Below are 144,179 nucleotides of genomic sequence, written 5' to 3'. Positions count from 1 at the left end.
CGCCAGTTCCATGTAATCCATCACCTTCATCTGCCATTCTTCCCGGGTGGGTAAATCTTGTGTCTTCTGAACAGGCCTGCTTTCTGAAGGGCTTTGCTGACCTTGTGAAAATGACCTAGCATGCTTATATCTCTAAGATTCTGCAGACTTTGGCTGTGAACTAGGGCCCCACAATTTTTTCCCCCAAGTTGGGTGCTAGAGTTTCAAATTGGGCCCCACTGGCTGGCCCTGAGTCTCATAGTTGCTGGGCCCGAGTTGGGCTGCCCTCGCATGAAATCTTGGGTTTGCAGTTTGGGGAGAGGGGAGACTGCTCCCAGTCACCAGTCTGGCTGCCGTGGATTAGTTGTAGCTTCCGGGTCACCTTCAAAGGTAGCCCCACGTAGACTGCATTGCAGTAGTCCAAGCGGGAGATAACCAGAGCATGCACCACTCTGGCGAGGCAGTCCGCGAGCAGATAGGGTCTCAGCCTGTGTACCAGATGGAGCAACCTGATGGACCATATAACACCGGTCTTGAAAGACCTACATTGGCTCCCAGTACGTTTCCGAGCACAATTCAAAGTGTTGGTGCTGACCTTTAAAGCCCTAAACGGCCTCGGTCCAGTATATCTGAAGGAGCGTCTCCACCCCCATCGTTCTACCCGGACACTGAGGTCCAGCACCGAGGGCCTTCTTGCGGTTCCCTTGCTGCAAGAAGTGAGCTTACAGGGAACCAGGCAGAGGGCCTTCTCGGTAGTGGTGCCCTCCCTGTGGAACATCCTCCCACCAGATGTCAAAGAGAACAGCAGACCCCCTAGATTTAGAGGCTCTAGGCTTCAGCCTACTTAGCCTATACATAAATCTGGCACTGGGTGGAACATATGCAGAGAACTGGAAGCCTGGTCTGGTTGTAAAAATCACTAGTTATGCCATTGCTACTTTATTTCATTATTTCCACCCCCACTAGTGAGACTTGTGTTTTATTTCTGCATTCCATATCCGATGGAGACGGAAGAGACAACATGATGATATCTCGTGAGCATGTTGCTGGTGTTAACAGATTGTAAAAGATGTGTCTTTTCTTCCTTAGGTTGTCTGTGAGTTTTTGCTGGACCTTGTTTTCTAGGTGTTAATTGCCTGAACTGCTTTCTGGAAAACAGCATCTTGAAAAATGAATAAATGCTACCTGTTACAGATGGCTGCTTTCTCAGGCATTTAGAGAAGTGGTGGGAGCTGAGGAATGAGCTGATATATACATTTTGGCTTAAATTGATAGTTTATGTCTTCTTAGGAAAGACCATATCTTTATGCTAGGTGTGTGAGGGACTTCCTAATAAAATCCAGCAGTCTTATCAAAGCTCCTTTAATCAGTCTTCCCTTGAATTTTTGTATATGTTGCGTCCAGTCAGAAACCTCTCCATTTGTTTTGGATTAAAATCCAATGGCAATTATGTTGGGACCAGTGTCCATCTCAAAGAGTTTTGGTTTCTCTCAAAATTCATTGAAAGTCCGCCCCCCCCAATCATCTGAAAAATTGATTAGAAAGTTATTTTAGGCAAATGTTTTGCTAAAATTTGGTAAACTATTTTACAACTGCTATAGAACTTTCTGGTTCTGCAGAATTCTGAGGTACACCTTCAACAACATCTAAGGATGAATGTGAAGTGTTATACTGTATATGATAGAATAGTTAAAGATATATCAATGAAATATATGAAAAATTTCAAAGGAAGATTTCTGATGAGACCAGCAAAAATTCTCTGGAGGAGGGACATGTCTGTTCGTGTTACCTGGGGCTCACAAATTGTGAGATATCATGTCTTTCTTACCATCATTGGATATTCTGTTGAAATTCTGGGACTAGGTAGGATAGTCTGCACTCAGTGAGGAAAACTGAGAAGATCTAGCTGTAAAGGTTCCCTCAGATTTCATTTAAAATGAAATTTGTGGAGGTTCCTGCTTAGTTGAAATCTTTGGAAATCATGGGAATTGAGGGTGAGGGCAAAAAATCAGTAAGACTAGAGAAATCAATTGTGGGGAATTTCAAAGTTCCTTAGGCTGCATACGCTGGTTAGTTCAGTTCTTTGAAAGTATTTGCAATTTTGAACATTTTATGTCGGAAGATGGTATAAGCAGCTGATGCTTAATTTCTACATGAGATGCAGGCCTGATTTAGATTTTCTCACAAGTGTGAGAATGTGATGGTGTGTATTTGTTGAAGTGATCAGGTGCTGCTAAGACAACCTCCGTGCTCTGGAAATTCTCTTTGAAATGAATGACTTGCTTAATCTGCTGTGAAGCACAATAGTGTGCAATGGATTTTTGGTACTCTGCGTAAATTAATTTTGTTCTGAGTTTCTACTCAGATTTTTTATTGAAAATATAAAGCGGTATAGAAATGAAATAATAATAATAATAATAATAATAATAACAACAACAACACCACTGTACTTTGATTTGGGATCACCTCTGTAATTTCAATCTGTTTCAATTATTTCTTAAGAGGTATTAAAAAAATGAAGATTGCTATATCTATAAGGTGTTTTTGGAATCCTCTAGAGAAAAGATGCTACATATCTATTGTTATTGGAATATATTTTGAAGGAATATAGTATGAAATCTTAATTATTAATTAAGAAGGCAGATGACAACCAGTTAATGTTGCATCATATATGATTATCCTTTCTAACACATATCATAGCCTTTCATTGACAGTACTGAGAATTACCGTATTCTGTCTCTGTGGAGATGCTATTGTTTGGCTATATATTTTTCTCTCTGCTGTGAAATCTAATGTCCCTTCATAGTACCATATAAATTGTTTCATTCATTCACACAGACACCCACCCACCCCTTCTCTAACTTTGATGTTGTGCAAATTGATGTTTGATATTGTGCAAATTGACGGTGAAGTAAATACACAAATGTTTTGATCTCAGAATTACCTTGAAAAGTTTTAGAAGATATGTGTGAAATAGACTGCTCCCTGTAGTCAAGAGAGATACATTGCAAAATAAAATAAACAAACATTTTGAAAAGAGAGATAAGGAGGGAAAGATGTTTTGAATTCATTAATAGCAGTAATTAGTCAATAAACTAATTGATTACATTTACATAAATATTGACAAAATAAATTACAGGTTTATGAAGCTTTTAAAAATATAATTGAAGTATATTTCCCAGAACAGTTAAAGAAGAAATCTATGTTTATCTCTTCCACCAGTGACTGCTCAGTGGCATTCATGCATTCCCAGAGGAGAGAGAGGAGGGGACAAAAGTTAGGGAACCAGGTGCAATGAAGGAAGTGAAGAAGAGGATACTGTTTTTGTGTGTGGAGGAAAAGAATCACAGGCAAGATTATCTTTAAATTCCTACGTTTGCTCAGAGGTAATCTGCTCCTCAAGGTCTTTGAGCATGAGTCGGCAAACTAAGGCCTGGGGGCCGGATCTGGCCCAATCACTTTATCAATCCAGCCCACAGATGGTCTGGGAATCAGCGTGTTTTTACATGAGTAGAATGTGTCCTTTTATTTACAATGCATCTCTGGGTTATTTGTGGGGCCTGCCTGGTGTTTTTTCATGAGTAGAATGTGTGCTTTTATTTAAAATGCATATCTGGGTTATTTGTGGGGCATAGGAATTTGTTCATTCCCCCCCCAAAAAAAATATAATCCGGCCCCCCACAAGGTCTGTGGGACAATGGACCGGCCCCCTGCGGAAAAAGTTTGCTGACCCCTGTCTTTGAACATTCGGTGTAGAAAAGGCAGGAGACTGTAGTTATTTAGCCCTAAGGGAAAGGCACTCTGCATGGGCGCAGGAGTACTTTTCTTCCCATACGTGAGGCTCAGCTTTATTATTGAAAACAGACTCCTAAACTGCCTGGTAAGGCCTTGGCACAAATTAGGAGAAGGGGGGAATAGGCAAAATATGAATATAAGGGGAGGAGGAAAAAACCTGAAAAATTATAGATGAAGAAAGGAACAGGAGAAGTGGATTGTTGTGGTCCCTCCCAGATAAGGAAGGCAGATGTCTAGTAAACTCTTTATGGGCAAGACAAACACAGCAGCTTCCATGGCACTCTGGATACACAAGCTCATGCTTCTAGCCTTGAGGCGGCTGCCCACAGGACTGTGCCCTATGGACCAGTTGCAGCAATAGGAAGTTCCCCCAGAACGTCTGCTTTATATATATTATTTACACAATGGGCTGCACATGACTGGCTAATTCCGGAATTCTCCTGTAGGCCAATCAGGTTGTGGATTCACTTCCATCTGGAGCTGGATTGGGTGGCTCCTGCAGACCAATCATACTGCTGCATTGTTCTAGGACCAATCAGACTGCTGCATTCTGAATCCTATTGTACTAGGACCAATCAGACTGCTGCATTTTGGATCCTGTTCAACTCAGTACATAACACTTTCCAAGCTCCTCCTGGTTCTAGCAAATGGTGAGGCGGGGGAAGGTGGGGAAATCTACTGACCCATCCCTTTCCTGACCCATCCCTCCTTCCTCTGCCACATCCCATGTACCTTCCTCTTCCTCGGACTGCCTTGACTCACCCTCCTCCCTTGGCTTTTGCCTTGCAGGTGGTGTCACCCCCCAAAAAATCACTGGTCCCCTCTCCTGGGTCACTCCTCTGGTCCCTTGCCCCCTCCATATACACTTCTGAGCCCTGCCATTCCCTGACGTTGCAAGTTGGGGAGCAGAAGGGGGCAAAGGGGGCATGCGAACCCCTAACCCAGGGGTCCTCAACCTAAGGCCCATGGGCCGGTAGTGGCCCATGGAGGCTGTTTAACTGGCCCATGAGCTGCCTGCTCGGTGAGTCCTCGAGCGCTGCGCAAAACCGGCGCACTACGGCACAGGGACTCTCTTCCGCAGCTCCGGAAATCGCTTCTGCACATGCACAGACGCCGGATATTGCATCTGCGCATGTCCACAGTGCTGGAAATCGCTTTTGCGCATGCCCAGATGCCAAAAATCACTTCTGCGCAGGCGCTATTTTGGGCTCTGGGCAGGCGCAGAAGCGATTTCCGGTGCCACAGACATGCGCAGACATAAATTCCGGTGTCACGCTGCGCCAGCCCAGCCCATGGAGGATCTCCACAGGAGTGATCTAGCCAGAGGCGTAGTGTGGGTTGTCAGCACCCGGGGCAAGGCAAGTAATTTGCGCCCCCTAACCCGTGGATTTTAGTAGGGGCAGAGAGCTGCAAGTGCGAGCACCCCCCCAGATGTTGCGCCCGGTGCCGCCGGCCCCCCTGCACCCCCCACGCTACGCCACTGGATCTAGCCCATGCCCAGTAAGCCTTGCCAACCCGTGCCCTAACCTCTGCCAAGCTATAGCAAGATCCCAGGGGGTTCCAGGCAATAACCCAGGGTCCGTGTTCCTTTGAGAATCAAGACATTTTGGGGGCTGTCGTAATTTTAAGAAATATGATTCATTCACATATTTAAGCCTGAATTTAGATGGAGATCTTACAGCATGGTTATATCAAGAAGGGCTTCTCTCCCACAGCAGTGCAGCTATGGAGTCCAAAGCATCTCTCCCAGCCTTCCTTCAGCCAGCCTGCCCAAGATGGTTCTTCCTTGTTTCTCTTTTCTTCTTCCCAACATATCCCTGCTCCAAACATCCATCTGCTCTCCCAAACCTCCTTTTAAAGAGGTATATTCCCCCTCTGAGCACAGCCTGCCCCCTCCCTGCCCCCTTGGCAACCCATGTCTGCCCTGGTCCAAGGATTCCTCTCTGATGTGGGCCATCAGCCTTTTTTTGTCATGTTAACATCTCTGTCCCATTTGAGGCCCTGGCTTGGAAAGGAAATGTAGCTTACATTTCCCACTGGCCTGCAATCTTTCCTTCAATACTCCAAATGTTATCTACATTCATTAATTACTACTACAGTCATACCTCGAGTTGAATGTTGAGCACTTTCGGGTTGTGCTCTGCGGCAACCCGGAGGTAACAGAGTGCATTACTTCCGGGTTTCGCGGCTCGCGCATGTGCAGCGCATGCGCGGAAGCAGTGAAATGCGACCCGCGCACGCACAGATGCGCCATCGCATCTTATGTTCTGTTTGGGATGCGAACGAGGCTCCAGAACGGATCCCGTTCGCATCCCGAGGTACCACTGTGCTCACTAATAGACTCTAGTACCTCAAATTTGTAACAGAATTGTCGACATACCATCAGACCATAAAAGCTGCTTTTTAACTCTGAGTGTTTAGGGAGTTAGAAGCTACAGTTCTTAATACTGCATAGCGGTGGGGGTGGGGGCTGATTCTTAGCAGCAAGAGTCAATATATTTAAAATGGCTACTCAGATCTTCTCCCAGGCCAAACTAAGCACTCCGTTTCATACAGAAACCTCATCCGACCGCCATTGATTTACATGTAGACTAGTTCAACCTTTAAGTGTGCTTTTTTTTATTAAAAAAAAAGCACATTAAATGGGTTGTTTTTGTTTGTGATTCAGCAGTCAACTAATCAACATGGAACTTATTTCCTGAATCTAGCTCAGGACTAAGGATGGGTGACTTCTGTATCTGATTCAAATTATTTTCACAAGTGCCAGTCCATAAGTTTGTTCCATCTTGGAGGGAAACCTGAATGGAGTTTTGCATTTAAATATGTATTTCTAAGTACATTTGCTCTCAAGTTACTGATAATGCAGGTCTTTAAATTGATTTTGATACATTTTTTTTAAAGCAAAGAACTTCATTGGAATATGCAGCAAATGCAAAACTCAGTGAACAACTGCGTCCTAATTTGCCCAGTAGTTTGGGATGGAAGCAGGCCAGATTATATCAGAGTTTGCAAAGGTCGGATTCCTCAGTACCTAAGACATATGTTTAGAACTATTCAGTATATTTACTCTACAATTTCAGTAGTGGAATTTGGTCCAAGAGGATTGCTTTGTTAACTTCAGATGCAGTCCTCAAACCAGGTGGACCAGGGATACCTAACATGGTCCCACTTTGGGGGATACAGTTTCCATCATCCCTGGCCATTGGCCGTGCTGATTGGGTCTGCTGGGAATTGTAGTGCAAACACCTAAAGGTAAAGGTAAAGGGACCCCTGACCATTAGGTCCAGTCGTCACTGACTCTGGGGTTGTGGCGCTCATCTTGCTTTATTGGCCGAGAGAGCCAGCGTACAGCTTCCGGGTCATGTGGCCAGCATGACTAAGCCGCTTCTGGCGAACCAGAGCAGCGCACGGAAACGCTGTTTACCTTCCCGCCGGAGTGGTGCCTATTTATCTACTTGCACTTTGACATGCTTTCGAACTGCTAGGTTGGCAGGAGCAGGGACCGAGCAACGGGAGCTTACCCCATTGCGGGGATTCGAACTGATGACCTTCTGATCGGCAAATCCTAGGCTCTGTGGTTTAACCCACAGCACCACCTGCATACCTAGTGCAAACACCTGGTGGGTGCCAATTAGCTATCCCTAAGTCAAGCCAAACTAGTTAAGCCTTTTTCAGTTTTTGACTCAAACTGTGTATACCTTACTGTTTACTCTCGCTCCAGGACACTCCCATTGCTGGTGTTGGAAGTCTGATGTTAGCCATGTGACGTATCTATCCTGTAGTTTCTTGAGAGATACTGCCGTTCGATGTGTTTCCCCTCTTCTGTACGATTTTGAAAACACACTTTGCTGTTAGGCTGAGGTATGTACACCTGAGACAGCCACTGGGCATGGGCAGATGACAGCCTCCTTGAACAGAGTTGCAGGGGTGAGCTTAGCAGGCGTGGCGAAGCTAAACAGGCAAGACTTAGTGGGGACGCATTGCTCAGTCCTGGGCTTTTGCTAATTTCTAGATCTCCAAATAAATTAGCTAGCTGTCATCGAGAGATCTTTTGAATTTTGACACATGCGCCTCTGTGCATGTCATGTTGAAGGAAGCATGCTAGGACTTGTACACAGATCTTGTTCATTTCGGTGGACTTCCATAGCAACACTTCCCTGTCGACTGTGCCCTTTGTGTTGATGGTTTATATGACATCTAAAGTTGATTTTTGCCCCCGCCCCCATATAGCACTGTATGCATTAGTTAAAAGTGTTTGGTTTTGATCTTTCCCGGCTTCACATGTGTGTTTTAATTTAAATAATCAGGAGGCTTATAGCCATCTCGCCTTCCGTGCCATCGACTCGAGACACAAATACCGAAAACCTGCGCATGGCCTTACAAATAAGCTCATTAAAATTGTAAGAACAAGAAGTGCAATGTAACTCTTTAATAGTCCCAGGAGAGAATGAAAACAGAGAACGCGAGAACATGCCTCGTTGCAGGTGCCAAGCTGACCATTAACAGGAGCTCTGCTTAGCGGATTTTATAATTTAAAACTTTAAAAGGAAACCATTGATTCATAAAACAGCAAGCACATTTTTTAGACAGATGCCTTCCCCGTAGGCTTTCATTGATAGCTATGAATGTGACTGTGTCCCATTGTCTGTAGTAGCCCATTTAGTAGCAAAACCTGTCATTCTTGAGTGTGTCCTACTTATTATAGGGTTGGGCGATATCTGGTTTTCAACTTCATTACATATCACCAGCAAAGGTAAAGGTAAAGGACCCCTGGACAGTTAAGTCCAGTCAAAGGCGACTATGGGGTTGTGGCCCTCAGCTCTCTTTCAGGCCGAGGGACAGACAGCTTTCTGGGTCATGTGGTCAGCAGGACTAAACTGCTTCTGGCACAACGGAACACTGTGACGGAAACCAGAGCACATGGAAACGCCATTTACCTTCCTGCCATAGTGGTACCTATTTATCTACCTGCACTGGTGTGCTTTTGAACTGCTAGGTTGGCAGGAGCTGGGACCGAGCAACGGGAGCTCACCCCGTCGTGGGGATTCGAACTGCTGACCTTCTGATCGGTAAGCCCAAGAGGCTCAGTGGTTTAGACCACAAAACCCAGAGTGATTGGGGAAACCCAGCCAGATGGGCGGGGTATAAATGATAAATAATAATAATAATAATAATAATAATAATAATAATAATAATAATAATAATAATTTGGACCCAAGCTCACTGAAGCTATTGAGGGGGCAATGAGAGGCACTCTTGGGGTGTAATATTCTGTACCCCCCCATTGTAAGCTTCCAGGTGTAAATATGTGTGAATAAACCATATTTCTAAGATGCTGCAGACTCACTGATTTTCCAATGGAAGCCCAACTCTGGGTGAGGTCATGGGGTAGGGTTGCCATATTTTGAAGAGGACACATCTATCAGTCAATACTTTGAGGCGAAGTGCATCCGTTTGCAGATGGGGGGCCGCTATCTTCCTTCAGCTGTACTGGGATGGGGGGAGCTTCTTATACAATGTAAACAAGAGCTGGGGCAGCAGTGAGGAGAGGAAGGTGATTGCTGGGGGTCGAGGACGCCATCCGAACGACCCCCTGTCCCACTTTTATTTTTAGCCCACGAAACCAGTAATGGAGGGGATGGAAGGGGCACAATTTCTCTTACCCCCACAGTCCTTTCTGCCTTTTCTGCTGGCCCCCATGAAAGAGCTCGAGGGGCATCGACCCTGGAATATACTTCCCCAGCCACCACTGCCACCCCCCTGAGCTACCCCCCCAGCCTAAAAAGGGGGGTGGGAATCCTGGACAAATTTTGTCAAATTAAAAAAATCCACCGGGACACAAATTTTAACCCTGAAGAAGAGGAGGAAACTGTGCATATGGCAACCGTACCCTGGAGCTCCCTGGAATCTTTTTTTTAATAATCTTTTTTATTAATTTTAACATATAAATTATAAAATGTACCACAAAACTTATACAATCTTTTTAGACTTCCATCAGCACCTCTGATGATCCACCGTTTTAACCACTTCTTATGCATTTCTTAACTTGATATTGCCTTTACATCTCTTAACAGATCATCCTTCCCCTTCTCCATTTTTACAATACTTCCAATAATACTCCTCACAAAACATCTTGCAAACCTACAAACGTCGTCTGTTCTTCACAATTACTTTTCAAATAGTCCGTAAATTTACTCTAGTCTTCCATGAATTTCTGGTCCCGCCGGTTTCGAATCCTTCCTGTTAGTTTATCTAATTCTGCATAGTCCATTAACTTCATCCTCCATTCTGCAATTGACTGTAACTCTTCTTGCTTCCATTTTTGGGCCAATAATATTCTTGCTGCTGTTATTGCATATAAAAAGAGCTTACATTCCTTTCTATTTATATCACTCCCCACAATGCCCAATAGAAATGCTTCTGGTTTCTTTATAAATGATTATTTCAACATTTTTTCCAACTCATTATATATCATCTCCCAGAAGCTTTTCATCTGGTAAAGCACTTTCTACTGTGTTTCCCAAATGCCCAGCAGCTACACCTCTCATTATCATTTTATCATTGTTACTGGCCCCTCTCTTCCTTCTTCACCTGACTTAAAACAGGCCGAATTTTCAGCTACCTTGCAAGAGCCCAGGGCATAATTTCATTATTGAAAGCCTCTTCACAATAGGAGTAATGGGTCTAGGTTTTTTTTTTTAAAAAAATCAGTGTATAAAACTAATTTATGCCTTTCCTAGTATTTGTTGTCGTCGTGGATAATCAAAAATATTAGCAAACTGCAATAGGAGAAGTTTTAGCAAGCACAGAATCGGGGAACTGTTTTTGTTGTTGTTGAGTCTTCTAACTGTGATCTTTGAACAGTTTGCTTTCCCTGGGTTTTCTTCCAGGCTTCACACACCTAGTGACCTGCAATCTGTTGTTTGTGAGAGTATCACATCTTTCTGGGTCCCACTGTCTGCCACAGCTCAGCTGAAAATGAAACGCTGAATGTTTTGTTTTTAACGTTCCTGATCACCCTTTATGTTTTGGGTATTGCGTTCTGGGTGACACAAATATGAGCTGTGTTGCAACATGAGAAATGCTTGTTTTTGTGCTTATCTATATTTAGGTGCAGAATACAATGGAAGCTGCTAATTTTGGGTGGCTGAAGCATATGGGGAGATTGACAATATAGATTCAGCTTCAGTTGTCAATCATGCAGACATCTGTTGCCAGGGTAGCAGATGGCACACTGTTCTAACAGGGTTCAGAGGAAATAGAACCAGGGTCTGTGAATATTTGGGCCGCATCATGGATTGGAATGAAAACTGCCAGCAAAATTTATGCATACGCAGATTTTGTTTTGCAAAGTATTCTAAAGAATATAGGAAGCTTAACTGTCATTTTTTGCAACCCGGTGTATAAATTTACTAGTCCCTTTTTGTAGGAATATGCTCAAGAATTCTGAAATTAGAGAGCATAAATATTACAATTAGTAAAAAAGTAGAAATAATATAATTTAAAATAGAATTAATACTACTACTACTACTAATAATAATACAGTAATTTATTATTTATACCCCACCCAGTTAAAAGAACTATAACACTAGCAACCTAATTGAATTGCTACAAATAAAGCAGGCATTTGGTGCCTAGGGAAATCTTTTGAATATGAAAATAACTTTGGTGGAAATAATGCAGAGACTGGGGTGGGATGTTCCAGAGAGTAGGGTCTACAAATGCAAGAGTCTACAAATACCGGTACTTCAGTCAGGTGTGAAGACTGTGAACCACATATAATAGGGCTCATTCACGCTGGAGTTTAATGTGGATCCGAAGCGGCTAATATCTCTATTTTTTATTATTTTTTGCAGCAGGTGCATGACACCCTACACATACAGATGCTTATTTTTTTATTATTGGAATGTGCCTTTACATTTCCTCTTCGCCTGGAAAAGATTTACAGCTTTGACTAAAAGATTTGCCCAGATTCCCATTTTTTAAAAAAGCAAGTCTATAGCTGTTACAGAATCAGATACATAAGGCAAGATGTGCAGGCATAAAGATTTTGGGTTGCTAAACAAGGAGGGAAGTCACAAGTATGTGGAGCAATGCAAGCCATAGATATAAAAATGCAGAATTGGCACATGCATCATAAGAGGAAAGGAGCTCCTGGCTCATTTTTAATCATGGTGTGTGTTTGTGTGTGTGTGTGTGTCTTCCATGGTGGAGAATTGCTGTTCATTGAAAACAGCAGAAAAATCCAATTATTTAGTGTAATTGTGCTTCCCAAAGCAGAGGAACAGTATCCAAACATTTTCTAACCCAGATCTTAACAACAACAACAACAACAACAACAACAACAACAACAACAACAACAACATTATACGGTACTTCTAAAACACTATTAATTTTTACCTGCAAACCAAAAAGCATCCCAGGGCAACTTCGATCTAATAAGATAGTTCCTCCCCTCATACTTTCACAAAAGAAAAAGAGTCTGGGAGGGTGGATAAAAGGACACCAGGCACTGTTTTTAAAGATTTTTTTTACATCTACTACCATGAGGGACGCGGGTGGCACTGTGGGTTAAACCACAGAGCCTGGGACTTGCCGATCAGAAGGTTGGCGGTTTGAATCCCCGTGACGGGGTGAGCTCCCGTTGCTCAGTCCCCACTCCTGCCAGCCTAGCAGTTCGAAAGCACGTCAAAGTGCAAGTAGATAAATAGGTACCACTCCGGTGGGAAGGTAAACAGCGTTTCCATGCGCTGCTCTGGTTCGCCAGAAGCGGCTTAGTCATGCTGGCAACATGACCCGGAAGCTGTATGCCGGCTCCATCGACCAGTAAAGCGAGATGAGGGCCACAACCCCAGAGTCAGTCACGACTGGACCTAATGGTGAGGGGTCCCCTTTACCCTTTTTTTACCATGAGGACTGAGAAAAAGACTGTGACCACCCTGCAGGGCAGTCCAGTCTCACAGAAGATTTGGTTGGGGAGCAATACAGCAAAACAGTCTAGGAGTGCTGGGAATACTGTTGTAGCATTTTGTGGGTGTGTGAATGTGCTAATAGCTCCTCCTCCAATACTAGTTGTGCAGTAAACATTGTGACCTACATTCCTCCCCCCAAAAAACTCCACTCCCATCCCGGAAACATTGGTTTGATTCTCAATTCTTCCCCAGCACAAATCCATTTATCAGTTGCATACAGAAACTTAATTCTACATTGACCTGCCTGTGGCCTCAGCAAAATGTCACACAAATTTACCAAAGCAACATTTAAATCAAGCAGTTTCTCATTCTTGCCTTCCACTACCTCTTTGGTAATAATTCAGTTTGTTTCTGTCACTCATCTAGACTTCCTTTTGTGCTTCATTTAGAGACACAGGTCTGGGCTTTAAAGCACTTCTTAATTTCCTTTGGCCTCTCCCCATGAAAACCCATTCTTTACCACTGAATCGGAACAAATGGCCACCCGTGGAAAACCCAAATTGCTGTTTGTTCCAATTTAGCATTAAAGAGCAGGCTTTCGCAGGGCAAGTGCATAGAAAGTGTTGGGCAAAAGCTACGTGTGGACGAGCCCAGAGTTTAGGAAGTAACTGGTTAAAATTGTAGAAACGACATATAGTCTGAAAGCTTGTGTTTGCCTTTCGTTTCACTCAGAAACCTACATTCAAAGGGGGGAAAGTGTCTGGTGCTAATTATTGTTTCACGTGCTGTTGGGCAGCACGATGGACAGCACACCAACAGCATCCCTAGAATGGGGGCAAAGAGGTTTCCTGCTGAGTGTGGTGGTATTCCTGTGAACCACAGCAACCCCCTGGCCCAACCCTCCAGTTGACCTGGGTGGGCAAAAATGGGTCAGATCCACTGCAGCCATCTCATCTACCCAGGTCTCAGAAATGCACACTAGGCTGCCTCTCTCATCTGTAATTGAATCACAGATGAGCAATGTTTTACTGCAATCTAAGCTGGTGGTCAGTAATACCACCAGTAAGCTGCTGCTGCTGCTGCTGCTGCTGCTGCTGCTTCTTCTTCTTCTTCTTCTTCTTCTTCTTCTTCTTCTTCTTCTTCTTCTTCTTCTTATTTGGTTTTCACATTACACAGTACATCTTACAAACATCACATGCTACCATTGTTGTTTTTCTTTGACTTCCCATATCACTTGGTAAGATGTTGCATCTCCACTCTTCCCATTTGATTATTCTGTAAGCTTCTATCTAGGGCTGGGCAATATATCGATATACAGTCCAAAACCAGTTTGAGGTCCATATCGTGATATCGCTTTCATAATTTTTGACCTGGCAATATTGTGAATCACAGTGTTTGTGTGTGCTATCCAAAAATCAGGATGTGGGGGAAAACGTGAAACCAGTCAGTGCCTCTACATAGCTCCATTCTTATTTCAGACATTGTGATATATTGGTCTATCACGATGTTTAGCTGGTGATATATTGCAGTGTTGAAATCCAGATATCGCCCAGCCCTGCTTCTTATTCACCTTTTCTGTAAACTAAAAAGTCCCAAACTTCAACCTTTCCTTATAGGAGAGTTGCTCCATCACCTTGATTGTTTTGGTCGCATTTTGATATTGGCAAATGATTTAAACATCAGCAGTTGTATTTTTCCCTTCTTAACGACCCCTAGCATAGAATTTGCCTTTTTCACGGCTGTCGCAACATCTTCATTGAGCTATCTATTACGGTCCCACGGTCTCATTCCTATTCAGGGACTGCCAGTACAGACCCCATGACTGAAATTGATTTCTTTTCGCCCAAACATTCATTGTTGTACAGTGGTACCTTGGGTTACAAACACCTCAGGTTACAAACACTTCAGGTTACAGACTCCGCTAACCCAGAAATAGTACCTCGGGTTAAGAACTTTACCTCAGGATGAGAACAGAAATCGCACGCTGGTGATGCGGCAGCAGCAGGAGGCTCCATTAGCTAAAGTTGTACCTCAGGTTAAGAACAGTTTCAGGTTAAGAACGGACCTCTGGAAAGAATTAAGTTCATAACCAGAGGTACCACTGTACGCTTTTTTACACTGAATCGCATTTGCCGTTTGGAGAGGTCCTACTGGAGCTCTTCACAATCTCTTTTTGTCTGAATGACCCTGAACAATTTAGTACAGACAAACCTCGGTTGTCGAACGTAGTCTGTTCCGGAAGCCCGTTCGGCTTCTGAAACATTCGACGACTGAGGCGCGGCTTCTGTCTGGTTGCAGGAGCTTCCTGCACTCAAATGGAAGCCATGTTGGACGTTTGGCTTCTGGAAAACGTTCGAAAACAGGAGCATTTATTTCTGGGTTTCGGCATTTAGGACCTGAAATGTACGATAATGGAGGCATTGGACTGTACTTCCCTTTTGCACCACATTTTCTCGGCACTGGTCTGTACCTTAGAGCTCTGCATCTGAGTGCCCTTTTTTATTTCACCCTGCCCCTTTCCACAGGAAACCTCTCTTTAAAGCTCAATCAGAGCCAACATTAATTCATGGAAAACCTGAATTAAAGTTTAAGGTAAAGGGACCCCCGACCATTAGGTCCAGTCGTGACTGACTCTGGGGTTGTGGCGCTCATCTCACTTTATTGTACAGCTTCCGGGTCATGTGGCCAGCATGACTAAGCTGCTTCTGGAGAACCAGAACAGCGCACGGAAATGCCATTTACCTTCCCGCCGGAGCAGTACCTATTTATCTACTTGCACTTTGATGTGCTTTTGAACTGCTAGGTTGGCAGGAGCAGGGACCGAGCAACGGGAGCTCACCCCGTCGCAGGGATTCGAACCGCCGACCTTCTGATCGGCAAGTCCTAGGCTCTGTGGTTTAACCCACAGCACCACCCGTGTCACTGAATTAAAGTTTACTCCAGCTTTAAAGAGCGAATTTTTGCAGGGAAAACTGGGGGAGGAGATTCCCGAACACAGAGCTTTGAAGTGGGGACCTGTGCCTAGAAACACTGCACAAAAGGAATTCTGGATGAGCCTGTTGTCTGTGCCTGAGCTCCGCTCAACTTTCCCGTTTCAGCTCTCTCTTACTATTTCACTTGATCTCATGGCTGGTTGGTAGCAGCTGCTAGAACAAAGACACGGAGAGGCTGTCCCTGGGGAAAAACTGCTCAGGCTCAAAGCCACCTGGAGAGAAGGCAAGGCTGGAGCAACACATGAGCAAAACACCTCTTCCTTCAGGTTTCAAAAATCAACATGTGTAGGCTTTTTCTCACAAGCAGATGAACCCACGTACAGGCAACGGATACAAGATGTCATGTGAATCCTGCTCTTCAATGGAGCTGCAGCTGAAAGTTTGTTGAATTAATAGGTAAAGGTAAAGGGACCCCTGACCATTAGGTCCAGTCGTGACCGCCTCTGGGGTTGCGGCGCTCATCTCACTTTATTGGCCGAGGGAGCCGGCGTACAGCTTCCGGGTCATGCGGCCAGCATGACTAAGCCGCTTCTGGCGAACCAGAGCAGCGCACGGAAACACCGTTTACCTTCCCACCGGACAGGTACCTATTTATCTCCTTGCACTTTGACGTGCTTTCAAACTGCTAGGTGGGCAGGAGCAGGGACCGAACAATGGGAGCTCACCCCATCGCGGGGATTCGAACAGCCGACCTTCTGATCAGCAAGTTCTAGGCTCCGTGGTTTAACCCACAGCGCCACCCGAGTCCCTTGATGAATTAATAGTTGTTGGGTTTTCCTTGCGTGGTCTTCACCCTAAAGGAAAGCAGGGCCCAACATGGTGATAACAGATTAAACAATGCAAGGGGAGAGTGGCAGCCCAAGATAGGAAAAGAGGTGGTAAGGGAATATCTAGCTAATGGGCAGGCAAACTAAGGTCCGGGGCCAGGATCCGGCCCACGGAGGGTCCGGGAATCAGCGTGTTTTTACATGAGTAGAATGTGTCCTTTTATTTAAAATGCATCTCTGGGTTATTTGTGGGACCTGCCTGGTGTTTTTACATAAGTAGAATGTGTGCTTTTATTTAAAATGCATCTCTGGGTTATTTGTGGGGCATAGGAATTCGTTCATTCCCCCCCCCCCCAAAAAAAAAAAATATAGTCCGTTCCCTGAGCTCCCAGGAGAGACGTGTGGCTCCGGTGTGTTGCAGGCCCCACGGTAATTGCCGCCCCCCCCATTGTGTGGCACCGAATGCGCCCCAGCCCCCCTAGCTATGCCTCAGCTCCAGGGCCTGATGAGCTGCCCCCCAATGGTACTAAAGGAGCTTGTGGATGTTATCTCATAAATCCTTTCTGTAGTCTTTGAGAATTCTTGGAGAATAGGTGAGGTACCTGATTCTTTGACACCTCCCTGTATGCCAACCTAGCAGTTCGAAAGCACACCAGTGCAAGTAGATAAATAAGTACCACTGTGGCAGGAAGGTAAGTGGCGTTTCCATGCGCTCTGGCTTGCATCACGGTGTCCTGTTGCGCCAGAAGGGGTTTAGTCCTGCTGGCCACGTGACCTGGAAAACTGTCTGTGGACAAATGCCAGCTCCCTCGATCTGAAAACTAAGATGAGTGCCGCACCCCATAGTCACCTTTGACTGGACGTAACTGTCTAGGGGTCTTTTACCTTTACATTACCTTAATCTTTCTCACTTGGATGCTGAGTTGATGAAGCAGCAGGTGTTTCTTAAGGTAAATCCAGTGTTTCTGGATTACCACACCCCATATTCCTGCTCTATCCAGCCCTTCCATCTTCTATTTTTGTTATTTTAATTTTAATTTGGAATGTGATTCTTTAGCATAGTGTTTCAACTTACTCAAACTTGCTGAAGCTGTATCCTGTACAAAAACTACTGTACCTCTCTGACTGGAATTTTGCAGACTCCCTTCCCCAATTTCGAGGTGGGGAGGAATTATAGGTCTGGGTTTTTTTTTTTGGGGGGGGGGGAGACACTAAAATTTTAAAGCACCTAAGATAAAAACTCCTTCACTCTACCCCCCAAGTTCTACTATATTTTCAAATTGCAATTAATTTCTGTTAGAAAGTTTATTTTAAAAAACCCAAAAACCTGTCTCGTTTGGTAATATCAGTTTTCATTGCCATATTTATTATTGGTTTGCGTAGGACTTTGAGCATTATGGGGTGTGTTTTGCAGCTGGAGAAAGTGTGCCTTGTTTAAAACTGAAAGTCATTCCTGATGATACAGCTCTTTATTCATTTGTATAAACATCAGCTATGTTGGCAAAGAAATTTACACCATTCCAGAACATTCCATTACTGAACCCAGTTTCTAGACACAGGCAGCTTTTCAGAAATTGGCCTTGCGGTTTCACATGCTCCTACTTTAGCAGCGGTGTTTATAAGCAGCTGTGTGCCTGACCAGCGCTCAACAGTAGCCTCAGTTCCGCTTTTGTGACTCAGCAACCCTCCAAGTTTACTATTGCTTTCTGTACCTGACAGAATGTGAAGCGTTGGAAACTCGGCTTGCATCAAGCAAATAACTAAATAACCTTATATGTGTCTACTCAGAAGAAAGCCTCAATGAGTTTAGGAGGCCTTACTCCCAGGTAAGGGTGTGTGGGACTATAACCTGAGTGTTTTATCTAGGCAGCCAGGGCTTTTCCACATAACGAGGTTTTTTTGCACCAGGTCAGTGAGGACCATTTGCAGAATTGCAGAAGCACAGCAACAACATGCAAAAAAACAACTAACCACATCCCCAATATATACAGCAGGTGAGATGCTGCTTTATATTGCCCCCGTTTTGCAATTCTACCTTGCCTTTTCTTCCCCCCGCTCATGTGGAAAATGTGAATTTCATGAAATATCTGAATAGGAGCACAGAAAGTTTCAGTGTGGCTATTTTTTTGTGCTTTTCTGTCTTACCCAGGCACCCCCCAACTTGCGGCCCTCCAGATGTTTTGGCCTACAACTCCCATGATCCCTAGCTAACAGGACCAGTGGTCAGGGATGATGGGAATTGTAGTCCAAAACATCTGGAGGGCCGGAGGTTGGGGATGCCCACTCTTACCTTTCAGCTCTTACCTTTCAGGTGTTCTTGGAGATCCTCTCTTCACATTGTTCCTCACCTGCTTCCACCTGAGCCTTTTTGTTTCAGTCCACCATTTTTATTTCATTTCTAAAAATTTTGGTTCCAAAGAGCTCTTTGCTCAGGAACTCCAAACAGCAAAGGCGGACAAGTTATCACAACCTGTGGGTTTAATATTTTGTTTTAATTAATTAATGGCCTTCAGGAATGCTGGAATCTCTTTATAACGCCACACTGCAATAAACAGTGTCAACCTCTGATAAGGGGACGTATCTGCCACTTACATTTTATGCGTTAAATTTTATGAAACGTGCAGGTTGCTTTTTTCTATCATGTAATACAAATTATAGTGTACATGCACCAATCTTGCATGGCAAAGTAGAATTATATTTATTATTGTTGTTATTATTATTAGGCAGGACTTGCAAAATTCTGGAGTATATTAATTTTGTGGTTTTTCTCAGATTGTTATTGGATGACCATGGTCATGACCACAACCGTAGGCTTTTTCCACGCTTCTGTTTAATGTTCCCTCACTGCATATCCAGTGCTAGGTTATTAATCCATGAACACAGCACATTCTTGAAAATGCAAATGTATCCTGGACTTTGTTGTAATATGCTACTGTCTGATGCACTGTTTGTCAAGCCAGCTTCACACTGCTTAGAGTCCTTCAGCTGCTCCTGATTTGTCTCCAGCCAGGTTCTGAACACCTTTGCAAAAGCCTTCTGTTTGGCTGGGAGTGGTCCTAATATGGTGATGCCTGACCTTATGTCCTCTCTCTGCTCCATCTCTGCACCTCCTGCACTTTCAACTTTAACTAGTAAAGATTTTACATTATGTGGTGGTACACATGGGCCAGCAGCTGGCTAGAGATCCAAGATAATATCACCAAGGCAACTATCCATAAAAAAATACATAAACATCCATGGAAATGGCAAAATTAGTTTCTTTCCCAAATAGGTTTTATCTTAAAAAATAGCAAACGCAGTAAATAGAGTCCACTTGTGGTTCAATGCTTGGATGGTGTTCCAGTAATCGGACGTTTCGTTTCTAAAGAGCTTAGTCATCAAGCTGTCCAAATCAATTGTAACAGAACTGCACTGAATGAACAAATAGAATAAGGAAAATTAAAATTAAAAATACGTTGAGAATGCATACTTAGGACATACCTTTCTAGTAAATAATATCTAAGAGAAGACAGTATGTAAACAACCTAAAGCAGAGGTTTATCTACAACAGGGGTCAGCAAACCTTTTCAGCAGGGGGCCGGTCCACTGTCCCTCAGACCTTGTGGGGGGCCGGATTATATTTTTTTGGGGGGAAATGAACGAATTCCTACGCCCCACAAATAACCCAGAGGTGCATTTTAAATAAAAGCACACGTTCTACTCATGTAAAAACCCCAGGCAGGCCCCACAAATAACCCAGAGATGCATTTTAAATAAAAGGGCACATTCTACTCATGTAAAAACACGCTGATTCCCGGACTGTCCGTGGGCTGGATTGAGAAGGCCCCCGGGCCTTAGTTTGCCTACCCATGATCTACAAGAATAAAGGTGAGACAATTTTTCTTATGCACCAGTATGTCCAACCCTCGTTCTGCGAGGTTGATCCAGGTCATCATTGTTGTGGCTGGCCAAAATTTGCATGGTCATGAAATACCAAGTGCAATTTGCAGCTGAAGAAGAGAACACTTCGCAGAACCGAAGTGCTCCGTGGTAACCTGAGCAAGGCTCCAGCGAGTCTGAAACAATCTGGCGGAGTATTAGCTTACGTGATTGGGCAGAGCTCTATGTATGTAACTGATACAGAACAAAACAGTATTTATGGCTTCGCCCAGCTCAGCCTCCAGAGGCAGGTTCTCCTACCTCTGAGCAGCAGTGGTCAAATTGAATAGGTCGGCCAAGACATCTCTCAACACCCTGCCTGGCATGTGACCCCTGAGAGCTGATGCAGCTACTGTCAGCCGATGGGTCCATTGTCATCCTTGGGTCTAATCCGCCTGCCCTTCACTGTTCTGTCAAACTATGCTGATCTTTTCCTTTTTCTCAAATTACAAGCCAAAAAGGTCGGGACTGGGAGAAAGGGAAACTGCCTGCTCAGTAACATGGCAGCTGAGGACAGACCCACTCAAAATTATCTGCTGCAGTCCAGGATGACCTGTTCTTTTTAAAATTATTAATAATTTTTATTGATTTTAACATATAAATTATAAAACGTACCACAAAACTTATCACTTATACAATCTTTTTAGACTTCCATCAGCACCTCCGATGATCTTTTTAGATCATCTTTTTAGACTTCCATCAGCACCTCTGAAGAAGTTTTAACCACTTCTTAACTTTATATTGCCTTTATATCTCTTAACAAACCATCCTTCCCCTTCTCCATTTTTGCAATACTTCCAATGATACTCCTCACAAAACTTCTTGCAAACCTACAAACGTCGTCTGATCTTCGCTAAAAATTCTTTTCAAATAGTCCGTAAATTTACTCCAGTCTTCCATGAATTTCTGGTCCCGCCGGTTTCGAATCCTTCTTGTTAGTTTATCTAATTCTGCATAGTCCATTAACTTCATCCTCCATTCTGCAATTGACTGTAACTCTTCTTGCTTCCATTTTTGGGCCAATAATATTCTTGCTGCTATTATTGCATACAAAAAGAGCTTACATTCCTTTCTATTTATATCACTCCTAACAATGCCCAGTAAAAATGCTTCTGGTTTCTTTACAAATGTATATTTATATGTATATAATGTATATAAATGTATATAATGACCTGTTCACTGGGCTCACCTGCATGCATTAATATTAGTGCCGTGTGAAATTACGTTCTCCAATTTTTTGAAAGTCTCCAAAAGTCATCTCCCTTGTAAAAGATGCTTTCATTTTTCATCTTCCCCTGCATCTTTATTGTTGTGCAGTGGTTTGAGGGCGGGGTTTGTGTTTTTCTTTCAATTTAATCCTTTCTTCAGCACTCTGAAGCCTCCTTGATTGCCTGCACTTGATCTGTAAAAAAGAAAAAAAAGGGGGGGGATCCCCATGGAAAAAGTTAATTTACAATAAAAAAAAATTCCTTCCAGTAGCACCTTAGGTAAAGTAAAGGGACCCCTCACCATTAGGTCCAGTCGTGACCGACTCTGGGGTTGCGGCGCTCATCTCGCTTTATTGGCCGAGGGAGCCAGCGTACAGCTTCCAGGTCATGTGGCCAGCATGACTAAGCCGCTTCTGGCAAACCAGAGCAGCACACGGAAACGCCGTTTACCTTCCCACTGGAGCCTATTTATCTACTTGCACTTTGACGTGCTTTCGAACTGCTAGGTTGGCAGGAGCTGGGACTGAGAAATGGGAGCTCACCCCGTTACGGGGATTCGAACCGCGACCTTCTGATCGGCAAGTCCTAGGTTCTGTGGTTTAACCCACAGCGCCACCGGCATCCCTTGGGTGTAATCTTAAGCACAACCAAAAAACCTTTACCTGACACACACACACACACACACACACACACACACACACACACACACAGATCTCTTTGCTCTTACCATTTTCAAATGCAATTGATAAAGAATGTTAAAAAAAATGCAGAAGGATTTTTTAGCACACTGACACACAATTTATAATCAAGTTGATCCAGATTAGAAACTATAATACCAAATCCCGTCAAGGGACGTGGTTGCAGTGATTAAATTCTTTATTATTGTTCTCAAGGCAATAATAATACTAATAATTGATAATGTTGCTGGCTAGAAAGAAATGCAGAAGAAATGTTTGTGTCTTCCCAGCTCAGCTCAAAGCTCCTAGGGGAGACTAGCTTGAATCTGTAGCAGTTATTGAAAGGACAGAGTACATCTCATAGAGTAGAATCAAGACACAGGAGGCCCAGAACAATATGTGAAGACTCTGGACAGATCACTGTAGCAGTTTCCGGCTGAAACTGACCCAAGAGAACTCACCTCAGCAGCTGGGAGAGATCTCTGAGGCTCCCTGGCTACTCCAATCCTGCGGTTGACCCACTCTCTTGGAGGAACCTTCTATGGGTGTTCCTTGACAACGTCTTCATTCATTCTGTTTATTCATCCTGATTTGTTGGAGGGGAAGCTAGATGACATAACAACAACAACAATAATAACAACAATAACAATAATTTATTTATACCCCGCCCATCTGGCTGGGCTTCCCCAGCCACTCTGGGCGGCTTCCGACAAAATATTAAAATACAGTAATGCATCAAACATTAAAAGCTTCCCTAAAGAGGGCTGCCTTCAGATATCTTCTAAAAGTCTGGTAGTTGTTGTTCTCTTTAACATCTGGTGGGGGGGGGGCGTTCCACAGGGTGGGTGCCACTACTGAGAAGGCCCTCTGCCTGGTTCCCTGTAGCTTGGCTTCTTGCAGTGAGGGAACTGCAAGAAGGCCCTTGGAGCTGGACTTCAGTGTCCGGGTAGAATGATGGGGGTGGAAACGCTCCTTCAGATATACTGGACTGAGGCCGTTTAGCGCTTGAAAGGTCAGCACCAACACTTTGAATTGTGCTTGGAAACGTACTGGGAGCCAATGTAGTTCTTTCAAGACCAGTGTTATGTGGTCTCGGCGGCCGCTCCCAGTCACCAGTCTAGCTGCCGCATTCTGGATTAGTTTTAGTTTCTGGGTCACCTTCAAAGGTAGCCCCACATAGGGCACATTGCAGTAGTCCAAGTGAGAGATAACCAGAGCATGCAACTCTCTGGTGAGACAGTCTGCGGGCAGGTAGGGTCTTGGCCTGCATACCAGATGGACCTGGTAAATAGCTGCCCTGGACACAGAATTGACCTGCACCTCCATGGACAGCTGTGAGTCCAGAATGACTCCCAGGCTGCGCACCTGGTCCTTCAGGGGCACAATTGCCCCATTCAGAACCAGGGAGTCCCCCACACCTGCCCGCCTCCTGTCCCCCCAAAACAGTATTTCTGGCTTGTCAGGATTCAACCTCAATCTGTTAGCCACCATCCATCCCCTAACCGCCTCCAGACACTTACACAGGACCTTCACCGCCTTCACTGGTTGCATCAAAGCAAATGTTGTCCCCACTTTCCAGTGCATAACTCTCCTTGGTGCAATATATATATATATATAAAAATCCAAAGTTGGGGGAGGCAGGTTTGTCATGCAAGTCCCCCCAACCCACTATATTGTGAGAGCCAAATTTGCTGGTATGTCAAAATAGTGGCAGCCTGGAAGTGCCCTTTGTTTCTTAAAATGCCTCATTCTCCAGCCACTGGTTCCTACAGCATAGAGGCAGTGTGGACCATGGCTGTCAACCGTCCCTTATATGGTGGGAAACTCCCTTATCCCAGTGCTGTGTCCCGCTGCTGTCCCTTATTGATGATGTTCCTTAAATTTCCCGGGTTTCATGCTCGCCCGGCTCGGGAGGGAAGCAGCGGCTCAGGGTCCTCTGCCGTGAGAGAGAGAGTGCGTGCACGAGCTGTCGTGTCTCTGTCTCTCCCTTTTCCCCCTCAGTGGCGCGTCTTGAGGAGACGGGTGGTAGCGGGCGGGCAGGCAGCCCCTCTCTTGCGAGACTTCTGCCGTGCTGCCAGGGGAAGCCGGAGGCGGCAGCGGCGGCCGAAGAGGCGGCCTGAGGGAAGGGAGGAAGAGGAGGGGATGGGGAGGGACGCAGAAGGGCGGCACTTCAGTGGCTGCCGTGGCGCTGCAACCGCCTCATGCCGGGCTTGCGGGCAAGAGTCTCTCTCCCTCCCCCCTCTCTTGGGTGGGGAAGGGCTGATGGAACTCCTCGCGCCAGGACGACCGCAGCCCCAACGTGCTGCTTAGCATCCCCTCCAACCAGTGCAGCATCTTAATCTAGTGATTCCCCCCTCTGCATCCCTTTCATAACTCTATTTTTATAAATCATTTGTCCATCCATAGTTCAATTTTTTACTACAAGTTTTCTGTCAATCCTATCAATGTATGTAACTCTTTACAATAGCTTTTCAACTAAATTATAAACTTTCCCCATTCTTTATTAAAGAGGTCCTCTTCCTGGTTTCTAATTCTGCCTGTAAGCTTTGCCATCTGAACGTCGTTCATCAGTTTTGTCTGCCCCTCTTCTTTGGTGGGAGTTGTAGACCCTGAGGATCATCTAGTCCAACCCCCTGCAAAACACAGTCAGTCACAGCCAAAGCAGCATGGCTTCATGAGTGCGGGATTTCTGCATAAGCTAAGCCAAAATCCCTTATTTTGGCTGCTGATCCCTTGTTTTCCAGGCTGCTGGTCCCTTATTTTCAAATCTGTAAGTTGACAGCTATGGTGTGGACTGCAATGGGAAAGCCATCTTGGGTTGAAACAGTCAAGTGAAGTCACACCCTTAGGCCTGTAAGGGGTTGGGGATGGTTCTGCGGACATGGTCTCCTCTTCCTGCATCTTCCTCTGAGCCAGAGGGCCAATGGAGGTTAGAGAACATGACACCTTGCTTGTTGCCAGAGTTCTGCACACACTGAACCTATAGCTGAATATAGAGAGAGAATTAGATCATTACATAGAGTTGGAAGAGACCACAAGGGCCATCGAGTCCAACCCCCTGCCAAGCAGGAAACACCATCAGAGCACTCCTGACATATGGTTGTCAAGCCTCTGCTTAAAGACCTCCAAAGAAGGAGACTCCACCACACTCCTTGGCAGCAAATTCCACTGTCAAACAGCTCTTACTGTCAGGAAGTTCTTCCTAATGTTTAGGTGGAATCTTCTTTCTTGTAGTTTGGATCCATTGCTCCGTGTCCGCTTCTCTGGAGCAGCAGAAAACAACCTTTCTCCCTCCTCTATGTGACATCCTTTGATATATGATAGTACTATATGATTACAGCATATAGTACTATCAAAAGGAATTACTGTTGCTAATTTCTGGTTTAGGCATTGTCAGAACATTTGCCTTGCAGACCTGTTGTACTTTAAAACCCCTTATTTTTAATTAATACGCTTAAGAGAACAAGCCCATTGAACACCACGTGGGACTTCTATGAAAAATGTGTAGACTGGAGACCAGCATCACAGAATTCTCAACTGAAAATAGCGCTCAGAACTTTCTGCCCTCTGTTTTCAAATGAAAAATTCATGCTTAAGTAAAAGATCCTGGCTCTACCATCTCAGTCGGCATCTCTAGCATTGCAACTTAGCTTTCCAACCTTAGAAAGGAACAGAAAGCTGCCTTATACAAATGGGACTGTTTTCCCATCTTCCTCCTGCCCCTTCCTGGCCAGTGAAATCCGCTCCCACCCTGAATATTAGCTCTGCACTGCTCTAGACACCAATGTAAACTTTAGTTGGATAGTTATTGTGTGGGAGGGGGTCCTCCTATATAAAAAACCATGCAAATTCATTAGGAAAAGATAAAGGGACCCCTGACCATTAGGTCCAATCCACTCTGGGATTGTGGGGCTCATCTCGCTTTATTGGCCGAGGGAGCCGGCGTACAGCTTCCGGGTCATGTGGCCAGCATGACTAAGCTGCTTCTGGCGAACCAGAGCAGCGCACGGAAACGCCGTTTACCTTCCCGCCAAAGCGGTACCTATTTATCTACTTGCACTTTGACATACTTTCGAACTGCTAGGTTGGCAGGAGCAGGGACCGAGCAACGGGAGCTCACCCCGTCGCAGGGATTCGAACCCCCGACCTTCTGATCGGCAAGTCCTAGGCTCTGTGGTTTAACCCACAGCGCCACCTGCATTCATTATGATCCCTTTTTTTCTTTACTAGATCTGAATCACAAGACTTCTTGTGATTTTGTGATGCAAAGAGTTGGAAGAGGACTCTGCCCAATCTGGATTCCAAAGTCAACATGCTTGATGTGATCCGGGTTGATCAAGACCTGGATTGAATCAATAGTCTGTTTTGGAATCTGTATTCTGGAAGACTGCCTCTGTTTCACCACCACCATGAGGTTTTTGCTTTAAAACTGTTTACCCAGTTTACCCAGTGTTTTGAGTGGCTGCCAAGTGGAGCTCCTTCCTGCCCCATACTTCCAGGAGAAAACATGGTTGCTTCTGTGTAAACACTGCGGGCAGGAATGTTTATATCTCTGTATCTCTTTTTTATATAATTTTAAACAATTTTTTCCGTTTTACAATTTAGAATATTCATTTAGACAATCTAAAAATATCAATGACTTCCCTTCTTCTCTTTCCATGGTTCATTTTGCATACCATAAATCCCTGCATATTTTATATAAACTAAACCATTCAGTATTCCATTATTACTTCCATCAAAACTTATTTACACTGTTGAATTTATCTTAATGCGGCCAACGTTTTCAAGAGTACACAATCCCCCCCATGTATTCAATAAGCATTTTCCAATCTTCTTTAAATGAATGTTCTTCTTGTTCTCTTATTCTATAAGTTAAATCCACAAGCTGTACATATTCCACCAATAATAATAATAATAATAATAATAATAATAATAATAATAAGGCTGCATTTTAATGTTTCAATGTTTCAGTGTTGTATTTTAATCTTGTTTTTAAGTTGTATCCATTCAACTTGTTTTTATTATTGCTTGTTAGCCGCCCTGAGCCCAGCCTTGGCTGGGGAGGGCGGGGTATAAATAAAATTTAATAATAATAATAATAATAATAATAATAATAATAATAATAATAATAATAATATATTTATACTCCGCCCATCTGACTGGGTTTCCCCGGCCACCCTGGGCGGTTCCCAACAGAAAGTAAAAAGCACAATAAAACTTCAAACATTAAAAATTTCCCTAAACAGGCCTGCCTTCAGATGTCTTGTAAAAGTCTTCTAAAAGTCAGTTTAAGTTGCCATTCTTCTTTGGTTGAGACCTCACTCCTTTTCCATTTGGGGGCTAATAAAACATGGGCTGCCGTAGTGGTATACATAAATAACCTTTTTTGACACCTGGGAATTTCCATCTGAGTTTTCCCAAACAAAAAGGACACTGTTTTTTGGTTTTTTTTGGAAAAGTGCCTAATCCCCAGATGTTGCGCCCGGTGCGGCCGGCCCCCCTGCACCTCCCACGCTACGCCACTGGCCCCCGCTCTCCTTTTTATCACCTCTGCACCTCTTGCCTGTCAGCCAGCCTTTCCTGACAACCTGTCAGATGTTTTGCAGCTTCCTGGCCTTCTGTGGTCACATCTACCGTATTTTTCACTCTATAAGACACACCAAACCACAAGACGCACCTAGTTTTTGGAGGAGGAAAAGAAGAAAAAAAAATATTCTGAATCTCAGAAGCCAGAACAGCAAGAGGGATCGCTGCGCAGTGAAAGCAGCAATCCCTCTTGCTGTTCTGGCTTCTGGGATAGCTGTGCAGCCTGCATTCGCTCCATAAGACACACACACATTTCCCCTTACTTTTTAAGAGGGAAAAAGTGAGTCTTATAGAGCAAAAAATATGGTAATTTCACCACCCATCTCTAGACAGCCATTCCACTGATTCCATTCCTACACACACACCAGTTTTCTTTTCCTACGGATTCTCAGTGCTCTGAGGCTGCTAAGTATGTCCAGTCCTCTGTTTTGTAGGGCTTCCTCCCTTGGGTTTGATCTGTCACATTTTGTACCTCGGCACCCTCCAAGCATGCTGAAGAATCTTTTCCTGCCCAGTGGCCTCATTTCAGTCACACAGATTGGAATGAGTGGCCAGAAATCCCCGACAACAGAAGCCAGATTTGCTTACCTGACAGCCTAATAACTTGCTCAAGCTCAGTCACCAACATTCAAAATAGGTAAGTGCAAACAATGAAGTCTTTGTTTCTCGTTAGCTGAGGAAATGGGAGGAGGATATGTCTTCATTTGTAAGCTGTGGATTTGGACCTGTTTATTTTGACTGCTCTGTTAAAGAAGCATAAAACTACCTTTTTTTGCTGAAGTTTAATACTGTGGCTTGGAATTAAAATTACATTTCCATAAAAACATCAGAATCGTCAAAGGTAGCGCACAGACTTGGGCAGATGCTTTTTTATCCTGAGCTTTAAAAACTAATATTTACTCTACTAAAAAAAAACACCCTTTATGGCTTCGGCACCTGTAAAGAACAAGGCTGGATCTATATATGCATCTGAATGACATTAGAAAAATGCAGTTGCAATTACTTGAATGTTTTGTCTGGCTCTGAGCAAGAACCTTCAAATTCTTCTTGAAGATTTGCTTTTGGTGAAATTCAGTGTGTGGCAATTTTAGGGTATGTGAAATTTTCATAGTCTTACTGAAGTACCTTTCACCTCCCTCAAAATTCCTCCCATGTTTTACCTAAGCTGGAACCTCAGCGTTTTGATTTGGATAAATTGAGTGGCAACCCTTGTTTTAGAAGATAGGAAAGTAGGAGGGGAAGGTGTTAGAGTTTGGTGTACTCTATAACATACTGGAGTAATGCTTTGTCCTGTCTGTGTGAGCAAGATTTTTACACTGGCAGTGAACCTGAGAGAGACACAGCCATTTCTTGTACCAAAGCTGGACGTCATCCTGCTTCTCAAATGTCAGCAAGACCAAAGTGTATTCTCTATTGAATTAAGTGACCTTTCATTTTACACACATTTGCCAGCTAATACCCTTGCAGCTTAACTCCACTTAATGCCACCACAGTTTCCTTAACTGGTGATAAAAAGGACCCCTGCTTTGAGCAAGCACTTAGTGCAATAAGCATAAAAGCTTTGTGGGTTTCCAAGCTATTGCTGAAGTGTCTTGAATAGTGTGGTTCTTTCGTAGCGCCATTTGACTTAACCACACGGTGCTGAGAGTTGCTGTCAAAGGGTGTGCCCTTTTCTTCTTCCAACCACTGGAGGGAGCAGCCGGGTAGGAATATTCCTTGGGGGTTAGAACCTGGTCTGAGAATACGATGGAGGATTTCGCACAGTGCCTAACCAGCTGCTAGTAGCAGCCCAAGATAGGAAAAGAGGTGGTAAAGGAACACCTGGCTCCTTTGAATGAATCCAGGTCTCCAGGGACTGAGGAACTTACAGGTGTAATCTCAGCACCTTTGTGTACCATCTTTGAGAATTCTTGGGGAAAAGGTGAGGTCCCTATGGTCTGGAGGCAGGCAATTATCCCAGTATTCAAAAAGGGGACTAAAGCAGGACCCAAGAAACTACTCACTGGTCAGCTTGACATCAATGCCAGGAAACGGTTAGAATTCCTGCTCCATGAATGCAGTCATGGGATTATTGTCTATCACGTGACAATGATTCTAGAATGGATAATTACACAGTTGATATGTAAACATTTAGAAAAGGATGCTGTGATTACTAAGAGCCAGCAAGGGTTTCTCAAAAGCAAGTCATGGCAGACGAATGTCATTTTGACCCCTTTTTTCAATAGAGTTACCGGCTTGGTGGTTCAGGGGAATGCTGTGGATGAAGGGTATCTTGATTTCAGTAAGGTTCTTGAGGAAGTCCCCCATGATATTCTTGCAGAGAATCTGGTAAAATGTGAGACAACATTGCTGCTGGGTGGATTTGTAATTGGTTGACTGACCAAACCTAAAGAGTGCTCGCTAATGGTTCCTTGTCATCCTGGGGAAAAAGTGACAATTAGGGTGCCATGGGTTCTGACATTCGGACTTGGGTAATGAATTGGGGGGGGGGGTGCTCACCAAATTTGCAGATGACACCAAGCAGGGAGGGGTAGCTATGGTCAAGATGACCTTAACAGATTGACGAATGGGGCCCAAACTAACAAAATGAATTTCAATAGGCACTCAGGCAGGAATAATCAGATGCACAGATATAGGATAGCGGACACCTGGCTAGTCAGCAGTATGTGTGAAGCTTAACATGAGTCAGCAGTCTGGTGCAGCAACAAAGAGAGTGAAATCAGTTCTAGGCTACAGTGTCCAAATCAAGGGAAGTAGTAGCAGCACTCTGTTTGGCCAGGCTGCCTGGAGTACTGTGTCCAGTTCTGGGCACCACAATTAAAGAAGGATGTTGACAAACTGGAACGTGTGCAGAGGACAGCAACCAAAATGACCAAGGGTCTGGAAACCAAACCTTTATGAGGAATGGTGGAGATTGCTGAGTATGTCTAGCCTGGCGAAGAGAAGATGAGAGGTGATATGATAGCCATCTTCAAATATCCGAAGGGCTGTCACATGGAGGATGGAATATGCTTGTTTTCTGCTGTTTCAGAGGGTAGAACCTGAACCAACAGATTCCAGTTACATAAAGTAAATTCAGCTAAACATTAGGAAGATCTTCCTGACAACAGGAGCTGTTTGACTCTGGAACAGACTCCCCTTCAGAGGCTATGTGTGGTTCCTGTATTGCAGAGGGTTTGGGCTACACACTTGATCTTAGCCAAAAGGCCGAGAAGCGATAGGGTTTGGGCTAGATGAACCTTGAAGTACCGTCTGGTCCTGCAATTCTATGATTGTAGGTGGGCCAATGGTTCCCCTGAGGAGGGCTTGGAGGAGCAGAGAGAGGGGAAGGGAAAGCAGTATTTTTTTAAGGGCAGGGAATTTTTCCTTTCTTTTAAAAAAGGTTTTGGTGCTGGTTCTCTAAGCTTTCCAGAGACTTTAATGCCTCCCTAAGCAGCACTATATTGTGACATAGTTTCATTCCCAGTATATTGTTGTGGGGAGGAAAATGGCAGCCTGCATTCTGGGAAAAATACTTAGAATTGCATCCCATGAGGATATAGTCCAGAGCACTTATGGAAACAATAGCAGCCAAGATACAAGAGAATGCTTAAATATAACACAAGTTATATTTACGTGGCGTTGGATTCCACTCAAACTCTTTCAAACTAACCACAATCTATCCCCAAAATGCTGGAGAGTGTGTGACTCTTTGGAATTCCTGATCCACAGGTGGTGTGGGACTCTGACCCGATACATTCATTCTGGCAAAATGTTTTCTCTGAAATTTCTATTACAATTACTGGTAATCACAATCTGTCTCGAACCCTACGTTGGCGGTTTTATCACTTGAGGGCAGTTTGAATCCCGAGTTCCCTTCATGAACCCGGTTCTCCTTTCTGTTGAAAACCTTACTTTTTGTTCCTGGTATGCTTGTGTATGTGAAATAGCACTTTCTGAATGCTTGACCCAGCTCAGCAGAGTTATAAATGGGCAGGAAAAGTGTGGTGGCAGCAAGTGATTTCCCCCCCCCCCCATTTCTCAGTCTTAATATGTCAATGGGCATGGAATGTGTGGAAGGCCCCTTAATTTAGCTTCAGAAAGACTCATTTATGCTGCAAATGGAATTCCTTCTGTAGGAGCTCCATGCTGTGTGGAATCTGACATCTGCCAAATGTTGAATGTCAGAATCTTGCTTAAGTGTTCACTCAAGCTCTGTGCTATGAAACTACCTATCACAGTCCCTTTCCCACAATGCTGAACCTTGCCTCTTCAGGAACTGGCATAGTTCAGCTTAGTTTAGTTTGAGGTCCAGCTCTGGGGGCCTTCTGGCGGTTCCCTCACTGCGAAAAGTGAGATTACAGGGAACCAGGCAGAGGAGCTTCTCGGTAGTGGCACCCGCCCTGTGGAACGCCCTTCCACCAGATGTCAAGGAAATAAACAACTATCTGACTTTTAGAAGACATCTGAAGGCAGCCCTGTTTAGGAAAGTTTTTAATTCTTTATTGTTATTAATCTGTTGGGAGCTGCCCAGAGTGGCTGGGGAAACCCAGCCAGATGGGCGGATTATTATTATTATTATTATTATTATTATTATTATTATTATTACTACTACTACTACTACTACTACTACCACTACTACTACTACTAGGTGTGGCTGCTATCCAATATATTCATTTGTAAACCAGGCTCCTAAGTTTTAACTTTTCATAAATAATGGGGCATTGTGATGTTGAGTTTGATAACCTTCTGCCTCTGGTGCCTGGGACTATAAAAAAATAGAAGTGAGCCAAAATTTCACTTTCGGTTTGCATGGGTGAGGGAGTTGGGATTAAGGACCAAAAGTGGGTAACTGGCCTGCTTTTCCCTGTGTCCGACTCCCCCCTCTTTCTCACCACCATCAGATTTCTGGCAATGGCTCTTTTTGGATGACCAGCAGCTGACAAAACATTGCATGTTTGTGCCCCTATCACCCCATGTGGGTATGCTGTGTCAGCCTATAGCACTGTTCACGGAGGCTGTTCTGAGGGGAAGGCAGGTTGCTGGACAACTCGGTACAAGGCCCACAAAGCAGTCACCTTTCATACGTCTAACAATTGCTATGCTGCTATCACACAGCCTGAAAATGGGGCTGTAGAAGCGGGGAGGGGGGCATTTCAGCCCAGACTTGGTTTTCAATAAATGTGAGTGAGGGAGCTGTTAATCCCTTGACACTTGATACGCTTGAAAGGCTAATTCACCTTCAGTGAAGTTGGAAACACTTCATCAGGGTTAAAAGTGTGTGTACAAACGCACAGATCATATCTGCATAAAATCAGTCTGGAGGGGGAAGAACCAGGGATTAATTGGCCTGGGAACTAGAGAGCCCCACCTCTCTGACAGTTCACAATCCACAAGGGGCATCTTTCTAGTATTTAACGATAGAGTCAAAAGAAGTGGAAGGGAATTCTGTTACAACGCAGGAGAAAACAAGAACGCCTGTGGAACTTAATTACGTATCTGCTTCATTGCAAGAGCCTTTTCCATTGCAAAAGTCTCTGGGAATTATATAACAATGTCAAGAGGCTAGGTTATATTACAAAGTCAACAGAAGTCAGCAGAAGTGCCTAGGGATGCAAAGAGAGGTAGGGAGGGAGGGGGTAGATAATGTTACCAAATCAGAAGCTATGACTCACTGATAGGACTCCTAATCCCTGCAAATCAGAAGGCAGCCAGTGAGTGCCACAGCGAACAAAGTAATATGCAAAGTTTAGCTTCTTAATATTGAAGGGAAAGATTTCCCTGTCCAGCATGAAGCCTTTTGCCTAAGCTTGGCACAAAGGATGTGTCTTTTCTTGCAGACTGCAGAGCAGCTGCACACTTTTCCAAAATCTAGAATTGCACCACGTAATCAGATTAATGTCCCTCTGGATATCTGATGTAGGATTGTTAGAAAGGAACACCGATAAAATATTTTAGAAGGTTCTGAAATACCTTATTATTATTTTTTTGCGAAGTGCACAAGTACCGTATTTTTCGCTCTATAGGACGACTTTTCCCCCTCCAAAAATGAAGGGGAAATGTGTGTGCGTCCTGTGGAGCGAATGCAGACATATATGGGCAGAGCGATTCTATTTTCCAATTATTGTCACTGCTAAGCTAGGCGGTTGGAGGATGAATGGCGGCTAACACATTGAGGTTGAATCCTGACAAGACAGAAGTACTGTTTTTGGGGGACAGGAGGCGGGCGGGTGTGGAGGGCTCCGTGGTCTTGAATGGGGTAACTGTGCCCCTGAAGGACCAGGTGCGCAGCCTGGGAGTCATTTTGGACTCACAGCTGTCCATGAAGGTGCAGGTCAATTCTGTGTCCAAGGCAGCTGTTTACCAGCTCCATCTGCTACGCAAGCTGAGACCCTCCCTCCCCGTAGACTGTCTCATCAGAGTGCTGCATGCTCTGGTTATCTCTCGCTTGGACTACTGCAATATGCTCTATGTGGGGCTACCTTTGAAGGTGACTCGGAAACTACAACTAACCCAGAATGCGGCAGCTAGACTGGTGACTGGGAGTGGCTGCCGAGACCATATAACACCGGTTTTGAAAGATCTACAATGGCTCCCAGTACGTTTCTGAGCACAATTCAAAGTGTTGGTGCTGACCTTTAAAGCCCTAAACAGCCTTGGTCCAGTATATCTGAAGGAGCGTCTCCACCCCCATCGTTCAGCCCAGACACTGAGGTCCAGCTCCGAGGGCCTTCTGGCGGCTTTCTCACTATGAGAAGCCAAGTTACAGGGAACCAGGCAGAGGGCCTTCTCAGTAGTGGCACCCGCCCTGTGGAATGCCCTCCCACCAGATGTCAAAGAGAAAAATAACTACCAAACTTTTAGAAGACATCTGAAGGCAGCCCTGTTTAGGGAAGCTTTTAATGTTTGATGTATTACAGTATTTTAATATTTTTTTTGGAAGCCGCCCAGAGTGGCTGGGGAAACCCAGCCAGATGGGCGGGGTATAAATAATAAATTATTATTATTATTATTATTATTATTATTATTATTATTATTATTATTATGCTACACAATATATGTCGAATTCTCCACTTGCCCAGCCCAGAGCAGAAGGGAAAAACACAACAAGCAGTTCAGAGCAAAGGTATCGCTCCATCCCTGACATGATTGGTTGCACCATACTTTGGCCCTGGCCTCCCTGCCAGATGACATCCAGTGTTGGACCAGTAGGGAGACTGCCTTCAGTGCCCTGGGATCCCCCTTTCCCCATGGGAGGGTCACTGAGAGTCTTCCGGGATGGGTTCCCCCAATCCCTGCTGTTTCTCCACTCCCAGTTAGGGCTTGCTTAGGTGGCAAGTGGAATGCATTTCTAAACACGCTCTTGTGGACATTTGATGAAGCTGAATGTTGGAAGATTCAGGAAGGTAAAAGAACAGTCCATAGTCAAACTGTAGAACTCTCTCCCCTGGGAGGCAGCGATGTTCGCCAACTTGGATGGGTGGGTTGGACAAATGGATGGAAGAGAATCTAGCAAGGGCTGGTGGCCTCCAGGGTTGAAGCAATGCTTCTGATGGCCCGTTGCTGGAAACCACAGGAGTTGAGAGATGTCCTTGTGCTCATGTTCTGCTCCTTGGTTTCCCACTGTGAGAACAGGATGCTGGACTCGATGGGCCACGGGCCTGATCCAGCAGACCCTTCATATGTTCTTGTGATGACCTCTAGCAACACATGTGGCAAAGTCCTTGGGAATGGAGTGAGTCCTGAGAGATAGCAGATACATGTGTTGCCAACCAGTCATTCCAAGTAGGGCTGCTGTTGGGCAGAGCATGTTGCTGATAATGTCAAGGTTGCAGGTTCGATCCTTGTATGGGGCAACTGCCTATTCCTGCATTGTTGGACTAGATGATCCTCAGGGTCCCTTTCAACTCTATGATTTTATGATATAGGTAACATTATTAGCAGGCAGCACCTCCTTTAATCAGAGGACCAGAGCACAAATATTGGTAATATGCCCCTGTTTGCTTATTTAAAGGTAGCAGGTTTCTCAAAGGCTCACGGTGCACGCTGTCTGCAATATTTGAGGTCGTTTCCATTATGGAGGTAGGATCTCCCGATGGTCTCGCTAGGCCCAGACCTTCCCAATGTAGAGAAAGATGCTGAAGGAGGTTGAATGACCAGGTCGAGACTTCTAGTGGGAGAAAGCAGGTGAGCGATCCAGCAGCAACCCCTGTTTCCCCCACCATCCTTGGTGGCTGAAGTCTAGGTGGGCTCCCATGAGACAAGACGCAGTGATAATAGCAAGAACCTTTATTGAACTACATAACTGGGAAACAGGAGCAAAGCAACTGCTTATGTACATTCCTGAAAGCCTTGGCCACTCCCACTCCCAATGTGATTGGCTATCCAAACCTCCAAGTTGCAAATCACGACTCAAGGGCCAATGGCAGAGGCCCAAATCCTGAAATGTTCTGTGATTGGACATCATGTATCAAATCAGAACACAGGAGCTCAGAATCCTTAGTCCAGACTCAAGCTCAAGCAAACACAGACCACTGAATACATAACAGTGTCAAGGGTCTTGCTCACCCTCTCTCTGGGAGGCATGGCAGGGAGGACTGCGTTCCCTGGACCACGGATGTGCTGCTGAGGAGGAGTGTCAAACACGAGGTTGAGGTGGGTGCTCTTTCCACGACCAGTCTTTGATGCTGCAGCCCCCAAAGAAAGGGTGGGTGAATGGGCAGAAGCAACTCATGGGCAGCACCAGAGACTCAATACTCCCCATCGGCAGGACATGTTATCGATTTGGCTAAGGAGTGAGTGCTGCACAAATTCTGAGTGTTGATTTTGTGTGGAGTGCCCTACCTGAGTGGATGGAGCAGCCAAGTAATTTTGTTGTCCCCGAGAGGGGGCAATGACAATAAAGATATTATTATTATTATTATTATTATTATTATTATTATTATTATTATTATTGTGATGCCCAGAGCAGCAGCTGAGCAAGAGAGAGGAGGCTAGGAGCAGCCATGGCCCTTTCTTCCATGCTCTTCTCACTTTCAAGCCACAGCTCAAGAGGGCATGGTGCTACAGGGCAGGCGGGAGAATTTGCTTTTTACTGTTTGCTCCCCTCTCCTCGCTAGGAATGAAGGAGGCTGTGGCGATCACACACAGGGCCCCCGGATGTTTGACGGTCTATTGACCCTGTGCCGCCACTGCGATTGCTTTTTCCGCTGCCACCACCCCGCTTCTCACGGGGACACACGGAGTCTAGTCAGTTGTTAACATAAACAGATAATCAAGTTTATTTTTAAATGCAGGAACAAGTTTATGGTTTCAGTTAATTTTTCTCCTGTCAGTTTCTTCTTCTTAGTTCCTAACAACTTCAAACTGATTATCCCAACTATTTGACTCCACCTAACAATTCCTCTCACTCTCTCACAATACAACTCTACCAACCCACCGCCTATTCCTCCCTCTTCCTTCTTCAACTCCCAAACCTCAATCTCAACCTCAACTGACTTTCAAAACCTCCCACTCTAACTTTTATTCCCCCCTTGCATTCTCACTGGCCAATCACATCACACCTCTTTTAACCCTTTCCTTATGACCCACCTTGGAGGCAAACGCCACAGAGGCATTTGGGTTGGCTTTGCATTCAGCACAGCTCGTCTTTGAAACTCACCGCCTCCAGTTTTTGTGGTGTAGTTTTCTCAACACATCAGGTATGTCCATCCATCCTTTTGCTTACCCCAACCCTGGACGTTGGGGCAGCTTAATGCACCAGCCCCGCAGCTACATGGCAAAGATAAATTGTAGGTAAGATGAAAGGTTTGGTCCTTCGAAGGGCTGTAGTAGCGAGAAGGAATATGCTCCTGGCTGCTAAAGCAGACCTTTGCTGTACTTTCAATAAGGTTATATCTGAAGGCTAAGCCCTGGCATTGCCTGGCTCAGTACATTCACCCAGTTTCGTGTTCTGAAATGTCCCACTCTTTTAAGACACCCCCCCCTCAACCAAATGTACAGCTTGTCATAACAACAGTATTATTCTATTCTATTTTTATGTCTCCACCCTCTTACAACAGTGAAGTTTGACATGTTCATTTGGAACTCGGTGTCTCAACCTGAGGCTGAGCAGCATGCTTCATTTTCCTTCTCTCTTTTAACACGTTGGGGAGGGAATGAAATATAAATCAGCAGAAAAGTGGCATGGCTTCACCCACACTACTACAGGAATCGTAGCAGAAGAAGAGAGCAAACCCAAATCGCTGTGGTCTGCTGTTGTGCTAAATTGCTGCCCACGCCATATTACGCTTTGAGAGCTTACAACCCACTGGAGATACTCTTAGGTGGGAGATAGGAGTGAAGCCAGCCAGCCCAAGATGCCCTGTTGAAGGGAACCTTCAGCGTGTATGCTTTCAAAGAGAATTGGTAAAAGAATTTGCACTGGAATGCCTGCCACATAAAGGTTCTTTAGTACTCCGGCATTAACGATTCTGCAGTGGCCTCTTTGACTCCTCCCAAGCCATTGTTTCTATTCCCACAGTCCACCCCCCCCACCAAAAAAGTGGAAGTTAGTTGCAGGGCTGGCCCACCCATGAGGAAAGGTGAGGTGACTGCCTCAGGTGGCAGGATCCATAGGGGCCTTGTAGCTGCTGTTCTTGGCAGCATCTGCCCTCACAGCAGCAGCGGTGGGTGCTGCTCTTATCCCCCCCCCCGCAACATGCAGTTTTGCAGAGACACAGCCCTTGGGGGGGAAGGAGAGCTGCTCCGGTGTTTGAGCTCTGTGTCTGAATGCCCCCCATTTTTTATTTTTATTAAAAAAATTTGCCCTGCAAAAACCTGCTCTTTTGAAGCAGCATCGGAGCAAAGTTCAATTCAGGTTTTCTGTGCATTGCTGTTTGCTCCGATTCAGCAGTAAAGATTGGGCTTTTGCGGGGAAAGCTCTGGAGCAAAAAGGGGGGGCGGGCATTCAGACATGAAGTTTTAAAGTGTGGACCATGCCTGGGAAAATGCAGAGGAAAGGTAAGTTTGGATCTGCGCTTGCTGTATTTGTGTGCTTTTCCTCCATTTGGACGCCTTCCACTTTCAAGCAAACGCTTGTCCCTGAACTAAACAATACAGGACCCGTCAGCCACAAAACTTCCCTTTAACCCTCCTTGTAATGCAAGCACACCACACAGCTAGTGAGAGTGAGGATACAGCAGTATTATCTCTCCACACCGCCATTTTTAATGTAAGCGTACGTTATCTGCACTATGACACCATGCCAGCACCCTACTTTCACTTTTGCAGCTTTTAATGTTCAGGCTGTGATTGCTATGCTGAACTCTTGGTTCCACAAAAGCATCAGCAGCGAGGGCACGGGAGTTGCCTATGCCAGGAAGAAGCGGCATCAGTGGGGCACATTGGCATGGTGGCTCATCAAAGGTGGGAGCAAAAAAGAAAAGGGGAGCATCCCTGGAAGGAAAAGCTTTTGAGATCTTTGCTGGAAGCTACAGACCATGCACAGATGGCTAATTTGTGCCCTGTGAAGATCCCAGGCCACAGAGAGGTTAGGCTGGCCTCAACCAGAGCCAGGGCTTTCTCGGCCGCAGCTCCAATCTGGTGGAACGCTCTGTCACAAGAGACTAGGGCCCTGCGGGACCTGACATCTTTCCGCAGGGCCTGCAAGACAGAGCTGTTCCACCAGGCCTTTGGTCGGGGCGCAGCCTGACCCACCCTCCTCTGGCAATCTGCACAGAATCTTGCTTAATGGTTGCCATCAATTTGATTTTCATTAATTTTATAATGAATGTTTTTAGAATGTTGGATTATTTTGATTGCTGTTAGCTGCCCTGAGCCCAGCTTCGGCTGGGGAGGGCGGGATATAAATAAAATTTATTATTATTATTATTATTAATCACAAACATTTTGAGGGTGCCAATCCACTTGAGTGTGTGTGACCAGCCCGATACCATTAAGAGCACAGATCACCCTGAATGCACATCAAAAGGTCATGTGAAGAGGACCAGCAAACTCCACAGTTCAAATCTCATCTCAACCACAAACAATTCTCTCAGTCGCCTTGATCTACCCTATAGTATATCCAATTTTATTTTCATAACAATCTTCTTAAGGTAGCCTCCCAAAAACCAGCTTGCCGGCTAAATAGAGATTTGAACCCAGGCAATTTCTTGACTATTCTATTCATCATGGTACCCTGGCTTTCAAATATGCAATTTGTGGGCACGTCAGGAGTTTCCCGTATTTTAATTTCTCACTTGCCTCACACTTAAATGTAATTAACTCGCTGTGTAATCCTGCAGGTATTTATGCTGGAGGAAGTCCCAGTGAGTTTCATGGGGCTTACTCCTAGGGTCAATGGATGCAGGATTTCAGCCTTACTAACCAGAATGACTGTAGGCTTTTTCTGTCAAGCCTCCTTCCTGAATTCAAGAGATGTGGAGGCTTTGAAGCAGTTGGGACAACAGCTTGATGACAAGCAGAGAAAAACCTGGTGCTGGCAGAGTTCATTGTACAGCCTACACCGTGCTGATGATAATATTTTTCCTCCTTTTGCGTCAACAGTGTCATCCAGCAGAGTGGTTTCAAGTGAAGAGGAAGCCTCTTCTCACAGGTTCCTGCTAGGGAAGGCAGAGGGGTCTATTGATATCCCACTATCATGTGTTGACATACCACTTAGCAAGCTGGTCCTGGATAGCTCAGTTGGTTAGAGCATGGTGCCGATAACACCCAGCTTGCAGGTTCAATCCCCGTATGGGACAACTGTACATCCCTGCATTGCAGGGTTTGGGGCTAGACAGTTCTGTGATTCTATGAGAGAAAAGAAATCAAATTGAATCCAATTGAGATGCTCTTGCTCTTGGATGCAGTACAAGTACAGGATGTTACGGGAAAGCCATCTGATTGCCTTTGCTTGGATGAATTTCATTTATTAATACAGCCTGATGATGCTCGGATAGAGGAGATGCTTGAAGGGTTACTCTCTAGTGAAATGGGATCCAGGATGGAGTTGGAGGACTGGTCTTTCTCAGGTATTATCAGTCCATGTAAAGCGTGGGCAGGCAAACTAAGGCCTGGGGGCCGGATCCGGCCCAATCGCCTTCTAAATCTGGCCCACTGACCGTCCAGGAATCAGCGTGTTTTTCATAGAATCATAGAATCATGGCGTTGGAAGAGACCACAAAGGCCATCGAGTCCAACCCCCTGCCAGTGAAACTCCTACCAGGCATCTACAAAACGACCAGAAATGGTCCCTGGAAGGATGAAGCATTATGTTCAGAAACATTGGCCTGGATAAAATGTTAGAGCTCATCTAGACTTCCTTTTGTTCTGCATTTCTAGACACAGATCAGCACTTAAAAGTGCCGTGTCCGAACACTGCTGTTGTTGTTCGTCTGAATTTCTGTTTGTTCCGATCCAGCATTAAATTTTTTTTAATTTTTTTATTCAAAATTATAACAAGACATAATATCCAAAAACATATCATCCTTATTCCCCCCCCCCATTTTTCCTCCCTCCCCCCTCCCACACAGAACCCTCAGTTCCAGTCTTTGGTTTCTCTAATAATGCTGTTTTCTGCATGTTACAATGTTGTATAGATCCTCAAACTGTTTAGTTGATTATTATCAGTAAAAAAATTGCAAATGTTTATTCAAAACCTGCCAAGGAGTCCAGTTCACTTTGTTGCATCTTCAGACACTTTGTAAAAGGTTCCCATTCATCCTTAAAGTCACAGTTATCCTTGTCCCATAGCTTATATGTCAATTTTGCCAGTTCTGCATAGTCCATCAATTTTTCTTGCCATGATTCTTTAGTTGGGGTTTCTTCAGTCTTCCATCCTTGTGCTACCAGAACTCTCGCGGCTGTTGTCGCATACATGAAGATGTTTTTCAACTTTTTTGGCAGGTCTTTCCCTAGAGCATTAAATAATTTTTATGGGGAAAGTGCTAGAGCAAAAAAGGGAGGGCATTGCACAGACCTGCTCCTAGAAAGCGCGGGGCACAAGGTAAGTGCAGCTGATCCCAAAGTCAAACTAACTTATGCCCCTTAACTTTCATGGTTCTAGTCTGAGTACAACTTACTTGGATAAAGCTCAACTATTGGGGTGAGGGAGCCCCTGTCCCCAGTGCCAGCCGCATTTTGAAAGTGCGAATGAGAGTTGTGCTTCCGAACTCCTTTCCTACTGAACGATGAATGTCATCTATAAGGTCTTCAAATGGACAAAGAAAATTTAACTTCTTCCAGGCCACCTTTTCCTAACAATGTTTTCGTGCTGCTGGTTTGTACTGAACTCCCATTACGACGGTTTGAAGCAACGCATCTTAAAGCGCTTTCTTGTTTTTTCCTGCCATATGAGAATTGTGTGCTAGAAAGCTGCCTTTAAATAACATTTTAATATGGTTTTTTTTGAAAACGGTAGTAAGCAATCATTATTTATAATTCAATACATTATACAAACGATATTAAATATTCAACAGTTCTTGTTTTTAATTCTGGAACCCCAGAGGTATTCATAAACAGGTGTCAAGAATTAAATACTCCTAAATGAAGGATGTGAGTCTACTGACATCTGTAGCAAACAAAACCCCTTCACTCTTGTATTTGCTGAGTCATGGAGCAAAGCAATTGAGGTAACAATATTTGCCAAGTGACTGTATTTGGCTGTACAGTTAACGGTCAATTAATATTTCAGGTATAGGGCTTTTATTTTATTATTTTATTTTATTTTACAAACTTATTTTATTTTACAAACTTTATTTTACACAGTCATCCACATGGCATCAACGCAAACTTGGAAAATCTTCAACATTACAGATTCAGCTCACATCCACAAGGTATACTGGAGAGATCATTTATCCATAGCGACTGCTGTGATGGAGACAGAAGAGAGATTGCCATTAGATAGCCATTCATAAGCAATATAAATTGAGGCCTTTTGGAGTCAAACTCACCTTTCTTACTTATTCCTCTTATCCCCCTCCGATAACTGTACATCCCAAGTATAATGGTAAAGGACCCTTGACCGTTAAGTCCAGTCGTGACCGACTCTGGGGTTGCGGCGCTCATCTCGCTTTATTGGCTGAGGGAGGCGGCGTACAGCTTCCAGGTCATGTGGCCAGCATGACTAAGCCGCTTCTGGTGAACCAGAGCAGTGCATGGAAACACTGTTTACCTTCCCGCTGGAGTGGTACCTATTTATCTACTTGCACTTCATGTTTTCGAACTGCTAGGTTGGCAGGAGCAGGGACCGAGCGACGGGAGCTCACCCCATCACAGGGATTCGAACCACCGACCTTCTGATTGGCAAGTCCTAGGCTCTGTGGTTTAACCCACAGTGCCACCCGCATCCCACATCCCAACTATACTTCAGCCAAATTTGGAGAGAGGCTGGCTCATTTCTCTGCATTGCTACAGCTGGTGTTGAGTTGAAAATTCCCCTAACACAGAGCCCTCAAAATGTTACTGGGTACTCTAACAGCATGGCCAGTGGTCAGGAATGATGGGAGTTGTAGTTTGGCAACATTTGGAAGGCCACAGGTTCTCCACCCATGCCCCAAGCTTTTCACCCAACCTTTGAGGGGGACATGCTGCCCCAAGCTCATGTTTTTCCCCACCAGTCTCAGTTTTGGGGTGGCAGGGCTTGTGCCCCTGGCAGCAACGATGCTACTCTGGCAGAAGTAGCTGCCAGAGATGGTTGGTGATGAGGCAGCTCTGTTCCCTGGTCAGGGGAAAGTACAGCTGGAGGAAACTTTGGGCCCAATCTCCACAGCTAAATTCTTTGGCTGTGAAAGTGAGGAAGGAGGCAATTTCCGCAATTTTCATGAGTGGGCCGGAAAACCGTCACAATTTTTGAGGTGGCGGGCAGGTTTCTGAAATCAGAGAAGCTTGTCTCCCCTTTTTTTGGGGGGGGGGGGAGAAGACTTCTTGCTCTGCAGCAGGTGGCTGTGGTACTCCCATTTCTCCACCACAATGCCTACAGAAATATTTTTTCTTGCCACCAAGGTTCGCTGCCTTTCCAAGCTCTTTCCAAAAAGCCAACTGGAACTTGCACCACACACACCTGGGGGGCGGAGAGAGGACAACCAGATGTCTGAGGTGTAGCTGCCACCTTTTCATCCCAACCCTGCCACTTTGGAAAGTCACCAAAATTTTCCCACCCACGTTTTACTGACCTCAAATGGGGTAATGGAATGTGCGGCATTTGGTTCATCCTTGACATCCAGACTACAAGTGATGCAGAAGACGTGTGATTCATATGACATTTGTTTCTGCAAAACTTCAACAAATTTTATTTTTCATTTTCTTGTCATGCAGGAGATAGGTCTGTTCTATTTTTGCCAGATGTTTTTGGCCATGTTTGCAGAAAGTTAATATCTATATGTCACTTTAAAACCTCAGTTCTCCCAGGAGTTCACTGGAATCTGTACACAGCAGCAGGCCGTGGCTGTATATGCACGGCTGTTTACTCCAACTCCATCCCAGTGCTGGTGTTTGAAGCTGAAGACACATGGCCTTAGCCACAATCCACCTGTATCCTGTAGTTTCCTGAGAAATGCTGCTAATTGATGTGTTTCCTCTCAAACCAGCTTCCATCTGAGTCAAAAACGTAAGCTATGGTTGTGCTAAGGTAGGTACATTTTCAATAATCATTGTGCATGTGCAGATTTCGGCTTCCTTGAGTAGGAATTTGGGGAGGGGTGCAGGTGTGAGGAAGCAAATCAGGTGTTGTGTACAGCAACATAAATCTGGGGAGAAACGGCTTTGCTGTGTTTTAAGTTGCCAATGTGTAAATGCCCTGTACCTTTAAAGCAAAATTGAGAGCTCATCCTTTCCCGCAAAGAAATCTGGGCACTGCAGTTTATCACTCACGGAGTTATGATTCCCAGCAACCTTTAACAAACCGCAGTACCCAGAATTCATTGGTGTGTGTGTGTGTGTGTGTGTGTGTGAATGTGCTTCAAACGGGCTTTAAGGATACAGTGTGTGCTTGTCCATAGTGCTGACATGATATTGAAAGGGTCTTAACTCTCCACTTGGACCCAGATGCTGATTAATTTACTGTAAATATCCCAGTACTTAGGGAAGCGGGTGGCGCTGTGGGTAAAACCTCAGCGCCTAGGACTTGCCGATCGCATGGTCGACAGTTCGAATCCCCACGACGGGGTGAGCTCCCGTTGCTCGGTCCCAGCGCCTGCCAACCTAGCAGTTTGAAAGCACCCCCAGCTGCAAGTAGATAAATAGGGACCGCTTACCAGCGGGAAGGTAAACGGCGTTCCGTGTGCTGTGCTGGCTTGCCAGATGCAGCTTGTCACGCTGGCCACATGACCCGGAAGTGTCTGCGGACAACGCTGGCTCCCGGCCTATAGAGTGAGATGAGCGCACAACCCTAGAGTCTGGCAAGACTGGCCTGTACGGGCAGGGGTACCTTTACCTTTACCTTTATCCCAGTAATTACACACAGGCACACAGGCACACCCCTACTACATGTCAGTTTGGCCAATATTTTGGTAAGAATGGTAGAGTACATTATTTGAATGCCTAAACCTGTCTATCAGAGCTATGATCCTTGAGATTGCAATTGTGGTCAGTGAACTTGTAGGCTATTGGTCTGATTCAGAACAAGATGGCTTCATATGCTCATCTGGTTAAACCTTTCTTGCAATGTGAGTGCAGAAGCCATTAATGGTCGCCATTCCATCAAATGCCACTATTAGTTTACCCCACCATCTCTAGCCTGAATTCACTTTTACAACAGCAAGAAACCACCTTGTTTTTTTCTAGCAAGACCATTCAGATTCCTAACATTACATTTGTGTATGTGGCACTTCATAATCCCCTCTGCTATTGACTGATATAAGTAGCACAGTATTCTACCACTGAAATGCTAATGCTAAAACAAGTGATTTTAAAAGGTTTCCTTTTTAAAATAAGATTTTTTATTTAATCATCTGTTTATTTCTTTCAGAGATTTCTTTCAGCCCACAGATCTCAGGGTAGGTTACAAAATTTGAAAACAGCAATAATACACCAACATTAAATAAATAAGAGCAGGTAAAACACAGAGTTAAACCTAGCAAAGTAAAACCTAGCAGTGGACTGATGCACAAAGACTTTCTTAAAAACACTACATGGATTTTACATTTGCATCAGTCACTAGAAGGAATTGAGATGGTGTTTGCTGACTTATGTGGAACCATACAGACCTCTAGTGGTGCAAAATGGAAACAAATGCACACATTGATTGCAAATTTGTCAGGTTGTGAGGAGTCTTGCACACCAATGAAATTTTGCTAGCCTTACAAAAAGCCTCTTTGCTTTCCCCAGGGTTCCTTGGGTTTTTCTCCCAAGAAGGAACCACAAAATTCACCTCAGAATTGCGCATTAGGAAATATTCAGTGGGAATACTCTAGACCTCAGCCTTATCCAGTGCAGGGAGAGTTTCTTCACTATTTCCAGAACGCCCAATAATGTTTTCAGTCAGGCAAGACACAAACGACACCATCTGACCAAAGATGTGTAGGAATGTACGCGAGGCACAACCTACGTTCCTTAGTCTTACCAAAATTACTTTTGTCGTCCAAATTTATCCCATGAATTCACATTAGTCTATGAGGAAGCTGTTGCAAATGCACAGCCATTGAAACCCGCTAGAAGTAAGGGTTTTGAAAATGACAGTTGTTAAGTTGTGGGTGAACATATCAGACGACACAGCGATTCTTCAAACAGCTCTTGTTTATTCACAGGCCAGGACAGAACTGAACTGAAGGGTTCAGCCAGCCTGCTTATATAGAGCTCCAGTACAATGTAACTGTAGCAACTTTCTAAAACTATCCAATCACTGAACGTCACTTTCGATCCCTTATTTGCATAACTATCTACAGTATCCCCCTGCTGGCCCAGGGTGAGAACTTCAGTACATAACAACAGTAACTTTAACCCTTTGTGGACATCGCATAGCATGGAGAGAGGGTGAAAGCTGCTACCCTGGCCTTAGCCCACCTTGGGGGCTCCTACTGGTTCTGCCCCTGCCCTGTGCAAATTTTAGGACTCCCCTTTCTTCTGCGTTTGTAAGTTGCTTTAAACTGGGATCTTAGGATGAAGGCTATGATGATGATCATGATAATAATGATATGATAGGCAGAGGACCCTGGGCAGCATTACTGATGATGATGGTGGTGGTGGTATTAATTAAATTGATACGCCATCCTTCATCTGAAGATCACAGCATGCGGACTCAACAGTGCAAGTGACCCTACAACTTTTTCATATGCTGCTACCCACAAAAAAAAAGAAAATACCTAAGACTTCGAGCTGTAATCAATGTGATAAAACCGTTCAACCAATCATTTCCATCCAGCTGTTCAAATAAAAGCACCAAATTCATCCTGGTGTCTGCACACCTTTTAGTGCTCACTCCATGAACAAATAAATAATTTTGCTTGTTAACCTTCGCAACAAAGGAGAGGGGGGACAAAGCCATACCTGGGGAAGCTCCGCCAAAGTCTGGGAAAGGAATCTCCCTCCTCTGAAGAAAATTGTGCAGAAACAGACATTGCTTCCAGCTCATCCTCTGCCATCTGCAGTGCCTGCCGGAGAAGTCAAATGAGGTTGCGTCTTAGGGGTGTCCTTGAAGAAAGTACGGGGAAGGCTGCTCTCACAGGGTAAGTCTGCTCCAATTACACACATTTTCACTTGTTTCCAAAAAGCTTGGCTCAGCTAGAACTCTGCACATGCCTCTTGCACATTGTGTTCATTTGGCTTTGCCTCAAGCTGTGAGTATACGATGCCATTGCAAAGGAATCAGTTCAAGCTAAGGATCAAAGGAAGCTCTGGTTCTTCCTGCCACATACATTCTGCATTGTATTTGCCACGCAGAGGAATTTTCCCACTAAAACCCATGTACACAGAACACTAGAGATTAAGTGTAAGCCTAATTAGCCCTCATAACCCCTGGAAGTGAATGGAAGTGAATGCCTGTATTTGGTTTTAATTAATCCTGGACAGTAAAAATGGCATCCTCTGGCAAGTGCCTTAGCCCAGCGACCAGATTAAGGCTAAATGTGCATTGTCCAAATTTAAGTTTCTAGGGAAATGCCTCCACTTTCTATACCTCAGTTACCTCGCTGCAAATTCCGATTATCCAGACATCCTTCCTGACCTCCCAGTCACTCTCTCCAGTGGTAAAATCATATTGTGACTTTCAGTAAGAGTCTACTACTTGCAGCCATTGTCATTTAAAGTCTTTTCCACCACATCTCCATTCTTAATGAGAGCACCCTCTGTGGTGCTGGATTTACTTATAAGCTAAACAAGCTATAGCTTAGGGCCCCACTCTCTTGGGCCCCCCCAAAAAAATTAAAGGAAGAAAAAAACTGGATGTACATTTCCAAAATATAAGATAAAAAACACATAAAATAAAACCTACATACAGCAACAGTGTTTTGTGTTGTGTAGGTTCCTCTGATGTAAGTAATGGGCCCTGCCTGCTAGTCTGCTCCCTAAAATATCACTGGTTTGCTATTATTATTTCATGTTATAGCAAGTTTCTAGAGACGAGATTATGAAATTGTGTTTGTAAATTGTGTTTCTAAATGAACTTTTGTTACTGAGAAATGCCAATGTTTTTGCATTACTAAGTTTATTATGAATAAAAAATCATTTTAAGTTACAGCTTAATAATTATTTGACTTTTAATTTACTTCTTCTTAATTGTATTTCAGTACAACAATTACTTTGATAAAACACATACCGTATTTTTTGCCCTATAGGACGCACTTTTTCCCCCTCCAAAAATGAAGGGGAAATGTGTGTGCATCCTATGGGGTGAATGCAGGCTTTCGCTGAAGCCTGGAGAGTGAGAGGGGTCGGTGCGCACCTACCCCTCTTGCTCTCCAGGCTTCAGGAAGACATCCGCAAGCTGTGGAAGAGTTGTGCAACTTCGCACAGCTCTCCCACGGCTTGCGGATAGCAGCCTGTTCTGGAGGCTGGGGGCGGGGGAAGCTCGGACCTCCCCCGCCCCAGCCCCGCACCTGGAGGGGAAATATTTTTTTTCCCCTTTATTCCCCCCCAAAAAAACACTAGGTGCGTCCTATGGGCCGGTGCGTCCTATGGGGCAAAAAATACGGTATTTTGTTACGTGCAAATGGCTTTAGATACCTATTAGGTCCATAAATTACCATATAGCATATATTCAACACAAAACAGCAACAATTTGTCGTTGACAAAGGACAGCTGGACATATAAAGGGCGCCATTATCTTCAGTAGCTTAGGGCCTCATCAAACCTAAATCTGGCCCTGGCCCTCTGTGTCACAGCTATTGCCAGCAAGCCAGCCCTTTCCTAACAGCTGGGCACCTCTCATTCCCCAGTTTTTCAGCCCTCCCCAGCTTTTTGGGGTTCCCCAGGAAGGCTGCCTTCTATTCTACTCTTCTCCAAGCTTAATCCAACTCCATGGATACCTAAAGAAGCAATATTTCTTCCCCACTTTAGCTCAGTCCCTTACCCTTCTTGCCTCTTGTCGTCCTCTCCAGGGTTCTAGGCCATGTTTGATGTTTTCATTTTGGGTTTAGTCAGGATAGTTGCAGGAAACCAAAAGCCAGCATCTCCAAAAAGGGTGCTTTGTATATTTTTGGACCTTTATCGGGTGGGTTCTGTGGAACCCATGACAGAATCAAATGCAGGTAAAATGTACCGAGGCCTTTGGGGGGGGGGGCAGAGGAAATCTGAAGACTGGTTGGATTCTTGGGCCAGGAAGCAGAAACAAATTAATCCAGTGATGTTTAACCACCAGAAATTCATCACCCAATTCAACAACTTATTATTGGAGGGAGCTGTGATTGAACCCCTACAAGGAGGGATGTTGTTGTTGTTGTTTAGTCGTTTAGTCGTGTCCGACTCTTCGTGACGCCATGGACCAGAGCACACCAGGCACTTCTGTCTGAGGGATGTAAGTACCAGCAATTTCCATTCTGACCTGTATTCACCATAATCAGTGCTGTTTCCGTACTGCTGCAGTTCAATTTCTGCCAAATACCACATTATTTATCTCACTCTCCACCATTTAACATAAGTTACATAACTTATGCAACGATTTATATAAGATACATCCATGGAAAGAAAACATGAAAACAATGTAAAAATAAATAAATCATAGTAGGTATCACTTGCAGACTTAAAACAAAAGCAACAATCTGAACAGATACTGATCGTATTCTCTTAACTGATTTCCATTCCTGGCTACAGATAAAAATGTGAACTCCAGCAATTTCCACTCCTGTTTCCATTTTTGTTGGAATTCCCTGACATCACCACCCTGTTGTCTTAAAATTCATTAGAACTGAATATTTAGCCACTCTCTGTGCTCTACAAGCAAAATTTGTTATGGCCTCCGTTTGCGAGGAACACCCAAGAATTCTGCTGTTAGGCTCCTGAAAACAGAGGCAGAGAAAAATGGAAATGTAATCTTGCCAGACAGCATCCTTTTGTAACCAGGGAACCAGACAGAGGGCCTTCTCGGTAGTGGCGCCCATCCTGTGGAACGCCCTCCCTTCAGATGTGAAAGAAATAAGCAGCTATCTTCTTTTTAAAAGACATCTGAAGGCAGCCCTGTTTAGGGAAGTTTTTAATATTTAATGCCGTGGTGTTTTTAACACTTGATTGGAAGCCGCCTAGAGTGGCTGGGGAGACTCAGCCAGATGGTCGGGGTATAAATAATTGTTTTATTATTATTATTATTATTATTATTATTATTATTATTATTATTATAACAAACAAACAAACTGTAAACAGGATGTGTACTCCACTGAAGTTCCTATAAACGAGGCAACAACTTACATTTCTACTCCAAAATAAAACCTCTTTAGAACCTTGTGTTTATGATATTACTTTGTATTTTCATAACCCCTTCAAGTGGGCAAAGTGAGCCCTACACCTTATCTCAGAATGCGATAGCAGAACCCTGAAAAGTAGGTCACAGTGGCGTAGCGTGGGTTGTCAGCACCCGGGGCAAGGCAAGTAATTTGCACCCCCTAACCTGTGGATTTGCGCCCCCTAACCCGTGGATTCGCGCCCCCTAACCCTAACCCCCAGATGTTGCGCCCGGTGCGGCCGGCCCCCCTGCACCCCCCACGCTACGCCACTGGTAGGTCAGCATGATCAAGGACTGCGTTTGCAGATGGGATTCTGATTCACAGCTAAGTATCTTGGCTATTCCGCTATGGTGACAGCATAGCGTGGGGGTGCAGGGGGGGCCGGCCACACCGGGCGCAACATCTGGGGGTTAGGGGGCACAAATCCATGGGTTAGGGGGCGCAAATCCATGGGTTACGGGGTGCAAATCCACAGGTTAGGGGGCGCAAATCCACGGGTTAGGGGGCACAAATTACTTGCCTTGCCCCGGGTGCTGACAACCCACGCTACGCCACTGGTGACAGCAGCAACTGCCTGAACATAAATAATATACAGCATGTGATAGCATGAGAGGGTCTTTCCCAGACATGTCAGATCTAATCATTTCTTACCATGGAAAGGCTTTCTTAATCCTTGTCAATCAGTCTTACTCATTTCCTTTGAACATACACAGTCTGTCCTCCCTTGAGCTGCAAAGTCTATTCTGTGCTTATAAGGTAAAGCGACCCCTGACCATTAGGTCCAGTCATGACCGACTCTGGGGTTGCGGCACTCATCTCGCTTTATTGGCCGAGGGAGCCGGCGTACAGTTTCCGGGTCATGTGGCCAGCATGACTAAGCCGCTTCTGGCGAACCAGAGCAGCGCACGGAAACGCCATTTACCTTCCCGCCGGAGTGGTACCTATTTATCTACTTGCACTTTGAGGTGCTTTCGAACTGCTAGGTGGGCAGGAGCAGGGACTGAGCAATGGGAGCTCACCCCGTTGCGGGGATTCGAACCGCCGATCTTCTGATCAAGTCCTAGGCTCAGTGGTTTAACCCACAGCGCCACCCGCGTCTGTTCTTATACAGTTCTGCTAAATATAGTTCACAGCTTCTTGTCACCTTCTGCATTTTGGAAAACCGATTGGGGATGCTACTATAAAAAGTTCCCCCTCTACACAATAAAGAACCCCCAACCTGGCCATACAGTATAGAACTGATCCATGTTGAAAATGTCCATAAAAGTTCACCAGAATCTTACAGACTCATATTTAAATGGTGGCGATTGATGTGTTCTGTAGTTCTAGACCAGCTTTTCTCAACCTTGGGACACCAGGTGTACTTGAACTACAACTCCCATCATCCTTGACCACTGGCCATGCTGGCTAGCAATGATGGGAGTTGTAGTCCAATGACATCAAGGGACCCAAGGTTGAGAAAGGCTGTTCTGGATATGACCGCCAGGTGGAGCTGCAGTGCCACGGCCCATGTGATGTGTGGTCTTGGCAGTCTTGAAATGGTTTTGTGTAATGGAAGAGGTGAAAAGGGACCGTGAGATGCACTCAGAGATTTTAGTTATTACATTTTAGATGGTTTTCTCTCCCCATCTTTAACCCCAGCACTCCCCGGGGGGGGGGGGGGGTTAGACTATGAGATAATAGGTTTACAATCCAATTCACCAGACTATTGCTTCCAGACTATTGTTATGTTCAGGTAGAATTCAAACACATACAGGTAAATTCAGGTTTTGCTGGTCTGGTGCTCTTGTGCAACAGATCTGTTTCTCTTAAAAATTGGACTTTTTGCAGTAAGGAAAGCGATAGGAAAACACTGGAAAGTGTGGAATAATATTTGCTTGATGCAACGCCATCTAATCTCATGAACAAATGAGGAGGAATGTTCAATAAATAAGGTATCTGGCTCATTCAAGTAGCTTCCCTTCAAATGCTAAAAGAAAACTGCTGTGCCAAAGGGTAGGCAGCAAGGCTGAGAAGCAAAAAAGGTTCAAATTTCTCAAATCCCTAGTTCAATAATCACCTCTGCCTTACGTTAAGCCACTCAGCCACAGTAGCCTGCCATCCCATCAGCAATGTTTATTTTACTGAGTTGTTGAAATGCAGCAAGATAATGTATTTGTACACTTAGTAGTGCGATGCGCTAAGTCTTATTCTAAAGATTGCGTGGTTGCAGACACTGGAATTTTGCATGTTGTCAAAGGGGAGACAATAGCAGTTGGTCAAAGTTATCTATTTAATAATGTGCACTCCAGCCTTCCAAATACAGCAGCTTTTAAGGTTATCTTAAAGCAGTTGTGGAAAACCTCAGGCCTTGCCAGCGAGGGAACAAACTGCGGTCAAAAACTTCAGCAGTTTATTACGACTATTTCCTATTTATATATTGCAATCACTGCACGTTACACATCACAGCATAAAAGAAGCACATCCACAATGACTAGTCCTTGCCCTGAGGAACTTGCAATATAAATTTCAATGACAGAAGAGACAACAAAGGGAGAATGCAGAAGGAAGAGTCGCAAGGAGTCAGTACAATACAATACAATAGCAAATGCACCTATGTGCTTACATTTCATTTCAGCTGCGGGGAGACTAAGCGGTTAAGTGAAAGAGGTGAGCTTTGAGGAGGGAACTGGCATTGTGTAGGAATTTTAAGAGGAATGTAGAGGGCATGGCAAGGCTAAGACGCTAGAAGAGTTTAAGTGAACAGGGGGAGGCTTTGCAGCACCTGAGGGTGTTATAGTCAGAAGTGCAAACTTCATGGGCTGAGATATATTTCGAAATAAAGGCAGAGAGGAAGGAAGTTCCCTGGATAGCTTTGATAACAAGGACAGTGAGTTTGTGCTGGACATTGGATTAAAACCAGGCATGTCCATTGTGCTTCATAGGTAAAGGTAAAGGGACCCCTGACCATTAGGTCCAGTCATGGCCGACTCTGGGGTTGCGGCACTCATCTCGCTTTCTTGGCCGAGGGAGCCGGCGTACAGCTTCTGGGTCATGTGGCCAGCATGATGAAGCAGCTTCTGGCAAACCAGATCAGCGCACAGAAACGCCGTTTACCTTCCCACCGGAGTGGTACCTATTTATCTACTTGCACTTTGACCGTGCTTTCGAACTGTTAGGTTGGCAGGAGCAGGGACTGGGCAATGGGAGCTCACCCCATCGTGGGGATTAAAACCTCCAACCTTCTGATCGGCAAGTCCTAGGCTCTGTGGTTTAACCCACAGCGCCACCCGCGTCCCTATTGTGCTTCATAAATTGCAATAAATAGCTGTTTTTCTTGGTGCACTGGCAAGTCTGAGATAACACTTGCTTGACACAACATCGTCTAATCTTCCCGCAAGCAAATTGGGATAAATGCTCAATATACAGGTCATTTGATCTCAGTGGCAGGAAACCTCACATGCAGAAGCAGAAACTCCCAGGTCTTAAAGGCTCTCTTATGTTCCCTGAGGTATAAGCAAAAGAAATTCCCTCCACCTTCCCTCTCATTTTCAAGGATATAAGGCACTGGCCCTTTCACATTGCCTGCTGGTAATCATTTATTATTGCTGTGCATGGTGTTTTACAAGCGAAAATAGCAAAACACAGGACCCGACTCCAAATCCATCTAGATTACTGTTAGGTTGTGGGTGAACATATCAGACGACACAGCGATTCTCCAAACAGCTCTTATTTATTCACAGGTCAGAACTGAACTGAAGGGCTCAGCCAGCCTGCCTATATAGAGCTCCAGTACAACGTAACTGTAACAACTTTCTGTAACTATCCAATCACTGAATGTCACTTTCGATCCCTTATTTGCATATGTGGACCTGAACTATCTACAGTATCCCTCTGCTGGCCCAGGGTGAGAACTTCTGTACATAACAATTACCATCTAGATTTAAATATTGGGGGCAGCCTTTCATGAGTCAGCCGAAGCACCTTGCTTTCGTACAGATCTAAAAATTTGGTTTCTGGTTGTCCTGATCGAGAATTAAAACTTTAAAGTTGTTCTTTTGAATGTGAAAATGATTTATTAATAAAAGCTGTGATTCTTGCATTTTTATCAAGGGAAAATTGATTCAGGGAAAATCATATGGCAATGTTCTACAGGTGGTATTTAACCCCCAGCAAATTAGCAAAGATGCATAGAACATGTTCCAATATATGCTGGTGGTATAAACAGGCTGAAGGGACAATGATTCATATGTGGTGGGGCTGCAATAAAATTAAAAAATTCTGGGACACGATATACAGAGAAATTAAAAAAACCTTTAAACAAACTTTCAAAAAACAACCCAGAAGCCTTCCTCTTGGGAATATTGGGACCAGAGTTCTCTAAGGGAAAAGAAGAATATTCTTATACGCTGCAATAGCAGCTAGAATACTGGTTGCCAAAAAATGGAAAGGTGAAACGATACCATCAAAAAAGGAGTGGCAGGAGAAACTGTTTGAATATCTTGAATTAGCTAAATTAACTGAGATAATTAGGGGACAGCCAACCCAAAGGTACGAAAATGAATGGAGAATTTATAAAGAATATTTAATTAAACATTGTCCACAATGGACATGTTTTGACTAAACTCCGCAAGTTGCAAGTTAGATTAAGAATACATGAGACATAATAGAAGAAAGAAATTGAGTAAGGAATACGGAAACAGTGATAACAAAAAGGGGGGAAAGGATGAACCCTCAATGAGGCAGTTGGAAGCCATATGGAGGAATTAATAATTTGTCGATTAAGAAAAAGACTTAAACAATATAAGTGTCTTTTAGGAATATATATTGGTTTATTTGGAAATTTGTTTTTTGTGTGTTTTATTTGGAATGTATATTTTTTGTTGTGTTGGAAAATCAATAAAAAGCAATTAAAAATATGCAAGAGCTTTAAAAAAATGTTTGTGGGCATGTTGAACTGGATATATTTACAGTACTGATAGGAATGTTTTTATTTGTTCACAGTCTGCATGCGCCATCACTCTGAATGATACAGGACACACACCATGGTCACTTACTGCTGATTTTGTTGTCTCCTTGGATGAGCCAATACAAGGTAAACTATGGTTGATGAAAGCTGATATGAGCTAGGAATGCAGATATATGACAGTTATTCTTAGTATTAATTTACTTAACCCATAAAGAGTTTCCAAGTGACTTTAAGAATTCAAAAGCTTAGCATAAAATGGAAAAAAAATGCATTGCAATAAAAGTCATTTTTAAAAATTATTATTATTATTACCCCACCTTTCGCCGCTGACAGGTACTCAAAGCAGCTTACAGATAAAACAGCCCATAGAGCAAAACTAGTGAAATGACAGCAAAAGGCTCAGCAGTAAAAACACACCAACTATTGATAGCAAAATTGTGCTAATCCACCAGATGCCTGGGGAAAGAGACAAGTTTTTACCTATCACCCAAACAATCTTAGTGATGACATGAAGAAGACCTCTGGACCTTCCTGTGCTGGATTGTTGCTTTATATGGTGTGCAGCATCTCCTGCCATTCCGGTGACAGAAAGGTCATGAGAAAGAACAGTCATGAGACATAGTTATGGTCTTTTACTGGCTGTCCCCAATGGCAAGGCCCTGCCCTGGGCTTAAGAACATGGAGAGATGGGAGATACAGATACAGTTCTAAGGACACGTCTTTTAATGTCTATAGCACTTGACAGCATTTCCCTGCCTTTGCCCAGCAGATGGCAAGAGTGTGTTGGTGGTTCTTCGTCAAAGTCATTGAGTTGTTTCACACAGTAAGGCTGGCTTTGCTGAATCTGATGCGTGCGCGCTCTCTCTCTCTCTCTCTCTCTCCACTTCCTGCTGCATATGGTTCAAATTCTCTCCCACATAATGCTTGTCTAACTACTAATCTGTTTTACTTGAAGAAGCTTCTCAAGGCGCATCTTTTGTCTTTTGCTTTTTCCATCCCGAAGCTCTTATTTTCGATAGCTGAGCTATTAACCCTTCTCTATGCCTTCTTGTAGGGATGCGGGTGGCGCTGTGGGTTAAACCACAGAGCCTAGGACTTGCTGATCAGAAGGTCGGCGGTTCAAATCCCCGCAATGGGGTGAGCTCCCGCTGCTCAGTCCCTGCTCCTGCCAACCTAGCAGTTCGAAAGCACATCAAAGTGCAAGTAGATAAATAGGTACCGCTCAGGCGGGAAGGTAAACGGCATTTCCGTGCGCTGCTCTGGTTCGCCAGAAGCGGCTTAGTCATGCTGGCAACATGACCCAGAAGCTGTAAGCCGGCTCCCTCGGCCAATAAAGTGAGATGAGCGCTGCAACTCCAGCGTCGGCCACAACTGGACCTAATGGTCAGGGGTCGCTTTATCTTTACCTATGCCTTCTTGTGCCTACATTACTTAAGAAAATCACTGGTGCGCATGCACGGTCCAGCCCATGGAGGGATCTCTGCGGGACCAATCCGGTACAGGCAAGATAAACCTTGCCGACCCCTGCTATAGTTCATCCAGGTCTGGTGGATATTATTTTGGCCTCAGCTTCTCTGATGTTACTGGAAGTTGATTCTAATCTAAAGTTGTTCCAGAGAACTCCAATCCTGGGCGATTGTCCACTGCATGAGCATAGGGACTAAATCAAGACACTGTATCACTTCACCCCATAGGAAAAGAGGAAGGAGATGTGGAGTCTTAGGACTCATATTTGTTTCGTGGTTTTACCCCTTACTTGTTGAAGGCCATAACATCTTTCGGTTTGTGCCCCATCCATATCACAGGCTCCAGCAGAGTTCCAAGGAGGGGGGTGGCCACAATGTCCCCAAAAAGGCTGTAGGCTATGCTACCGCAAGACAGAGACAGGACAATGGCATCAAGTGCAAGGTGCTTTGAAGGCCCAAAGTCAGAACTTCAAAGCACATTGTCAGGTGCTGCTAAAGGGGAGTTTTTTTCCCCTTCTGTTGGCATGTGGCAGTGGCTGCAGTGTGCTTCGTTGGTGCTCATACACCAGTGGATCCTTCCCAAATACATGGCGAGTGGGTTAAGTAGTCAGTGTAATTGAATTAGACATTTTGTTTTTAGTACTTCTGCTTTGTTTTTAATTGCTAATTTTAACTGTAATTTGATTAAGAAGTTACAGGTAGGTAGCCGTGTTGGTCTGCCACAGTCAAAAATAAATAAATAAATAAATAAATTAAAATTCCTTCCGGTAGCACCTTAGAGACCAACTAAGTTTGTTATTGTGCTTTAGTTGGTCTCTAAGGTGCCACTGGAAGGAATTATTTATTTATTTATTTATTTATTTATTTATTTATTTATTTTGTTATGATTAAGAAGGATTCATCTATCTATATTGTTTGACTGATGGAGATCACCAATATAGCTGATCTATATTCTTCTCCTTGCCTACCCACTGCAGTTCCAGTTTCTGGCCACTGCTGTCTACGCCTCTTGCAATCTGCTTGCGGTGCATCTATTCCCAGCTGGATTCCAAACCTGGTGGTCTTCATCTAAATCTTCGCTTAATTATTCTCATCCAAAACCTCTACTGCTGGACTTAAGTGAAAAAGAAAAAAGACATTTTGAGACTGCTCTTGGAATTTTGACTGCCTTTATACCAGGTGTTCCAAGATAAAGCTCTTCCAGTGGTGGGAAAGGACTCGATGGCCCTTGTGGTCTCTTCCAACTCTATGATTCTATGATTCTATGACACTGCGCTGTTCCCTTCTGGGTGTCTTAATGGCATCAGAAACAAAGCAGTTGACTCTGAGCATTTGCGCTGAAGAATGGAGCCCTTCATTGTTGAACACTCGTCGAATGGAACTCGTCTGGATTGAAACTGATGATTCTTTTGGCAGGTCTTAATGGGCAGACCTTGCAGTCATGAAGAACATGTTTATATGTTCCAACTATTCCATCTCGGACACATCTGAATTGCCATCCTGGCAAGATGCCATTCCTGGCTTAGCATTCTGTTTCTCATAGAAGCAAGCTGGATACATCTAAAAAGCCCATAATCATGATGGCATCCCTATGCTGTGGCTTCAGACTTGCTACCATAGCATTATTAAGAACACAAGAAGCGCTATTCTGGAGCAAAACAAAAGCCATCTAGTCCAGATGCCCATAGGAAGCCCACAAGAAGGTCAGGATCGCAGCATCATTTGCCTGCAACCTGTGTTCAGAAACACTATCGGAGCTAAGCAGGTGTGGGCCTGGTCAGCACTCTAGATGGGAGACCATATGTAAGTTACTCTAAGCTTATCATGTAAAGAGATATTATATCTCTGTGAGTAGTAAAACAAATAAATCCTTATTATTCTAAATGACATATTCTGGTGGCATTTGTTGGTTGCCTCTGAAAACTCATGCTATAATAGTTTATCAGGCATCATCAAGCCTCGTTAGTTTGGGTGGAAGAAGTTTAGCCTGTTGAAATCAAGGAGGCTTAAAGGTTCTTAGCTTTGCCTAGACTATGTCATTAAATCTGCAAGGTACCATAAGATATCGTACTTGTGCTTTCATAGCAGAACAAAAAACGGGGTGAAGAGCAGAGGGGCAGGGAATGACAGCACAAAATGCATATTCAAACCCATTAAAGTCAAAGTTATTGTCTTTATACACTGTTGGCCAGTGGCGTAGCGTGGGGGGTGCAGGGGGGGCCAGGCCGCACCAGGCGTAACATCTGGGGGTTACGGTTAGGGGGCGCAAATCCACGGGTTAGGGGGTGCAAATTACTTGCCTTGCCTCGGGTGCTGACAACCCACGCTACGCCACTGCTGTTGGCTGAGCAGTGGGGGACAGAAAGAAGATGCAGCCTTGGGAATGCTTTGTCGGAAGTGCTGTTTGTCCCCATGACACATTTCCTGAGCTGCAACCTCTTTAAACCTTCCTACTGATTTCAGCGGTGATGTCTGCTGCTTTTTTGCCTGTGTTCACAAGTCAATATGTCCCCGTTGACTTAAATGGAAGTAGATAAAAATGATACAAGGGAACTGATGTTCTTTTCAAACGAAAAAAAACACTTAAAAGCCAGATAAACATGAATAGCTCATGCACAGAATCAGTTTCATCCCAGCATTGAAAAATCAGGGTTTCCACCTGGAATTTAACTGGACCAGACAAAACCAATGCTGGACCCCCAATTTTGGAATGGAATGGAAAGATTTTATTCTCCTCCTCTGGATTCCTTGGTTCTGAATACCAATTTGCACAGCTCATATTGGAACTATTGTGAATTGAGCATCTTGGCCCAAGAAGTTATTCTCTGCTTGGAATATAAAATGAGACTCTGTTCGTGCATGGAAAACCTTCCACTGATCAGATGATTAAAATCATCTGTAATTTATCTGCTTGCCCCAAAATTATTTAATATTAATTTTAAACTATTTTTTTGGTCTCGATTTAAACTATTCATGCAGAAATCTTTTCCCCAACATGGGGCTTGAACCCCCGAGATTAAGAGTCCTGTGCTCTATTACTATTTCCTGTTAGTTGTGCTGCTGAAGCTTTTTGCTGCTGTCATTGAGGATTTTTATGAACTGCTTGTTTTTTTATTGTGTTTTGTTTTGTTTTACTTGCGCTTATGCTCTTTAAAATGTCCTAAGTCACTTGGAGATGTTTCCTATGTAACAAGTGATGATGATGATGATGATGATGATGATGATTCAGAGGAAGAGATTTCAGAGGGAATGAATTGAGGATTAGACAGGGAAATTTAGAGCAAAAAGGTCCTTTGTGCTTGGGCTTCTCCCTTCATTCTTTGCCCTGCGCTGACCAAGCTATGTTTAGTCATTTAGTCGTGTCCGACTCTTCGTGACCCCCTGGACCAGAGCACGCCAGGCACTCCTGTCTTCCACTGCCTTCCACAGTTTGGTCAAACTCATGCTGGTTGCTTCAAGAACACTATCCAACCATCTCGTCCTCTGTCATCCCCTTCTCCTTGTGCCCTCCATCTTTCCCAACATCAGGGTCTTTTCCAGGGAGTCTTCTCTTCTCATGAGGTGGTCAAAGTATTGAAGCCTCAGCTTCAGGATCTGTCCTTCCAGTGAACACTCAGGGCTGATATCCTTCAGGATGGATAAGTTTGATCTTCTTGCAGTCCATGGGACTGCACAATAATTCAAAAGCATCAGTTCTTTGGCGATCAGCCTTCTTTATGGTCTTCTTTATGGACCCTGATGTTGGGAAAGATTGAGGGCACAAGGAGAAGGGGACGACAGAGGACGAGATAGTTGGACATTGTTCTCGAAGCTATCTGCATGAGTTTGACCAAACTGCGGGAGGCACTCAAAAATAATATTTTGTTGAAATCCTTACAGCAGCTCTGTAAGGTCATTATTATAGCCCCATATTGCAGAAAGAGGCTGAAGCAGAGAGAGAGAGAGAGAGAGAGAGAGAGAGAGAGAGAGAGACAGACAGACAGACAGACAGACAGACAGACAGACAGAGGTTTGAAGGAAAGATACCTGGATTAACAGCTCATTCTCTTTGCCACTACACTAAACCATCTCATTGCATACCACAAGGAGATAATGCAAGGAAATAAGAAGAGTAGGATCAGACCACTCCCTTCTTCTGTGGTTTTCAGCAGCTGATATCCTGAAGCATTACTATCTTTGACTGCAGAGGCAGAGCACAGGCAACATGACTAGCAGCCACTGGTACCTTTCTCCTCCATGAAGTTGTCCAATCCTCTTTTAAAGTGGCCAGCACTGCCTGCTGTGGCAGCGAGTGCCATAGTTTAACCAGGCCCTGCATTAAAAGTATGTACCCTCAATCCAACAATGCTCAGCTTCATTGGAAGCCCACAGGTGTTATGGTAGAGAAAAACTTTTCTCTATTCCTTCTCTCTGTGCCATGTACTTCTGTCATGTCACCTCTTGTTGCCTTTTCTTTAAGCTGCCCGCCCGCCCAATGTTGCCTGCAACCTTTCTTCCTTGGAGAGTCGCTCCATCTGTTTGATCATTTTAGTGGCCCAACTCCACAATACCCTCTTTGAGGCGAGGTGACCAGAACTGTACACAGTTTTTCCCCAAATGGCCCAACAGTTTAAAATATCCTGGAATGAAAGATGAAATTAGGGCTGAGGATGTGTGTGTGATAGGAGCCCCTCTTCCACCCCAACCAAACTATCCCAGAGCAGTAGACCCCCTTCTCCACCCTCTCCTCCACTCAAGTTTGGAGCTAGATGAGCAGTCCTATAACTGGGCAGTTAATGTTCAGAAATCTCACAGCAGGGGTGGGATTTTTTGTCTTGTTTCTCTGCCCCCCCCCCAGCAATTCCTTTTGGGCCTCCAACCTATCCATTTCTAATGCACAGTGCTTTTTTTCTGGGCAGATGCAGGGGTACGCATACCCCTAAACATTTTGTGAATCTAAGTTTGGCCTCATTGAGGGACAGTATTTCAATATGAATAGGAAAATGAGAGTACCCCTAAACATTTTTTAATGGAACAAAAGCACTGCTCATACATACCAGAAAGCAGGTCCTCTTCCTAGCTCCCAATTCCTGCCACAAGGCTTGGGTGAAAACCAGTTTCTTTCTAAATCAAAATAAAACCTAACTTGCACTGGGAAACGCCCCCAGAAGCATCATCACCTGCAAGGATGAGGCTGAAATAGACCAGCCAGATGCTATAGATAGAAGCATGTGAATGCCCTGAATACATTAATGAATTTTTTCCAGGGGGGATTAGACTTCAGTACAGAGAATACACCCCATGCAGATGTTTTGCTGTGATTTGTCAATGGCGTTGCAATTTAATCCACTGCACAGGAAACAGAAGAGCCTTTCAGCTGGGGTCTCCCTCTGGGAGCAGAAACATTATCTCCTTTCCCCATTCCCAGTAATTTGGATTCATGAAAATAGGGACTGACTGAGCAGGCTGTAAGAACAGACTTTCCATGCCTTTGCTGTGCCCATATTTCCTTCAGCTATTCTCCTGCAATCCCACGGGTTTTTAATCAATGTTCCAGAGATCATTTGCAATTCCTAGGAAGCTTATCAAGCTTTCCTCCATGTGAGGATCCATAATGACAGACAAGCTTCCATTGTCAACTGTGACCACTGTGGAGGACAGTGTGGAGGACAGAGAAGTTACGGTGTGAGATGTAATCCACTGGGAGCAGTCAAGTACAACATTCCTTGTTTTGCTAGAGTGGACATGCAGGGGAATGTTTGGTCCAGCCAGTCGAAACTTCCTGTTCCTCCTGACCTGGAGCATCCTTCCTTGCAAGTGACTAGTGGGTGGACGTGACCTTTGCAGACCTGGAAAAAGGCCAAGGCATGCCACCACTTTTCTCTCTTCTCTCTTCCTTTCCGTCCTGCAAACTTCCTGTACTGCTGATACTGAGCTTGCAACCAGCTTTCTGCTGTGTAAGAAGGGGAATGGACATGGGTGGTGCTGTGGGTTAAACCACAGAGCCTAGGACTTGGCAATCAGAAGGTCGGCAGTTCGAATCCTCATGACGGGGTGAGCTCCCGTTGCTCAGTTCCAGCTCCTGCCAATGTAGCAGTTCGAAAGCACGTCAAAGTGCAAGTAGATAAATAGGTACCGCTCCGGCGTGAAGGTAAATGGCATTTCGTACGCTGCTCTGGTTTGCCAGAAGCGGCTTAGTCATGCTGGCCACATGACCAGCTGTACGCCGGCTCCCTCAGCCAATAAAGCGAGATGAGCGCCACAACCCCAGAGTCGGTCACGACTGGACCTAATGGTCAGGCGTCCCTTTACCTTTTAAGAAGGGGAACACACCCTGCTAAGTGAAGGAACGTGCTAGCGCAAGTTAGGGGGGATATTAATAAACATTATATCCTCTCCTGCCACCCTCAACATTCCCACATACGGGACTAGGGCATACTCAAGGCCTCATGGCTGTCCTGTGTGAATCAACAGAATGCCCTAAAACATACTGCGGGGGGGGGGGGGAGAGAAAGATTGAGCCAATTCCCCTAGTTGTACACAGATTTTAGATTATGGACTATTGGCAAGTCTCCTCACACACTATTTTCTTTTTTAAATGTTCCTCTAAAGCTGCTGTTGTTGATATTTTGAAACCTTCCTGCAGGAGCACCATAGTGATCCTACAAGAAGAAAAAAGCAGAAATTAAAAGCTCAGGTATTGATATTTTAAAATTGATTGCAGTACAGTGGGACAGGTGATTTAGCTGATGTAAAAGCCCCCCCCCCCCGAGCTGCTGTTTACTTTCCAAATCTTCTTTTAAATTATCTTTCATTATGGAAGCATAATTGAAAGAAAAGAAATTAAAATGAATCTAAACACTATCATGTTATGAAATAAACTTGTGTCATTAAAAAAACCAACCTCATATTTTTGTGTTCTGCAGAAGTTCAGCTGTACAATAGCAGATTTTTTTTTATTTAAAAGGATACCCCAGAAACTTATTCAACATGCAGAGGCACTACAGCAGATGAACAGGCATTCCTCATTACATACCCTCCAACATTTCTCCAATCCATAAAGATAATTTTACTACAGTGGTACCTTGGGTTACAGACGCTTCAGGTTACAGACGCTTCAGGTTAGAGACTCCGCTAACCCAGAAATAGTACCTCGGGTTTAGAACTTTGCTTCAGGATGAGAACAGAAATCGTGCTCCGGCGGTATGGCGGCAGCAGGAGGCCCCATTAGCTAAAGTGGTGCTTCAGGTTAAGAACAGTTTCAGGTTAAGAACGGACCTCCGGAACGAAATAAGTTCTTAACCTGAGGTACCACTGTATTTATACCCCATACATCTTATTGGGTCACCCCAGCATGCTGAGCATCTTCCAACATACAGCATCTAAAAACATAATGAAATATTTAAAAAACTTCCCCATAGAAGATTGCCTTCAGACGGCTTGGGGGTTGGATAACACCACACCCTCCAACATTTCTCCAATGAAAATTGGGACATGCTAAGGAAAAGTGGGACATTCTGAGATCAAATCAAAAACCAGGATGGCTTCTCTAAATCAGGGACGTCCCTGGAAAATAGCGACACTCAGAGGGTCTATCATTAGACTGGGGCTGAAGAGAAACAAGGATTACATCAAAAATAAGGATTCCCAACTTCGTTTCGCTGAATCATTTTGTTGATTTCTCAGTGTGTTTACTTGGGAGTAAGTCCCACTGAACAGCATGTTTACATTGAAGCAGTACCACTGTTAATTTTTGATTTCCCCTTAGACCTCCCAAAATGATGACATGAGATACCTTTTAAACCTGTAGTTCTGCTTTCTAACTAAGCCCTTTGCGAAGAAACCCCCCAATCTATCTTTACATGTAATAAAAATGTAAGACTGTAGTCACGCTGCAGTTTGTTTGGCCACAGAAGGAGATGCTGGCAGGGGAAGCCCTGGTGATCCACAGCAGGACAGCTAGAATGTGGGAATGTTCAGGGATGCAGGAGAGGATATATTGTCTGATTATATCCTTATCCAACTTGTGTTAACAAGTTCCACAATTTCAGCAGAGTAATACATTCCCCTTTATTTTAAGTTTGCAACAGCAGCGTTTGCTCAGGCTCGCTAAGCCTCTATAATAACTGCTCTGGTATTTTCCCCTTTTTCCTCTCATAAAATATAAGAGACGACATAGTCTTTTACAAAAGTATAAAAAGAGTTTACTCACATTCTGTTCACAATCAGATCCCAGAAGGCAGACTTAGCTTAATGAAGTAACATACACTTGAAATCTATCTCAAAAGAAGACACTTTCTATGACATTGGCTGGGGCAGCAGCATGAGGTGGAAAGGGGGCCTGAGCCTTTTGTGACACCCTCCCCTTCTCCTTTGCACCTCTGACATGCAAGGGGGAGAAGATGAAGTACCGTATTTTTCGCCCCATAGGATGCACCGGCCCATAGGACGCACCAGGTTTTTTTGGGGGGAAATAAAGAAAAAAAATTATTCCCCCCCCCCCAGGCTGGCAGTGGGGAGAAGCGCTCTTTTCCCCGCCGCCCGCCTGCAGATCAGGTCCGGGGACAGTGGGAGGACGCGCTGCGCCTCCCAGCTGTCCCCGGAGCTTGCAGGGCTGGCAGCGGGGAGAAGAGCTCTTCTCCCCGCCGCCCGCCTGCAGACCAGGTCCGGGGACAGCGGGAAGATGCGCTGCACCTCCCCGCTGTCCCCGGAGCTTGCAGGGCTGGCGCTGCGGCTCTCCTGAAGCCTGCATTCGCCCCATAGGACGCACACACATTTCCCCTTCATTTTTGGAGGGGAAAAAGTGTGTCCTATAGGGCGAAAAATACGGTAGTTGAAATTAGTGTAGGGAAGAATTTGCAAGAAAAAGAGTTTGGATTTGATATCCTGATTTATCACTACCCTAAGGAGTCTCAAAGCGGCTAACAATCTCCTTTCCCTTCCTCCCCCACAACAAATACTCTGTGAGGTGAGTGAGGCTGAGAGACTTGAGAGAAGTGTGAGTAGCCCAAGCTCACCCAGCAGCTGCATGTGGAGGAGCAGGGAAGCGAACCCGGTTCCCCAGATTACGAGTCCACCGCTCTTAACCACTCCACCACACTCCCACCTTCCCACTACACCTTCCCACACTCCCCATTTCAACTGCTGATTTGGACAGCGGACAGGAGCATCACCTGTCCACCATGTGACATCAGAATGCCATGTGATTGATATGTGGGTTGCCCCACCCACATGTCAAATGTTAGTCCTCAGAGTGGGAGCCAGAAAGGTTTCTCGTTGCTGGTCTTGTCGTGGAACTCTATTCAATATTGATCCAGAGCAGAACTCCAGAGTATAGTTAGCAGAGTAAAAACTTAAACATGTTGCAGGCTTCCCAAAAGATAAACCAGAGGCAATTAATATTTCATCCAGCAGAGCTTTACTGCTACTGAAGGCATTTTTAAAAAAAGAATTTTTTTTACCAACAACCAAAACATAAACAGTGAAACCCCCCCAGGCGACTGATACATTGGTTATACATAATCAATAATAACATATTCAAATCAACGATATGTACAATTTTATATACGTTAACACTCCTCCATCCGCAAGGTTTATTTAACTTTCAACATTTTAATTGCCCCAAATTGTTCAAACCTACCCAAATAATTCAATATCTTCTCAAACCAATCCTCCTCTTTCTCACTGACCTTAAACCCTTTCATTCTGTGTATCTTCACAGTTAGATATTCTAAAATTATAATATTATTCAGTTTTTTCCTCCATTGGTTCACCCCTAGCTCTTCTGCATTTTTCCAATTACTCGCTATAACCTGTCTAGGTGCAGTTACCATCAATTTTACCCATTTATATTCCTCTTTTGTTTTTAACTCGGTGCTGCTCAGACTAATAAGAACCATTAATTTAGATATTCCCACCTTCCAACCCACAATTCCCGATATTTCTATACCAATCCGTTTCCAAAATTCATTAACTAACGGACAGTCCCACCACATATGACTGTACGTTCCTATCATTCCACATTTCCTCCAACAATTCTTACTTCCAGATTTTGTAATATGATATAACCTTACAGGTGTATAATACCATTTTTGTACCAACTAAAGGCAAATGAGCATAATGGTCACAAATCTAATACATTCAGGAATGGCGCTGTCCATAAGAAATCCAGTTGCAGCAGACTTCACTTAAACGTACAATAACTTATAATAAGACTAAACCTTAAAACTACAGTATATACAGAACACCACACCGATAGGAAATAGAGAAACCAAGTGAAACCCAGACTCCTTCTGGCTTCTTATAGTCAGTATGCCCTTGACAGAAAGAGTTAAGAGAACCAGTTTAAGACAGCTGCAATCAGCTTCTCTGAAGGAATCACCCAAATATCATGAACCTTCTGCTTGTTTCTTTCACACAGAGAAGCTGCCAGAACCCTTTGAATTAAGTAGAATAGGAAAGATCTCTACACATCATACCAATATTTTCTGTACTAAGAAATGCAAACTGACAGGTCTAAGGGGTTAGTGTGTGGGGTTGGGGTTGTTTGGCATAGGGTGGGAGATGGGGTAGGCTGGGCTGGTGAGCAACATGAGCAGGAGTGCAGCTCCTCGTTCAAAATAAATAAACATGAAGAAATATCCCCAGCAGTTCTGGTTTAAAAATACGGTTGCATAGAATGGCAGAGATAAAGCTACGTCTGCAGTTTCATAACTCCTGTCTCTGTGGCCAGTTGATGTACCTGCAAGTTTCTCACGCCCCATGGGTGACTCTTGACCCCCCTCCCCTCATAAGGTAACCTCCAGTTCTCAACAATAAATAATCTACACTGATTATTTTTGCAAGCTTGTAACCTTAGATGCCACTAACGCCGTATTAAATTGTTGGAAGAAAATTATATCAAAAGGACCACGTTGGCAGGAAATAATCACTAATGTCAACCATTTAACATAATTAATTTTTTTCTGTCACAGGGATATTTTGTATCTTTGGGGCAGATTTGAAATATGAGGGCAACATTTTGCATTAAAGGGAAATGAGTTAATCCTTAGGAAATTGGGAATAAAATGGCTTGATGAAGATGCCAGACAGATTGAGTATGAAAATATCGCTGCAGAGTGACCCAGGAGTTTTCTGCAATGGGCTATGGGGCGGGCGCTCTTCCTGCCCCAGAAGATCCTGGCTCAGCAGGTTTTATTATTTCATTTTCTTTATTTGGAACATTTTATCCCCCCTCCCCCCAAAATTATGACAACAAAACATACAAAAACAATGTCAAAAAAACAGCAAAGCCAATAGGGAAAATAACAGCAAAAATAGTAATTGTAGCAACAAAATGACACCAGGCCACAGCAATCTCCACAACAAAATCTTTGCAGGAAAAACTGCACCGGTTGTTTCCACACTAAAGACCTACCCTACAGCATCACAGAGGCAGTTTTTCTTCAATTGGCAGGAAGCAAAATTAAAGCACTTAATTCTACAGAATATCATCCAGCAAGGCATTATATTATAGCATCCTTCCATATTGCCTACTTGCAAGTAAGTTCCATTCAGCAAATGTAATTTCTAACATTAACTGAGAGATTACAGGTTGAGCCCATTTTATTGCTTTACTGCTCAGTGTGATGGGCAGGTGATTAAGTGCCCTTTGTTTAGTCAGGTTCTGTTTCAGATTCCTGGGTTTTAAAACTGCAATACTGTATAGGGAAATAGCGATGGGAGAGGCTGAACCGGAAAGAGGAAGTTTTTTATTCCACAGAATTGTAAAACTGTAGCATTAGAACAGTCCCAAAGGGTCATCTAGATCAGGGGTAGGTAACCTAAGGCCCGTGGGCCGGATGCGGCTCAATCGCCTTCTCAATCCGGCCCACGGACAGTCTAGGAATCAGCGTGTTTTTACATGAGCAGAATGTGTGCTTTTATTTAAAATGCATCTCTGGGTTATTTGTGGGGCCTGCCTGGTATTTTTACATGAGTAGAATGTGTCCTTTTATTTAAAATGCATCTCTGGGTTATTTGTGGGGCCTGCCTGGTGTTTTTACATGCGCAGAATGCGTGCTTTTATTTAAAATGCATCTCTGGGTTATTTGTGGGGCCTGTCTGGGGTTTTTACATGAGTAGAATGTGTGCTTTTATTTAAAATGCACCTCTGGGTTATTTGTGGGGCCTGCCTGGTGTTTTTACATGAGCAGAATGTGTGCTTTTATTTAAAATGCATCTCTGGGTTATTTGTGGGGCATAGGAATTCATTGATTTTTTTCTTCAAAATATAGTCCGGCCCACCACATGGTCTGAGGGACAGTGGATCGCCCCACATCTGAAAAAGGTTGCTGACCCCTGATCTAGACAAACAATGCAAAAAAAGAAGCTGGGAATGTACCGTATGTTGTCAGCAAGTGGTTGCAAACAAACAAAAAACATCTGTATTCAGTGCCCCAAGTTTTAGCTGGTGCAGATTCTTCTTTTAATTAAGTTTCTAGTCCTTAAGATTATAAAAACAAGTGCAAAGGGGGATTTGAAATGCCAGTGACCTTGAAGCTGGCAAGAACATATGCCTAGAAATGAGAAGCACAGAAGAAAGGAAAGATGAGGAACAGTGCCCATCTGTGGCAACATTGCACCAGGATCTCAGGACAGTCATAGAAAGAAGCATGAGACTCTTAGGATTGTGGGTTTGAGCCCCACATGGGTCAAAAGATTCCTGCATTGCAGGGGGTTGGACTAGATGATTCTCATGGTCCCTATCCAACTCCATAAATCTATGATTATATGCCCGTTTGCCATGCCTGTGGGTTATTCTGCCACAGCCTTGCTGCTACCTACTGAGTCCACAAGGCAGTTGATTCCATACTCCATGAAGTGGGAAAACAAACAAAAACATTTAAAGGAACAGTTGACAATGACAACTACCTGAGGTCATTCAGGACAACCTAGGCAGGTCCAACCAAAGCTCCTTCCCTCCTTTGTTCTGAAGAGGAAACAATGGCCATTCTTATTAATACTTCTTTGGTCATTCTCTGTGCATTTGCCATGAACAGCTGCAAGTCTCTGTGCCCATCAGAGGTTACCAAACTTTTAGGGCCAGTGGGGGTGTTTAAGGGAGCACCTCCAATGTAGTAGAAGGAGGAAGAAGAGCAGTTTCTTGCCTGTTGAGAATTTTTTCATTAGGGTGTATATATTGAGGTACTGGCATATGACCCTGTTGATGTAAAATCCCTTTAGCCAAACCCAAACCCCAAAAAAATCCAGTTCATGAAAGGGGCTATCTATGCCTCTGAGTCTCAGATCTGAGACTGAGATCTTTTGGCTCCTGTTGATCCTGTGTGTGACTAGGCGAGTCCCTGGTCCAAATTTCACCTTCGCTGTAAACGCACCAGGTGGGCTTATCAGCCACAGGTTCCCCAGCCACCTTCTCTCCATCCCCGTCTCGGAGATAAAACACGGACCAACCTTAACCGGAAAAGATTTCCGATGCTGCTGCGTGCGCAAGACTTAGAACTGAAGCCCTACCTAAATGGTAGCGACGTTTGCAGAGATGTCTGGCTTTCCACACGCCTCCATTTCTCTGCTGCTGCAAATGTACTGGCAAAACATCCGTGTGGCTTTCCTGAGATATAATCCTCTCCCTCTCTCCCTCCCCCCCCGCTCTCCACTCGTGCGCTGGATGATGAAAGTAATATCACAAGGGAAACAGTAATAATCTCTTGCATTATCCCTGGGAAGCCGCAGTTCCCCCGCCGCCGGCCCCCCTCCCCCGCCGCCGTATTTGCCGAAGCAAAACAACCCCCCGCCGCCGGGGCGCATCTCCGCTGCCTCGGAGTGGCATCCCCGCGCATCCCAACAGGTGCGCAAAGTTGCGCCGGGAGCGCTCCCTCGAGAACTATGGAGATGACCCCTCCGGAGAGAGGCGCCCCGGGGCTCTCTACCTCGATCGGTGCGCAGCGCGCCCAGAGGCACTCTCGTTCCACCCGGAGGCAGTGGTCCAGGCGGCGCGCGCGCGCGCGCATCTCCCGCGTCCCGCCCCGAGCGCGCAGCAGCGGCTCTTCGTCGTCGGGCCCGGCGCGCCGCGGGGGGCGGGCTTTCGCTTAGCAGGCGGCGGTGGCGGCGGCGTGGGGGGCGCGCGCGCGCGCGCATTTGGCGAGGCCGCGGTTGCGCCGGAGAGCGGAGCTACGCCGGGACCCCCGCCTCCTCGTTGCCGCCCGGGAAGAAGGCGAGAGCCTCGCTTGACGTCAGGAGGAGCCGGCGAGCCAGCCAGCGAGAGCCTGCCGCCTCCTCTCCGCGTTTGGCCGCCGCTTGGCGCGCTTCGTGCGCGCCCAAGCAGCAGCAGCAGCAGCAGCCGGAGGAGGAGGCGCGCCGCCCCACCGGGAGGTGGCTGCCTCGGACGGGGCGCAGCATGCGGGGCGCCTCCGATGCCTCTTGGTGCCCCCGACGCCGCCCCGGCTGCTCCCCATGGAGATCGCGCTGGTAACGCTGGAGAACGGCGGCGCCACGGCCATCGGCGAAGATGGCCCCGGCGGCGGCCTGAGCCGGGCTGAGCGGCTCCCTTGGCTGCCCGAGTGCGGCGCCAAGGAGGGCTGCCCGGAGCCGGGCGCAGCGCGCGGCTCGCCGCGAGGCCTCCTGCGCCCACCCGACGTGGCCATGCTGGCGGCCGACGAGGAAGGGCCCCCCCGCCCGGGAAGGGCCAGGGCCGCGGCGGGGGCCCCCTCGGCCACTGAGCCGCCACCGTCTTCTTCGGCTGCTGGGGGCGACGAGGGCGACGAGGGGCCGGAGGCGGAGGCGGAGAGCGAGCGCGCCCTGGGCGGCCAGCAGCGCGTCCTGCTCAACATCTCCGGGCTGCGCTTCGAGACGCAGCTGGGGACCCTCAGCCAGTTCCCGGACACGCTGCTTGGGGACCCCGAGAAGCGCATGCGGTACTTCGACCCGCTGCGCAACGAGTACTTCTTCGACCGCAACCGGCCCAGCTTCGACGGCATCCTCTACTTCTACCAGTCGGGCGGCAAGCTGCGGCGGCCCGTCAACGTCTCCATCGATGTTTTCGCCGACGAGATCCGCTTCTACCAGCTGGGCGACGAGGCCATGGAGCGCTTCCGCGAGGACGAGGGCTTCATCCGCGAGGAGGAGAAGCCGCTCCCGGCGCACGAGTTCCAGCGTCAGGTGTGGCTTATCTTCGAGTACCCGGAGAGCTCCAGCTCTGCGCGGGGCATCGCCATCGTCTCCGTTCTGGTCATCCTCATCTCCATCATCACCTTCTGCCTGGAGACGCTGCCCGAGTTCCGCGACGAGCGGGAGCTGCGTGCCCCCCTGCTCCCGTCGCCCAACGGCACGGCGGAGAGCGCCCCGACGGCGCCCAGCACCCTCAGCGACCCCTTCTTCATCATCGAGACCACGTGCGTCATCTGGTTCACCTTCGAGCTGCTGGTGCGCTTCTTCGCCTGCCCCAGCAAGCCCGAGTTCTCCAGGAACATCATGAACATCATTGACATTGTGGCCATCATCCCCTACTTCATCACTCTGGGGACGGAGCTGGCTCAGGAGCAGCAGAAGAAGGAGCAGCCGCCGGGCAGCAGTAGCAGCAGCAGCAGCAGCAACGGAGGCCAGCAGCAAGCCATGTCCTTGGCCATCCTGAGAGTCATCCGCCTGGTCAGGGTCTTCCGCATCTTCAAGCTCTCCAGGCACTCCAAGGGGCTGCAGATCTTGGGTCAGACTTTGAAAGCCAGCATGAGGGAACTGGGCCTTCTCATCTTCTTCCTTTTCATCGGAGTGATACTCTTCTCCAGTGCCGTGTATTTTGCTGAGGCCGATGATCCCGAATCACATTTCTCCAGCATCCCTGATGCCTTCTGGTGGGCTGTGGTCACCATGACCACGGTGGGCTATGGGGATATGAGGCCTGTCACTGTGGGGGGCAAAATTGTGGGGTCCTTGTGTGCTATTGCTGGCGTGCTCACCATTGCCCTGCCTGTCCCGGTTATTGTCTCCAACTTCAACTACTTCTACCACCGAGAAACGGACCATGAGGGAGAGGCCATCCTGAAGGAGGAGTCTAGTACTGCTCAAGGCGGCTCAGCCGGGGACTTGAAGAGACGAACCAGCAAAAACTCTTTGGACAAATCCGTTGTGCACTTGGAAAACGCTGAGGGGGTTAACAATGGGACCGGGTCTGTGGAAAAGGCCAACATCAAAGCTAAAAGCAGCATGGATCTCAGAAAATCTCTCTATGCACTCTGCCTGGATACCAACAGGGAAACAGACTTGTAAGACAAGGGGAATAGGAAGAAGGTGAAGTTTGCTTGATGGAATTGTTAGAGAAAGCTAAATGGTACTGTCACTTAGTGTTCATTTTTTGAAATATGGTAGCCGTTTCTTAAGAAACCTTCAGGAAAAAGCAAGTTATTTTGTTTCATTTTGGTTTTTAATGTTCTCCCCTTCCCATGAGACTGTCATCTATTTATAAAACCAGCTAAGACTAAGCTAGACACCTCCCATTATCTAGGAGGCTTTCTAAGCTGTTAAGTGCAAATTGATGTTGCTTGCGGATAATTTATTTTACTAAAAAAGAAACAGTTCATTTGTAGCACAGTTCATTTGTCCAAACCCTGGGAAGTAAATGGATTTATTTGTTGGTACTGTAGTTTCAAGCTGAAATATTTCTATTTTCTATATGTCTGATTATATTTATAGATGAAAAGAGCACTTTTCGGTGATGTATGACTTCATAAAATCTCTAGAAACTTTTAGTGAAGTAATATATCCCCCCTTTTAGTACAAAACTGATTTTCTCGTGTGTGAAGTGAATGTGGTATTTTCAGCCTTCTAGCAGAAAAGTATTTTGTTGTCAGAGTTGGGGTTTTGTTCTCTTGTTGAGCCTTAAATTATTAAAAATGAAGATTTTTTTTCTTAATAAATACATATAATACTGTATAATATTTCTGATAATCCAGTGATGTGCTTTTTATCCCAAGAAACAAAAATCTTAAAAGTTTGTTGCTGTTGCTGTTTGGTTGTTTGTCCTTTATAACTGTTGTTTTTTAAGGGTTTTGTTTTGTTACTAGAAACTGTTTACTATTAATCAGGTTTGATCCAAGTGCACCACAGATCAAAGGCACTGGACATGACATAAGTGGAGCGTGAGAATAAATATGTTCAGGATGTGAAGCCTTTGGAATTGGCACTCTAGATTCCAGGTAGTACCATTTAGTGCTTTCACTGTATGGTTGTCTCACTGACAGTATTCCAGGAATGGTTGCTTCTGAAAGTATCGAATGCAGTTATCTAAATAATGCTCTTGTGGCTTCGATTCTGCATGGGACAAGCATGGAGAAATCTACAATGGGCCCATGTCGCAAGTTTCCTGCACAGAAGTTCCCGAATGATACATGGCAGGAGTCAAGACTACCTTTATGAAGCACAGAACTCCATTGTTCACCTAGGATAACGCAGCCTGCCGTGAAATCAGCTGAGCCATGTCTTCTGACAACCATCTCATCATTTTTGTTGTTGCTGCAGCAAGGAACCAAGTTATATGAGTTTGTGTCGAATTCCCATTTCATTGTGAATGAAGGTTTCAGTCTACTAATGAACATAGAAGAGGACCGTCAATCAAGGTTAGTTTATATCTAACTCAAAACTATTCATGCTGAATTGCATTTGTTAATGAGTGCTTTAGCTAAGAAAGTGAATCAAGGTAGCTTTAAATCACTCTTGAAAGCTTAGCCCCGAGACTCCTTTGAATTCTGTCATGATTAACATATGGCCTAATCCTTCTTTACATGCCAGAAAGACCTCAGTACACAGGAGCATACAGATAGCTCACCCAATCACGGGGATTTGAATCACCGACCTTCTGATCGGCAAGCCCAAGAGGCTCAGTGGTTTAGACCACAGCGCCACCCATTGCTCTGTCCCAGCTCCTGCCAACCTAGCAGTTCGAAAGCACACCAATGCAAGTACAGCGATACCTTGGTTTACAACCACAATCTGTTCCAGAGGTCTGGTTGTAAACCAAAACAGGTTGTAACTCAAGGCGCGCTTTCGCTAATGGGGCCTCTAAAAAATATTTGGTTGTAATAAAAAAGAAAGGGTTGTACAGTGGTACCTCAAGTTAAGTACTTAATTTGTTCCGGAGGTCCGTTCTTAACCTGAAACTGTTCTTAACCTGAAGCACCACTTTAGCTAATGGGGCCTCCTGCTGCTGCCGCACTGCCGGAGCCCGATTTCTGTTCTTATCCTGAAGCAAAGTTGTTAACCTGAAGCACTATTTCTGGGCTAGCGGAGTCTGTAACCTGAAGCGTATGTAACCCAAGGTACCACTGTAATCCAAAAAAAGGGGACACAACACTTCAGGGTTTGACATGGTTGTAATCCAAAATGGTTGTAATCCAAAACGTTTGCCAACCAAGGTACCACTGTAGATAAATAGGTACCACTGTGGTAGGAAAGTAAATGGCGTTTCTGTGCACTCTGATTTCTGTCATGGTGTTCTGTTGCACCAGAAGTGGTTTAGTCCTGCTGGCCACATGACCTGGAAAGCTGTCTGTGGACAAACGCCGGCTCCCTCGGCCTGAAAGCGAGATGAGCGCCACAACCCCAGAGTCACCTTTGACTGGACTTAATCATCCAGGGGTCCTTTACCTTTTACCTTACAGACAGCAGAGCAAAGTGGAAAGACTTTCTTTGGACCCCACCACTTCAAGCTGCCGGTGAGGTGTATCCTCAAGAGACAAAACTCCCAGCTCATTGGAAGATAGCATATCAGGAATGAAGTTTAGCTAAACCCTTCTCTCTAGCATACTTCTCTGTAAACAGGGCTTATTTTTGTGTGGACAATTCAAACACACACCCTACTCACACAACTACTATATTCAGGGCGTGGGATATAACCCTCAGTTTTGCCAGGGGGTAAGTTGACCCTTAGGTTTGTACTATGGGGTGCTCCCCAACTTCACTTCAGAGATAAAAGCAACCAATGAACTGGCCAGAACTTTGCAAGTAAGAGCAGAATTGCCATTCTACGTGACTTGGTGATTTTTAATAGACTTTTTTTGGTCTTACAAATGCACCCACAGAGGCCACATTTTGAATATGAAAAGAAGCTTTTAACCTGTGCCTGGAGAGAAGATTCCTGTATGTTTTCCCTAAAAGCAGCTGAGGGAAGGGGGATATTCATAAGAAAAAACACACATGTCTGAAAATGCAATTCTGTCTCATCTCCATAAATGTTGCTATCCTTCAGTGTTTATTCCTGCTTACTCATACATATGCAAATTGAAAGTTGCCTAAAGAAGCCAAATCTTGCAAAATTCCCCTGTTTGGTCACTTAAAGGCAACTGCCCCCCCCCCCCAATTAAATATAATAAACTCAGCTAAGTCATTATTTTCTCCCTGCAGGGAAGTGAATAGAGGCACATCCATGCTCAAGACTCAAACTAAATTGAGTGGACTTCTTGTTGGGAAAATCAAACCATAGCTGTCAACTTTTTCCTTTTCTTGCAAGGAATCCTAATCAGAGTAAGGGAATTTCGCTTAAAAAAAGGGGAACGTTGACAGCTATGAATCAAACCCTTTCTTCTTTGTGATGTTTATTTCCTGTTCTGGTCAGGTTGGAATTGTGCATTCCATGCAGAAAAGCATAATTAAAGTTGCAACATTTTGAATCTGGGGGTTCAGGATATTGAATTACATGCATTTTTTAAAAAAACTTGTTAATTCCCTATACCTGAAAAAAGTCTTTTGTAATCAGATAAAGAAGCCAAAAAAACCCTCGGTTCAGTACGTGTATTTTAAAAGATGTACCTGACGACTCCAAAAATGTTTTAATAATGGAATTGTGATAAGGATTATTGCTTCTAGTTCAAAAGTACAAGGAGGATAAGGATATATTGACAGATATAAGGAGGAGGATGAAAGTCTTAATATTATTTTCTATGGGATCTTATAGGCAAGAGCACATACAAACTCCCTTCCCTTGGATACAGCTGACAGCTGTTCCAAATTCTGGTGCTGATAAGTTTGGGGCTGAAGGCAGGGTTTACATTTTTACTATTGTCTGGGTAATGGGCAGAGATTATAAAGGTGTAGAGATGCAGGAGGGACGCGGGTGGCGCTGTGGGTTAAACCACAGAGCCTAGGGCTTGCCGATCAGAAGGTCAGCGGTTCGAATCCCCGCAACGGGGTGAGCTCCCGTTGCTCAGTCCCAGCTCCTGCCAACCTAGCAGTTCGATAGCATGTCAAAGTGCAAGTAGATAAATAGGTACCACTCTGGTGGGAAGGTAAACGGCATTTGTATGCGCTGCTCTGGTTCACCAGAGGCGGCTGAGTCATGCTGGCCACACGACCCAGAAGCTGTACGCCGGCTTCCTCGGCCAATAAAGCGAGATGAGCGCCGCAACCCCAGAGTCAGTCACGACTGGACCTAATGGTCAGGGGCCCTTTACCTTTACCTTTAGAGATGCAGGAAGCTGGGGAAGCCACTCTGAAGAAGCATTTTTGAGGTGGATCTGGCAGGGATTCCACCCTATCGCTGATGGGGAAGTCACCCTGGGCTGATCTGGGCCTGTGTGTTTAGGGCCTATGCATTCTGGGCCTATGCATTCAGTGTTTACCACTTGGGCTAACAGTTTATCAAGTTGGAATTGAAAATGAGAAAAATAATCTTTAGGGCAGGGGTAGGCAACCGAAGGCCCGGGGGCCGGATGTGGCCCAATCGTCTTCTCAATCTGGCCTGTGGACGGTCTGGGAATCAGCATGTTTTTACATGAGTAGAATGTGTCCTTTTATTTAAGATGCATCTCTGGGTTTTTTGTGGGGCATAGGAATTCATTCATTTTAAATTTTTTTTCAAAATATAGTCCGGCCCACCACATGGTCTGAGGGACAGTGGACTGGCCCACATCTGAAAAAGGTTGCTGACCCCTGCTTTAGGGGATGCCTGGCACCTCAGAATAGCAGTCTAAAAAATTAGAGGAACATAGCAAACATATTGAAATGGCAGCAGTTCTATGTTAGACTTTTTAGCTTGAGATTTAAAATGCAAAGGTTCTGTTTCAGGTGACAGAAGATTCTTGGCTCATGTCTACCTGATGCTATGCATTCATCATTATGTCCCACTGAGTTTAATGGAGAATACGCTGAACATAACATCTTAGAAGACTCTGGAAAAGTTAAACTTTGTAGCTGTAACAGTTGCAAATGACGAAATCTGTATTTTTAAACAAAGACCTTGGTTTACATTTTCAATAAAACCTTTTAATTTTATTCTGAGAGTGCTTTTGAATGCAAAAAGAATTGGTTGGTATTTGTTGGGGCGGGACAGTGAATCCTGAATACAAAATAAACCTCGGAGTTTTTCCAAACTTGTCAAGCAGAGGGTTTCAGCAATTTAACTGAAAAAGCACATTTGAGAAGTAGACTCTAACCTATGAAAACTAATGCTATAAAAATGGTATTGGTCTTAAAAATGCCAAAGCCTTCTGCTAGTTGAACCAACTGATCTTTGGGGATTTATTGGATATGCACGCTAAATATAAACACACTGCTGGCCAAGAAAAAGCCAATCTTGTTTAATATGAAAAATATTTCCAGAAAGGGAAAATAATACCTTTAAAATCAGAAAAAAGGAGTATCAATAGTCATGAAATAAATAAGAGGATTGACAGAGCTAACCTATATAGGTCTACTTGGAAGTAAGTCTCACTGAATTTGGTGTACTTACTTTCAGGTAAGCGTGTACAGAATTGCAGCATAAACATTTTCTTTTAATTGTATGTGTTCGGGAACCTCGATAAAGTCAACGTTATTAATACAGAACTATAAAAATGGCTCGGAGAGTCTTTCATTTTGTTTGTAAATGCTTTGATACTGTAAAATGAATGGTTGACTATCAAGGGCAGCTAGAATTTCTGAACGCTTCCTTAAAGTCCCTCCATGTTTCACTCTAGGAGAAAGCAGAGGTCCAATATTACTGGATATATGAATTAACAACACCTGAATGGTTGGCACCAACTTGTCTAAACAGATGCTTCAGCATGCAAGTTGCAATAGTGCTTTTAAATGTGAGTTTTCGCTATTTGGATTTCAGTGCTCAAGGAGAAAAAATGCTTCCTCCTGTGTTCCTTTAACTGGGCCCTAAATGATTGGGGCTTTTAAAGTGAAAGCTCTAAACCCAACTGCAAATGGAGAGATAGGGTAGGAACAGCACAAATTAAAGGCCACTTTATGTTAAGAGCATAAACGTGGCACAGCTTTTCTGGGGGAAGAGGGAGTGGTACATATGTTTATGTTCTTTCAGGTCATAGTAGGTTAAGCATCATGGGCCTAGCCAGGATTTATGTCGTGGGGTGTGAGTGCTCAGGACACCCACCTGTCATCATCCTCTGTCTGGCTCTGTCTAGCAGATTTGGGATGAAATGTCTTGACAACAGCTGATTTGCATCCCTTTCTTTTGACCCCCAAGTGCTCAGAAAAATCTGTCAAAACCTTTCTGCAATTTCTACTTTTAGTCAAGTATTTTTATTTATTTACTTGATTTACGGGAGACAGCAGCCCATGCTAAGGATTCCCCTTTTAATCCAGTGGAATTTGCTGTTTTCTCCCTTGGATTATGTAAACTGGTCCCTACCAAGTGGAATGCCAGCCATTTGTAGTATAATAATAATAATAATAATCTCAAAGCCAATTTGTTTTTTTAAAATAGATATTTATTAAAGTTTCAAAAATTATATAAAAACAAAACAAAACAATACAAACAAACAAAAACAAAAACAAGTATAATTTCAATCCCTTATTTTCTTATAACTTACTTCCCCGACTTCCTCATACCTCCCCTTTCTGTATTCCAATTTCTAATTATTAATTCAGCAAATCCTCTCCCTTATTTTTCATTTAGTTTTTAACCTTTCTTTTCTTTTTACTTAACCATTACAGCTGGAAACCACATAATTTTTAAACCAACGTCATTCTAACATTCATTAATTTTGCAATGTTTCTTAAGATAGTCCTTAAATTTCTTCCAATCTTCTTCCGCTGTCTCTCTTCCCTGGTCTCGGATTCTGCCAGTCATTTCTGCCAGTCCCATATAGTCTATCACCTTCATCTGCCATTCTTCCAAGGTGGGTAGATCTTGTGTCTTCCAATACTTTGCGATGAGTATTCTTGCTGCTGTTGTAGCATACATAAAGAATGTTCTATCCTTCTTTGGCAGCAATTGGCCGACCATACCCAGGAGAAAGGCCTCTGGTTTCTTCAGGAAGGTATATTTAAATACCTTTTTCATTTCATTATATATCATTTCCCAGAAAGCCTTAATCTTTGGGCATGTCCATCAAAGGTGAAAGAATGTACCTTCAGTCTCTTTACACTTCCAACATTTATTATCAGGTAAGTGGTAAATTTTTGCAAGCTTGACTGGGGTCATGTACCACCTATAAATCATTTTCATAATATTCTCTCTTAGGGCATTACATGCCGTAAATTTCATACCGGTGGTCCACAACTTTTCCGAGTCAGCAAACATAATGTTTTGACCAATGTCTTGTGCCCACTTAATCATGGCCAATTTGTTTCCTGTCCCACACATCCTTCCACAATCTATTTGAATTTAGAGAGGCTCCTGGAGACATTTATGTCAATCTTCCATTACCTAGCCAATCAGCTCTCTGCACCACTCAAATGTATTGCTCTGGCCAGGAAATCCTACTCATCTGTCTCCAGCCAGTAAATGCATGCTGTAATATTTATTTTTATTTTACTGGGGCCACTGGGGGTTAGCTGTGGCTGTGCAGTTCTCCTTCCTCCTGCCAATGATGACAGTCCAGCCGCAGGATTTGAGCTTAGCAGCTCTGCTATTTAGATAGACAATGCATCCGTTCTGAAGCGCTTTCTTCAAAGGCATATTGGACATTTTGGGAAATCATCTTATTCCCCACGGTACATATACCATTGATTTCTGACACTCATAAATTCTAGTTATGCCTGAACACATTCCTTCTCAATAAGCTAACTGGCCTTCACACTTTTTAAAAAAGCCGGCCTCTAGACGATCTGGAGACCGAATTTAAAATTCCTTCTGTCTGTCACAGGCATTGTAGTTTTGGATAGATTACTCTGGTCTGGCTGGTCTGGTATGTTCTCAGTCCAAGTGCTAGCCAACTAACCAGGGCTTAACAGCAGCCACAGGAATCAAGTAGCACTTTCAAGTGCATGTGCTTTCATAGAATACAGTGGTACCTCGGGTTAAGTACTTAATTCGTTCCGGAGGTCCATACTTAACCTGAAACTGTTCTTAACCTGAAGCACCACTTTAGCTAATGGGGCCTCCTGCTGCCGCCGTGCCACTGGAGCACGATTTCTGTTCTCATCCTGAAGCAAATCTCTTAACCTGAAGCACTATTTCTGGGTTAGCAGAGTCTGTAACCTGAAGCGTATGTAACCTGAGGTACCACTGTACCAAGAACGATGCATCTGATGACGTGAGCCGCAGTCCCACAAATCTTGTGCCCAAATAAATGTGTTAGTCTTGAATGTGCTAGCGATGTTCTTTTTTGTTGTCTTGCTAAAAATGCGCTCACGTGGTCGTTGTGGGAAATAAGAATCTAAAAGAACCTGGCAAATATAAAAAGGCTCTTAACAAAAAAGTATAAGACTGCAAGAGATGGTTCAGATGAGAGCTCGGTGCCTATATATAGTTCAGGATTATGGATTGCACCCTGCCTGCATGTATCACCTAAGCAAGCCTGGCCCAGCCAACAGCCACAAATTGGATTTGCTGAGGAACTGCTTGCAAAGACCAATGTTTGTAGACCTGAATATTCTGCTGAGTCACAGATATTTATTAGTGTTTTTTTTTTCATGATTCCACAAACACATCCCTCCAATTCAAAATTGTGGACATTCTGGTTGGACATAGGCATTTTAATTGCTACCATTCTTTCTCAATCAGTATTATTTTCATAATCTTGTTTTCTCCAAGTAGATCAATGTGACATTCCTGGTTGTCCTTTCCCCCATGTCCTTCACAACCTTGTGGTGAAGGATAGGCTGAAAAACAGTGACCAGCCCAAGTCCCACAGTGAGCTTTGTGGCTGAGTGGTAATTTTAACCCTGATCTCCTAGGTTCCCATAATATCCTTTCCCTTTATTCCGTGTTCTAGAAAATAGATGACAACGTGAGTTAGCTGGGTGAGTTAGTGTAATGTGCAGCTGAGAAAGGGCTGCTACTAGGAGGATAGCTTAAAGTGAGGTCAGCCGTTTTGGAAATATATGCAAATGGAAAATATCCTGAGAGAGTTGCCAGGGCTGGATTCTGGGAAGCCTGAAGCTCTGCTCTGAACAGGAAATCTGATATAGAAGGGAGAGCAAACTTGCTGCATGGGGGCCAAGGGAGGCAGTGAAAGACCGCTGCAGTCTTGCACTGGTGGATGAGGCCCTGTGGGCTTAGTGGGGGTGGGAGGGTGGGTAGGCCTTCCTGCCACACTTGCACTGCTCTGATGCCCATTCTCTGGCCCCGTAGCATAAGGGGTGAAAGGGGAGACATTCCTGTGAATGAGTAAGGCAATGTCGAGCAGCTGGCCAGTGCCAAGAACAACACAACCCAAGTACATGCAAGCGGATGGTTCTGGATGACAAAGCAGCCAATAAAAAAAGGCCTGGACTGGTTCACAGGCCATAGTAAGCCAAACTGTGGTGTTTGTGAGCACATACATGGACTCCCCAAAAGAGCTCACTCTCCCTTCCTTCACTGCTGCACCACATTGAGCTATGACTAGTTTGGCTTCATGTATTGTCTTAATGTTTCCGTGCGCTGCTCTGGTTCACCGGAAGCGGCTTAGTCATGACCCGGAAGCTGTCTGTGGACAAACGTCGACTCCCTCGGCCAGTAAAGCAAGATGAGCACCACAACCCCAGAGTCGTTCGTGACTGGACTTAACTGTCAGGGGTCCCTTTACCTTTATTGTCTTAATGGCTCAAATGGAGCCTTGGGATTTATGGTGTGGCAGCTGTTTACCACTCTAATTTACTTCTTCTTCTGTCCCATACTTATTAGCAACCTGGGCCCCAAATATCTGGGGGAACATCTGGAGGGTCACAGGTTCTCCAACCCCAATCAAGATGCAAACAGGAAAAAATGCATCTGGTAGCAATTGACTGAACTCTCTGTTGAGTGGTTATGGAGGTGCAAGAATCAGAGCGAAGACTCCTTAGCTCTTCATAAACTTTTGTATGCGATTCCACAAAGGTCAAAATCTCAATACTCTGTTATTATTCATATATACACATAAAACCTCCAATGTGAAACTGCTTGGGGAGATAGTGTGGACCTCTGACATCAACCACGGCAATGACGTGGATCACTGACTAAGCTACCAGGTTTGAATCAGTGACTGAAGGTTGTGTTCATGAGGCTGAGCAAGCTGAAGCAAAATTCAAAGAGAGACAGGATTAGTGGAAAGACCAGATGCTCTGGTAGGAGGAATTTACTTGGTGAATGAGGTCATTGCAGGTTTGCCGTCTAGTCTTGCTGCTAGATCCAGCTTTGTACCTGGAGACGCAAATATAGCACATTCTCTTAGTTATATCTAATATAGAGGCTGTACCTCTTTATGAAGAAGATGGATCTCACCACCGCTACCTTCCAGCTTTTGTAACCATTGGATTGGCTACTGCAAAGTGGGGCTGCCCTTGAAGATGAGTTGGCATCTTGAGCACACTACTTGCCCACTACTTGCCAAGATAGAGAGAAGGAATGTTTAATACCTGTCCTTATTAATGCAAGGTGCTGTGGTGTAAACCACTGAGCCTAGGGCTGCCGGTCAGAAGGTTGGCGGTTTGAATCCCTGTGACAGGTGAGCTCTAGTTGCTTGGTCCCAGCTCCTGCCAACCTAGCAGTTCGAAAGCATGTCAAAGTGCAAATAAATAAATAGGTACCGCTCTGGCGGGAAGGTAAACAGCGTTTTTGTGTGCTGCTCTGGTTCTCCAGAAGTGGCTTAGTCATGCTAGCCACATGACTCGGAAAAACTGTCTGCAGACAAACGTCAGCTCCCTCAGCCAGTAAAGCGAGATGAGCGCCGCAACCCCAGAGTGGTGCGCGACTGGACTTAATTGTCAGGGGTACTTTACCTTTAGCTTTTTAGAGTTGGGTAGTGGGATGGAGAGGGACGTGGGTTGCGCTGTGGGTTAAACCACTGAGCCTAGGGCTTGCCAATCAGAAGGTCGGCGGTTTGAATCCCTGTGATGGGGTGAGCTCCTGTTGCTCGGTCCCTGCTCCTGCCAACCTAGCAGTTCAAAAGCACCTCAAAGTGCAAGTAGATAAATAGGTACCACTCCGGCGGGAAGGTAAACGGCATTTCCGTGCGCTGCTCTGGTTCGCCAGAAGCGGCTTAGTCATGCTGCCCACATGACCCGGAAGCTGTTCACGACTGGACCGAATGGTCAGGGGTCCCTTTACCTTACATTCTATATAATGGTAGCACTAGATATGTGAGATTATTCAGACTACATTTCAACTATGTTGTTCAATGGTTTTGAAACTCCATCCTCCTCCATCCTCCATCCTCCTCCTCATCATCTTAATATATTACCTGCCCTTCACCCATCATATTACCTGGAATATGATGCATCATATTACCTGGAATCTTATTAAAGGTAAAGGTACCCCTGCCAGACTCTAGGGTTGTGCAGACACTTCCGGGTCACGTGGCCAGTGTGACAAGCTGCATCTGGCGAGCCAGCACAGCACACGGAACGCCATTTACCTTCCCACTAGTAAGCGGTCCCTATTTATCTACTTGCACCCGGAGGTGCTTTCGAACTGCTAGGTTGGCAGGTGCTGGGACAGAACAACGGGAGCGCACCCCGCCGCAGGGATTCGAACCGCCGACTATGCGATCGGCAGGTCGTAGGCGCTGAGGTTTTACCCACAGCGCCACCCGCGTCCTGGAATCTTATTACGCTTGTATTATTTATATTTTGTAAACAAAACATTAAAAGTATTTTTTAATTTTTTTGCTACATGCATGTATCATGTTTTTTTTAAAAAAATAGCCAAAACTTGCTGAACAAATAATTAATTGGAAATACGTGATCAATATGGTTTAAATTTTATATTCCAACAACTACTTACTAGCAACTTATTATTGAAGACAAAATCGATATTGATATTTTAAGTCATGATCTTTCAATAGAATATACTTTCTGCTTTCAATTTTAAGAAAAGAAACAAAGACAATAGTAACTCTTAAAATGTTAATTCTAGCTCAAAGAGCTGCACACATGCACTGAGAAAAGCAAGATTCCGTGGGTTCAAGGTGCACTTACCCAGTGCTTTTTTCCCTGCAAAAATAGGTGCTGGTAGTCACCATCAAGTAGTGTACCTTTGAGTAAGGTAAAGGTAAAGGGACCCCTGACCATTAGGTCCAGTCGTGACCGACTCTGGGGTTGCAGCGCTCATCTCACTTTATTGGCCGAGGGAGCCGGCGTACAGCTTCCGGGTCATGTGGCCAACATGACTAAGCCGCTTCTGGCGAACCAGAGCAGCACACGGAAACGCCGTTTACCTTCCCGCCAGAGCGGTACCTATTTATCTACTTGCACTTTGACGTGCTTTTGAACTGCTAGGTGGGCAGGAGCAGGGACTGAGCAACGGGAGCTCACCCCGTTGCGGGGATTCAAACCACTGACCTTCTGATCGGCAAGTCCTAGGCTCTGTGGTTTAACCCACAGCGCCACCCACGTCCTGTACCTTTGAGTATCCCCTGGGAAAAAAGCAATGCACTTACCCAAGCTGTGTGTTTCCTTTTGGAAAATGAGGCAGTGGTATCTTTGGGATATATAGTTTATTTGCACATATTTATTTATAGTTTATTTACATGCATTTATTTTTCCTACCCTCCAGAGCAGGAGAAAACAAGCATGCTCCCTCTTCCATGTGACAGCCCTAAAGATATTTGATGATGGCTATCATATCTCCTCTCAAGTCTCCTCTTTTCCAGGCTAAACATATCCAGCTCCTTCAACCATTCCTCGTAAGGCTTGGTTTCCAGACCCTTGAGCATCTTGGTTGCCCTCCTCTGCACACATTCCAGCTTATCAATAATTTTTTAATTGTGGCGCCCAGAATTGGACACAGTTTTCCAGGTGTGGTCTGACCAAGGTAGAACAGAGTGGAACTATTACTTCCCTTGGTCTAGACACTATACTTCTGTTGATGCAGCCCAGAATAGTGTTAGCTTTTTTTGCTGCTGCATCTCACTGTTGACTCATGTTAAGCTTGTGGTCCACCAAGACCCCTAAATTAAGGTTACCAGATTTTTTTTTTCAATGAATCCAGGCACACTTTTCAACTTCCTACTAAATAGATGGATTTTGTCAGGGGACTGATTTGTAAATCCAGGGACTGTCCCCTGGAAACGGGGACATCTGGTAACCTTACTCTAAATCCTTTTCACATTTATAGCTAGAACTGCCAGGTGTTCCCCATCCTATATTTGTGCATCCGGTTCTTCCAGTGTGGTGTAGTGGTTAAGAGCGGTAGTCTCGTAATCTGGGGAACCGGGTTCGCGTCTCCGCTCCTCCACATGCAGCTGCTGGGTGACCTTGGGCCAGTCACACTTCTTTGAAGTCTCTCAGCCCCACTCACCTCACAGAGTGTTTGTTGTGGGGGAGGAAGGGAAAGGAGAATGTTAGCCGCTTTGAGACTCCTGAAGGGGAGTGAAAGGCGGGATATCAAATCCAAACTCTTCTTCTTCTCTTCTTCCTGCCTAAGTGCAAAACCTTACATTTGTCCCTACTGAAATTCATTTTGTTAGCTTGTGCCCAGTTCTCCAATCTGCTAAGGTTATTTTGAATTCTGATTCTGTCTTCTGCGTCATTAGCTACCCCTCCCAGTTTGGTGTCATCTAGGAATTTGGTGAACATCATGGTCTCTGCCACTCTCTAAGCTATACTAAGTCACATTTCTTCTGGCTTTATCCCTGAAGTGAAAGGGGCCTCACCCCCTTGTCACCTCAGAGTTTCCCTTTGATCCATTGTTAGCCTATGGGCTCATTACCCCACAGGCTTAAGACCTCCAAGGAAATTAGTCTGAGTTAATTAGTTTCTAACACTTGTAGATTCCAAGGGATTAGCAAGTTGTCTAATACACAGTTTAGGAAGTTTGCTTTGCTAAATTAGTTCTGTCACACATGTTGATTCCAGAGAATTAAAAGCATCTAACACACATCTTAATACATATGGGTCTAGCATCCAGTTTTAACACACCAGCCTGATTAAATTCTAACAGTAACTTGATCTGGAATTTAGGGTGTCTTGCACCCACAGATTTATAACAACATTCATTCATTACAGGAAGAGCCCAGACACAGTTCCTCCACTCTTCCCATGAGATAACTAGGCAAGAGTTTAAGTGAAGCAACGGCAACACAAAGCAACACTCTTTTTCTATGCGCAATCTGTTTCCTGGGGAAACACACAGTTCTTGACAGCAATCTGTTCCCTCATTCTGCAGTGCCATTTTCTATGCTGAACATTCGACAATGACATGCCTTATATAATTTCATGTTATTCCTTTCAAGAGTGTGGAAGCAGGCTGAGTCACAACTATACTTGTGAGCTGTCAGTGAATAATTGGCCTGGCCTGGCTAAAGTTATGCATTTTAAGTCCCACTGATTTCAGCGTAAGACATGCTCTCAGTGTGCCATTTGCAACAGTGCTGGCTGGATGCCTGGGGTGGCACACAGCCTTGTTTGGGTTCTCAGCAAGGCTGTTAGTATTCTGTACCATTTTTTTCTGTGGTAGGCTGCACCTGAGAAGGGAGTTTTTGCTTTTGGCCTAGAGAGGCAAGGACAGAGCCTTCACAGCAGTAACTCAAGCAGCACGTTACAAGCAAGCTAAGCTGCAATATCTCCTGCTAAGCCCATTGTTTGCAGTTTCCTTTACTGTAAATCCTTGCCATCCTGTGTGCCAGGGGGAGATTGCAGAATGCACAAAAAAGTATACATTTCCTACAAAAGAGACACAAAACTTTTAATTCCTGAGTATGCTAAAGCTATCCAATATTAGAAGCGCTGGGGAAGGCAGCTGTCTTTTTTATAATAAAAAAACAGGTTTTTATGGGCATTTTCTTTCTACACAGTGTGGTGTAGTGGTTAAGAGTGGTAGATTCGTAATCTGGTGAACCGGGTTTGCTTCCCTGCTCCTCCACATGCAGCTGCTGGGTGACCTTGGGCCAGTCACACTTCTCTGAAGTCTCTCAGCCCCACTCACCTCACAGAGTGTTGGTTGTGGGGGAGGAAGGGAAAGGAGAATGTTAGCCGCTTTGAGACTCCTTAAAGGGAGTGAAAGGCGGGATATCAAATCCAAACTCCTCCTCCTCCTCCTCTTCTTCTTCTTCTTCTTCTTCTTCTTCTTCTTCTTCTTCTTCTTCTTCTTCCTCCCTTATCGTCTATAAACAAAAGAGCATCAGACTTCTTTGAGAAGCAAGCCACTATGATCACCTAGAAATCCCTCCTTCCTTCTCCCCACATCCCCACAATAACTAATCTAGTAGTTTTAGTGACATGAAGCTATTGCTAGAGAGCTGCACCCACCCACCGCCCCCAATTTCCCCTAGAAAGGCAAGGTGAGAGCTTCAGTTACAGGAATGCAGGTGTCGCAGGACCCCCCCCCCCCATCATTCAATCTATACAAACTTCACACACACACACACACACAGACACACACACACTACATACGCTACGCTTCTGTTGTAAATTCATAGAAAATCAACCATACATCGGATCTGCACCGTTCCACTTTTATTTTACTCCATGAAGGAAGGACTACAAAATGGGGAAGGTTTGATACAGGGCAGCCATAATCCCTTGAGCATACCAGCACATACACAGGAGCCCTGCCCAGTTGCTATGCCAACCCTGATGGTCCTAGACAGAAGTCCATCAAGGTCACAAAGAACTTGCATATCGGCGTGGATTCAGCACAGACTGGAACAAAGGACAATGATCAGCTCTTCCCTCTGGGGGCAGGAAACTGCAAACTCCCCTTTGTCACCTGGAAAATACTCATGGGGAGGGGGGAAAGGAGGAACCAGCCAAGTGACAAGATACTCAGGTTACCTCCACAACTCCTCCCTCAAGTCCTCCTTTTTGTGATGTAGTTGTGATGTAGTCTTAGGAGTGTAGTTTGGGGGATTAGTAACTAATAAAAGTTGGGGTCTTCTTCTGTTCTGGGCTTCCATTTTGCTTCATCTTGTTGTGGGTGGGAGTCCTGTCACAACAGTTTCCAATAAAGGCCAAGCCTACAGGCTGCTGTTTTGCTCCAAGTTATCCTGGTTGGTGTCTTTGTTTCTTGTCCAAGGGAGCCCTCGGATTCCTCCATTAACACAGGCATGCATGTTCCAGCAAGCTGAGTCAAAACACCTTCTGACAAATCTATATCGACTGCTGTCTCCTGCACGCTCTTGCCATGCTTCCTTATCGTTTGTCAATGTTAACAAAAGAGCACCTGATTCCTTCTGAAAGTGTTAAGCCAAGATATCATAATCTAAAATGCCATTCCTTCTCTTCTCTTCCCACTGTAGCGAACCAGGACATTTGAGTAGCCAGAGGAGGCCAAAATATATGTTAATCCCTTCCCCCCACTCACTGGAAGACCAGAAGGAAGATGCGTTTTTAGATGCCGTTTCTCAGAGTTTGGGGGCAAATTATTCCTGGCTAACTGTATTTAAAAACATTTAAGCCTACCTTGAGCATAAAAGGCAATGTGTTTCATGTTACCAACTAGGAATCTTTGGAATTCCTAGACACCTCACTCTTTCCACTCAATAATATTTATCGTTGATCACTCCTACCACTGCCCTATCTCTGCTATTTTTCACTCCTGTGTTAAAGAGGTCTCCATCCCACTAGAGGTAAAGGTAAAGGGACCCCTGACCATTAGGTCCAGTCGTGACTGACTCTGGGGTTGCGGCGTTCATCTCACTTTATTGGCTGAGGGAGCCGGCATACAGCTTCCGGATCATGTGGCCAGCATGATCATGTGGTCAGCTTCTGGTTCATATGGCGAACCAGAACGGCGCACGGAAACGCCGTTTACCTTTCCGCCAGAGTGGTACCTATTTATCTTCTTGCACTGGGACGTGCTTTCAAACTGCTAGGTTGGCAGGAACTGGGACCGAGCAACGGGAGCTCACCCCATCGCGGGGATTCGAACCACCGACCTTCTGATCGGCAAGTCCTAGGCTCTGTGGTTTAACCCACAGCGCTACCCATGTCCCTATATAGAATGTAGTGACCCTTCAAAACTTATTTTCCAGTTATATTCCAATTGCCACCTTAATATGGCATTCTTCCCCTTCCCCTATTCATCACCCTGTTAGGGGCTACATTCAGTTCATAATTTCTCTCATTGAGTTCAGTGGAACAAAGTAAATGTACAAGCATCTGGGAATCCAAAATGTAAATCTCTTAAACAGTTACATTTATGAACTCTAAACTTCTCTTTTTGCTCGCTTTTTTGTTCTAGCCATGCCTGGTGCACGAATTAAATGTTTGTGGTTTACTATCATCCAGTGCTTTTTTCCCTCTCTAAAAAAATGTTTAGGGATTACTCTCATTTTGACTCAAGAAATTCACCATTTTATAGTTCAAATTGGGAAAAACAAATACAGTAAATGGACAAAAGTACAAAGATTCACAAAATGTTTAGGGATGTGTGTCCCCCGCGTCCCCCCCCCCCAGAAAAAAGCATTGCTATCATCTAAACAAAGGCAACACTTAGTGGATCCCTTCTTATCAGCCACCTTAAAACAATGAAACTAGTTTTGAGGACATCAATATGAAAAACACCCATTAAACCCTGTGGAAAGGGCTTTGACAAGCAAGGCATTTGCTAGATGGGCCCCACACATCCCATCCTGTTCTCTAAAACCTTTAGTTGCCGGTGGGATCCCCTTGCTTTGAGAAAGGATGCTGTTGAAATTGTGCTATCTGCGGAGAGTAGATTTCAGGTCACTGATCCCAGGCACTTCAGAATTCCACGAGTCTTTCCTGCAGTTTAGCAATATGGCAGAGGGAGAAATGACAGAACTGGTATGCTAAGCCGAGGCTTTGGATTCAGGGAATGCTCTGCTGTTTGGATTAAGGCAAAGGGACATTTGAGTTGAGGCAGGATGAGCAGGCTTTCAATCTTCTGTCAAATGCACCCCCTTCTCCCCTCCAGCCAATCAGTCATACCAGCTTTAGGCTGCAAGGCAGGCAGAGAGGAAAACGCAGCGAATGACCTGAGGAACCATCAAGGCAAGCTCGTCACTGACAGCTTTCAGCTAGTTACAAAAAACAGAAAAGAAAAGAAATAATTTGCAGCTGTCAGACTATCTAAACCATCATACGAGTAAATAAATAAAACTTTTTCAAGTTCAGCTGACAGGAGAGCCTGCCACAAGGGCAGAAGACGAGAGAGGGAGATAAGAAGCGACATGCGTTTCTCTGGGAAAATAGGGACAGGGAAAGCTGGGGAAGCAATGATGTTCCCTCACTGGACCAAACTGTCAGCAGATGGGGGCTAAACAGCTGAACCGTGGCAAATTGTGGGATGACAAAAACACAAAACCAAAACCAACGGCAATCTATTGTGGCGTAAGGTTTCGTGAAGAGGCTTCTGCCATCAGTAAATTTATTAGTCTTCGTCTCTTCTGTCCTTTAGCTGCAGCAAAACTCATTTAGCTTCCCCTTTGGAAAAGAAAGTCATTTGAGTATTTGTTCATTCTTTGCATTCCAGTTTCTCTTCAACTGGAGAGGTCCCAAGGCTAGTTGAGGAGTGTCAGCAGACCCCTCCGATTCTGCTTTGCTTTCCAAAAAAAGTGTCCTGTGCGGACTAGCAAGTGTAACCGAACCCTGTTGCATCACAAAGCCGGCAGCTTTACAGCCCGAGTTGTGAGGATTGTTAGCATTTGCTTCAAAAGACACCAGTTCCGCTTCTGGCATGAAGCCTTAAGCACAGGCCAAATTATGAATTAGGGACTCATCCTGGATTGAGTTGGTGACCTTTGAAGCTGAGGTTGCGACTGGCGCTACTGTGAAGATGGGAGAAGAGGTTCCTTTATATGTATCCTTGTTATGAGTCTGGGTCATCTGAGACTCGCAAAATACATTGTTGTTGTTGTTGTTGTTGTTATATTTATACCCAGCCCATCTGGCTGAGTTGCCCCAGCTACTCTGGGTGGCTTCCAACACACACAAAATTAACAATAAAACACCAAACAATCAGATCCTATATAAAAAGTCACAATAACTTTAAAATAAACAACTTCTACCAAATAAAGCAATATGCAATAATGCATTAGAATCCAATAGTAAACACTAAAATTAAACATCAGTAATAATTAGACAGTTGACACTTATTACAATAAAGAATTACTCATCTATAATTGATAAAACCAGCAGCAAATCACAATACATAAAATACCACAAACCATACAAACCGATGTAAAAGGATTAAATTAAGAAACAAAGACACACAATTTATAACATTATTTAAAACAAACTAACCCTGAATTCTCCTCCTAGCTGCGTCTGCTGTCCTCAAAGTCATGGTCTGCAAGAGACTCCCAGGGCTGGGGCAAGGCAGGTAGAAATCATTGCCTGCAATCTCCCCTTAGTTCTGTGCAGTTGTGTGCAATATGCAAGGTTGGCACAAGGGGGAAAAGAAAAAGAAATATAATGCTTCACCGCGGTTGCTGGCAGGAGTGAGGCCTTGTCAGCATATAACGTCTGTGCTCAGTAATCAGTAATGGTTGCTGATTGACTACCAAGTTCAAGGTGTTACTGGGACGCGGGTGGCGCTGTGGGTTAAACTACAGAGCCTAGGACTTGCCGATCAGAAGGTTGGCAGTTCGAATCCCCGCAATGGGGTGAGCTCTCGTTGCTCGGTCCCTGCTCCTGCCAACCTAGCAGTTCGAAAGCATGTCAAAGTGCAAGTAGATAAATAGGTACCACTCCAGTGGGAAGGTAAACGGCGTTTCCGTGCGCTGCTCTGGTTCGCCAGAAGCGGCTTAGTCATGCTGGCCACATGACCCGGAAGCTGTACACCGGCTCCCTCGGCCAGTAAAGCAAGATGAGCACCGCAACCCCAGAGTCGTCCACGACTGGACCTAATGGTCAGGGGTCCCTTTACTTTTACCTCAAGGTGTTACTATAAGTATATAAAGCTCTCAACAACTTGGGACCAGTTCACCTGTGAGATCACCTTACTCCACCTGTGCCTTCTTGACCACATCAGTCAGCAGAATTGGCCCTGCTATAGGTGCCACATAATACCTGGGAAGGTGGGGAATCTACTGACCTGTCCCTCACCTGAACTGTCCCTTCTTCCTTCTCCAGAGATTGCATGTCCTCCTCTGCCTCAGACTGCCCTGATTCTCCCTCTCCCCCCTGCCTCTTGCCATCACACACCATAAAGCCCTGATCCCCTCTCCTGGGTCGCTCCCCTGGTCCCCTGCCTCTGCCCCACACTCTTCGGAGCCCTGCCAGTCCCTGACGCAAAGATGAAAGACGTTCCATACATATTAAAAACAAAAGTACTTGGTTTCCTCACAAAAAGGGTTACCAGCATCTTTGGGTTACAAAAAGATGTACACTAAAAGAAAATGCTGGCTTTAAATAAAAAACCCTCATGGTCCTTTTTCCTATTTTTTATTTCACTCTGTTTGTAGCATATGCTGCCATTTTTAAGATCTTAGCGTTCTTTTCCAAGACCCTGGAAATCATATCTTTGTGACAAAAATGGATGAATCCTGATACTTGTTCACACCCACTGCCATTTCACACAATACAGCTAACAATGTTCATTTTAAACACTTCAGTGTGAAAACATTTTAAAGGGAAGTTAATTTTGTCAGGGGAAAGATGACGTACTTCCCTATTCTGAAACCTTAGTCAGATTTCTTGGTCTAAATGCAAAATACTGGGGCCACACAGGCAATTGCCTCTCTAGCTGAACAACATCTTATTAAATATTCTTATTCTCTCTCTCTCTCTCTCTCTCTCTCTGCTATACAGTATTTTCATAAGATTGTCATCACGCTGTGACAACTGTCTGAGCTGCTAGGGGGCGCATGAGCACACTTACGGAGCTGCAACTTGGAAGCTGGTTCTTACAGGGATTCATCTTAGAGTTCAGATGGGTCACCTCACGAGGAGCATGATAAGAGGAAGATGCACTGCCACAGCCTGCTTTGGGGGTGGGGCTGTCCTTCATCCCCTCTCTTTCTCCCTGGAACCATGGGAAGTGTTTTTTCTCACTGAAAAGAGTGGGGAGGAAGAAAGATAGTGTGGGAGGGAGCTTTGGGTGGGTGGTCTGGGGGTCGGGGAAAGATGTATCATCATCTTTTTTTGGGGGGGGGGAGCTGTAGGTGATCTCAGGGTGGTGTGGGGAGGAGATATTGTGAAGATTTTGTGGGCTTGAAAGCTGAGGAATAACACACTGTGGTCCTGGGAAGGGAAACTTGGGGGAGGAAAACAGAGACAGAGTTGGAGAAGGGAGTGAGCAGGGTGTGTGTGGAAGTACAGGAAAATATTATGGCCAGTTTCCTTCAGTGTTAGGTGCATGGCTATTGGAAATTATATGATGTGAGCGGTGAAAAACCTTCAGCAATGTACAACGGATAGAAATTCAGGCAGCAATCCTTATGGTGTTGGGTTGGGCTTTAGAAATCCATGACTGGTCAGATTTTGATCTGTGAAATTCTGGAAGTTATACACCACAGTCAGGAAAGAAATGAGCAGGCGGTGACTTTTTTTGGGTAAAGGCTTTTATGTCACAACTGATTACGTGTTGACCGAAAGGTTAGTAAAAAATGGTTGTGGTCTAGTGCTTTTGAGGGCATATTTGCAATGCAGAAAGACGGTCTCTCGTCTTGACTTTTCCTGTCAGAAATTGTGGCTCTTTCTTGTTCTCGTTCTCCTGCCTTTAAGATGTTTATTTTAGCTTGATACCTAAATTTAGCATGAATCTAGCATTCTTGTACTACTGAAATAAATGCTATATTCATGCATATGAAGGGGAACTTTGCTGCAAAGAGAAGAAAACGGAATAACAACAAGGAACAATAGTAGTGATATACATTGGGTTGCTTGTTTTCATTTTATTTTTGTGACCTGGAACAGACACAGTTGTGCTATTTTGGGAAGGGTCCTCAAGGCTTTTCACATCCAGTGTTCTGCTCCAATGGGAAATTCCATCTCAGTGAGGGTGTGTGTGTCATGTTAGTGAGTGCAAGTGAAGGCAGAATAAACATGTTGACGCACAACATACATTTATTTCTTGACTGCATAATCTTTGATTATGGGTGGCTTATGGCACATAAGTAACAATTCGAAGACAAAATAAGACGGAAAAACAAAGCTAAAAGAAAAATAAATCTCACCACCTTCTCCAAAGCCCAAACACCCATTTTAAAAACTGAGAGCACTGATCCTATGTTACTATATTATTCTTGTTGTCATCAATTTATTATTTGTCTTCTGAAAATGGTCTCAAGGCGATTTCCATGTAAGATTATTAAAAACAGTTAAAAGCACCAAAACAACAAATAGATTTAAAACAAGACTAAAAGCTTAACAAGTGGACGCTCATGGTAAATAATAATAATAATAATAATAATAATAATAATAATAATAATAATAATTTATTTGTACCCTGCCCATCTGGCTGGGTTTCCCCAGCCACTCTGGGTGGCTTCTACAGAGACCAAAAATACACTAAAATGTCACACATTAAAAACTTCCCTGAAGACACCTTAAGATGTCTTCTAAAAGTCAGATAGTTGTTTATTTCCTTGACATCTGATGGGAGGGCGTTCCACAGGGCTGGTGTCACTACCGAGAAGGCCCTCTGCCTGGTTCCCTGTAGCTTTGCTTCTTGCAATGAGGTAAAGATCCATTCATCCAGCTGTGGAAGCCCATTGGAGCAAAAATGTCTTCAATTGTTTCCAGTGCATCAGCATGGGTGCTGGACATATCTCAACAGGAATGCTGTTCCAAAGAACAGAGGCAACTGCACTAAAAGCCCTGCTCTGTGCTACTGCAGAGGGGACTTCCGAGCAAGTTGAAACTTGGAGGAGAAACTCTCCCTCAGACTGCAGGGTTCTACTGCATAGGTAAAGGAGGTGGCAGCCTCTCAGGTAACACTTGAACTTGTCCTGGTAGCAGATGGGCAGCCAGTGCAAATCCCGAAAGCAGGTTGTTATATGCAGGCAGTTGTTTGCAGTTACTGTATTTTTTGCTCTATAAGACTCACTTTTCCCCTCCTAAAAAGTAAGGGGAAATGTGTGTGCGTCTTATGGAGTGAATGCAGGCTGCGCAGCTATCCCAGAAACCAGAACAGCAAGAGGGATTGCTGCTTTTGCTGCGCAGCGATCCCTCTTGCTGTTCTGGCTTCTGAGATTCAGAATATTTTTTTTCTTGTTTTCCTCCTCCAAAAACTAGGTGCGTCTTGTGGTCTGGTGCATCTTATAGAGCGAAAAATACGGTATATGCAAGCAACCAGGCCACTGTGTTTGGCACCAACAACAGCCTCCGGCCCAACCCAAAGGGCAGCCCTGCATAGATTGCATTATAGTTGTCAGTTTGCATTTCTTAGTGTAGAAAGTATTGAACTGATGTGTAGCAATCTTTCCTATTCTAATTAATTCAAGAGGGTTCTGGAAGCTTTTCTGTGTGAAAGAAGCAAGCAGAAGGTTCATGGTGTTTGGGTTATTCCTTCAGAGAAGCCGAGTACAGCTGGCTTAAACTGGTTGTCTTATTTTGGTTGTCTTAATATTTTCTTGTACGCGACAGCAGCAGCGAGAATGTTGATAGCCAATAATTGGAAAGGAAATTATGTTCCAACCATAGAAGAATGGTTGAATAAATTATGCGAATACTTGGAATTAGCAAAGCTGACTGATTTGATAAGACAAAAACTAAAAAATATAATCCAGAAACAATGGAAATGTCTAAATGATTATTTATGTAGACAAGGATTAAATGTAAGGTATTTACATTTAGAATAGATTTATGAATAGATTTATGAAAGATTTAGAAAACATTGATTAGAATATTTGTGTGAGATTGTATGGGAAAAATACAGAATAACAGATACAGTCTTGCTTAAAATGTATATAGGAAGTGCAGTGTAAGCAATGGAAGTCAATCAATGAAATTTTATTATTATTTTCATATTGAGATATTTGTAGAATAAATTTGGAAGAAATTCTTCCAACTTTTCTTCTTCTTTTCTCTTTTCTTCTTTTCCTCCTTTTTTCATGTATATGTACTTATCTGAAGTGTATATGTGTGTATGTATTTGCTGTGTCTTGCTTATATTTTGTAACCTATAACTCAGCCTATTTGATTATGTCAAATAAAATTAAAATAAAAAATAAAATAAATAAGCAAACTGGTTGTCTTATCTCTTTCTGTCAAGGTCATGCTGACTATAATAAGAGGCCAGAAGGAGCCTGGGTTTCACTTTCTGTCTTTATATCTTTTCCTATCGGTGTGGTATTCTGTACAGTTGCAGATGGGATCCATTCCAGAGGTCCAGTCAGATCCCGAGGTTTCCGCAACCTGAGGACCGCTTCTACACATGCGCATGCGACAAAACCCGGTCAAATACTTCCGGGATTGCCACACGCACACCCCAAAGTTTATGAAGCCAGAGGGTTTCGTAAATGGAGGTACGACTGTATATAGTATTAAGGTTTAGTCTTATTATAAGTTATTGTAAGTTTAAGTGAAGTCTGCTGCAACTGGATTTCTTATCGACAGTGCTATTCCTGAATGTATTGGATTTGTGACCATTTGCCTTCAGTAGCAGTAAAGCTGGATGAAATACAATGGCCTCTGGTCTATCTTTCAAGAATCCTGCAATGTGTTTAAGTTTTTACTCTGCTAACTATACATTGGAATCTACTCTGGATCAATATGGAGTAGAATTTCAATGACAAAGTAATCTAGCTGTGATGTTACCTACATATGGATGACTGAGGCTCAGCTATCCTGACCCAGGAAGGAGCAGCCACAGCTGTCTTCCCAAAAGAAGTTGGAAAATGTCAGTCACTGAGGACAGCACTGAAGGGTCCTTCAGGGAGAGAGTAACCCCTTCCGAAGCAGGCAGTTTACCAAACCTTTGCAGCCCAAGGAGGACCTCTGTGTCTTGCCAGTGGCGTAGCATGGGTTGTCAGCACCCGGGGCAAGGCAAGTAATTTGCGCCCCCTAACCCGTGGATTTGCGCCCCCTAACCCCAGATGTAGTGCCCGGTGCGGCCGGGCCCCCCTGCACCCCCCAGGCTACACCACTGTGTCTTGCCTTCTTCCCCTCCTTTATCTGGCACCAGTTTAGCAACTTCTAATTATATTTGCTGTTACATTTCTATTTCACTTCTTAGAAGCTTATAGCAATGTATATCACTACGGGTTGCAAGAACCCATCAAGGCAGTTCACCTTAGAGCTTGTGATTTGGCCAAGATGAGCTTCATAGCTATGGAGGGATTTCAACCCAGGTCTCCCTTATCCAAAATCTGCTTAAAGGTAAAGGTAAAGGGACTCCTGACCGTTAGGTCCAGGCGTGGCCGACTCTGGGGTTGCGGCGCTCATCTCCCTTTACTGGCCGAGGGAGCCGGCGTACAGCTTCCGGGTCATGTGGCCAGAATGACTAAGCCGCTTCTGGCGAACCAGAGCAGCGCACGGAAACACCGTTTATCTTCCCGCCGGAGTGGTACCTATTTATCTACTTGCACTTTGACGTGCTTTCGAACTGCTAGGTTGGCAGGAGCAGGGACTGAGCAATGGGAGCTCACCCCGTCACGGGGATTCGAACCACCGACCTTCTGATTGGCAAGTCCTAGGCTCTGTGGTTTAACCCACAGCGCCACCCGCGTGCTTACTTATCTACTATATCAGTCTGGCTTTCCAGAACCAGAGATTTTTCTGTCTGTCTTGCCCCTCTGTGATATTAATGCCATATCTAATCACTGCTGCATGTAGTGACAGCACCATATCTTTCCAATGTAGATTGTGGTAATGGAAGATGCTGTTTATCTTTGTCTCTGCCCCCTTGCATACTTTAAGTATGCTTAGTTGGCATGCTTCTGTCCGGATTATCTGGGCACTGTTAGCTCTATCACCTGGAGCTCCCAATTTGGAAGCTGGATATAGAATATAATTTCTACTGGAATTATTCTTCCAGAAATAGATAAGCATAACATTGACTTTGGCACCAGTTGCAGAAGTTTCTTTTGGAGCCAATGGCTAGTTGTTTCTAATGTGCCAGCTTTCATCCAGCGTTGCTGCTGTTTGAAAAGAAATAAAATGATCCCTTGCTGTAATGAGAGGGAATTCTGAATATCATTCCTGCACCCGCCTCTCCTGGTATGTCCCACGGAGGAACTTACGGTCTTCAAACAAGAACATCCTGAAGGTCCCAGGCCACAAAGAGGTTAGGCTGGCCTCAACCAGAGCCAGGGCTTTTTCGGCTGTGGCTCCGATCTGGTGGAACGCTCTGTCCCAAGAGACTAGAGCCCTGCGGGACTTGACATCTTTCCGCAGGGCCTGCAAGACAGAGCTGTTCCACCAGGCCTTTGGTCAGGGCACAGCCTGACTCCCTCCTTTGGCAATCTTCACCAGAACTTTAGCCTAATGGTTGCCATCAATTTGAGTTGAATTAATTTTAATGAAATGATTTTAGAATGTTTTAGAATTTTATTGTTGTTAGCTGCCCTGAGCCTGGTTTCGGCTGGGGAGGGTGGGATATAAATAAAATTTATTATTATTATTATTAGGTATAACTTTGAGTCTGATCCTATGCATGCCTCCTAGTTGTGATTGTGTTTTGAATTGCTATGCAGCCTAAAGTTACTGGTTGTGGCTACAACAGCAGCAAGAATACTTATTGCAAAGTATTGGAAGACACAAGATTTACCCACCTTGGAAGAGTGGCAGATGAACGTGATGGAACTGGCGGAAATGACTGGCAGAATCCGAGACCTGGGAGAAGAGTTGGTGGAAGAAGATTGGAAGAAATTTAAAGACTATCTGCGGAAACATTGTAAAATCAATGAATGTTAAAATGATGTTGGACTGAAAATAAGTGGTATTAACGACAAAATTAATAAGAAATGTAAAAATGAATAGATATTAGATGAAATTATAGAGTCATAAATGTTAAGAAATAGAGCGAAGGTAAAGGAAAGAGGGTAAGGATTTGCTGACTTGATTATGTAAATGGGAATACAAAAAGTGGAGGTGTGAGGAGGTCAAAGGAACAAGTTAAGGAGTTTAAAGTTATGAAAAATGGTACTGTTTTTAATTTTTTCTTATTTTTTCTTTGTTTTTTGTATGTAGTATTTTTTTATTATCTTTGTAAGTTGTATTTCTTTATATATTTCTACTTTTTCTTTTTTGATGTATTTCCTTTTCTTTCTTTTTAGGTGGTTTTGTACTGATGTTTTTGTAAAACTTAATAAATATTTTACAAAAATAAAGAAATAATAAAGTTACTGGTTGTGTTGATGGCTTGCTTTGCGGGCTTTCCATAGGCATATGATCACCGTGTGGCCAGGATAGCTCAGTTGGTTAGGGTGTGATGCTAATGACACCAAGGTTGCAGGTTTGATCCCTGCATGGGACAGCTGCATATTCCTGCATTGTGGGGGCTGCACTAAATGACTCCCAGAGTCCCTTACAACTATGATTCTATGATCAGAACAGAGTGCTGGATGAGATGGTTCTCTGGTCTTATCCTATTACAGTGTTAGGCTACATTTCCACGTACCAAGCTATTCTAAATGGCCCAGTCCCTTTCACCAATATACAAAGAATCCAGTCCCTTTCCACCAATATTTCTTGCTTCTGCCAACTCCTCATCTAAAGTTTCTTCCAACAGTTCACACCTGATCCCACCCTCCTCTGGTTTGCCAACACCTTGCAAAATGATCGTACTTCCCATAGTTAAAACAACATTTCCCAAATGCTCTATTTAGGATCATGTTGCATTCCACAGTTTTTCATGCTTGTTTCTTTTGTATTTCTCCCCTTATGGTTACTTGTGGGGGAGCTACTTCTACTTTTGAAACTGGCCTCCTCATACTCTGTTCCTTAATATTCAGAGTGTAAACAACATTTTCATCTGAATTCAGATCTTTGACTTGTGCTTTCACGGTTTCTGCGGCCCTCCAGATCAGCCACTCTTTGAGGACACTATCATGGATACCACAAGCAATTACTTCCCTTATAGAACTCACTGCAGATGGTGACAGCAGCCACAGAATTAAAAGGCGCCTGCTTCTTGGGAGAAAAGCAATGACAAACCTAGACAGCATCTTAAAAAGTAGAGACATCAACTTGCCAACAAACTATACTTGCCGTATAGTTAAAGCTATGGTTTTCCCAGTAGTGATGTACGGAAGTGAGAGCTGGACCATGAAGAAGGCTGATCGCCGAAGAATTGATGCTTTTGAATTATGGTGCTGGTTGACCACGGCAGAATTTTGGCGATTGAAATTCAGACACAAGGAGAAAAATTTCTGATATTAGGAATATACGCCCCAAATGAAGGAAAATCGGAATTTTTCAGGAAGCTGCATGAGATTATGCTGGACTACTTAGACTATAACAACATCATCATGATGGGTGACATGAATGGGGTTGTGTCTGTAAATATGGATAAGTCGCAAAGTGCTAACATAACGAAAGATGGCAGACTACCTAAAACTTTTTTTGAAATGACTGACAATGTGGACTTGATTGACATATGGAGGGTTAAGAACCCCCTAGGAAAAGAAGGGACTTTCTTTTCTGAAGCTCATCTGACATGGACACGAATCGACCAAATATGGATAACTAGAGGACTGGCACCCAAGACTAGAAAGGTGGAAATCTGCCCAAAAACCTGCTCCGACCATAATGCTTTGAAAATGGAATTGAGACTAAATACAACCGGATCCTTCAGATGGAAAATGAATGACACCTTACTAAGGGACGAGAAGATTGTTAAGAAGGCCCAAAAAACTTTAAAGGACTATTTTGAGATAAATTTAAATACTACTGTGGAAAAAAGAATAATCTGGGACGCAAGTAAAGCAGTCATGAGAGGGTTTCTAATACAACAAAATACGATCAAGAAAAAATTCTGGAATGAAAAGAAGGAGAAGATATTGGAAAAAATAAGAGATGGAGAGAAAAAATTAAGATCTAGGCCAAAGTCGAAGGAGGTGCTGAGAGAAGTGAAATTCTTCCAAGCACAATATTTGAAATTGATAAATCAAGAGGTGGAATGGAAAATTAAACAAATGAAACAAAGATCCTTTGAATCAGCAAATAAGTGTGGGAAACTGCTAGCATGGCAGTTGAAAAAGAGACAAAAACTTAATACTGTTACAAATCTAGAGATTGAAGGGAGAATGGTTCAGAAACCCGAGGAAATTAGAAAGTGCTTCCAGAGATATTTCAAAGAACTTTATTCACAAGGGCCACAGAAAGATTCGGAGGTAGACCAATTTCTTAAAACCAACGGATTACAGAAAATACCTCAGGAAATGAGAACAACCCTGAATAGTAATATTACACAGCAAGAAATTGAAAGTGCCATTCAGAACCTACAATTAGGCAAATCTCCAGGCCCCGACGGACTTACCTCCAAATACTATAAGGTTTTGAAAGACTATTTGATACAGCCTTTGTTGGAGGTTTGTAACCAGATTATGGAGGGGAGGAAGGCACCGGAAACGTGGAAAGAAGCCTTCATCACATTGATACCCAAACTAGAAACTGAAAAGACTCAGCTGAAGAACTACCGCCCCATCTCACTCCTAAATGTGGATTACAAAATTTTTGCAGATATTTTGGCAAGTAGGTTTAAAAAAGTGCTTAATGAAGTGATCCATAAAGACCAGGCTGGCTTTCTCCCTGGTAGGCATTTGTTTGGCAACACAAGAAACATTATCGACATTTTGGAACTTTTACAAACAAATCTAAATACTAGAGCGGTGTTAATTTTTATTGATGCGGAGAAAGCCTTTGATAATATTTCCTGGATGTTTATGAAGAAAAATTTGGAAGGGATGGGAGTGGGGCGGGGGTTTGAAAATGGAATAGAAGCAATATATTCAGAACAAAAAGCGAAATTGATAGTAAACAATGTGGTGACAGAGGAGTTTAAAATTGAAAAAGGGACACGGCAGGGGTGCCCCCTATCCCCCCTATTGTTTATTTCAGTTCTGGAGGTGCTATTGAACATGATTAGAAAGGACCGGTTGCTCACTGTAAGGACAGATCCTGAAGCTGAGACTCCAATACTTTGGCCACCTCATGAGAAGAGAAGACTCCCTGGAAAAGCCCCTGATGTTGGGAAAGATGGAGGGCACAAGGAGAAGGGGACGACAGAGGATGAGATGGCTGGACAGTGTTCTTGAAGCTACCAGCATGAGTTTGACCAAATTGCGGGAGGCAGTGGAAGATAGGAGTGCCTGGCGTGCTCTGGTTCAGGGGGTCACGAAGAGTTGGACACGACTAAACAACAACAAAACCAGGTGAGAAAAGCCACAATTCTTACTCAGCCTGTTGTATGTGGATCCATAGTTTGCCAGAAGCACACAACAAAGAGAGATTGCAGACAAGAACTTGACAATGATGGATGTGAAAAGCTGGAAAATAAGAAGAGGAGGAAGAAGAAGTTGGAGACAAAGAGGATGAAGAAGGCTGACAGCAAGATTTTCAGAATGTTCCACCCCTTCTTGAAGAAAGTGGCCTATGAAGGGAAAAGAGAGAGGGGGAGAGAGAGAGGGAGAATGTGATAGCAGTTGGAGAGAAGGAGAGGGAGAGCTGTGTGTTAAAACTGAAAAGATCTTTGGGTTCAGGGTGTCTGTGGGCCGCTGAATCTGCCACCTATAGTATGGCATGCTCATCCTACTTGCCTCCTTTTTTACCAGTCCCTGAGGAATAGCAAGGAAAGGAGGAATTGGGCAACCAGTAGTAAAATCAACATCGCTGCACAAGAATTTGGCACATGTAGATATCAAGGGACATCCTAATTTGGCATTAAAAGCTCATATGGAAGATGACGAGGAAAGCTGACATGCCCACAATATCCTCTGCCAACTCCCTTTCCTGAGCACTGCATTCATTAAAAACCACACATATTTTAAAGGCTAGCTTAGCAAAATCTCCAGCAGATGGGATGAGAGATGGGCAGCTGCAGTAAACAAAACAAGCTGCAGGAACAGATACGCACTGAATTCTTTCAATCGTGCTGCAACATGGCCACAATGACAAGCGGATGTCTTACCTGAATCAATTCTCACTGCCCCCTTTTGAATTCTCCATACCCATTGAAAAGAATAGCCTACCAAATATAGATGTATATGAGTATATGGGATTATATAATGGAAGATAAAAACTTATTGTTAGTTATTAAGAGACACGGGAGCAAAGGAGTTTGTTCTTAAGGACAACTTGGCAAAAAGATTGCAATAAAGTTCAATGCAGCCACAAATCACATTACACGAGCAGCTTATAGTAAATTAAAAGTATTCAATAAAAATAAAAATAAATGCAAACTAAAACATAAACCTATTAAGCGGGGCATTACAGGATACAACAAAAGGCAGCACCCCTTAGATTTTTATTTTTTTTAATAAATAAAATAGAGGCCATAATTCCTAAATTATTTAAAATTCCTGGGTGAACAGAATGGCAATCAAAGGTGTATGATGAGCGATGCAAAAGCATGCCAGAGCTTCCTCCATGAAGAATCATTGCACACAAAGCTATAGTTTTCCCAGTAGTGATGTATGGAAGTGAGAGCTGGACCATAAAGAAGGCTGGTCGCCGAAGAATTGATGCTTTTGAATTCTGGTGCTGGAGGAGACTCTTGAGAGTCCCATGGACTGCAAGAAGATCAAACCTCTCCATTCTTAAGGAAATCAGCCCCGAGTGCTCACTGGAAGGACAGATCCTGAAGCTGAGGCTCCAATACTTTGGCCACCTCATGAGAAGAGAAGACTCCCTGGAAAAGACCCTGGTGTTGGGAAAGATGGAGGGCACAAGGAGAAGGGGATGACAGAAGACAAGATGGTTGGACAGTGTTCTTGAAGCTACCAGCATGAGTTTGACCAAACTGCGAGAGGCAGTGGAAGACAGGAGTGCCTGGTGTGCTCTGGTCCAGGGGGTCACGAAGAGTCGGACACGACTAAATGACTAAACAACAACAATAGGAAAGTTTTAATTTGTAGGATGTAATCTGTGATTTAAAATTCCGGACTGCAATGTCCACTTGTAGTTGGTGCCTGCAATGGTAACATCACTGTATTGCATGTCAATTGTCTGTTTTATCATGCTAATCAGTGAAGAAAATTTTATCAAACCAGGGAAGTTGGGGAGTGGCAAGATCCCCTGGCAGAATAATGCAAGATTATTTTCTTGAAAGTATAGGCGAGCCTGAGTAAAGCTCGTAAGATATCAGTTCTCCCACTTCGTTAGCATTTAAAAAGAAGAAGAAGAAGATTTTGGATTTGATATCCTGCTTTATCACTACCCAAAGGAGTCTCAAAGCGGCTAACAATCTCCTTTCCCTTCCTCCCCCACAACAAACACTCTGTGAGGTGAGTGGGGCTGAGAGACTTCAGAGAAGTGTGACTAGCCCAAGGTCACCCAGCAGCTGCATTTGGAGGAGCGGGGAATCAAACCCGGTTCACCGGATTACGAGTCCACTGCTCTTAACCACTACACCACACTGGCTCTCCAGTGTTATCACTTTGGCTGTTCATTTAACCTTCCTCTTCCTTTTCCACCACCTTCTGCTGCATGTGCAGCTGAAAATATCCTTTTTTTAGATACCTTTGGATAAGGCCGGCCCACCCGGGGCAGACTGAGGTAACCGGCCCACCTGCCTCTGCCACCACCACTGGAGGCACTGAAGCTGAGGCAGAAAACCTTCCCACAGTTCATATCTATATCAAAGTTTGGTTGAGAATGAACTGGAGCCGCATGGTGCTGTAAGCACAGCAGCAACAAGCAGCAAACAGAACAGTTCTTCCGGGATAATGAACTGTTTCAATGACAGTAGGCTCATCCTACCACACTTTTGAGTAAGAGCTGATCCACGATCACTTTGTGTACCTTTGGGGACTATTAACCTGCTGAGGAAGAAATATTGTAGAAACAGTTCATTATCCGGGACCTTTTTGCACGTATTAGATGGCTTTTGTTTATGAATTAAGAAACAATTGATAGCGTTTCATAAATATTGCCTATATAGTGGTACCTCGGGTTATAGACGCTTCAGGTTATATACTTTGCAAACCCAGAAATAGTACCTCGGGTTAAGAACTTTGCTTCAGGATGAGAACAGAAATCGTGCGGTGGCGGTGTGGCAGCAGTGGGAGGCCCCATTAGTTAAAGTGGTGCTTCAGGTTAAGAACAGCTTCAGGTTAAGAAGGGACCTCTGGAATGAATTAAGTTCTGAACCCGAGGTACCACTGTACATTATTAGCCCGCGGGTTGCCTTTTGTGGATCAGATTGTTTCATGTTGTAACACAGAGGATTTTCTTTGTCTCACCACACCACTGGAGGAGCAAAGCAATGGCTTCTGGTGAGATCCCGTGAGGTCTGGTAAGCAAGACTTGGGTGGGAAGGCAGCAGGGGTAGCACCAGAGCCATCTTTCCCATAGGGCTTAGTGGTGCATCACGCCAGGGCGCCGGCCTCTCAGGGGCACCCCAGCAAGTGGGGGAGCTGTGCAGCTTTGCCTGCACGCCCACCAGTTGCGCCCCACCAACCATAAGGCTGGCAGGCGTGCAGCTTCCCTCCCAAGCCTCTGTGGGGATTGCTCTCCCACAGCGACATGGGGGAGAGTTGTGCCCCCGCCTCGGATGACTGGCAGTGCGCGGCTACGGCCACCCCAATACTTTGTTGTTGTTGTTGTTTAGTCATGTCCGACTCTTTGTGACCCCATGGAGCAGAGCACACCAGGCACTTCTGTCTTCCACCACCTCCCGCAGTTTGGTCAAACCCATGCTGGTAACTTCAAGAACACTGCCCAACCATCTCGTCCTCTGCCGTCCCCTTCTCCTTGTGCCCTCCATCTTTCCCAACATCAGGGTCTTTTCCAGGGAGTCTTCTCTTCTCATGAGGTGGCCAAAGTCTTGGAGCCTCAGCTTCAGGATCTGTCCTTCCAGTGAGCACTCAGGGCTGATTTCCTTAAGAATGGAGAATTTGATCTTCTTGCAGTCCGTGGGACTCTCAAGAGCCTCCTCCAGCACCAGAATTCAAAAACATCAATTCTTCGGTGATCAGCCTTCTTTATGGTCCAGCTCTCACTTCCATACCCCAACACTTTCCATGGTAATTTGGGGGCGCTGGGCGGATATTTGCACCCTGGTGTTGCATCTGCTAAAGACGGCCCTGGGTGGCACATTCCTGTTTGGTCTCACATGGCAAAATGGGACAGGCTGATCTCAACATGCAGCCTTCCTTAACGGCCCCTCATTAATACCCGATTGGCACCTTGATTTTTTCAAAGTGCCTAGTTTAAGGCAGATTACCCCGCAGAGTGTCATCGCAGTCTCTGATGCTTTGTTCTCTGTTCCACGCAGCGCTCACTTGGGCATTGCTGTAACGCTTGCCTTCTGCTGGTGAAGAATCCCCAAGCCGAGCAACCGCCCCAGCGGGAGAGTCTGTGTTAGCTGGGTGTTGACATGGTTTCCTGGTGCTCTTCGGATCATTTAATCAGCAGAGAAATCTGCTGAAATGAAGGGGCAAATTGCTACCAGCTGGGAAGATGGCAGCTTGGCTTTTCTGTTGGCATAGGTATTCCTATCCTTTCAGAGCCACAGTTAAAAGCGTTTACCAAATTTCACAAGGTGCCATTGCCAAAATTTTATGTGTTTATCCCCCCCCCCGATTATCTTTATCGAATTTTTAGTTACATACTGTACATACACATATATTATATTTCATATTTGTTCTTGCTGTCCCGAGCTGACTTCCCTCCTTCCTTCTTCTGGCTTTTTTGTGTCCTCTTTGACTTTTCGCATTGTCTTTGTTCGTTTTCCACAAGATTGTTCTTCTTCATTTTTTCCATTAAATGTCCGTAAACAAATAGATCTTTCTATATATACAAATTCTTGCTGTCTGTCTATATTTATTTACAAATATTGTTCAATAATAATCCTAATATACATTTTTAATTCATTTTGATATTATTATCCAGTAAATTTCTTGTATTTTCCCATTATGAGATATTATTTTAATTCTACTGGTTTCCCTATTTCACATCATCTTCTCTATATATAACATAAATTTTCCCCATTTTTTTTTTGATATGTTTCATCCCCCTGATGTCGAATTTTTGCTGTTAATTTGGCTCTTTCTGCGTACTCCATAACCTTATACTGCCATTCTTCTATTGTAGGCAATTTTTGCTGTTTCCATCCCTGAGCCAGCAATAACCTCACCGCCATTGTTGTGTATATGAACAGTTTCTGGTCATTCTTGTCAATGTCTTCTCCCACCAATGTCTTCTCCCAGGAATGACTCTGGGTTTTTTTTCAAAATTTTATGTGTTTAATAAAGCCACTTGGCAAAGTTCAGTGTCAAGGTTTCAGCTCCGTTTTTCTTTTCATAAACTTGACAACTCATTGGCTTTACTAAATTTGGGAAGCGGAAGCAGGAAAATGCATTTAGAAAGAGATCAGCAGCACCCAGATATTTCACATGAGCCAGCACAGGAAGCAGGTTGGTGTCCTAAGATACTTAGATACAACTGATATCACCAGACATTTCACCAGATTCACCAGACATTTTAGCACCAGGAGCCTTGTGCCTGGCATTGCTCAGGAATTCTAAAAAAAACCCAACCTATATAATAATAAAAAGGACCCCTGACCATTAGGTCCAGTCGTGACCGACTCTGGGATTGCGATGCTCATCTCGCTTTATTGGCCGAGGGAGCCGGCGTACAGCTTCTGGGTCATGTGGCCAGCATGGCTAAGCCGCTTCTGGAGAACCAGAGCAGTGCCCGGAAACGCCGTTTATCTTCCTGCTGGAGTGGTACCTATTTATCTACTTGCACTTTGATGTGCTTTTGAACTGCTAGGTTGGCAGGAGCAGGGACCGAACAATGGGAGCTCATCCCGTTGCGGGGATTTGAACCGCCAACCTTCTGATTGGCAAGTCCTAGGCTTTGTGGTTTAACCCACAACGCCATCCGCGTCCCGTTTTTATATAATAATAATAATAATAATAATAATAATAATAATAATAATAATATGGCACCCTATACCTGGGGGTCTCAGGGCGGCTGTTATCTATCAATTCTAAGGTTGTACTAGCTGAAATAAGACAAGGCTTAGAAAAACTGACTCATCATCATCATCATCATCATCATCATAATACCAGCCCCCAGCCTCACATTTAACAGGTCATAGATTATTTAATGGCCGAAGCCTGGGTAAAGAAGAAACTGAAGGTGGGTAAAGCTTCCTTTTGCTGCAGGCAGAATCCGAGATCAGGGAGAAGAGTCGGTGGAAGAAGATTGGAGGAAATTCAAAATCTATTTACAGAAATATTGTAAAATTTTTGAATGTTGATGACATTGGAATGAAATGAAGGGGTTCTAGTAATAAGGTAAAAGATTATGCAAGAGTGGATTGATATCAGATGAAAGTTAAAAGTTAAATATGTGATGAAAAACAAGTACAGATAGACCAATAGGATGAATTTGCTGAACTAAGTTTTTAAATGGAATACAAAAAAGGGAGGTGTGAGGAAGTCAGGAAAATAAGTCAATCAAAGAAGAGAGATTAAAAAGGTGGGATTTTTTGTTACTCTTTTTTTCTGTTTTCTTCTTTTTTCTTTCAATTATGTTAATTGTTTGTATTTTTCTATTTTTCTATTTTTGTGTTTTTGTATTTTTTCTTGTGTTTTTTCTGGTTATTGCCTTATTCTGAAAACTTTAATAAAATATCATTAAAAAAAAAAGTAAAGCTTTCTTTTGCTGCGGTTTCTCCACTGTGCTCGCCCCGTTTCCCCTTCCAAAATATTTGCCCTGCACATGACGCATGAAAGGGCAGGGCATTTCCAGCTCAGCTGTAGTTTCCAGTAGTTTTGGGTGGTTGGCAACGCCATCAGTCTTGGTGTATTATAGGCAGCTGCTATTGGAAGCACTGTATGGTATCCTTTTTCAAGGACACACAATCTGCTGACACCAGACATGGCAAAAGCTGAGCCCCAGTGTCAGGTTTTCGGTTCAGTGATTTGATATACGGACTTTATTGTGATAAAGATATTGCACATCTTTGCGAAAGCACAGCTTTACAAATGAGCTGCAACATGCCTTGTGTGAAAAAAAGAGAGTAGAAGTTAAAGCTTGGACTAAATGGAACTGCTATTGCTGGTAAATGTTGTTGTTGTTTACTCATTTAGTCGTGTCCGACTCTCCGTGACCCCCTGGACCAGAGCACGCCAGGCACTTCTGTCTTCCACTGCCTCCCGCAGTTTGGTCAAACTCATGCTGGTAGCTTCAAAAACACTGTCCAATCATCTCATCTTCTGTCGTTCCCTTATTCTTGTGCCCTCCATCTTTCCCAACATCCAACCTCAGGGTCTTTTCCAGGGAGTCTTCTCTTCTCATGAGGTGGCCAAAGTATTGGAGCCTCAGCTTCAGGATCTGTCCTTCCAGTGAGCACTCGGGGCTGATTTCCTTCAGAATGGATAGGTTTGATCTTCTTGCAGTCCATGGGACTCTCAAGAGTCTCCTCCAGCACCATATTTCAAAAGCACCACTGAATAATAATAATAATAATAATAATAATAATAATAATAATAATAATTTATACATGCATACATACATACATGCATACATACATACATACATACGCCGTCCATCTGGCTGGGTTTCCTCAGCCACTCTGGGCAGCTTCCAACAAAACATTAAAAATACAATAAAACATCAAACATTAAAAACTTCCCTCAACCATCATATTCCCAGTGATGAAGCAGCGTTCAAGTTTGCAAAGGCAGTTCTGGCTTCGCACAGAGATTATATTTACCTCCGTGTAGCAGTGACCAAGCAAGTCAGGATCTGAACAAGATGTTCTTGGAAACATGATGTCAGACACAACTTCATTACTCTGCGCTGGCTTAGCCACGACACCTGTATATGATTTATTCTCTTGGAGAGATAGTCTGCTGTTATCCAGAGAACAGAATGAAGAGGGATGTAAGCATGTTAAGCTTTGATACTGGACACAAGTGTTTCCTAGAAATTAATTCTCCATTAAAAGAACAGATGGTCTGTGTTTTTCCCTGGCCAGGCATGCGCAGAAAGGGGCTTATGGTACTCCTATAATTATGAATGACTGTCAGCGTAGACCTTAAAGTTGAATTAACAGCAGCTAATCCCATGACAGACATACTCGGGCTTGACACCTCATGTCATAAGCTTTCATGGATTACCAAAAATGATACATCTGACAAAGCAGACTCCAGTTCAAGACAGCTTAGGCCATAATAAATTTGTAAGTCTTGAAGTCTACCCAAATTTCCAATATTGTGTGTGTGTGTGTGTGTGTGTGTGTGTGTGTTTGTACATGGCTAAATCTCTGATTCCTCCTCCATATCTGGAGTTGCATAATTAAAATGCTGCTGTCAAGTTGCTCAACCCCCAAGCTGGCTCTATTATTGCAATATATGCATACATAGGTTTGCTCTGAAGCTATGTGTCATGTCTCCCAAAGCTGTCTGAGAAGCCAAAGCTCATCAATTTCCCCCACTCTGTGGTTCTGGAGTGCTTGCCCATTCGTTGTCAAGTAAATTTTGGATTATTAAAATGGCTTTCTTTTCTAGACCTTTCTGCCTGCTTGCTGGGTCCTGCAAGAACTTTGCCTGACACCACCTGGTGTCAATGTGATACACACAAGACCAGCTGTTTGGCATTAAAAAGACCCACCGTTGCTATTCCAAGCCACTCTGTCCTATCATTCTGGGTTTGGGCCAAGGAAAAGTGTGAGTGGTAATTGTAGGAAAGCATATGGCACGTCTACTAAGCCAACAGTTCCCTATCCCCAGCTTTGTGGATGTTACGCCAGTGTGAAATAGACCTTCAGCTAGCGGGAGATTTCCTAGGTTTCTGTGAATTTATACATTTAAGCAAGAACACGTGCTTCAGTAGCATACACTAAGAAATAAAGGCAATGCGACTGAATTGAAATTAGACATATACACACACAAAATACAAATCAGGGCTGTTTGGCTCATAATCCCTGGAATAAAAATTATTATTATTGGTTTTGAGAAGTAGCAATATCTTCTTCTTTTTTCACAGATCTGTTTTATTTCATATTTCGAGATGTTGTCCCTGAGCTCTTAAGATATTCTCACTTGAAGCTGAAATGTTACTAAGACTTCCAAATAGTAGAATATTTCATCATTAATATATAAAATACTGTTTTGCCACGCAGCTGAAAATGGATCTTTTTCGTTTGCCCTTTGGTGTACCTTAATTTCTGAGTTAATATTTCAGTAGTAGCCATGTACCCGACCGGACTACCCTGTAAGTCCTTATTTAATTCCTCTGTGTGCAGCATTTTTGTTTTCTTGCAATGCCATCCTGGCAACTAACAGGAGAGGCCTTGCTATATAAGTTTGAGCATTCAGACACACATTGCCTCACCCCCACTTTGGGGGCACAAGCTTCTGCTCCACAACACTGCTGTATCCCAAAGCCCAAAGGATAGGAGTGAGTGAAGGACATGCTACAACTCTTTTTCTAGCAGACAACCAAGTATGAGAGCACCCAGTAATACTATTATTAAGCTACAGACATCATGTTAAGAACTGCAGTGCTTAAGTGTTTGGAGCGAAGAGGATGGGAACAAAACTAGGTGGGTCTTGCCACTGGCTCCAATTCTTTCTAATCTGGGTTCTGGTTGGTTCTACCAGTTCAACTGGGCAGCAGCCACCTGGAAGCATAGCTGTCAACTTACAGATTTGAAAATAAGGGACCAGCAGCCTCGAAAATAAGGGACCAGCAGCCAAAATAAGGGATTTTAGTCAACCAGCTGAAATACAAAGTTAAAAGGGACCAGATAATTTGGGAGAGCAGCGCCGGTTTTTAGCCCTTCGTTTCCAGAGGTTGCTGCTCAAGACACTAGCTGATGAAACACTGCAATTAAATAACTACAAGCAGCAACCACTTTTCATGCAAAACGAAGTCCAAGCTATGAAGATGCTGCTGCAGTTCTGTGTCTTTTCTCTTGTGCTCCATCTGCAGCTCTCAGTTCCATCAGGCGGGGCGGGAGGAAGGGGGGGGGGGAAAGCGCCCGAAGTAAACCCGCAGATCAGACCATCTATGCTAGTCTACCACTACAAACCTATGTGAGAAGCGCTTGCGGTCCTTCTTCCGCTTTCCCCCTCTACGGTTAGCCCTTGGAACACCTGCCCGCGCCTCCGCCTCCGCCTCCGCCTCCTCCTCCTCTCTCTGAACTGCTTTCTCTATGGTTGCCCTCGCTCTCCTCTCAAGGCTCCTCATCAATTCATAGGCTGCGCCAGGCTGCCCATCTCATCCGGGTCCTTCAGTGGCGCAGCCACAGTATGGCCTAGAGGGAGCAGCGGCGGGCAGACAAGAGGCCCTAGTCAGAGAAGCTCAGTTCGGCGGCTGCGAGGAGGATGGCAGCAGAAGGGCCCGAGGCTCCCGCCAGTCCCAGCAGGAAGGGGCTCCTGGGGGCCAAGGCTAGTGAGAGGAGGCTGGAGGGGGGCGGGCTGGGCAGCCAAGCAACACAGTTGGAGCCTACCTTCTTCCCGGGTTGGCAGGCAGGCAGGGAGGGAGGGAGAGGAGCTGCTTCCTTTGAAACCCGGGGAATTTAAGGGACATCATCAATAAGGGACAGCAGCGGGACACGGCGCTGGGATAAGGGAGTTTCCCGCCAAATAAGGGACGGTTGACAGCTATGCCTGGAAGTCTGCTCCAGATTTTTAATAATAATAATAATAATAATAATAATAATAATAATAATAATAATAATTTATACCCCACCCATCTGGCTGGGTTTCCCCAGCCACTCTAAAAGCCACTTTAAAAGAAAAAGAAAAGGACCTCAAGTCTGGGTTTTCTTTGGAACCTAATATTAAACCAAGTAGAGTATCTGCTCGGCGAAGAACCAGCATTTTTTAAAGTGCTGCCAGTGATGTAATTTGATCAGAGCATTAGTATTTCCTGTATGACTGGCTGTGGCATCAGAATAAAGAACTAAGGCTCTGTCATTACGTACAAATGTATCAGTAGTAAAGTATATACATAAGTTGGCACTTCACTTTCTGAATGAGACATCGTTCCGAAAGTGGTCTGGATCACGTTTCAGAGATACTTTTAGGATAGAAGCCATCAATTATTCATGCAATTTAATTGCATTTAATTTCATTGTTGTTGCTTTGTCTGGATAAGTACATAACTCAATAATCCTTTGCTAAGTGATTTCCACCGAACAATGGGCTCATTTCAAAGAACCCAAGGGCCAGATGGCTTGTGGGATTCATAATGAGCATCTGAGCTTTTCAGATTGTTTACTTGTTCTGATCAGATTCCAGAGGACTGGAACAACCCTTTTAGCTTGTTGCCGTTAGGAAACCAACGTGTCTTATAACATCTTCCAAGCAAGGGGCATGCACTCCCATTTTTATGCCTGTTAGGAAAATGGGCTTTTCTGCCCATTTTGTCAATTTATTTATCAAACTATGGTTTGTTTCAGAAATATTGTGATAGTAATATTAGGGAGTTCTTCAGGTGCTCTCATCATAAACTAGAACAGAAGGTTTCTGGAGGCAGCAGAGAAATTGCTTTGGTTGGCTGGCTCTGGAGATCAAAACACAGCCTCCCAATTGTTCAGGGTTTTAGAAGTCCTAAGTAAACATTATTCAAATTGTTTCAGGGATCGATGCTGGCTGGGAGATCCCCTGTTAGGTCCAGGTGGGAGAGCCATATACAGCCCTAGACACTAACAAATTCCATCTATAAATCTCAGTATTTTTGTTTGTTTCTGGGCAATGCTAGGTATTTTTAGGGGTCTGCTACACCTTCTGGAAAGCTGTTTGTTTGTTGGCTATGCATTTGGTCACTTCTTAAAATTTCATAGCCACATTTCGCAGGATGGTTCCTGAGATCAAGGAACAGACCTTTATCTATGTTTGGATACAACCGGACACCATTTTGAATCATGTTGGCAGACTGAACCTTCTAAAACTGCACTGATTCCCTGCCCCCATTTTAGAATTTCTCAGCGACATTCAGTACAAGAAGACTAATAAGCAATTGAAAATAGTAGTAACTAACGAAGAAGAAATATCAGCAAGAAAAGCATTAGAATGTTCCTGTTTCACATAACCACTGTTATTACCTAGACACAGAACATTGGTGGACTCCAAGCTCCATCAACCCCCCCCCCCAGCCATTTACAACCCATTGGAGTTAATGGGAATTGTAGTTAAGTAACAACGAAATGGTCTGGGGCTAGGATTTAATTACTACTACCCTTTCCAAGATCAGATCAAATCAGATCCGATCAGAGGAGAGTCTCTGACCAATAATGTGTATATATTTACCAATATGATTGGATAGATGTGTGTCATTCTTTTCTCAGTTCTCTGATGAGGATGGGAGCTGCAGAATAAATAATGCAAAAAAGGTTATCGACTGCGTGTTACTTGGGAAAGTGCATGCTTCAACTGCCACCTTCTGGTTAGATCTAATTTTACACATTTCACATTTCTGCCGCCTTTATGGTCCGGCTCGCATGAATTGATTTTTTAAATACGGGGTCATATAATAATGATTGGACTAGAACTGGAACAGGCTGCTGGGTGCAATTACCTAGTGTGAGAAAAGACTTGCTTAAACCCAAATGAGCTTGCAAGCACCTCTGCTCATTAGCATTTAGTAGTTCATGCTTGGTGGGTGTCAGGGAACTGACATCGGAGCCAGAAGTGGAGGCAGGGCTCCCAAGCGATGCCGGAGAAGGGCCAAGCAGGGAGAGAGGGAACTCATCGGCTGGGGAAGGAAATCAGCGTAACACCAGGGATAAAGGGGGGTGGATGGGGGAATCGGAGAGAGGACTCTTCGCTGGAGACCAGCGGGGAGAGCACGGGTCCTCCGCTACCCACACCCACCCTGAGCAGAAGACTTCCATGCAGGGAAAGTAGGCATAGACTTGGCGTCAAAGAACTTCTTTGCTGGAAGAAATTCAAGAAACGCCCACTGATGGATTCTGCTAGCGACTGAACAGCCACAAAGTGAAGGGCTGTCCAGCCAGGAAAGGTTTAACCAGGCTACCTAGCCAGGAGTGGCGGCAACTTACGCACGAGCAAGCCCATATAACCATTACAGTGGGCAATGTGTGTTCAATTTGGGGCTTCCCTTTCTTTCTGGATGATGCCCCCAGGTGTACCAGAGGCAAAGACAGAACCACCACCCAGGTGGAAAAAAAACCAGACAGTCTTGGCAGTTGACTCTTGCATCAACACTAGCAGAGGAACAATATTTCCCATTGCACCTAAGGGCTGCAGGTTAGATTAGATGGTGCAGGGCAAGCTGTGGGTCCTACACAGCTCGGTCCACCAACCTCTTCCTGCTACTTGCTCAAATCTCTGCCTGGGGCTCAAATACCACAAGGCAACAGCAGCGAGCATCACATGCACAAAGAGGAACACATAGGCATATGGGAGGCCTGCTGCAATGCGTGGTCTGGGCTAGCAGGCTCTCTCAGGCAGATTTTTACCCTTTGTTGCTGGCAAGGTCCCTGGGATCTATGGATTTATTACAGAGCTCTCTTCCCTCTAAAACCTCAAAAACAACTCCAGCAAACACAATCACGTTTAAAAGGTTGCTCAGGTATAGAATAGTTCAATACTAGACCACAAGCTTCACATGAATCAACAGTGTGATGTAGCAGCAAAGAAAGCTAGGTTGCATCAGCAGAAGTATGGAGTCCAGACCGAGGGAAGTAGAAGTACTTCTCTATTGTGCCTTGGCCAAACCACACCCAGAGTCCTGTGTCCAGGTCTGGGCACCGCAATTTAAGAAGGATAGTGACAAGCTGGAAGGTGTGCAGAGGAGGGTGACCAATATGATAAAGAGTCTGGAAACCAAGCCTTATGAGGAACGGTTGAGGGAGTTGGGTAGGTTTAGCCTGGAAAAGAGGAGATCAAGAGGATTCAGTAGCTGTCTTCAAATGCCTAAAGGGCTGTCACATAGAAGATGGACCAAGCTTGTTTTCTCCTGATCCAGAGCATAGAACCCTGATCTATGGACTCTCCTTCTTTGTAGGTTTTTAAGGCTAGATGGCCATTTATCATGGATGCTTTAGGTGAGATTCCCACATTGCAGGAGTTTGGACTAGAAAACCCTCGGGTTCTCTTCCAAATCTACAATTCTATGATTAATATGAGAAAATATAGGCTATATAAGCTACAGTATAGCTTTTTCACTAAGGTGCAATATGTTTTTGCAACAGCAATTTTATTATTTATTAATTTGTCAGATTATAAAAGAGGTACACATTCACCATTTGATATGCCACATACAGCAGTTCACTTCCCTTTCTATTTGTAGCCTTACACATTGTTTAAGGTTCAGAGGACTTGAAAAGGTCACGTTTTCAATGTCATGCTCAATGGGATGAGTCACACACATGCAGTTCTAGGCAAAATTGTCATCCCAAATTCCCACATTAGACAAAGAGTGGCAAGAGAGCTGCTTATTTTCATCACAGTTTAAAATTTTGTTTTGCTCCTCATCATTACGTTCATTTTTCTACAAAGACCAAATACCTCCCAAAATTGTTTTTGCCCTGTCTATAGCATAAAGAATATAAATTGGGAATTTATATATAAAAAATACATTTCGCTATGGGAGCATATACTCTGGTAGGAGTCTAAACCAAGCTAGCTTTGTTGTTGTTGTTTAGTCGTTTAGTCGTGTCCGACTCTTCGTGACCCCCTGGACCAGAGCACAGCAGGCACTCCTGTCTTCCACTGCCTCCCGCAGTTTGGTCAAACTCATACTGGTAGCTTCGAGAACACTGTCCAACCATCTCGTCCTCTGTCGTCCCCTTCTCCTTGTGGCCAAAGTATTGGAGCCTCAGCTTCAGGATCTGTCCTTCCAGTGAGCACTCAGGGCTGATTTCCTTCAGAATGGATAGGGTTGATCTTCTTGCAGTCCATGGGACTCTCAAAAGTCTCCTCCAACACCATAATTCAAAAGCATCAATTCTTTGGCGATCAGCCTTCTTGATGGTCCAGCTCTCACTTCCATACGTCACTATTGGGAAAACCATAGCTTTAACTATACGGACCTTTGTTGGCAAGGTGATGTCTCTGCTTTTTAAGATGCTGTCTAGGTTTGTCATTGCTTTTCTCCCAAGAAGCAGGCATCTTTTAATTTCATGGCTGCTGTCATGTGCACATTTGAATAACGGCTGCCCATCAGCCATAAAATTTTTGTCTGTTACAGCACAGTCATATCCATGTCTGCTTTATTATAGTGGTGAGCAAGGGTGAGATGAGGCCAAGGTGTCTCAGTAGTTAATATAGCCCCCTGGGGATATAGCGTCACGGTTAGGATCTGTCCATCTGCCTGAATGCAGGTCAGGGACCATGCTGAGGAGGGCTGCACTGAGGAAGAATGGTGTGAGCAACCCCCTCCCCTGATCCTAAACCTTCCCAGGAGCAGGAGGACAGAATAGATTTGGAACAACGGTTTGCAGAGGGGCACAGTTCAGAAGGCAGAAGCTGGGAAATGCTGGACGGGGAACAGCTAGGAGATGAAACACTGGGAGAGAGAGAGAGAGAGTTAACAGATACACAGTCTCTGCACCCGCGAAGCATATGCCCGCGCTGCCCAGGGTGGGTGCGCTCCAGAGGGGTGCGGGGTGCGGAGGGTGCCCTCCCACATGCCACAGTTCAGGGTATGAGAGGGGCGGGAAAGCTGCTGCTCACACTCCTCCTGCTCTCCACAGCCGGGTCAGAAATGACCCAGCAACGGAGCTGTTGTGGCCGAGTGCTCCTCACCACGGCTGAGGAGGGCTGCTCTCTGCCACTGGGCGCGAGGTGTGCCGCCCACTCGCCTGCCATTTTGTCACCCTCCTAAGTCATGACATCCGGGGTGGACTGCACTCACCGCACCCCCCTTCCTATGCCTCTGAGTCTCTGGACAGCATTCACCCTCCCCCCTTCTCCAAAAACACAGAGAGCTCAGACAGTGTTAGAACAGAAAGCGCAGAGGGTACAAGCTCAGATGACAAAAGGTAGGAGTGATGTAGATTAATCGGGATGGGGGGAAATGACCCTTAATTGGGAGCACTGCCGTTCTAGGAAACGTGTTCTTTGTTCTCTCACTGTGATTATTAAAGATTCTAACTGGTAAGACTTTCCTTTCATTTGATCCTTCATTTACTGCCATGGGGGAGGAAGCTGATTCCCCGTGACCCGCTGTCCTGACTAACAGGAGGCATCAGGGAAAGACTCAAAGGGAGATAGGAGGGATGCCAGGCAGTTTTTCAACCCACTGGTCTGCTAACAGCAGTTGCCAGGGCATTGTTAGCATGGACCAAGGTCTTTAAAAGAGGCCAAGGTAAAAGCCCAGGGGCAAGTTCAGGAGGCATGCAGAGTTCCAGGCAAAGATCTTCCAGGGTGCTTCTGGAAGTCACTTTTCCAGGGTGCTGGCATTGGAGGCACCAGTCACGGAGGAGGAGCACAAACCCCAACTTGGAACTTATTTGGAAGTGGTCCCGATGGAGCTCCACATCAAAAATTTTATGCCACCTAAGTATTGCATCTAAGTATTGCAATCATCATGCGAAGGGCTGGGCTGGATGAATCCCAAGCCGGAATTAAGATCGCCGGAAGAAATATCAACAACCTCAGATATGCAGGTGACACAACCTTGATGGCAGAAAGTGAGGAGGAATTAAATAACCTTTTAATGTGGGTGAAAGAGGAGAGCGCAAAATATGGTCTGAAGCTCAACATCAAAACAACGAAGATCATGGCCACTGGGCCCATCACCTCCTGGCAAATAGAAGGGGAAGAAATTGAGGCAGTAATAGATTTTACTTTCTTGGGCTCCATGATCACTGCAGATGATGACATCAGTCACAAAATTAAAAGACGCCTGCTCCTTGGGAGAAAGGCGATGGCAAACTAGACAGCGTCTTAAAAAGCAGAGACATCACCTTGCCAACAAAGGTCTGTATAGTTAAAACCATGGTTTCCCCAGTAGTGATGTATGGAAGTGAGAGCTGGACCATCAAGAAGGCTGATCGCTGAAGAATTGATGCTTTTGAATTATGGTGCTGGAGGAGACTCTTGAGAGTCCCATGGACTACAAGAAGATCAACCCTATCCATTCTGAAGGAAATCAGCCCTGAGTGCTCACTGGAAGGACAGATCGTGAAGCTGAGGCTCCAATACTTTGGCCACCTCATGAGTAGAGAAGACTCCCTGGAAAAGACCCTGATGTTGGGAAAGATGGAGGGCACAAGGAGAAGGGGATGACAGAGGACGAGATGGTTGGACAGTGTTCTCGAAGATACAAACATGAGTCTGACCAAACTGCGGGAGGCAGTGGAAGACAGGAGTGCCTGCTGTGCTCTGGTCCATGGGGTCACGAAGAATTGGACACGACTAAACGACTAAACAACAACAAAATATTGCAAGTGATACTTTCTGTGATATTCAGTTTCTGCCATGCACTTGACAACATCTCTCTTTGCTTCTGGAGACAATGGAGGCTTCTGGTATTAATATTGCTCAGTTTGAAATGACTGGAAGCATAAGAAACTGGCTCGTTTTGGAAACAAATTATTCTCCATCCCACAGCAGTCCACACAGACTTTCTGTTGTTTGCAAAGTGGCTACTGGAATGCACATTAGCACAGCTGCGGTTCATGCCATGACTAGCAAAACGACCAATGCATGCAATGAAGCAACACAGATCACAACTATGCAATCCTATCATTACCTTTCCTCAGCAGGAGGTGGCAGGTTAGGCAACAATGTCCAAACCAGCACTGTGCAAACTTTCTTCTTTTTTGGCGATCACTGGTACCCGAGTAAGATTGTCTTCCATGAACACGGTTTTAACAGTGAGTCTGTAAGTGACTGTGGAGGCCAATTCTGGACCCACACGTCCTTCCACAGTGGGGACATTGGTTTCTGGGCGGGAGTTGATCACAGTGCGGATTTGCCAAGCGTGCCTTCCTCTTAGCACATTTCTCCCTTGCATCCTGAGTTCAAGTGTCTTCAAAGTTCATGACACCTTTGGTAAAGGCTGCTCTCCAACTGGAGCACTCGCAGGCCAGTGTTTCCCAGTTGTTGGTGTTTATACAGTGGTACCTCAGGTTACAGATGCTTCAGGTTACAGACGCTTCAGGTTACAGACTCCGCTAACCCAGAAATAGTACCTCGGGTTAAGAACTTTGCTTCAGGATGAGAACAGAAATCGCACGGCAGTGGGAGGCCCCGTTAGCTAAAGTGGTACCTCAGGTTAAGAACAGTTTCAGGTTAAGAACAGACCTCCAGAAAGAAATAAAGTTCTTAACCCGAGGTACCACTGTACTACATTTTTTTAGATTTGCCTTGAGACAGTCTTTAAACCTCCTTTGTTGACCACCAGCATTACACTTTCCATTTTTAAGTTTGGAATAGTGCGAAGTTGATGTTGAAGAATCAATGCTTCAACACTGGTGATCTTTGCTCCTTCCAGTACACTGATAGTAGTTCTGATTGGGTGGTCACCCTGCCATGGGTGCAAATTGCTGCAACTGACCACTTCCATGCCTTCTGGTGCATGTAGAAATTCATAAGAGCTTTAATGCACATGATAAAGCATGCAAAGCATCTGATTTTCTTCTCTGAGGAGAGGAGACACTGCGATCTTAATTTTAAAAGCAATGGAGCAATGCTGCATTTTCAGCAGCAGGTGGTGATATAACCATTTTTGTGAGCTTGCTGTCTTCATCATTGGTCCATATAGAACTTTTGCTATTCCCCAGCTGTTCCTCACAAGCAATCAACAGTTTATGATGCTATTTTTTATTTTTGGACTCGGTGTGCTTAATCGGGCATGAGCCTGATTTCCTTAAGTAAGGCAGCTCACAAAAGTTAACATTCAGTATGTTCTTTTTATATTGTATTTTTAAAAATTGAAAATCCTTTTTTAAAACTCACCATCATAATGTAGATAGATATAGATAGATAGATGATAGATGATAGATGATGATAGATGATAGATGATGATAGATGATAGATATAGATAGATAGATAGATAGATAGATGATAGATAGATAATAGATGGGTGTTAGGTAGATGATAGATAGATGATAGATAGATAGATAGACAGACAGATAGATAGACAGATAGATAGATAAGATATGACAACAGTATTTAGCTAGCAGAGTCTGGCAGAAAAACTATTACCTTACCTGCAGCTCTATAAAGGTAAAGGTAAAGGGACCCCTGACCATTAGGTCCAGTCGTGGCCGACTCTGGGGTTGTGGCACTCATCTCGCTCTACTGGCCAAGGGAGCCGGCGTACAGCTTCCAGGTCATGTGGCCAGCATGACTAAGCTGTTTCTGGCGAACCAGAGCAGTGCACGGAAATGCCGTTTACCTTCCCACAGGAGCTGTACCTATTTATCAACTTGCACTTTGACGTGCTTTCGAACTGCTAGGTTGGCAGGAGCAGGGACCAAGCAACGGGAGCTCACCCCGTCGCGGGGATTCGAACCGCCGACCTTCTGATCGGCAAGTCCTAGGCTCTGTGGTTTAACCCACAGTGCCATCCGTGTCCCTTCATCCCAGCAAAGCTGCTGCAAATAGAGACCTTCACCATCTTTCCATTAAGGAGGTGAACTGGTCTGGATTCTAAGCCCCTTCAGCTCAGCTAAGGGACCCAGACTGGTGCTCGTTAAGTTGCCAAAAAGATTATTATAACTCAAATTATGCCCTGGAAGTTAATGGGGAGGACGCAGCCCCCAGAAATCAGACTCAGACTCACATGGCCGCCCTGCCCTCGCAGACCTCAAGGATGCAGGCCGACATGCATCAAACATCATTTTATTTGTATCTCACCTTTCCATAGTTATAAAACAATGTTCAAGGCGGCTTACAGCATGAAAAAAAATCACATAATCATGAATCTAACCAAAGCAATCATAACCCTGGACGGTTAAGGCGTCTGGACTTTAAGGCGACTATGGGGTTGCAGTGCTCATCTTGCTTTCAGGCTGAGGGAGCTGGCGTTTGTCCACAGACAGCTTTCCGGGTCATGTGGCCAGCATGACCAAGCAGCGTCTGGTGCAACGGGACACCCTGATGGAAGCCAAATGCATGGAAACGCCGTTTACCTCTTGCTATTTATCTACTTGCACTGGTGTGCTTTCGAACTGCTAGGTTGGCAGGAGCTGGGACAGAGCAATTGGAGCTCACCGCCCCCCTCGCCGGGACAACCCGAGTGAAGGGAAGTAGCGACCAACCAGAAACTGCCAACCTTGCCAATCGGCAAGCCCAAGAGGCTCAGTGGTTTAGATCGCAGCGTCACCCGCGTCCCTTTTAAAGCAATCATAAACACATCATAAAACACATTAAAAAAAAAGTGTACACACCCACTGGGAACAATTTCCACATAAATCACAGTAAGATCTTAAAAATGAAGACTACTATCAACAACAGCAACAACCACAACCTACAAAAACCTCCTTAAAAATAAACCCCACCCAAGAGTCTGTTCAGCATCCTCAGCTTGGATAGTTGGAGTCAGTCCTGGTGCCCCTGCGCCGCCCCTCCCAGAGAAAGTGGTCCCTCTGAGGTGCAAAGTAGGAACCTCTAGAGCTGGTGTAACTCCTGGCCAATCAAGTGGCAGCAGCAGGAAGGCCTAAACTGAGCATGTTCCAGCCTCAGCTCCCGTCAAGTCTTGCCTCCTGTGACGCAGCATGTTGCCCCACGCAGGGGCTTTGCATCAAGAAATGTGCTCAAGGCACCTAGGGAAAGGCACCTTGTACTCAGGGAGCATGCTACACACACACCAGGGCACCTCAAGCACTTAATAAGCAGGTGCTGCAACCCGGAAATGGGGAACAAACAATGGCTTCGTGATAACACCTCTCTTCCAGGCTATTCTGCCCAATATGATTCCAGTAGCAGCTGCTCCCTGCAGATTCAGTAACCATCCACAAGGAACAGCAGCCGCAGAACCTGAGAATGAGGTTAGTCTGGGGAGGGAGGAGGTCCTCAGGGGGTGGCATCAGGGGCACAGCGTGGCAGCGGGTGCTGGAGGCGGGGGGATGTCACACTTGGGGTTGTGCCTGCCACCTTCTCCACCATTTGTGCCTTCCCTCAGACCTCCCTTGACTGATCATCTCAGACACAATAAAGCCAAGTTTTCACAGGCATTGTAATAATAATAATAATAATTTATTATTTATACCCCGCCCATCTGGCTGGGCTTCCCCAGCCACTCTGGGCGGCTTCCAAAAGAATACTAAAATACTGTGATACATCAAACATTAAAAGCTTCCCTAAACAGGGCTGCCTCCAGATGTCTTCTAAAAGTCTGGTAGTTGTTGTTCTCTTTGACATCTGGTGGGAGGGCGTTCCACAGGGCAGGTGCCACTACCGAGAAGGCCCTCCGCCTGGTTCCCTGTAACTTGGCCTCTCGCAGTGAGGGAACCGCCAGAAGGCCCTCGGTGCTGGACCTCAGTGTCCGGGTAGAACGAAGGGGGTGGAGACGTTCCTTCAGATATACTGGACCGAGGCATAGGCAACCTTTGGCCCTCCAGATGTTTTGGACTACAATTCCCATCACCCCTGACCACTGGTCCTGTTAGCTAGGGATCATGGGAGTTGTAGGCCAAAACATCTGGAGGGCCAAAGGTTGCCTAAGTCTATTTTAGACTGTGCCGCTTTACTCTGCAGTCAGGGAAAAGGCTATGCTAGAAAGCTCTCTGGCTTTCTTATGCAGAAGGGATTTCTTCGATGGAGGAACATTTATTGATGGGAGCCACCACTTACCATGACACAATTTGACTCATTTGTCACTAAATGCAACTTCATTCTGTATGACTTGGTGCCCATTTTTGTGCTCTAATGGATTTTGGTCTGGAGTTTACAATCCACAATCAACCCAGAACTGTGTTTTGCTTTCTTGTAATATAACGGACTGTGAAAGTAAGAACTTAAATACCATATTATTGTGGGGAAATCAACAAAAAGTAGACAATAAGAGAGCACTAGCTACAAAATGGCTGGTGCTTCTGGAAGAAGTGAAATTTTGTGTTTTGCATTTTATAAATGGATTCAAGTTATCTCTTTGGTGTTGTAACCAGATACCCTGGGAATCCAACTTTTGTGAATGTAATATAAGGAAGTCTATTAATTAAGTTGCCCTACTACCCCCTGAGACTAAGGACGAAAGACTTATTATCATTAAGGACAGGAAAACCTCCTTTGAAGAACTGCAAGTGAAAAAAGATACTGCACTACTCCCGCGGTAGCAAAATTCAGATGGATGAGAAGTCCAAATGCTACATGCAGTGATCCGTTTTGTTCCTCTGTAAGATCAGTTAGCTTCAAAGAAAGATAAAGTGAAAGAGTCCATTAGCTGAGAGCAAGATAAACAGTGGCACAGACTAAACTCTCCCTCATAATAATAATAATAATACTATCCTAAATTCAAAAGTTACGCACTTAGTCACTTCTAGTAAGGAATGTCAAGATGAAAGCGCAGCCTCTAAGATTAGGAGCTATCTTTGAAAAAGTTTCTCTGAGTGGGGAGATAATGCTTTGAAGAAGAAACTGCTGTTTCCAAAGAATTCACCTTAGGGCTATGAAGGAATGAAGAAGGCAGAAACATTTCCCAAGAATAAAATGACTGCTGCTACACTGGCAACTCTCTCCACACCCCCGGGTTCCCTGCCTTTTTCACTTTCCTGGAAGACTGCAGCCAAGCTCCATAGGAACAGGCCCACAGTGAGAACTTGTAGGGTAAAGAGATTATGGCAGGGGGCAGCAAACTTACCGCACCTCAGGCCGGTGTCTCCAGCGCCGATCGAGTGGAGGGCCGGAGGGCGGGGGAGCGCGTGCCCATACACGTGCGCACACGCTATTTCCGGCGCACTTCCAGGTCAGAGGAGCATGGGAAATGGCTTGTGCGCATGTGCATGGACCTCCTCCGACCCGGATGTGCACCGGAAATAACGCTTGTGCATGCTCAAATAACGCTTGTGCATGAGCACATGCTATTTCCGGTGCTCCTCCGACCCGGAAGTGGGCAGTCGTGCAGTGCAGCACCAGTAAGAGTGGGTGGTGGCAGCAGGCGGCGGGGGTCACCACGGGCCGGATAAACGAGTCCCTCGGGCCTTATCCGGCCTGCGGGCCTTCGTTTGGGGACTCCTGGGTTATGGGGAAGGGTCAATGTGAAGGCCAGTAATTCAAAAACAAAGCAACCTGGATCTGCCATTGTTTCACAATGCCCATGAGCAGGCTTCCTCAACCTCGGCCCTCCAGATGTTTTTTGGCCTATAACTCCCATGATCCCTAGCTAGCAGGACCAGTGGTCAGGGATGATGGGAATTGTATTGCGTGTTGAGGTCCCCAAGTCCACCCCAATAACTCACACATCACACAGAATTTTTTGTTTAAGATTTTTGGCATAATTTTGGCCACAACTTTATTAAAATACAAATTTGTGAGTGGTTGCTTAGGCATTGGTTGCGACTATCTGCCCCCACCATGGGGGACAGACTGATATTCCGCATGATGCGAAAGTCAGAATGGGGGAATACACTTGGGGGTTACGCGGAGCAGGGAACCTGCCCTCACCCCAAATGCAACCAGGAGCTCATTGCTATGGCCCGAGCCCCCTTGACAGAGTGGACAAGCAATAGTTAGCCCCCAATTCCTTTAACGGAATCCCTTGCAGGAGCAGCATTAGAGGGGCAGGCACAGCCAAACCATGCCCCTCAACCAACCAAACCATAAACCAATGCCTAACCGCAACCTTACAAGTTGTGACAATTTGCTACGCAGCAGGCAAAAACCAAATGGCCCCAGCCAATCAGCCAGATGGACAAAATTCCTGCCAGGCCCCTGCTCCAAAGCAGACGACCCCATGACAGGCATAGCAAGGTCAAAGCGAACAACCGTATTCTAGGGAGAGAGGGATGAGCAATCCGATGCACGGGCGAAAAGAGGAAGCCCTAGCCTCGTGCAAGGAGTTTTAGCATTTCTGGCTGTCAATCAATAAATGGCAACATTAACTTCTTCCCAACAACAAGGGAAGCCCCAATCGTGTCAGTGGCCAACGATCAATTAGCCCGCCCCCAACTTTGGAGTGTCCTGGCGGCCCCCACCGCAACACGTTTTCTCTATGAAGGAGAACACGCTGTCTCAAAACATCTGGCGGAAGCCTGGCCATGAGTCTTATCATGGCCAGTAAGGTTATTGCCTGAGCTGAGCCACCCCCCACCCTAATTCTGGGGATGGTGGACACACAGTGACACACTCTTGGGTCATGTTCAGAGGTTGTAGAGCATTTGGAAATAAGAAGGTTGAGGAGGGTTTTGAGGTGTTTTTGTTTTGTTCTGTTCTAGTGAGCCCTTAGGAAAACTGCCACCTGCTTTCCCTTCCTATGTTACCTGTAAAATAATCAACTGGCCCATCATTTTAAAAATGAAAGCAGATTGCTGTGCTTTCTATATCCCCTCACTCCATTGGCTACGGAATGTAAAATTACTCCTTAGGAATCAGTCCCCTGTGGACATTAACCACATAGCTGTCAACTTTTCCCTTTCCTTGCGAGGAATCCTATTCGGAATAAGGGAATTTCCCTTTAAAAAGGGGAAACATTGACAGCTATGACTAAGATACATCACTCTTGTTAAAGGAACCAAAACGTTTTGCCTACGGGAAATTAGCAGCCATCTTATATTCCTTAAATAACTTCACAACAGCTGTGGGAGGTAGGCTAGCCTGAGAATTGGTAACTGGCCCAAGTCAGGAAGTTTTATGTGATATGTGTAGACTACAGCATTAAGATAAGCACTAACTGGCTTTATTTCTTGCTTTCTGTTGTGCAGTTTTTTGTCCGGCTTCCATCTTGGGAGCCTCTCCCAGGAACACAGGCTTCAGGAATGTTCAGTTCCATCTTTTAAATCAAGAAACACTTTTGCCTTTGGGCCGCTAGGTGGCAACCAGAAAAACATGTTTTACATGAGCAAAAGGAACGAAGCATTAAGTGAAAAAGAGTATAAAACGTGGAACTGCACATCCTCAGAGTATTTTCATCTTTGCTCACCAAAGATGGGTTGTGTTTTGCTGAGTGTTGTGAAGTCGTACAGGATCAGAGTATTTCTGTAGCCCGCAAAAGCTTATGCCACAACAAATCTGTTAGTCCTTAATTTGCGTGTTCAGATCCCGAGACCTCCCCAATAAATAAAGACACATTTGACTCAAATTTTAGTTTTGGTTTTTGGCAGAATTTAGGCCACAACTTTATTGATTACAGAAAAGTGAGTGGTTGCATAGGCTCTGGTTCGACTAGCTCCCTTCACCCTTACAGGCAGCGCTGACCCAGAGCTCTATCATAGGTCAGCCAAGGGTGAACACCTGAAGTAGGTGGAAAGCCCGGGCATGGACTATGTCCACTCCCCAGATGCTCTCCTAGACTCAGGCAAGGGCACAACCCCTTCTAGGGGGTTGACCAAACCAAGTTGAGTCCCTGGATTCCTTTAACGGAATACCCTTCACATAGGGATGGCGAGAGCGTTCTCCCATCCCTTTCACCTGAACCAGAGCCTACCCTCAACCTTACAAGTTGTGATGATTTGTATAGTTGGAAGGGACCACGAGGGTCATCTAGTCCAACCCCCTGCAATGCAGGAATCTTTTTGGCCAACATGGGGTGCAAATTTCTGACCCTTAGATTAAGAGTCTCATGCTATTTAGCTTACCTTATTTCATGTGTGCCTTTGGGGGAGAAGGGTTGCTTTTTTGGGAAGTGTACTCCAACCACCTTAATTTGACCTTGAGCCCTTCCTCTTATCCTTACAAATGCAGGACACTTTTTTCTTTTTAAATGCATATTGCATATTAAACTTTTCTTCGTTCACTATCTCCATGCCAATATAATTTTATAAATTTCTTTTATGTTACCTCTTGGGTAGAGGTATAGAACAGGGGTCAGCAAACTTATTCAGCAGGGAGCCAGTCCACTGTCCCTCAGATCTTGGGGGGGGGGGCAGACTACATTTTTTTGGGGGGGGACAAACAATTTCCTATACCCCACAAATAACCCAGAGATGCATTTTAAATGAAAGGACACATTCTACTTATGTAAAAACATGCTGATTCCAGGACTGTCCGTGGGCTGGATTAAGAAAGCGATTGGGCCAGATTTGGCCCCCAGGCCTTAGTTTGCCTACCCATGGTATAGAAATTTAATTATTACCGATTGGCCCAAATAAAAACCACACTTTTCCCCCTCCAAATTCTGATCGTGAAAAGTTAAAAGTGCGACTTATTTCCTTAAGAATGGATAGGTTTGATCTTCTTGCAGTCCATGGGACTCTCAAGAGTCTCCTCCAGCACCATAATTCAAAAGCATCAATTCTTCAGCGATCAGCCTTCTTTATGGTCCAGCTCTCACTTCCATACATCACGACTGGGAAAACCATAGCTTTAACTATACGGACCTTTGTTGGCAAGGTGATGTCTCTGCTTTTTAAGATGCTGTCTAGGTTTGTCATTGCTTTTCTCCCAAGAAGCAGTTGTCTTTTAATTTCGTGGCTGCTGTCACCATCTGCAGTGATCATGGAGCCCAAGAAAGTAAAAACTCTCACTGGCTCCATTTCTTCCCCTTCTATTTGCCAGGAGGTGATGGGACCAGTGGCCATGAACCGTCCATTTATTCCTACTCTTTGCTTCTTGCAACATAACCAATTCCTGATCCACAAGAGGACCTCCCCTCTTACTCCTTGACTGCTAAGATCACTCAGGGGGGTCTGGTGAGGCACTTTGTCGAAAGCTTTATGAAAGCCAAGTGCAATATGTCAACCAGATCGCCTCTATCTGTTTGTTGACATTCGAAGAAGTTCCAGCTTTGCAGGCCTCGTGGGTGTGGTGCCATGCGGATTCTGAATCAGTGGGGAAAACAAGACTATACACATGGCAGACCTTGCTATAAAAGTCTGAGCACGCAGAAACACACATTATTGTACAACTTTAGTTGAAAATCAATAAAAATGTTTAAGGGGGGGGGAGAAAAAGAGAAATAATTCCCTAATATTGTGCCACCAATTGGCAAGTGGAAGATTTTTATACAAAGGATCTTTGCTTTCGCTTTACCTTTCGTGAACTCTGGCTGAGGATCGGACTGAAACAAAAACATACACATTAATCTCCTTTTAAACTCTTCCTGGACCACAGTCAAGAAATCTGAGCAGCTCCTGGCTCAAGTCCTGTGAAGGCATGTCAAGATTTTACCACCCTCTTCATCTGCTTCCAAAGGATTGAGGGTATTATGGGAACACAGGGATGTCACAGATAATCAGACTGTCCCAGCCATTGACACATCATCTAATTAGGGCTCAAATGTCTGCTGGAGAACCATCCATTGGTGACTTGACTTAATTAAGAAATTTAAACGTATGCAAATTGCCCACAATTACTTTCAACATTAACTTTATCTCAGGGATTCCTGGCGTTGTTGGGGCTGGTTTGATAGAGTGTAGATGGCAGTGAATGTAGAAGGAGCCAGGGATAGCATTGGGTGACGCTAATGTGGCACTCATATGCACAGTCATGTGAGAGTAACCCCATTAAACAACATTCTTTTACATCAAAGGAAAAGACTGCAAACACACTGTTAACATATCAGACGACACAGCGATTCTTCAAACAGCTCTTGTTTATTCACAGGCCAGAACAGAACTGAACTGAAGGGTTCAGCCAGCCTGCTTATATAGAGCTCCGCTAGAACGCAACAGTAACCATTTTCTGTAACTATCCAATCACTGAATGTCACTTTCGATCCCTAATCTGCATATGTGGACCTGAGTGAAAACTATCTACAGTATCCCCCTGCTGGCCCAGGGTGAGAACTTCAGTACATAATACACACCAAGAACTTCAGTGACACAGACTGGCTGGATGCAGAGAAGTGGTGAGCCAGGGAATTGGTGGTGGGACAAAGACGAGTGGTCAAATGGAGAAGAAGGAGCAGACTGGAGGAAGAAGTGTTGGAAGCAGAAGAGGCTGTGGCAGGGGCGTGAGGCCAGGACACAAGAGCTCAGTGCCGGATTGATGTATAATAACTAAATAATAATAATTAATAATCTTTATTGCGGTCCAACGACCCATAACAAGAATTCAGAATAAAATACAGATTCATACAGACAACCCCCCAGGGAAGGAAGACCGAAGCGTTATTTGTTTAGTCATGGGCACGTGGATCTTTGATTCGTATGACTACAGTCATACCTTGGGTTGAAGTAGATTCGGGATGAGTATTTTCGCATTGCGCTCACACATGCGCAGACACTCAAAATGACGTCATGCGCATGCACGGAAGTGGTGAATCACGACCCATGGGTGTGGGTTGCGTTCACTTCAGGATGCAAACTCATGCAGTCAACGTCCCGAGAGCACACACAGATCCTATTTTGATAAGGGATACCTCTCAGTCTGCCATTTAACACTTCTGATGGGACTACATTTAATTTGGCTTTGGTGAAAAGATGCCGATATGTTGGTACAGACAGATTTCTAAGATATGCAGACATCTGAAACTCGAACCCATAGTGAATTCCTACTGCTAATGGGCCACAGATAACATGAGATTGAGATCGGAGGGCTCTGTTTGGGCTCTGCTGGTTGTAATCCGTGTCTCTGCTCTCCTACTTTGAGTTAGTTGTTGTTGTTAAAATTTGTATACAACCCTTTAACCGGAGATCACAGGGCAGTTCACAATATAAACATACAAGATGAGAACTCAAAATACATAATAAAAACAAGAACAAAAACAAACGAACAATCCCCCTCCCACAAACACATTAAAAAAGTTATAGAATGTCAATTAGCTGAATGCCTGGTTAAAGAGAAACATTTTTGCCTGGCACCAAAAGTTATGTAATGAAGGTGCCAAGCGAGTCTCCCTGGGGAGAGCATTCCACAAGTGAGGAGAAACCACAGAAAAGGCCCCGCTCTTGTGTTGCCACCTCTGAACCTCACACGGAGGCGACACACAAAGAAGGCACTATAGTGAAAGCACTATTCTAATGACACATGGTGGGCTCTCCGGGGATGAAAAACAGCAATAAGATAATATGGGAAGATGTTATGCAAGGGATGCGGGTGGCGCTGTGGGTTAAACCACAGAGCCTAGGACTTACTGATCGGAAGGTCAGCGGTTCGAATCCCTGCGACGGGGTGAGCTCCCGTTGCTCAGTCTCCGCTCCTGCCAACCTAGCAGTTTGAAAGCACGTCAAAGTGCAAGTAGTTAAATAGGTACCGCTCCGGCGGGAAGGTAAACCGCGTTTCTGTGCGCTGCTCTGGTTCGCCAGAAGCAGCTTAGTCATGCTGGCCACATGACCTGGAAGCTGTACGCTGGCTCCCTCGGCCAGTAAAGCGAGATGAGCGCCGCAACCCCAGAGTCGGTCATGACTGGACCTAATGGTCAGGGGTCCCTTTACGTTTACCTTAATGTTATGCATTTCAGCTTCTAGAATGGCATTTTCAATAGCTAGACATGGGCATATATGTGAGAACTTGCTATAAAGGCTTGAGCATGCAGGTAGATGCTGTTTTTTTTTGCTATACAATATTGGTTGTGTTTTTTGGAAAATCAATAAAAATTATATATATGTACATACATGTACATACATGTAGCCTAAATCTCCAAGCAGCCCCACTTCCGTTCTTAGGATAAACAGTTTTCCATATCATCGCAAGGGGATGAAAGATTAACAATATCTTCGCTGTTCTTGTCAACTTTTAAAACTTCATACCCCATCCCTCTGCCAAACTTCTCACCTTCCCACTCCCCCACCTGTTAGTAGCCATGGGCACACGATCCAGTTACGTTGTACACAACTCTGACTGTTTCTCCTGCAACAGTCTCTTCGAGGTCAGGAACCGAGTGCCTCTGTGAAATCTGACTCTCCTGTTCCCACTGGTCTTTCTGGAAGGACAGAACACATCCTAGGGCCAGTCATGCACTAAAAAACAGAAACCCCCACACCTATGTTGCTAAGAAATGTTTTTATTATTAAACGCAGCGTGTTGTAACAATCAACAACCATAATTCCTGGCTCAAATGTGAATGAACGCTACTTGCTTTCTGTATGCACGGCGGCTGGCTGCTGGATGTGTAAGCTGACTTTTAAAATGTGGTGTTTGTTATTCCTATGGTGGCCTATTTGTACACGCAATTTTTCACATGATAGTGCCGTCACCAGGTTATGAATTTGTGAGGCAGCTTGTGTATGTTGGAGAGAGAGAGAGAGAGAGAAAGAAAGAAAGAAAGAAAGAAAGAAAAAAAGAAAGAAAGAAAGAAAGAAAGAAAGAAAGAAAGAAAGAAAGAAAGAAAGAGTGGTTGTGTACCTACCGTACATTTAAAGCACATTTAATGTGCATTTTCCTCCAAAGAATACTGGGAATGGCAGTTTGTTAAAGGTGCTGGGAACTGCAACTCTGTAAGACGTACGCTACAGTTCCCAGGCTTCTTTGAGGAGAAAAATGTGATTTATGGTATGTATGCAGCCTAAGGGCACAATTGTGAATTTGTGGCTGAATTAGGATTTAAATTGGGGGTTTTCTTTCTCACAGCTCAGTCTCTAAATTATTACACTTTTCTGATTTCTTATGGTAACTCGCTTACAACTGAGCTGAAATTGTTGTGTTCCTTCTAATTTTCCTGGTAATTAGGGTTAGGGTTACGTTTAGGGTTGAGGGTTGTTGCAGGGCGCTATTTTATCCCCAATGTCGTTTAACATCTATATGAAGTTGCTGGAAGGAGAGATTAGCAGCTTGGGTATCATTAGTACACTGAGGGTAATCTACCGTATTTCTCCATAACAGTTGGATCAAGAAAGGCTGTGGAGGCCCTGGATCAGTTGCCTAAATGCAGTGTGGGCTGAATCAGGAAAAATAAGCTGTGCTTGTATCCTGGCAAGATGGATGGACAGTGCATGAGTGGTTCTCCTGTCAATCAGATGCCTTTGACAGAGTTGCACTACCCCAGAAGGTTTTGGGTTTTTTAAAAAAATAAAAATAAAAATTGAGTCATTTGCAGCAGTTAACAGCTTAAGGTAAAGGTAAAGGGACACAGGTGGCGCTGTGGGTTAAAGCCTCAGCGCCTAGGACTTGCCGATCGAAAGGTCGGCGGTTCGAATCCCTGCGGGGGGGTGCGCTCCCGCTGCTCGGTCCCAGCGCCTGCCAACCTAGCAGTTCGAAAGCACCTCCGGGTGCAAGTAGATAAATAGGGACCGCTTACCAGCGGGAAGGTAAACGGCATTTCCGTGTGCGGCTCTGGCTCGCCAGAGCAGCGATGTCACGCTGGCCACGTGACCCGGAAGTGTCTCCGGACAGTGCTGGCCCCTGGCCTCTTGAGTGAGATGGGCCCACAACCCCAGAGTCTGTCAAGACTGGCCCGTACGGGCAGGGTACCTTTACCTTTACCTTTAAAGGGACCCCTGACCATTAGGTCCAGTCGTGGCCGACTCTGGGGTTGCGGCGCTCATCTCGCTTTACTGGCCGAGGGAGCTAGCGTACAGCTTCCAGGTCATGTGGCCAGCATGACTAAGCCGCTTCTGGCGAACCAGAGCAGCACACGGAAATGCCGTTTACCTTCCCACTGGAGTGGTACCTATTTATCTACTTGCACTTTTGACATGCTTTTGAACTGCTAGGTTGGCAGGAGCAGGGACTGAGCAACGGGAGCTCACTCCGTCGCGGGGATTCAAACCGCCGACCTTCTGATCAGCAAGTCCTAGGCTCCGTGGTTTAACCCACAGCGCTTAGTTAACAGCTAAAGTGGTACCTCAGTTTAAGAACATTTTCAGGTTAAGAACGGACCTCTGGAACGAATTAAGTTCTTAACCCGAGGTACCACTGTACTAATTATTCGGTCTATAACAAAGTACAGTGGTACCTCGGGTTACATACGCTTCAGGTTACATACGCTTCAGGGTACAGCCTCCACTAACCCAGAAATAGTGCTTCAGGTTAAGAAACTGTCTTCCGGATGAGAACAGAAATTGTGCTCCGGCGGGGCTGCAGCAGCAGGCCCCATTAGCTAAAGTGGTGCTTCAGGTTAAGAACAGTTTCAGGTTAAGTGCGGACCTCCAGAACAAATTAAGTACTTAACCCGAGGTAACACTGTATACGGAATGTACTAGACAGAAAGAAAGCATTTACCAATGTGTAATGGGGGAAAGGGGACGCAGGTGGCGCTGTGGGTTAAAGCCTCAGCACCTAGGACTTGCCGATCGAAAGGTCGGCGGTTCGAATCCCTGCGGCGGGGTGCGCTCCCGTTGCTCGGTCCCAGCGCCTGCCAACCTAGCAGTTCGAAAGCACCTCCAGGTGCAAGTAGATAAATAGGGACCGCTTACCAGCGGGAAGGTAAACGGCGTTTCCGTGTGCGGCTCTGGCTCGCCAGAGCAGCGATGTCACGCTGGCCACGTGACCCGGAAGTGTCTCCGGACAGCGCTGGCCCCTGGCCTCTTAAGTGAGATGGGCGCACAACCCCAGAGTCTGGCAAGACTGGCCCGTACGGGCAGGGGTACCTTTACCTTTTACCTTTAATGGGGGAAAGTGTCTGTGATTCTTAGGAAACAAAGGTGTCAGTAAGAATTCCCCCATTTTGACCTGCAAATGGTTGGAGGGCTGAATGTTTTGTTTCTTTTCTCTTTAAAAAAATGTAGCTATCGAGTTCCAGATCTGGAGTAGTTCCGCCTTTAGCTGCAAATTCCTCCAGTAGCCTCAGAAGTCCGTATGTGTGCTAATAGGGAATAAATTTAATGGTTATCAGATAACATGGTCGTATTTATTCTCTCCCCCTTTGAAAGTATTTTTTTTGTCACACACGCAGATGGCCGAGCAGCAGAGCACAACACCCTTCCAAGCAGTTCTGTAGCCCAAGCAAAATGGCAAAAGATTATTTTGTCCAGATGGAGAAAGGAAAGAATGGAGTGATAGATGCTGACATGTCTGCCTGTAACGGATAGGTCAAACTTGTAATCAGAGGAAATGATTTTACCTAGTAACCATGTCCCCTTTCATAGAGTCACAGAGCTGCAAGGGACCTCAATGGTCATCTAGTTCATGGGTAGGCAAACTAAGGCCCAGGGGCCGGATCCAGCCCAATCACCTTCTAAATCCGGCCCACAGACGGTCTGGGAATCAGTGTATTTTTACATGAGTAGAATATGTCCTTTTATTTAAAATGCATCTCTGGGTTATTTGTGGGGAATATGAATTCATTCATATTTTTTTCCAAAATATAGTCCGGCCTCCCACAAGGCCTGACGGACAGTGGACCGGCCTCCTGCTGAAAAAGTTTGCTGAACCCTGAATTATAGTTCAATCCCCTGCAATGTAAGAATCACAGCTAAAGAACCCGAGAGGTGGCCATCCAAACTCTGCTTCTAAAAGCTTCCGATGAGGTGGAGGCCACCACTTTCAAGGTAGCCTGTTCCAGTCAAACAGCTCTCACCTTCAGAAAGGCACAGGTCAAATCTGTGTCCAGGGCAGCTGTTTACCAGCTCCATCTGGTATGCAGGTTGAGACCCTACCTGCCCGCAGACTGTCTCACCAGAGTGGTGCATGCTCTGGTTATCTCTCGCTTGGACTACTGCAATGTGCTCTACGTGGGGCTACCTTTGAAGGTGACCCAGAAACTACAACTAATCCAGAATGCGGCAGCTAGACTGGTGACTGGGAGCGACCGCCAAGACCCCATAACACCGGTCTTGAAATATCTACACTGGCTCCCAGTAAGTTTCATAGCACAATTCAAAGTGTTGGTGTTGACCTTGAAAGCCCTAAACGGCCTTGGTCCAGTATACCTGAAGGAGCATCTTCACCCCCATCATTCTGCCCGGACACTGAGTTCCAGTGCCAAGGGCCTTCTGGCAGTTCCCTCACTGCGAAAAGCCAAATTACAGGGAACCAGGCAGAGGGCCTTCTCGGTAGTGGCACCCGCCCTGTGGAACGCCCTCCCATCAGATGTCAAAGGAATAAACAACTACAGTGGTACCTCGCAAGACGAAATTAATTCGTTCTGCGAGTTTTTTCGTCTTGCGAAGCATGGATTCCCATAGTATTAATGGTTTTATGAAGCAAGCCCATAGGGAAATTCATCTTGCGAAGCAACTCAAAAAACGGAAAACTCTTTCTTCTTGCGAGTTTTTCATCTTACGAGGCATTCGTCTTGCGAGGTACCACTGTACCAGACTTTTAGAAGACATCTGAAGGCAGTCCTGTTTAGGGAAGCTTTTAATGTTTGACACACTATTGTATTTTAATATTGTGTTGGAAGTCGCCCAGAGTGGCTGGGGAAACCCAGCCAGATGGGTGGGGTATAAATAATAAATTATTATTATTATTATTATTATTATTATTATTATTATTATTATTAATGTTTAGCTGAAATCTCCTTTCTTGCCATTTGAATCCATTGGTTCAGGTCCTCCCCTCTGGGACAGCAGAAAACAAGCTTGCTCCATCTTCCCTGGAGGTATTTGTAGACGGCTTTCATATCTCCCCTCAGTCTCCTCTTAATCCGAGCGAAACATACCAACTCCATCAACGATTCCTTTCTTAAACATTTTAAAAAATCTTAATCATCTTCATCAAATGATATACAAAAGTTTATACCCAATATAAAGTATCCTTTTATAGTAGACCAGCATAAAAGAAATATTTTAAATATAAAATCTAAAAAGAAACAGGAGCAAAGAGAAGGAAGAAGGGGGAAAAGAAATGGAAGAAGGAAAAAGAAAAAAGTGGTAGAAAAAGATGAAAAGACTTCCGATTCTCTGTTTGTCAGCTACAGTAAATATAATAACTTATTCCAAGTACTTATTCCAAACTTATTTGTCAGCTACAGTAAATATAATAACTTATTCCAAGTACAGTATTCACTCAAATTGATATCCAGCTATTCAATTTTCTATGAACCAATGTTTTTCCACTCTTGAAATCCAGATACTACAAGTTCATTTTCTCTTTCATGCAGAAAGTCCATAAGAAATTCCCAATCCTTAATCAATCATGATTTTTCTCTGATTAAAAACGTTAACTTTGCAATCTCAGCTAAGCCCAATAATTTTATCAACTATCCACAGAAAATAGGACTGTAACTTTCCATCTTTGTGCATATAACAATCTCGGCACTGTAATCGCATATTGAAATAATCTTCCATAGTCCTTTTCCAATTGTGCATCCATTAATCCTGAAAGGAAAAAAGTTATGGCTTCAATCAGGTATTAACCTTTTCCTGTACCGTTCTTCACAAGGGAATGATTTGGGATAAAGAACTGGCAAGTGGGAGCAATGTTGCAGAACCCTTTGCCTGGCTGGAGTTCCCTAACTCTTATGGAAAAGCAGCTGAGAAGAAGAAGAGTTTGCATTTGATATCCCGCTTTATCACTACCCGAAGGAGTCTCAAAGTGGCTAACATTCTCCTTTCCCTTCCTCGCCAACAACAAACACTCTGTGAGGTGAGTGGGGCTGAGAGACTTCAGAGCAGTGTGACTGGCCCAAGGTCACCCAGCAGCTGCATGTGGAGGAGCGGGGAAGCGAACCCAGTTCACCAGATTACGAGTCCACCGCTCTTTACCATTACACCACACTGGCTAACTTAGAGAGCAGGCTAAATTAGCTGTTAAGCACCCTATTCTTTGCCACTGCAAATTGCCTTATTGTGTGTGGGGGGTTAAATCCTTCTATCCTGAAGTTGTACTGTGCAACTAGGGAAGCTGTTTTCAAAGCCTTATTGCTGCATGGGGAGTTGGTGAGGGAGAGAATGGAAAGGGAAAGGGAAAGGGAGAAGAGGGGAAATTTGGGGTGGCTGGCCGCAACCCCTTCCCCTGCTTCTGAATTACCAGAGAAGGAAACTTTACAAATGGCACCTGCTGAGATGGCTCAGTTGGTAGAGAATGAGACTCTTGACCACGGGATTGTGGGTTCGAACCCCATGTGGGGCAAAATATTCCTGCATTTCTGGGGGTTGGTCTAGATCAGGGGTAGGCAAGCTAAGACCCAGGGGCCGGATGCGGGCCAATCGCCTTCCCAATCCGGCCCGTGGACGGTCCAGGAATCAGCATGTTTTTACATGAGTAGAATGTGTCCTTTTATTTAAAATGCATCTCTGGGTTATTTGTGGGGCATAGGAATTCGTTCGTTTCCCCCCCCCCATACAGTCCACCTCACCACATGGTCTGAGGGACGGTGGACCGGCCCACAGCCGAAAAAGGTTGCTGACCCCTGGACTAGATGACCCTTGTGTTCCCTTCGAAGTGTACAGTTGTTTGAGTCTATCCCATTGAGAGCTAATGTGTTAACTGGATTTAAGTGCCTTGGGTAAAATTTCCCAAAGTGAAAATATTTCAGAGGCCCCCTATTTAAGTAAATTAGCAATCCTTCTATTTTACATTTATATAGCCCTCTAATGTTGAATTACAATGGCATCCCTAGGGAAATGAACAGTATGTAAATCAATATTCCTGATTAATGTCATGAAAATGGACGTAAAAAGATTGCATGGGAGTCGGAATATCCCAAGCGAGAAGTGTCCCCACTCCTCCCACATGGCTAAATTAGAGCCTTTGGTGTCCATTAACTGACCTGACTAATGCTGAGCTATAATAAAACATCTGGGAAATAATTTGAAAAACCCTATTAATGGCCCCATTAATGTAAGTGAATTGGAGCTGCAGTCATAAGTGCTGAAAAGGCTTGCCAAAAGTTTTCAAACTCGCCAAGTGATAACTGTAGTGTGTTCTTTAGAGTTACAATGGAAATGTGTTTACAGAGCTCGAAACTTGTCTCCAAAAAGCTCCCCTTTAACTCCTGTCCCACCGACAATGTCCCACCGATAATGTAGATAAATATAATCAATTTATAACTTGGAGCTGAAGGGTTTATATAATATTAACTGACTACATGCAGTGCCCCCCCCTAAAAACACATATAGGGGTACTCTCATTTTGACTCAAGAAAATCACCATTTTATAGTTCAATTAGGGAATAATAAAGACAGTAAACGGACAAAAGTACAAAGATTCACAAAATGTTTAGGGGTATGCGTACCCCTGTGTCCCCCCCGGGAAAAAAAAGCACTGACTACATGTATTAACTAACCTACATATTGGCACAAGATTAAATTGAGGACAACTTAAAGAACAACTTCAAGATATCTTCATTGCTTAAATGTACAACAAATGTTGAATTTTAGCTGTCTACCTGAACAATGGGATGCAGTTTGGAACTAAAGATCAATTAAATCAGTACCAGCAAAAACAAGGTACAGATAAAGGGACCCCTGACCATTAGGTCCAGTTGTGACCGACTCTGGGGTTGCGGCGCTCATCTCGCTCTATTGGCCGAGGGAGCTGGCGTACAGCTTCCGGGTCATGTGGCCAGCATGACTAAGCCACTTCTGGCGAACCAGAGCAGCGCACGGAAACACCCTTTACCTTCCCACCGGAGCGGTACCTCTTTATTTACTTGCACTTGATGTGCTTTGGAACTGCTAGGTTGGCAGGAGCAGGGACCGAGCAACGGGAGTTCACCCCGTTGCGGGGATTTGAACCTCCGACCTTCTGATTGGCAAGCCCTAGGCTCTGTGGTTTAACCCACAGTGCCACCCATTTCCCTTCAGAGGCTGGTATGTATATTCAAATGGGCAGATATTGCCACGTGGTGCAAACCTTTTTAGAGGTACTTACAGAATGTGGAGACACGGGTGGCGCTGTGGGTTAAATAGATAAATAGGTACCACTCCGACAGGAAGGTAAATGGTGTTTCCGTGCGCAGCTCTGGTTTGCCAGAAGCGGCTTAGTCATGCTGGCCTCATGACCCGGAAGCTGTACGCCGGCTCCCTCGGCCAATAAAGCGAGATGAGTGCCACAACCCCAGAGTCGGCCATGACTGGACCTAATAGTCAGGGGCCCCTTTACCTTTACCTTTTAGTAGAATGTGACTAAACATTAGGAAGAACTTTCTGATAGTAAGAGTCGTTTGACAGTGGAATGGACTCTCTTGGAAGCTGGTGGCTTCACCTTCATTGGAGTTTTTTGAACAGAGGTCAGGTGGTCATCTGTTGCGGATTCTTTCGTATTGCAGGGGGTCAGGTGACATGACACTTTGGGATTCCTCCCAGCTCTATGAGTCTATGATTCAGTGTTAGAACCCTGGTTTCTGGCAGAGTGGAAAGCATCTTTGGAGCAAACCAAAGAACTTCTGTTTTTGGATGGTTTCCCGACTCGTCTGCTTCAAAAGTAAACTTTGAAGGGTGAGCTCCCCTTTTTCACATTGGAAGATGGTTGGCATTTATGAGCTTCCAAAGAACTCTAGGGGAAAAGTTCACCTGCTTTATTACGTATCATTACGTGCCAGTGTGGTGTAGTGGTTAAGAGCGGTGGACTCGTAATCTGGTGAACCGGGTTCGCTTCCCCGCTCCTCCACATGCAGCTGCTGGGCGACCATGGGCTAGTCACACTTCTCTGAAGTATCTCAGCCCCACTCACTTCACAGAGTGTTTGTTGTGGGGGAGGAAGGGAAAGGAGAATGTTAGCCACTTTGAGACTCCTTTGAGTAGTGATAAAGCGGGATATCAAATCCAAACTACTCTTCTTCTTCTTCTTCTTCTTCTTCTTCTTCTTCTTCCGTGCATATTTTCTCATTTCCTCCTGAGAAATTCTAGTTTGGTTTCACCAGACCTGCATCCACTCGTAGCACCAATCACTGTAGGCTAATAATGGGAGACGCCCTGAGTGCTCACAAGCATGACCATTTATTGTGGGGGGAAATGGCACCAATCGAGTCCCTGGGGTGAAAAGATGCTCCACTGGGGATTGGAAAGGCTGCAGAGGGCATGGAAGGCAATGCCAGTGGAGCGGGTGCTTCTTGAGCTCTGCACACATTTCCTCGAGACGTGCACAAAACCTCAACCCTTTTCAGATCAAGCTGAGGGGCGTCCATGCATCCTTAATGAAAACTCCATACAATATATGCAGGGGGGGGGGGAATCAGGAGAATTAATTGACTTGGAGAATATAATCACCAAACACTACGGCTTGATTTTACAGTCCAGTCATGCAGTTCAAGCACTCAATGAGAAGTTCATCATGAGGAAGCCGTTAACATGGAAGAACCTCTGATTGTTCACTTACAAAGCAGTTGGCTTTGTACCTCCTGTAGTCTCATAGGGATCGATGAAGCCATACCCTCCAATATCTCTCCGAAGAAAATAGGGGTGTCCCATTCCATAATGTTTATTTTACTATTTATACCCCACACATTTTACTGGGTTGCCCCAGCCACTCTGGGCGGCTTCCAACATATATAAAACCATTAAACATTTTTTTAAAAACTTCCATATACAGGATTGCCTTCAGACAGCTCAGGGGTTGGATAACTCCTGCATTTCTTCAATGAAAATAAGGACATCCCAAGGAAAAGAGGGACATTCCGGGATCAAATCAGAAACCGGGATGGCTTCTCTAAATCAGGGATGTCCCTGGTAAATAGAGGCACTTGGAGTGTCTGCGAAGTTAACAGCTGGATGAGAGAGCTGAAAAAATTCACATCTGGGAACCGATGTGCCCCTTAGGTCAGAGTCTGTCAGCGGCTCCCAGCTGGTTGCCAAGGATGTATAAAGACAAGGAAACATTTCTTACAGTCCTTTTTTATTTCAATCTTTACAGAGAGAGCCTCTTGGATAATAGCATTGTCCTGAGTGAATCTTCACTCCCCATATCTCCCACTTCCTTATTTGTCACTTCTATGGGTGCTGCTACATGCCCCTCCATCTTTGAGCTCTTTGCTCTCCTACTTTTAAGGCTTGCCAGGTTCTGGGAGATGGTGGGTCTGGAATGCTTTCTAATGACAACGTGTCAGCCAGGTGTTGTTCTGGTTCTCCCATTATTTCCCAACTTTCCTCCTCTTCTGCCTCCAAGCTGTGACTGTTTCCTCTTCCTCCTCCCTGGAAAGGTCAAGATGAGGAGGCGGTCTCCACCATTCCTCCTCTGCCCAGTCCCTGACAGACTCAGGAGTCTTAGTTTGGTCAGAACTGAGTATACACTCCCTGAGTTAACGCTAAATACTTTACTTCTGGTAAATGAGCCACCATAGCTGCTAGAGGGCCATGAAAATTTGTGTCCTGAGCTTTTTCGACTTGTGCTCTGGTCCATGAGGTCACGAAGAGTCGGACACGATTAAACGACTAAACGACAACAAACAACCCATGTACTGGGATGCGGGTGGCGCTGTGGTCTACACCACTGAGCCTAGGGCTTGCGGTTTGAATCCCTGTGACGGGGTGAGCTCCCGTTGCTCGGTCCCAGCTCCTGCCAACCTAGCAGTTCGAAAGCACGTCAACGTGCAAGTAGATAAATAGGTACCACTCCAGCGGGAAGGTAAACGGCGTTTCCGTGCGCTGCTCTGGTTTCGCCAGAAGCGGCTTAGTTATGCTGGCCACATGACCCGGAAAAACTGTCTGCGGATAAACGTTGGCTCCTTCGGCCAGTAAAGTGAGATGAGCGCTGCAACCCCAGAGTCGTTTGCAACTGGACTTAACTGTCAGGGGTCCTTTACCTTTACCTTTTTTTTTTACCTATGTACAACCTGAAACCTAAGGAGCACATTAGTTGCCAGATGTGAAATACACTGGCATTATTTTCAGCTCCCCTACCCTGCTATAAGGGCTGTTTGCTTACAAAATTGCCAGGTCAGCTTGAAACACACATGTTTTAATTTGACATTCCAGCAGGAGAAGAGCTTATGAGGATAAGGGTGCCTGAGGATAACTCTCCAAGCATTACATAAGATGA

At 44.7% G+C, this 144,179-nt stretch overlaps 3 long non-coding RNA genes and 1 pseudogene across 6 annotated transcripts; all 4 read left to right on the top strand.

Moving 5' to 3' along the window:
* The first annotated feature begins 41,447 nt into the window (after nucleotides 1–41,447).
* On the top strand, nucleotides 41,448–44,869 carry LOC310844663. The gene is made up of 3 exons (XR_014564222.1): nucleotides 41,448–42,426; nucleotides 42,563–42,630; nucleotides 44,195–44,869. It is a non-coding gene; the product is annotated as an uncharacterized lncRNA (long non-coding RNA).
* A 376-nt stretch (nucleotides 44,870–45,245) lies between these two features.
* Nucleotides 45,246–131,142, top strand: LOC310844661. 2 transcript variants are annotated; one of them, XR_014564219.1, is made up of 3 exons: nucleotides 45,246–47,457; nucleotides 49,587–49,654; nucleotides 131,043–131,142. It is a non-coding gene; the product is annotated as an uncharacterized lncRNA (long non-coding RNA). The 2 variants fall into 2 exon arrangements; XR_014564220.1 differs by lacking the exons at nucleotides 49,587–49,654; nucleotides 131,043–131,142 and adding an exon at nucleotides 52,495–52,730.
* Nucleotides 53,937–58,289, top strand: LOC310844660. Its single transcript, XR_014564218.1, has 3 exons — nucleotides 53,937–54,550; nucleotides 55,648–55,738; nucleotides 58,056–58,289. It is a non-coding gene; the product is annotated as an uncharacterized lncRNA (long non-coding RNA).
* LOC310844588 (potassium voltage-gated channel subfamily A member 1 pseudogene) lies at nucleotides 71,194–78,312 on the top strand (annotated as a pseudogene). 2 transcript variants are annotated; one of them, XR_014568693.1, is made up of 2 exons: nucleotides 71,194–74,663; nucleotides 78,106–78,312. The product of XR_014568693.1 is annotated as a potassium voltage-gated channel subfamily A member 1 pseudogene (transcript). The 2 variants fall into 2 exon arrangements; XR_014568694.1 differs by having other exon boundaries at nucleotides 77,907–78,312.
* Nucleotides 131,143–144,179: the final 13,037 nt, after the last annotated feature.

This window comes from Podarcis gaigeae, assembly GCF_964106915.1.
Source record: "Podarcis gaigeae genome assembly, chromosome: 5".
NCBI classification, from domain to species: Eukaryota; Metazoa; Chordata; class Lepidosauria; order Squamata; family Lacertidae; genus Podarcis; species Podarcis gaigeae.
The sequence above is the reverse complement of the archived record's forward strand: the minus strand, read 5'-3'. Positions and strand labels throughout refer to the sequence as shown.